Genomic DNA, 144179 nt, shown 5'->3' on the forward strand with positions numbered 1-144179 from the left:
CCGAGGGTTACTTCACACTCGTCCTTGGCGGCTGCGGTGCGGGAGGAGGGTCTGGGAGAGGGGACGGGTCCCGCCGCTGCAGAGGTTTGGCTGGAGCAGGGGGACATGGGGACCCTGGGTGGCGGGGTTCGGCGTTGCCCTCCTTCACAGCGCCAGCCGGGCCCCGGCCCCACGCTCCAAGGCTTCCCTGGTCGTTCACTCACGGTTCTGTAACCCAGGGCACCCCGACGGCCACCGGAACGAGAGACCCGGCGGCTCCCGGCGGGGCGGCGCGGCGGGAGCGCGGGGCAGCGCCGCCCCCCCTCCCCGGCCGCCCGTCAGCCCCGCCTCCCCCGCACCCATTGGCTGAAACCGAGCTGTGTTTTGCATAGCGACCAGCCCCGCGCCCGCTCTGCGCCAATCGAGGCGCGGGGGCGGCCGCCTCATTAGCATACGCACCTCGGCGCTGGGCGCAGAGCAGCCGGCGCCGCGGCTCGCAGCTACCCAGGGCCGGGCGGGCGCCGCGGGCAGCCCCCGCTGCAAGGCAGCCGCAGGGGCCGGGGCCGCGCTCCCCGGGGACCGCCACCCGCCGGACAGCGGCGTGGGCCAGCCGGCCATGGCCGCCCCCGCGCCGTACCTGCGGGGCTGAGATGAGCGGCGGCGACGGGCGTTGGATGGGGCGGGGGGGCGGCGGAGGGCTGGCTTCCCCGGCGCGCCGCTGAGGCAGCCCCAGGGCCGCGCCGCGCCGGCCGGAGGCGCCTTGTGATTTTTATTTTTTTTCTTCTTGCTGTTATTATTATTTTTTTTTAATATATTTTTTTCCGCCAGCCCGGTGGAGGGGGGGGTCGTGCGCGGAGGGCGCCGGCGGAGAGCGGCAGGCCGAGCCGGGGGAGGCTGGCCGGTCGGCGGGGGCCGGCGATGCGGTGCCTCGCTCTGCTCGGCCTCGTCGCCTGGGGCCTGGGGAGCTGGGCCGGGCCCAGCGGCGGAGCGTCCCCCCCGCCTTGCCCGGCCTCCTGCAGCTGCGACGGCGACCGCGGCGTGGACTGCTCCGGGCGGGGGCTGGCCGCCGTGCCCCCGGGACTCAGCGCCTTCACGCACGCCCTGTGAGTCGGGCCGGGGCGGGCAGGTAGCGGTGGGGGCGGGTGCTTTGTCCCTCTTTTTGAGGGGAAAAAAAAAACCACCACAAACCTGCTAATAATTGCCTGTTTATATATTTATTGTCTCTGCTGCGGGTGTCGTACGGCCGCCCCCGGCGGCAGCCCGCGGGGGGGGGGGGCGGTACGGGGGACGGAGGGCCTGCGGGCAGCGGCGGGGCCCGGCGGGCTGCAGGCAGGGCCCGGCCCGGCCCCGCCGGGGCAGGTGAGGGCGGTCTGAGGCGGCACCTGGCCCCCGGCTCCTCGGAGCCCCGGCTGGGCGAAACCTTCGCGAAAGCCCCAAGGGCTCGGTCTCGGAGGTTTAAAAAGGGCGGGAGGGTTCGGGGAGCGAGGCGGGGGCAGCCGCCGGGGGGTCCTGCGGGAGCGAGGCGGGGATGCCGGTGGGGTCTGGGTGAGCCCGGGGCGGGGGGACGCAGCGCTCCCCGCACGCGTGAGCGACGCCCTCGCACCGGAGCGCCTTTTTCGTCAGTTTTCTTAGAAAACCAGTTCCCAGGCTAAGCCCTAGGTCTTCGCCCCGAAGCGGGGGTGTTTTCAGTCCGCAGCACGCCGAAATCCAGACAACTGAGGGGGCCTTCGCTTTTACAAAATGTCTTAGTACGGCACACGCAGCTGAACTTTATAAAACCCAGCATAAACAAGACTTGGGAGCGTTGTCAGGTTTTGCTTGTGGATGGAGAAAAATATAAGTTCTTAAAACACTTCCCATCGTGTGCTGTGGTGTTGTAAACTAGGCACAAACTGTTGGGTCCTGTGTTGGGTTTGGGTAACTTTAATAATAAAATTTTAATTGAGGGGTGAACGCTCTCTTCCGTAGAGGCACGACCGGAGAGGGATTTGCAGCTTTCAATATGGTAGTTTTGCTAATCCACAAACCTGTTAAGTTTCACAATAAAACCTGTCAGTCTTGCCCCACTTCTCAGCACAGACTTCACAGGCTGGAGTGAGGTCTTGTATGGGCCAGTGGTCAGGTCTGCTATTACTAAAGCTTCGCTGCCTTAACAATATATAGTAGAGCACACTACAGCAAATTACGGTGCGTGGTTTTAGATCGGTCCTGAACTGCTGCGTTGTCAAAATACAGTTAGTAGTATGTGCCTTTGAAAATGTCACTTTTTTTTTTTTTTTTCCCTCCTCTTTGTTTGCCTACACTTACTTAATATGCAAAGGGAGTCTGATTCTTAGTTACTGGAGGTTTTGTTTACTGAGCAGGTTTCCAATTTCTCCTACCTGTTTGGACTTTTTTTTGGTTTTGTTTTGTTTTTTTTTTTTTCCTTTTAATTGTTCAAGCTGGGTGGAGAAATTACTGGGCCTTTTGCTTCTGTAGTACTTGATGAATGGCAAAAGTTACAGGTCTCAGTTGTTAACTGCACATAAATATTTTCTTCCTTTTTTTGCTGGTACAGCGTTAGTGGGAGCTGACTTCGTGGTGGTTTTTCTGTGGCAGAAACGGTGTTTTGGGAGCGTTTGGGGTAGGGAGTCAGGAGCTACTGTTGTGAAGCCTTGGGCTTGCTGGTAAACTGTCTTCTCTTTCCTTGGCAGGGAAGTTACCCAATTTCATAAAGTACTTAAAAGTCTATTTGGTAAAAGCCACGTTTAAGCGCGAGGTTTTATGGCTGCTACGTTGTCTGGCTGTCTTGTAAAATGGGCTCGGTACATCCTTGTGTGTCTGCAACATGGCATTTGTCGGCTAATGGGTACAAGTCGTCATAGCCAACACCCATTAGAGATAAGGTTGCCAAAGAGTTTCGGTTGGTAGTTCCTCCTTACCATGCAGGTAAATTTCCAGAAGCCAATTTAACACTTACAGCAAAAGCGAGAGGAGACCGGGGGGCGCTTCGGAGTGCTTTGGGATGAGTTTGTGTCACTGTTGTGTTCTTTAAACTCGAGCTGAAAGCTTTAGCTATCTTGTTCTGTGGCAGTGAAGGATAGCCTTGGTCCCCGTTTGTGTTTAGTTCCTGTTTCCTTATTTACAGAAGGAAAAAAATGGGTGACTTCTTGGCACTTCTGCGCTTGAATGGTTTCTGTTGTAGCAAGGCCACTGGAAGTTTAGGGTATGTAGAAAACAGTTTTGTAGGCAACAGAAAACTCATTCCTGACCTGCTTGGTCTGGGCAATCTATGGTTTTGCCAGAGAAGCTGAGTTGACTTGTGTGGAGGGGGGGGGCGGGGGAAGAGAGAAGAAAATCGCACCTCCTAGCTGACATGTTTGTGTCATGGCAAAGCGTCTTAGCTATGTGGAGAGAGGAAAGCTTTTCTATGCTTCATGTCAGGCAGCGTAACGATGCCAGGAAATCCCCTTAGCATTGCTATGGGGCTTTTTTTGATTATAGCCGTAGCAGCAGAGAGTCTCTAGTGTAGAGATGGCTGAAGAAGTGTTTGTTACAAGCGATGTTCTGCGACACTAAAGCAAAGTTGTGCCTACGTTTTTGCTTTGGCCAGGAGAGAGCAGCTGATAGAAAGTTGCTCACAATTACCCCTAGCTGGCAGCGAGTGAGTTTCAAAGCAGTTGAGAACCATGGAAGGGGATTGGTATTTAATTTGTACTACTTCTGTTCTCCTGCAGTCTTAATTTTTTTGCATTAATTTTAATAATTTAACATAACTTCCAAGGTTTATTTTTAAAATACAGCCATGTTTCTTGGGCTGTCACGAATGGTCAGGCAGTGGTTTCTCTTAGAGCCTCAAAAGCATATCCTTTCAGATTCCCTTCTCTTTCCTAATTTCTCTTTCTTCAGCTCTCAACTGATCTGCTGCTCGTTCCTTGCTTACTGTGGTGGTTAGAAAGCTCCTCCAAACACAGCAGATCTTTTTTTTTTTTTTTTTGTGGAACGTTCATTGACTAGACATTCCACTGCATTCGTACCTGGCTAAATGCAACACTGGGTGCAGGGGGAGAAGGACTGGGGTCACAGCGGGGGGGTTCTATGGTTACCCCCACTTACAGTGTGTTCACGTGCGGGTGGTTGCATCAGACTGGGCAGCTCATTACTTTTGAGTCATCAGCGTGCTTTGAGAGATGGAATTCGAATGAAGAAAGGCGAGTATGTTGTTGTGCCAACCACAGTCGTCTTGGTGAAGAGATTTTTGGGAGATAGACAAATGCTCGGAGGAGAGAGAGGTGGCAGCACGAGATCCAGACTCTCTGAAGGGCGGGAGGTGATGGGGTGGATGGGAAGGAACGCAGAGGGAGTCAGGAGGATATGGCCAGGGATAATTACTTGATACTTTTACTGTAGGTGGCCATTTGTTCTGTATAATTTAGGTAGGTGTTTATGTAACTTTTAATTACCAGCTGCCTGTTTTTCTGTTTATGAAAGTTGTGATTTTGCGTTGTTGCAAAATAACTGTCATCTAGCAAGTTGAGATGCCTATGCAAGAATGTGAAAGTGTTGTTTATTTGGGTTTTTTAATCAATGCAGTACACTCCTGATCCTTGCTATGATATGTCATGTGTCATGTGCTTGAAAACATCCATGTTAGAGGAAGAAAGTTATTGTGGGGCATATTTGTACTTGTGTTTCTCATGGGTGTCAGTTTGAGAGCTGAAATTCCATTTTTAGGGATTTAATACTTGTGTAAGTCTTGTGCAGGAGACAAAAAGCAGGTAATTCTGGCTAATGACTTTGGAGACATCTTACATGGGCCTGGCTGTTTTAGGGGCTTGCCTGACAGCCATGAGGAATGTAGTCCCTGCTATTACATTTTGGGCACCTGAAATACAAAAACAGTACAGATAATTTCTCTTCTAGTGCTTCTTGCTTGTATTTTCAGGGAATAGGAGAGTCCCTTACTTTAATTTTACTTTCTTGAGTTGTGAAAAGAGGGCTTGCGATCCCCAGCTGCCCTAGAGGATAGACCTTCAGGATGAAATGGTCATCCTTATTCTTTGTTTTTTATTACTTATTTAACCTAGTACTGGCTGTCTTTCTGTGTGCTGTGTTATGCACTGGCTTTATAAGATCAAGATGTGGCGGTTGAGAATGATTTTTTTTTTTTTTTTTTTTTTTTTTTTACTTGTTTCATACCACAGGTTGCTTCAGCAGTTGCAGAGAGTTGAATATCTCCTTACTATCTGTCTCACATTTGAGTTGTCCTGCTCTGTTTATGTATAAACAGTAAAATGACATGGTTCTGTTTAGATTCAGCAGAGCTTGCACTTTTTTTTTTCTTTTCATCTGGCACTGATAGTTGTTGTGGAAAGGTGATGGAACAGAGTAGGTAGATGTGAGATATCTTCCAATACGTCCGGTACGAACACGATATTTAGCATCCCGTTATGGTCAGATAAGCACAATAAGGACTCGACTGAGGTTTTGTGAATGCTGTCTAGCAGAGTTTTTATGGTGAAAAGTAAAGATGTCCAGATATCACCTTGAGTCTGGAAAATGTAGCATAATTGCAGTCCTCCTGAGATGGAAAAGCCTTATCTAATTAGAGGTTTGAAGGTTTTACAGTTACACCATTTAGGTTTTCACTTGCCTATGCCACATATTGGTGATGTGATGGCAAGTAGTAAAAGGCTTATTCTGTCTTTTTAAAAACATGCTTTCCATACTTCTTTTGGAAAGACACAGTCATGTTATTTTAATGTGAATATTCCTGTTAGTCGGCAGAAATGTTGTTACATTTGTACAGGCCTGTGAAATCCCACGGGCAGGACGGGGGTTTGAGTTTGCTGGTGCAGCATCCAGTGACTGGGCCAGAGCCCAGTGGCTCCAGTGGCAGTGACTCCAGCAGATTTCACCCAAGGATTGGAGTCTTTATGATTCATTTTAAACTGGCTGATTTGTATGCCGGTCCTGTAAAAAAGTAGACACTTTTATGTAGCGCACAGAAAAGTGAAGTTGTTGTTTCAAAGTTTGTTAAATATTTTTTACCCTTTCTACATTCTCTATTGGCAGCAAACTTGGTGTTTTCCTCTTTTCCTTTTATTCCTCCCCTCTAAAACCCCAGTGCCCTGCCATAGCACGTAATTTGTCAGGTATTTGGCGTTTATTTTGTATGCTGAGCTCATTTGTATCAGCAATATGTCATTTCTTGTTTGATGCTTACTGGCAGAAGCTGGTGAATGTGACTTCGGGGAATAAATACTAAGATAAGTCTGCAGCATGGAAAAAAGTTGGACTTTAGTGTAAGCAAGTTTATGCTAGTAAATAATTACCTTTTCAGTTCTCGAGAGGAATTTACTAGTAACTATCTGCTTGAGATGGAAAATATGGAAGCTGTAATATAAGGACTGAAAAACAAAACAAAACCCAAAGAAACCTCCTCCGCAAGAATCTTTATTTGTTTTGTATTGTACATCTAAGCCAGCAATTTTTGCAGAACACAAGCTCTTATTTACCCAGAGAAAATTACTGGCCTAGATTTCAGAAGGGCTGAGCACCCATATCTCATTTTAGAGAGCATGGGAGCTGCGGGGCTCCGGGAGCATCTCCGAACGTCAGAGACCCTCCTCTCGGCCACCCTTGCCGCTTCTCCTGAAAGCTTGTTCCTGAAGGTGGTCCTCTTGTTGGGAACAGGCAGGAGCTGATGTTGTGTTTATGTTCTGGAGCAATTGCCAGCAACTCAGGTTTGCCTGCTCCTTGTTTTGCAAACAAGCAAGGGAGTGAAATGGATGGGGCTGGTTAGCTTCAGCGTGGCCGCCTGGGACTTCATGGCCAGCAGTTATTCTATTAAGGGATGAATGTGTTTCAGGCAGCAGCTCTGTGCTGCCAAGTTGTGGTTTTGGGGTTCTTTACGGAAGAAGCAGAAAGGCAAAAATAGCTTGAGGAGGAATTAGAGAGATCTGTATGATCCCAGAAATAGGTGGCAGAGGTGGGAGAAGAAGGTACGTAAGAGAGGATAAGAGGAGAAGCAGCCATCCCTATTTGAAGAAACCTGTGAAGTGAGGCAACAGAGATTTAAATGACACAAGACCTTTGCTAGCAGAGGTGTCAACAGCATCTCATGGGCTAGAGGTCCCTGGCCATCCTCCCCACCTGGTAGACTAGCCATCGGCTGCAGCACTGACCTAGGATTTTGCTACAGGAAAATATGCTTCTGTAGGATTTTTTTTTTTTGTACCTGCCTTTCAGGTACTGCTGCAGTTTTCTGATAAGATGTTCTCAAACTTTGGTCTGAAAAGAGATTTCTGGTCATGTGATGTTGGTTCTTAATGCTCTGCCACTGCCAGCTTGCCCTGCACAACCATTTTGGAAACATGGAGGTAGCTGTTGATATTTCCTCTGCTGATAGATGGGCAACTGGTTCAGTTGATGTGGAATTGCACGCAGTGGTGGGTCTCGTGGTAGCTCGCACGGAGGAGAGGAAGATCCTGGCATTAATATACAAATACTATCCTCACTCTAAATGTGTTTGAAAGCCTTTGTTTCAGAACCGGGCACAGATTTATTCAATTTTGTGTTCCAGATAAAGCTGTCCAAATCAGAAATATCTAGCATTAGATGTGTGGATGCCTGGAAAGCATAATTAAATAGTGCAGAAACGACATGTGATCTACCTGGCAAAAAGTTGACCTTTTTGCCTTTTTTTTTTTTTTTTTTTAAAGTGCTGAGTTACTGCAGCTGTCAGTGAGTTTCACTGGAGTTGAAAGTTTCCAGTATTTTCAAATCGTATGTCATTTATTTTAAAATACATAGCTGGAATAGCAGAATGCATTTTATTTTACTGTTGAATGATTTAACAGTTAACAGGATTGTGACAAGTTCAGAACTTTCCACTTCCCAGAAACATATTACTGTCGCTGAAGGATTAGGGGAAAAGAATTCTGTATTTCAGCTTCACCCTGAATTTGAAAGCACATTCTGCATACAGCCAGTCAACTTACATTATTAATGATATAAATCTTTTACAAAACAACAGAGAGGACTGTAGTGATCTCAAAAGTAACACTTTAGGTGTCTGAAAACTATTGTTGAATTCAAGTATGTAACAGCTGACTGATGGCATTATATGTAATGTCAGTCAATATGAAAAAATGTTTTAAAAAATGCAGATAGCTATTTTTGAACAGGTGATACAGATATGTATTCCCTGGTAGACTGGAGTCTGACATCTGTGAGGGATGTCTTTGTTTTTGGGAAGTAAGAATATCGCAACATGAATTTTTGTCAACTTTGCTTTCCTGGTATTTTTTTTTATATTCTTTTATATTCACTGAGTTATAGGGAAGTCACATTTTTCTTAGGTGGACTGTTTGTCATAGTATGTGTTTTGGAGTCAGTAAAACTGTTGGCTAAGCTTTTGATGTTGATTTTTTAAAAATTATTGAAAAGCATATTACTCAATACATCTTGTTTAATTCTGTGTCATCTCAAAGGAAGAGCAGTCTTCATAGCATGGCAGAAATGAAAAGAATTCCTTATGGGCTTCCCCTGTGTGCTTTTTGCATTTCTATTTGACAAATACAATTCAGTAAGGAAACCTGAAAAGTAATAAGCACGTGGAAGATAAGAGCAATGCATTTTTCACTATTGAAAAAAGTTTCTTGTGTTTCTCAAGTGATAGCAGTTTTAAATGTCGCCAGATATTTGTTGCTATAACAGAGAGAAGTCTAAAACATGTAAGGTCTGTTGAAATTTGATGCTCAAAGTGCATCAATGTTTGGTTTTTTTTGTTGATGTTGTCCAAATCTAATATTGATAAATACACATGTAATTAGAAATCTTGTTGCAACTTTGTTACCTGTAGGTAATTCAGACGGTGATTGGTGATTTTTTTGACAATTCAACTTCAAGATTTTGGCACAGTGAAGATATAATTGAAGTAATTTTTGAGTCTGAATTTTTTTTTTAATGTTTAAAGTTAAGAAAATGTTAATGTTAATTCTTCAGGGGTAGGAAAACTATTACAAAGTCTAAGAACTCTATCACTTTTTTTTTTTTTAAATATAGTAACTAATTCCTGTAAGCTTTGCGTTAAAATGCAGGAGGAGCCTCAAACCATCAGCATGGTCTGGAGGAAGGGATAGAAGTTATGCAGAAGGTACTGTCTTTGGGACAGAAAAAAACCATCTTTTAGCATGTGCTAATTCTTTATCTTGAGAAAGAGATGAAGAAAAATCCTAAGTCAAGTGAAGTTGTTGAGAGCACTCTGAAGAGCACCTTGAGAAGTCAGGCCCTTGGAGAGTAAACAGCCGTCTTTGCAGCTCTCAGTTGAGCGTTTCCTTACTAAAAGATAAAGACTTTTTTTTTTTTTTTTTTTAAGTCGTATACCTCCTTGTTTTCCCTCCCCAACCGATCCTGGAGGAATGCTAGGGTCTTGAAAGAACTTTTTTTGCCCTAAAATTTTGGAGCAGATGTGTTTGGACTTTTAAATGGTACGCAATTAGTAATGGATCATAAGTGGATGTGCAATTTCAGAGGTATGCAGGGGAGGCCGAAACCTGTTTGATTTAGCTTAATAGTGCTGCAATGCAGTTGTGTATTTTACAACCTTGTTCTGTGAAAATGTGTTTTTGTTTGGGAGTTTTCCCATTACCTTCTTGACATCTGCGTGGTTACAGATGAATGGCCTGACCCGGTGCCCCAGCGGGGAGAGCGGCGTGGCTGTGCTTTCAATAGGCATGTCGCGGACAAAGGAAACATATGGAATATTTCATTCCTGTCTTTGCAAGCGGTGTACGGGGCTGTAAGGGCAGAGGGCTGGGGGCTTCAAACGTCGTGATAGATCATCGGTGAGCTAGCCACAAGGTTTGCTGTGAGCCATCAAAATGCTCTTGCCAAAGGTGTCGTACTTTGCGTGGTGCTGTGTTTTGCTGTGGGACCAGAACCCCAGATGTAGAGCAAAGCCATTTTGGCATTGCAATATTAATAGTGTGACCATGCAGTAGAATTCACCATTGTCACCTTTCATTCCTCTCAAGATGTGATACTAACCGATGTTTTCTCTCAACTATTTGGGCACTGTGGTGGTTGGCATTTGATGTTCAGTAGGTGTGGAAGATGTGAGCACTGATGCAAGGGTTCCCCTGGAACGTGCTTTGGAGTCTTGTCTGCCCCTATACCCATGACTTCCACTTCAGAGCACAAAATGGAACCAACTGCTCCCTGTCATCCAAACAGGACACCGCAGTGTGTTAGCTTGTGAGAGTTTGTTTTTCCTGCACTTGGGGCTTTGGGGTTGTGGTTTGCTCCTGTTGCAGCACCTCCTTGCAGGAGAGAAGATGGTGTGAGTCAGGAGAGGACATTTGGGGAAGCTTGCTGCTCTGTGCTTGTTAAAAGGAGTTGATGGTGTCTAGCTTCAATCCTCTCTTCATTGCTAAAATTTCATTTAGCCCATTTCATAAGGGGTGTCCTGGATGGGTTTTCTTTTTTAAATTCCGTTTCATATGTTTTTAAAAATAACTCTTCAGAAGTTTCCTTGCTGTTTTTCTAAATGCTGATTTGGAACAGTAGCGGATATAGTTGGTTCATCTGGAAAAGTGAAGGGACTCTGAAACCCTAGAAATGTGTTAGGTTTTTATCTAGAGGAAGCCTTACCCAGGCTGGGAAATGTGCTTGTAGCTCACTCAGCAGTTCTCTGAGCTGTTCCTGCAAATTAGGAGCCCTTGAACCTGCTGAAGGGACCCTGTGCTGTTTGGAAGATTGATGCATTTAGGACCAGACTTACAGGTTCTTGAAGGGAATTTTGCAAAGCTGCCACCAGCAGCAATCTGCAAACTCCTTGTTCATCTCTTTTAGTTGCAGTTTCACCTAAGTGGCTTCCTGCTTGAGGCACTACATGCTCACCCTGTTGTGTTTCCTCTGGGTGCGTCCTTGGGGTCTTGGTGGCCTTCATGGGATTAGAGGGGGGAAAGATGAGCTGGGGGGAGAAAAGGATATGGTCCTGAGTAAGGGGCCCTGCTCTGAGCCTGTAGCTGCTGGTGGTTTGGACCTGGACAGGCTTCTGCCTTTTGGTACTTTTTTACTGTATTTGGTTTTAGCACTTGGGTTTAGGAAAAAAAAAAAAAATGTATGTGCTAATATTGACCAAACTGTTAATATTTTACAGAAGTAGTGTGAGTCTTGCTAGGTGTAGAAAATCCATGTCTTTTCCAAGGGCAAATCTGCTGGTTCTGTGCTAAGTGTTTAGTGGAGGGATTAAATCCCTTTAATATCTAGGTCAATTAATCATTTATTCAGAATTGACTTGCTCTTGCTTGACATTTAGTTTTCAAAAATTTCAGCTAGTTTTTTTACACGTTTTTTTTTTTTTTTTTTAACCTGCTTCCTGCAAAGACAGATCTCTAGTTTCCAGACTGAAAACATACAGCATGTTTAGGGGTTTTAAGCAGGGTTTTGATTTGTTTTGAGGATAATAAGTGGCAGTTGTTTATTGCTTCAGCAGAAGCCTCTGCAATTGTGCAGCAAGGCCATTTTTTTCTCCTTAAAAAAAAAAAAAAAAATCTTTCTTTACTCTCCCAAGTAATTGTACCAGTAAAATAAATCTATAACATTTTCAAAAGAGAAGGCTATTGTTTAAACAGTAATATATCAAAAATCTTGCTTAAGAGTAGGACTGCTTGCACTGTCATTGTCTCTCCTCTCACATAGGATAATTTTTTTTGCCATAATAACTAACTGCATCGATGGAAGAAATTCTGTAACATACATTAGATTGATGCGTATTTCCAAATACCCTGGATATTTAGCTTGCCAAATATATTGCCAAATATATTCCCCATTTCCTTCAGGCAAAGTGCATCACCTGGTCTCAGTTGATCCAGTGCCTTCAGGAATGGAGGATAGTGGAATTAAAAGGGTCAGACTGATATTGTAGGCCACTTTGCAAATTGCTCTGCCCACCACTTTGTCCGTTGGCATCTTCGCTGGGAATAGACAGCTTCTGTTTTACCTCTGTCCTCCGAGTGCCGGGCAGGAGACATGGCTTGGGGCTTGCTCCTTGCTTGCGGTTTGTATGGAGCCGCTGAGGCCCTCTGTGTTCTTCTCTGTAAGGTGTTTGGGACGGCACGGAGAGCTTTGCCCAGTTTGATCCTTGACTGCTTGCTATCTTAAAGTCTGTGCCAGACTCATAATTTTTTGGCCATATAAGCTTTGTTACCATAATAAATGTGATAGAAACATATGCTTCAAACCATAAGGAATGTAACGTGCAAGTAATCACTGAGTTGAGAAATTCTGCCATACCATGACGATATGAAAATCTTCCTCCATGAACTTCAGTTGTGCCAGCAGGGAGTATGTAGCTATAAATGTCCCACAATATGGAAGGACAATGTTTAGTTCGTGTGCTTTTTTCCCTGGTGACTGTGAAATGTGTACTTGACCACTTGGGACTTAGACATCATGCCTGTACCGTCCAACAGAATATATGTACTACCATAGGTTCCCATTGCCTTTCTGGTTTGGGGCTGTGTTATAGAAGACCATGCAAATTGGCAAACATTTGTGCATGTCTCTGTTTTGCTATGTCTGATAAAACCATGTTACGCTGGCTGGAGTCTCCTCTATTTGTTGAGAGTACAGCTGGACTTTGGTCTTTTTTTTTCTACCATCTTGGAGTAGTAAATGTTAGTCATGGCAAAAATGGGTGTGGAGTCACCTACATGGAATGGGATCTGTTGAGCGGCTAAACAAGCAACAGGTACTAGTCTGAACTTTAGCTGGCTTTTTAAAATAAGAGCTTGTGCCTGTTTTTCCTGCTCTGTGTATGTATTGCAGCATTCAGGGCTGACAGCATCACTGAGGAGTTATCCCTCTCCCGGAGTACTTCTCTTCAACAGCCACTAGTTGAACATAGGAGTTTCACCGATACCTCCTGTGTGACCAGTCCCTGCTTGGTTTTTAACACCTTAGATGTATGGGGGAAAATGAGGATTCTACACGGTGTTTATGACGCGTGTACATTTTTCAAAAAAACCCACTTCTTCCAAAAGACAATACATTAGTTGCATTGTGCTGTTAGAGAGACAAAGGCCAAGGAGTATGTAGTGCCTACAGTCACTCATCCCATGTCCTAATTGCTGATGCCCTCTTGAACTGCTATGTCAAAATTGAAAAGGTTCTGATTTTGAGAGATGGGGTGAATCGCAGTGTGAATCAACAGTGAAAATGCAGAGTTATTTTTACATATGACTGTTTTCAGTATTACAAAGTCCTTTGCGTCTCTGATTTAAAGAAGGAAAAACCATTGAGTGGTAGCGCCCTGCTGCAGGATTTGAGCCCTGCCTGTGTGTTCGCGTTGCAGTGTAAGCCTTGTGCGTGCCAGTGGTGAGGAACCTTGTCCAGACACCGTTCCGTTTAGCTCTGTTGTACATTGATGGAAATCTGTTGGTATGTAGAGATATCCAGCTTTGAAAGTTAATCTAAGGGCTTTGCTAAAAGGATTAAGAGACAAGTTGCAAAGTTTTAAAGTTTGTTGAAGGAGGCAGAAGGGTTCTTGCAGCAGAACAGTGCTTAGCAATGTGAGAAATTGGACGTGAGAAACCGCTGCTTTTGAGGCTGGTAGCAGATCTCTTAACGATTCCTATCTGCAAAATTATTGGGAAAGCCTTAAGGTCTGTCTGTGGTACACATCTTGGTTCTCTTCTTTTGGAGCTCAAACACGCAAACGTGGCCTTAAATGGGATTGCTTCTTAACCTGTCATTACGGGGTAGTCTCTTTTCGGTTTAGATCTCCCTGAAGTGCATAGGACATTAGAGTATTGCTCCATACTTGCTTTATCTTTTAAAAGCAGTTAATAGCAGATAGTTTACTTGCATAGAATATCTGCAGATCATCCAAGAAGCTTCTGCAAATAACAGCCAAGAGTTTGTGCAATTAAAACCGCAAACAACCCCTATTCTGCTGCCACCTTGTCAGCAGCAGCAGTGCAGTGCTGATGTCCTGGGCTCTTTTCCTCAGATGTGCAACTCGGAAGTTCAGAAGGAGGAGCCTGTTAAAGCTTTTCTTCACCAGCTTTTCAGGGTTGTGCGAATGACTTCCACTACGTTTTCACACAACAGCCCAAGGCTTTTGAGGAAGGACTGGACTAGAAATTCATCACACTTACTCCCATACGTTGCATTTATTTAAACAAGGCAGTTTCCTAAACACTGTGGTGGTCAAAGCATGAGAGGCATCTTAAATATTGAAAATCTTGGTCACATTTTAAGCATTTTTAACTGTTAAGAATATACTATCCATGGAGAGATGAATGACCAATAAGTAAACTATGTTGAATCCAGACTTGCAGAATGTAGTTTACCTGCTTTAGGTTTCAGCACACTCATTTAATTACTGGGTTACGGAATGTTTTCTCTGCTCTGGGGGAATATGTGTGCATGTGTGTAGGGGAAATGTGTACATTTATATAAAGAACCGTGAATGAAGCTTGGCGATACTGTCTTCATGTTGCCTAAACAATCCTGCTTTAGATTACCCCCTGCCTTAATTTCCTTTCAAGAAGATTGTAGATAGGTCTTGCTATCGCTTACACTCGATTGCTTCAGTGTTCACTTCCCCTATGTGATCTAACGTGCACAAGCTTAATTATTCTTTTCTGGCCTAGGGAGATATTTCCTTCCAATAATTACCTTCACTGCCCTTTACCCTTCTACACATGAGTTTGTTTGGAGAAATGTAGTTGCTCGGTAAGCAACTCCAAACAAGGCAGTGCCTGGAGCTGTCTTGGAAACATAATTTATACCTTTTACGTAGCATGTTAAGCTTCAGTTTGCTGAAACTCAACTACTAGATGTACTGAATTAGCAAGCTCTAAACATTTCTCCCTTAACTGAAGGCGGTACGAGTTCAGCAGAAAGGCACCAGTTTACACTGCACTTTGATACTGTAGTGGGGCAATACAGGTAAAAAGGAAAGGACGTTTAAGTTAGCAAATAACATCCATTAATTCAACCATTTCTTTCTGCTGGCACCTGTTGTTTAGTCATACACTATTTAAATGTCAAAAGAGAATGACTCCTTATGAGATGAGTGTGATGCAATGCTGCCAGACTGATTGCTCCTGTGATAGCATGAAATACATATTTAATCTTGTGGAAATTTCTCAGGATTATATCCTTCTGAATGCTTCTCATGCCATCCTTCATAATACATAGCATGGAGGAAATAAAAGAAAACACAAATAGTAAAGACCAACAGGAGTAAGGTGCATAAATTCTTTGTTAAAATCTTTTTTGGTTTAAGTCAGTGGTAGTTAGAGGAAGTACGACTGATCCATTTCTTGCAACGGGTGATACAGAACTAGTTCTCAAAGCTTTGTCTTTTGCAACTTCTATTAATCTGTATACTATACAAAATACAATCTGATATGTCAAAGGGATGGGAATGCTTCCTTCTCTACCATGTTTACTGTAAATAGTCCTTACATTATTATAACTATTTTGTGGTAAATATAATGAAAAGTAGCAAAAGGTTCCATTTGTCTTGGACATCTGAATATTTAGTGCTGTTATAGAGATGGAGTAATTATTTAACTCTACTATTAATTGCACAGTAAGTAAGTATATTTGTAAAATCACCTGTATTCAGGTATGTGGAAAAAATAAACTGTTTTTAAATTACACTGCCTTCTTCATTATATCTTGAAGTTTGGTTAAACAGAGAAAAAGTGATCATGTTTTGAATGTTTTCTCACCTTTTAAAGTAATCTCTTAAAGCTCTAATCTCTGATCCATTGCCGGATTACTTGCCCCTCATTACTACATCTACTTTATACTTTTCAGATTTAGTAGCGAATATAAGATGTGTGGGTATTTATTGTGGGATTTAACACCATAATTGCAGAGTACTACTTCATTTCTGGTAGCTTAAATATTGATGTTAATAGGTGCATTGTTATTAAAAATGTAAAGAGGGTATGATTTGCCAGTTTCAACAAAAACCTTTTCACCCTCTCAACTTTCAGGGAGTTATTTATTTTTTTTAATAGTATCTTCACAATTTTGCTGGTGATAGATTGGAAAAATTGATGTGTTGATGGTAGTAAATGATGAAATTGGTAATGAGGAAAACGGGATATCAGTAGCACTAAGGTGTCTGTCTTAGGGCCGGTTTTGAGCTGTGTGGCAAGCTTTACTGGCCCCAGTTTACTGATTCAGTAAAACCCAGTCTTTCAAGGCAGAAGAAACCGGACTTCTTTGAAACAAGCGAGAACAAGAAAAACCAGATCTTTTTCTTAATGGAGCTTGGGAGGGGTATTCTTTGTCCACCTTGCATCCATTATAGTTGTCTTCACTGCAACATAGGTTTCTACATTAGAAAGGAGTTTATATTGACTGGTGACCTTTAGGTAGGAGCTAGGCTGTATTTTCTTGCCTATAGGATAGCTGTGATGAAGCAAAAATATGCCCATGTTTGTCCCGTGGAGGTAGCCAAGGAGAAAAGGGTTCACAAGCCCGTTTTTCTTCTTGGAGTTTATCTGTAAAACACATATTGCTGGAAAGATGCTTGTGTTATTTCTGTCTACAAGGAGGCTAGAAATACAGGCTGATTACTTGATTGCCTTTTTTTGAGTAGCTTGCTTTTCCATCACATGCATTAGATGTGCTTATATAAAAAAATTGATCCTATGTACATGATTAAACTTGACAAGCCTTAATCTCTGCTGCTAAGAGCGTGGGATGGATAGTTAATGTGGTAGGTCTTTGTTTTTCGTGTAAATACTTGTAATGTTCTGTTTGCATTAAGTATGCTGTTTTTTTCTTGACAGTTTAGTGATTAAAATCTACTCAGTTTTAAATAGGTGTAGTCATGTAAATACTGAGAACAGAGTTACTGAAGAGAGAACTTAACCTTTTCAAGAAAATTACTAGTAATAAGTGCTCCTCTGACCTCTTTTATTTATAATGGCAAGTGATGGATGTCAGTTTTTTTTGGCTGAGGGTTTCTGTGAAAGGTTTCATTTGCTTGTATATGTTTTCCTTAAAAATTAGAAGACATACGAATATTTTATTGGTTTGTATTCTTGGTTCAACAATGGTAAGGATTATTTTTAACCGTGTTAGGGTGGAATTTGGAAGCTCAGGCAAACCTTGCCCTTTGCGTGTGCTCTTTGGAGCTGTGTCTGGGACTTGTTTTGCTTTTTCACATTATATTGCAGTGGTATGTTTTCACATTATATTGCAGTTTTACCAGATACTCTTGTGAGATTTTTATCAGCACTATGTGAATTTGGATTGTAGCTGATGCGTTGGAGGCACTTAGGATTATATTTCGTGCTCGTTTTCAGAATTTAAATTACTTTTCTTGCTCTTTGCTGCTGGGGAGGAGTACCTCCTGAACTGCTGTGGTAAATAATCACAGAAATTGTCAATAATATAACAGAACTTGAGAGCAAACTCCTGCTTGATCGATGTTGAAGCTCTGTCAAGGTTAGGGATACAACAGGCTCTGATGAAGGCTTGTGAACAGGCTTTCCAAAAATGTGTCCTTGGAGCTAGGCCTCCGAAACCAAGTCATGCAGACGCTGTCTCTTTTTTTTTTTTTCCTTTTAGTACAGTTACATCATATTTTCTTGTAGTGGGAGGAAACAGGAACACCATGTAGGAGAGGTGATAGTCATGTAGTATTTGTTGGGGCCTCAATTCAGTGGTCTAAGGTAAGACTAGAAGAAATTTTGGTGTATAATACCTAAATAGGTGGTCTGGTTTTTGGAAAGCAAAATCACTGATTCCTGCTGCTAGATGACCATTCCTGAAAGGCCAGTTACTTCCTTGACTACGTGAATACGGATACAAGCAGCTAACTCTTCAGTATGTTTAAAAAAAAAAAAAAAAAAAAGGTCTAAGCTGATTTATGCTCAGTAGCATTTTGCCTAGGTGCATGTAGTCTTCATAGCAAGGGGTGCTTGTTAAGGAACGTCTGCTGGGTACGCAGGTAGTGTAGAGAGGAGGATTTTAACCATTGCTTTTTGTGTTTGCTCAGATTGGTGTCAGTAATAAAAACGTCTTTGTTCTGTTCTCTCCATGTTGTGTGGGGTTTCTGTCAGTCATAAAAAAAAGGCTACTCCCGTGTTCTTGCAGGGGACAGAGCGTTTGGAGATTAGTAGAGCCTCAGCCTGTGGTTCTTTGATGTGAAAAATACCCTCTGCTAATGATTTTGGTAGTTTTTGGCTGCACCTTCTATTGCTGGGCCGGTCTCCTGGGAGGAAGCTGTGGGTATGCTGCGTTTCATGGGATGGGGGTGTTCACAAGGCCATGGCGGGGGCTGGACTCTCCTGTCTGGGTGATGGCTTTGTTGGGTGGTGGATGTACCTGGTGCTCCCTCTCATCCCTGCACCGTCTCCCCACACACCCCACAAAAGCCAGCCACCACGTCAGCCTGCCGCTTGGGCTGGTTTGCAGCGGGGAAGGACTGGACAACTCGGTTACCCCAGACGGCACCTACGAGGATGATGTTGCGATGGTGTTCTCTTAAGAAACCCTTTTGTTTCCTATTTGTGGCTGGGGGAGAAGCCCTTCAAGAAGCCAAGAGCTGCTGTTGTTCGCTCAAATATTGCAAGTTTCTATAGCGTTTCTGTCAAGCAGAGACTGCCTACGCTGCTGAAGAGCAGAGGTCGTCCCCAAATGCCCTGTTTAATACGCAGACATCGGTACTGCATCAGTTCGGTCGTAAATAACGGAGTACAGATTACCTTCACATATATTAAAACGCGAGCAGATATTTAATTTGTACGCCAGGCCACTAAACCCAGCAGGGTATGTACCTTCGCCTGCACAAGCGCTGATTTTCAGACAATGCCAGTGCGTCATGTGCAGTCTCAACAAATTAGTCCCCAGCGTTACCCCGGTCCTTTCTCAGCTGCCTGCTCCAGGATGCCCAGGGATGTTTCATCACCGTGCCTTGTTCCGCTCGCCTTCGATTCGGGAGCTGCTGGCTCGCCATGGATTTGGGCGAGCTGTTGCAGTTATGCCGGATTTATGACCGCCTGCGTGTATTTATTTATTCTTGATGTAGCAAGGGAGGTACAGCAAAGAGCGGGCAGAGTAAGCTTGAGCTTCTTTTTACTGACGGTAATATTTAAAAGCTAAAATGTAACAGTATTTCAGTTGTGAATACATGGAAACTGTGTGTACTGCTTAATGTGTTTCAGAAATCCCTGTTACTTTTCTTCCTTAAATACAAGAAAACAGGCGTGTAATGCCTCATTGAAAGAAGCCTGTAGGGGTGCTTTGTGAGGGTCTTAATTAAGGGCTTTGAAAGACTAAACAAAAGGAAAAAGAAAATGCTACAGGGTTATTGTTATTCCAGCCCATTGGCTCAGCGAGCTGACCATCCATTGGTGCCTTCTGTCCATTTGGGAGCTGAATGACACTTTTGTTCGTGGTTAACAGAGGTGAAAGAAGCCAATTATTGCCTGTCTTTTCCACAGGGCAGCTGCAGACGGATTTCACTGCAGGCAAATATGGACTTTTCTGCCACAAGGATGGTTGTGATGACAGTTATTTTTGTGGAATTGTATGAAAGAAAACAGATTTTTTTTTTTTTTTTTCTCCCTTCCAGTGACTTGTGTAGATGTTTATTGAAAACTACTGTGAATATGCTGGTGTGGAATGGGAATGTGTAAAGGGCTGGATTCCCCACACTAACAGTGTACTTGGCTTTTTCTCTGGGTGTGTGAGAGTGAGGGTTTTTGGGTTTCCTTTTCTCCTCTCCTCTCTTTTTTTTTTTTTTTTTTTTTTTTTTCTCTTTGCAATTGCAGTTGATCTTAACTATAGGGTTTTTTCTAATTGGTGTGCAGTGTGCATTAACCCTCTTATGGCTGCCGGTTCAGACTGTGGTGGCTGCTTTGTCTGCTATAGTGATGGTGGGGCAACCTCTGCAGGTTAGCAGGAACCCCTACAACAGCAAAATAAATGTCTTTGTGCCGTTAGAGACCTCAGAAAGTCTCTGTGCCTGAAACTTGCCACCCCGTCTCCCACATCGTTGGTTGGTCCAATACATAATACAATCTTTTCCCACAACTTGCTTTTAAAATCAAGAATTTATTCCTTCCACCCCCACCGCCCCCCACCCCAAATTTTCTTTGTTTGAGCCTCTAGTTGTAGTTTAAATGTGTGAAAAGACTTAGCTGATGAAGAATTAGTTTCACCACTGTTTTGATTCTGGAGAAGTCCCCTCCAGTTTGGGGCAGGTTTTGAGTAAGGACCCGTGTCTCAGTCTGAGTTGATGCATCTCAGTTTGTTACATCCAAAGACTTCTCGGCAGAGAGCTGCTCAGGAGGCCTGTTGGTCCTTGTAGGAGGTTCCTTGTGGTGGCCTCTTTGTGTAACCATCTAAAGGCTTTCTGCTCCAGGTGAGAGTTTGCCTTTTGTCCTCCAACCTTCAGAGGTGGAAGCGCTATGAGGACATTCCTCCTTCATCTCGTGGCTCATGAAGAGGAGGTTTTGTGCTTTCTGTTGGCTTCTCTTCATCCAGACTGATTATTTTCCTTAACAGATTTTTTTACTGGGTGCCTTGTTACCTGCAGATGTGACTGCTCCTGCCAATTTCCACTATATTGTCAATCCCCGTTGATTGAAGCTGGTCATGCCCTGCCTTGGGCTTAACATGGTGTGGGCAGCCTTGCTGGAGGCTCTCAAACCATGTGAGGATGCGACTCTGTGGGCACTTGTCACCTATTGGCCATAGGTAGGGCCAGTACCTCTGCCAAGCTTCCAAGGATGTATGAGATGCGTACATGTGCAGTGCTGTGAAGTTGCCCACACAATGCTGGCAGCGATGGCTGTGAAGTGACAAGGGTGACCATCTCCTGGGCTCGGGGACCTGGCTCGCCCATCGGAGGGAGCGAGCAGGCTGGCTCTCAGGGAAGCAAAGTCCTGCAATCTGATATTCCAGCAAAGGGAGGTCTTTGGGTGCGAGACCCTGCTCTGCCTGGTGGGAGGCTGGGGAAAAAAGGCTTTGTCCCAGGGTTACTTGCAGAAGTAGAGCTAATCTGTTTGTCTTCTGGGAGAGAGGACCAGTTGGTGGCCAAATTTGGAAATCAATAGAGTAATGACTTGTCTCTTTTTTCTTTCTTCTTTCTTACTTTTTTTTTTTCTTTATAACTCCAGCTAGACCTTGGGGAAGAAACCCCACATGTACATGCACACCTCAGGTGCTGCTGTCACTGTAGATCCTGAACTTGTTTGCATATTGTGTTGCTTTAAGATGACAGCAAATGCAGGTTGGGGGGAAAGAATAAAAGCCACACAACTTTGACTACCAAGGAAAGAGTAGTGATTTTTCACAAGGAAAAGCATACATCAAGTTTTGCTTCTTGAAATGAAATAATTAGCTCTGTGATAAGTCAGATAAGAATGAGAGAATTCCTGATACTTTCAATACACAAGAAGAAATATAATTGGTATTGAATAGTTCCTTGACATCCCTTGTTTGGTCCTGTACTGTTGAAGTACAAGCTGAACCTGTAGCTCTTCTCTAAGAGTGCCCTGGTGGACATTTTCTGCAGCTTTCATTTCAATTAGTGTCTAAGGTTCACTGGAAGGTGAGGTGGATGCTCAACTTGTGTCTTCGTGCATGTAAGGGACTTGGCCATACATCTCAAATAAATCAAAAGGAGGAATGTAGCTGAAACCAGTATAACCCGAAAAGATGGGAAGCTCATGTGAAGCTAGTGAGGCTGTTTGGATTCTTGTATTTACCTGCGCGTCTTGTCAATAGGCAGTAACCCTGGCTTTACCTTTTGTTGGAGGTACCGTTTCCCGAGTGAAACGCATGTATGTTAGCACGCGTGAACCCTGCCACGTGGGAAACTTCAGAAGACTTCAGGCAAACTTTAATCCTTCAAATGTCATAAAGTGGAAATTACTTTTCTGTTAAAGTACTGTGCAATAATTGGTGATCAGGAGTTTCCAAAACCTAAGTTTTACATCTTATCAAAACTTCTTGTGCCTCATCAGCTACTTTAAGATGCCTTGAAAATTGCTATGTAAGAGCATGTTCGGTTCTATAAAGGCCATTCCAGGTGCTGCCATGAAATCTATTTTGACACTAGAAAGCTGTACTGTGTGCTTTCAGTTTTCCCACAGTATAGATAATTATAGTGCTGTATTGCAGAGAAGGATTTTTTTTCTTTTTTTGCCAGAAATAACTTTTAGTTACATCCAAGTTACAAGTTCTTTGTAAGTGGAAAAAAAAAATCTTAAATGCTAAAGCTCTTGTATATAGGTTTGGTCTGATTTAGATGTTTACATTTTGTCTTGTGGCTTCATCATATCAGTGACTATGTTTATATACCAATTTTGTTTTGCTTTTTTGCTTTTAGCCTTCTAAAAATGTAGGGCTTACCCAGACTTTTGAGGCTCAGGTTGCTTTCTAAACATTGGGTGGGACAGACTCGGAGACCAAAATAAACCAGAAGAAAATGAATAAAATTCAAAGCACTTAGAGTTTCTAAAGTTGGCTTTTTTATGAAATCGGATTTGTAGCTGTTCGTGTTCTTTTTGCAACTGAGCAAAACCAGAGTGAAAATGCAACTGAAGGTTTTTATATGAATATATGTGTGTAATTTTTTTTTATCAGAGTAAACAGATTTCTAAGTGCTGGGCTCTGTCTGGACAGCTCAGAAACATTGGTAGCTTTATCCTCCCCCTTCCTCTGAGATGCAAGAAAGATTATTCCCCTTTGAACCTGGGGTTTGGGAAGGGGAAGCAACCTGTCCAAAGCCACAAAATGAGTCTGTGCTAGGGCAGGGAACTGAACCTTAGCGGATCTGTGTCCGGAGTTGTAATGGGGAGCTTTTGGTGTGAAACGTTTGTTGTAGTAAATACAGTGTTGCTAGGTGGAACCAGATGTGGTGTCCTTGGAGTCCAAAGGGTGAGCGTGGCTCCCTGCGCTCCTCTTGAGGCGGTTTAAGTTTTATGGAATTGCCCTTGAAGCTGTTAAATGGAACGAAACGTGCCTTGTAGGTGTTTGTGGGTATGCAGCAAGGGCCTGAGACAGGAGGGGGGGAACCCAGATCTCATTAAACTGGTTTGATTACATAGTTTGATGATGTTCCTAGTGTTTCGGCAATGGTTGTTCACAGAAGTTTTTGATAAGGAAAAAATGCTTGAGAACTTCCTCAATAGTAATGAACAAAATCTTGGCTTGGTCATGTGTGAAGTGTCTGTGTCAGCTTTAGCAATGTGTGCTTTAAATTAAAACTCGGATGTGACTCTAACTTGGGGCTGACTTAACTTATTAAAGAAAAATCAGAGTGATTTAAAGATGACATAGTTACCTTGGTGGTTGATGGTTCAATACGATTCCGCGATCGGTGAGGACAATTGTTGCAACTGGCAATTCTGCCCTATTTTAACTTGGTTGCAAAAATAGTGTTAAACTTTATTTACTTAAAACATGACAACTACCTTTCTGTAAAACTCCTTAAGGGAATCTGGTGCTGATTTCATCGAAGGTGTAGCTACACGTTACGTTTCCTTCCGGTGCAAAGTTCCCACTGTCTCCTTTGGTACCTTTCCTCATTCCTACTACCATTTCAGTTTGCTGCCCCATAATTGTGCCAATACAGTTCTCTGCGAGGCTGAGCTATATAGAAGGCTTCTAATCCCATCTGATTTTTTTTTTTTTTTAATAAGAAGTCAGCAAATAAACAGGAATGCTTTTATTTAAATCCAGATTATTATAATGATCTGATTCCAGAATGCTGCCCGTGAACAGTCCCACCATGGAGGTGGAAAGCGATGGGAGTATAAGCCAACTTTCTTCATCAGAAAGAAAACACATTGTGCATCTACACCCTGGACAGTGTAGTAGGTTGAAGCCTTAAGCATGTAACCTGTTGCTGCATTCTCCTTTTCCCTTCATGCGTGAAGATCTGTGGATTAAAAAAAACAGCTCTCTGCTTACATTTACTGGCTTTTACAAATAATCTCAAGTCTTGCCAAAAATGATGGTTGTAATGAAGGGTTTAGAGGCATGTGTTTGGGCTAAGATGATCCCAGGTTCAGGCCCCTTACCTGGAGACTTGTTATTCCAGACAGTTTACTGGGACTGCTGTTAAATGAGACGAAGGCATTGAAGTATTCCTCGTAGTTTCCCATATCTGGAAGACGTTAGTGAAATAGAAGAATATTGCTGACAGGAGGATAGTATTTTGAACACTTGCACCCAAAGGCTCCACCACCAGGTTTACAACTTGCCTAAGCTTTGCCTGCAGCCCCAGTTGTCCTGTCTGGAGTTAGGAGACAAGCTGGATAAAGTGCCAAAGACATGCAGCAGGCATAAAATAATTACATTGCTTAGATTTGATTCCCCTTAACAACTGCTGTGCTAATTGCAGGGCTTGATGAGTCTGCCCGGCAAAGATGCTTTGCAGTGGTCCTTTGAAAAATGTTGATCCTTACAGATTTTAACTGCGCTGCTGCTTTACTGAAGTCCCCCTGTAGCCTGTGGTACCTCAAGTGGCTGTGAATCCCAGGGGATTATCACCAGATATTTATAATGACTTTTCCGACGTTGGTCATCCAAGACTCTTGGATGTCCATGTTACTTTTTATAAATGATTTTGAAAAACTTTCAAGTCAGAGGGTAGCTGTGATGTAACCACGCTGAGAGCTTCCCTACCAGGAGTATGGGCGGTAGCAGGACATGTGAGGCTCATTACAGATCAGGGACATGGAGTTTCCGAGTTCCTACTTGGTTTTGTCCGTGGACTTCTTCATGGTCTTGCACAGGTTGGTTATTTGCATTTTTCGATGGATGCCCACAGGTACAGGAGGAGTATCTCGGCATAGGCTTGCCCTCAGACTGCTTGACTAACGTGCCTGTCACACTGACGGCCTGATTTATTTTGTACTCAATTCCCCGGTGTTTCTGTATTCCAGAGAGTAAATAATTATAAAACCATGAATAATGCATAATTTTACTCCCTGCTATAAATAATCTCTAACTACGTGAGGGAAATACTCTTGCACTGAAAGGCATTTTGTTTCCTCCTCGAGCTTACAATAAGCCCTTCCTTCAGCCCATAATCCGCACCAAACGTGTGGCTCTTAAAAATTAACCGAAGAGCATGTTAACTTGTGCTATATTCCTATTCCGGGATACGATCTCTTTCATAATAATGCAGTGGAATTTTTTTTCTGGGTTAATTCCCCACCATGTGTCAACATAGGCCATTAACCGTATGTGTGATTGCTTAATGACTGGCCTGCAGTGACTCAAATACCAGTTCAGAATAGGTCTTTGCATACAAGTATTGTTCTCTCTAAGATCTTGATGATGGCTTGATTGGCACATGAATAGGGTACATTAGAGCTAGTTACTGTGTCTGAAAGAAAGCTAAGACATCGTGTTGGAAGAAGAAAAAAACCCAAAAAACAGGTTGATGTGACATGGGAAGGAGGAGGCAGGAGAAATAACTTACAAATATGGTGGGGGGAAAAGGGATGTTACTTCTGTTACAGGAACAGACCTGTCTGAAATTCTTCAGCCTTTCTGCAGCTGTCACTGAAAACATTGTAGGTCCTGCTTCAGCAGAATGCTAAAAGCTTACTGGAATCAACGGGATTTATGTGCTTTTTTAGCATTTGTACTGAGAAAGGGCTCTATGTACCCTTATTTCCTAAAACTTTTGAATATCTCAATCCCCTCTAATAGCCAGGGTTGGTGGGTAGCCTGAAGTTTGAATGCTTCCGTGAAAAAGCAGGTTAAGTGCTTCATCGCCACCTGAGCGGCCACACGAGCGTTGCAGTTAAGAGTCGCAGAAAAGCGGATTGAAACATTGCATATAAGGCACTTGCATAGCTGTTAGAGCATAATTTCTTTCTGCTGCTACCAAATGGAGTCAACCCACACATCTAGCAAACGAGAAGCTGTCAGAACAGTCGCCTGTCCTGTTTACCTGCTAAAAAGGGGAAAAATTAAGGTAATTCCTTTCTTTTGAAAAGGTGGGTAGTAGGTGCACATAGCACGTGAGAGCAGCCATGGGCAACTGGAGGGGTTCCAGGCACTGCTGGTGTCTTTGGGCAGGTTACTTCACCTCTGCTTGCCTGTTTCCCCTCCCATGCTGTTTGTCTTGTCCATTTAAGCAGCAAACTCTCTAGGTGAGAGGAGTGTCTCCAACTGTGTATTTGTACAGCACCAATCACGTTAACATGTTGAACTAGGGCCCTTAGCTTCTTGTTGCAATACAAACAGCAGATGATAAGACATTGTGCTCATTAGAGAGATAGCACGGGTACTTAGGAAATGGCAAGTGTATTTGCTGGGTGGGAATGCAACCTGTGTCTTATTTAGCCAGTCACAGCAGATGTTGACTAAGGCTTTAAGTATTTGGATATTTCCTTTCTTACAAGAATGTTTCCTAGAAGAAGTGGAAAAGGAAATGTACTCATAAATGAAGAAATGGCACGGCTGATAGGCTTTTTGTGACTGCACAATGGGTTGTGAATACAGAACAGGTTTATGTGCTTTTTAAGTGTTGGAGGTGTCTGTGATCACGTCAGAGGCAGTAGGACTGTACTTCAGATTGTTGGGGAGAGATGGAATCGCGAGGAGAAGAATCTACATTAATGCAAAAATTGGTTTCAAACTTTCTGTTTTGTTTTATCATTAACAATTTTGTCTGCGTTAAAAGGAACTTTGTCTATGTTAAACCAACTTTGCCTATGTCTACTGAAGAACAGGAGGAAGAAAATGTGTTGGGACGTGGCAGTAAGGATTGAGGATAAGGGGTAGTTACCACAGCAGAGTCCTGGCTGTTGGCGTACCCAGAGGTGTCCTTGGGCTGGGCCTTTCCCACTGGGAGATGAGCAGTGGTAGTTGTGCAGACCTTGTCAGAAATTGGGAAAATGTAAATTTTAAACACAATACCACCATAACATAATGGGGCATTGGTGTGCTATTACCATATAAACGTTAACTAATAGTATAGGCAAAGGTAGCCAAACCTTGCAGTAGTAGATGTAGGTAGTATATAAAAGGCAAGAAATTAATTACTTGGTGTATTTAACTTTTTTAAACTCAAACACCATTGCAAACTCAAACACTTTCCAAGTGTAGGCTCCTCTGTAAACATCATCTTTTCTTTGCCTGATATTTGTTTGCCTTTTGTTCATGATTTCTAGCTGTTGAGGTTGGCGTGTAACTTATATCCTTGAATTTTAGCTGCACTCATTGGATTCACAGTGCAGGCAATTACCATTCAAAGCAGTAGTTATGAAGTGGTGCTTCTGGAAGAGAATTGTTTGCTTCATGTTATTAGGAAGATACAGTAAAACAACAACAACAACAACAAAAAAAACCCACCAAACTTTTTTCTTTTTAATTGAATGAATTTAATTAGGATTTCCTTGCTGATCCTCTAGGCTTTCTATGCTTTCATTACATACTGAATACGATTAAGACGTTGGACAGTATGAATGCAAACTCATTTACTCCGTCCTTTCAGTGGTTTTATGTTCATCCAGCAGGAACTGGCTGAATGGGGAAGTAGGTCTAAACCAGGGATGTAATTCAGCTCCTGGTCTCCCCTGGGACTGACTGCTGAGGTGTGTGATTTGGTTGAAAATTACGTTGGTTTTCATCATGTGAGCGTGTTCCTACAAGGAGTTCGGCAGTGGATGTGTTTCTTCAAGACCGTAGCACTGCAATATAACTTAGATTGGTCTAACCTTGAGTTTTCCCGAGTTCTCTTCTGCCCCCTGCCCACCCTCCACTCCAGCTCCCCTGCCTCTCCCTGCTGCCACAACACCAGCCAGTTCTCCTGGTTAATGCAGGTGTGACCTGGACCGAATTGAAGGCACTGACCATCGCCATACAGCTACGTATACTTCTGTCCCTCTGTTTTGCATAATCGACAAAGAATTATTTGTCTGGTATACAAAGAAAATATCTGTTGCTTTGTCTTGTTGAACTTCACCAGTGTTGATGTAATCGGGCCATTATCCACATATCAATGGTCCCAGTGGTAATGGGTGGCTAACTGTTGCTGAGTGTTTTCCAATGGCGTGTTGACTTGTATTTGCAATAACCCGGCTTATTTAATGTAGCTCCTAAAAATATTAATGGCTTTTTCTAGTGCTACTGAAGCTGGATCAGGGTTACTACCTGGGGAATTTTACATAAGATTAAGACCTTTTACCTAATGGTTTTGTACAAGTAGGTGGGAGGGCTTTATTCAAATATAGATAGCTCTGCCTAAATCATTTTGCAAGTGTTATAATTAAATAACTCGATGGCAGAGGGCCCAGACCTTGGAAAAGACTGAATGGAGCCTACAGTATTACATGCTATTATCTATCAGCAAACAGGTTAAGCTTGCTCAGAGGGAGTATTTTATAGGATTTTAAAGGTGCCTTGTTGAAACATGATCTTCTTTCCTTCAACAAACACACCTCTCTCTCTCTCCTTCCCTCTCCCCCTTCCCTTCTAAACTTCACAAAAGATAGAGGCTAGCTGGAAAGCAAAAAAGTTAGCTATTAAGTGCAGGGGAGCACAGGGGAGTATTTTGGTTTTATTTTTTAAGCAACTGATCTCCATTGGGTTTGGCCGAGATCTAGTTTTCCTTTTCTGTAGCTAGATAGTTCATGTTTTTCCAGCTTAAGATCTTTTTTCCCCAAAGTGGAGTAGTTTACGTTGTTAGCAGGCCTTTGGATGCGGTGCAGGAAGGTGTGTGTGCCCCCAGTTCAGTGCAGATCCGAGTGCTGATAGCTGAGGTTGCAACGCGGGGTAGGAGCGTAGCACTGGCATCTCCTCTGGGTTTCAGGAGACGTGCCAGCACACCAGAGCTTGGTAGCAAGGAAGGTTTCTTTGCCTAAAATGCACACACCTTTTGGCTGGGGAGATGCAGTGAAGAACGGTAGGTATTGTCAAAAAAAAATAATAAAAGGCTGCTGCTACTAAATGTCCAGAGAGACTGGCATCGGTTTTCTTTCCAATGCCCATCAGTTGCTGTGGGTTGTTAGCTTTCATTCGCTGCCTATACCTTGGCCTAATTTATTTATCTTTTTTGCCTGTCCTTTCTGTAGCCCCCTACAGGAAGCCTGTGTTTCCCATTTTGTGGTCCCTCTTTGTTGGTGCAGCTTTCCTTCTCGTGCAAGAATTATTGTCCCCCTCCTCCGTTTCCATCGTCTCTAGTCAGCTGTCCTTTCTAGCCAGAATCCTGCTCTGGCAATCAGTAAGAAAGATATTTAGGATAAATCTAACAAGGGTCAGGCTAGTTTACGGAAGAGGCAGTACTTTAAAATGAGAAAGAAAACCGTCTGTGTCCTGCAGGATACGCTGTTGCGTACTGTGCATTTTATCTAATTCTCTTTTGCATGATAGCACTGATGAAAGCTGTGGCTTAAGCCACTGTCTGAAGATAAGCAAGAGTTTCTTTTTTTAAAATGTGAGAGAATTAGTAAGTTGCTGTTCAAGATATGAAGTATTTCTGCTCATCCTGAAGCCTGGGGAAGTTTGACTTTGGTTAGTGGTAAAATAAAAAACCCAGAAAAAAACCAAAAAAGCCAAGCCCACCCAAAGCTTTCCATCAGAAAGTGGAATTCTTGCACAGAAGGAGTATAATGAAAAAAATAAAATTAAAGTACATGGTATCGCCTGGTTCCAGTTTTTGAAATCTCCACTGCTGGTTGCTTTAAGAGTACTTTAAATCTCCTGCTTTATGCAGAGAGGTGTGGTGCTGTATATTTTTACTGTGTCCAGCAAAGGTGCTTTCCTCTCCCAAGTTAATTTACCTCATTGGATGCCTATTTTCAAAGGGAGGGAGGTTTTCATAACTTTTAGCATCCTTGCTGGTTAGTATATGTACAAGTATTTTTAAAGACGTGTTTATGTGTTAGGCAAAAGCAAGGGAATTTATTAAACTAAGCTGGTAACGCAGATTTAAAGCAGTTGTCAGAATAACCCGAAGCAGGCTGAAGACAGCAAATGACTGCTGGAGTACCGTGGCTTGATTTTTCACGTTTTGCCTGTAAAAATTAGTCTCTGCAGTATCAGAAATAACACTTTCAGTAGGTTTCTTCAAGCGACTTGTTTTAGTTGGTTATGGGGGTTGGTTTTCTTCCTTTTTTTTTTCTCCTTTTTTTTTTTTTTTTTTCCTCTTCTGTAGAACCTTCCTGGAAGAAGGACAAAACTTCTAAAAAAAACTTCTGGCCGAGTGCGAGCACCTGATTTATCGTTGAAACCTGCAGCCGCGGTAGCGCTGGAGGAGGGAGCACGGTTGTGTTTATATTCTGGCCTTACATCTCTCCTGCCTGAAATGGCGAAACTAATTGTAACTCTAAGGCGGTGATTCACGTTATCCCTGAGATGCAGCCTCTTCTTGCTAAAGAGTTTACCACCTTCGGCTGCTCATCATTTGAGTTTCGATGCCAGCTCCTTGCCTGATCATGCCCTGACCTGCCTTGGTTAAAATTGGTGAGCGAGGGAAGATTTACCCTGGCTGCTTAGTACAGATAAGCCCGGTTAATGGCTAACTGCTGAAAGGTGTAGGTCTACCCCTGGCTTCTCCTTCGTTTTCCTAACGAGTCTGTGGCGCAAAACTGCAGTATCGCTGTCCTCATCTTTTTCCCTCTTAAAGCTGTTGTGTCCATTTTGCGTTTCCCAGGGAAAGTTTCCCAAATATAAGCCTGGGCTTAGCTTAATTTCAAGACAGAGCTGTAGGTTGCTGGGCTGATAGATCCTACTGCAAAGTGATGAACAAGAAATTTAAAATAAGCCTTTCAGATACAGAGTCTGAACTTCAGTGTACCACTAAAAATTAGGGCAAGTGTGGGGTTTTTTTTTTTGTGTTTTGTTTTGTTTGTTGGAGGTTGTTTTGTGTGCGTGTGTGTGTGTGTGTGGTTGGTGGCAATCAAAAGATTTCTGGTGGTGTGCCATTTTTAGGGGACTTCTGTCTGGATATAACAACCCAAACCAGGATGGGTCCTTCACTGTAGTCCTGCTGAAATGGGGCATTAGGCAAGGGCTGACGTGATCCTTCTGTTGTGTGATAGCATAATTCCCGAGGACACTGCTAGAGGTTGGGAAAGTACTATTAGTGTTTCATTTTGTTAATTCTTAGAACTTTATATATTAGGACCTTAAATGAGTTCTGGGCTCATAGGCCTGAGGTCCTTCTATAGAGGCGGAGGAACAGGTGGAATAGGAAAGCTTTTCTGTGGAGATGTCTTTGACGTATCCAAGGCCTGTACTAATATTTTATCCTCATTACATGGACAGCCTTCTTGATTGTGCATAGATTGATTTGTTTCTTTTTTTAATTTTAGGAATAGTAAAATGAATATTTTCTAAAATAAACGCAGTAGAAACTTGGCAAGAGCTATTTTTGTTTTGGACAGTGGTTTTTGGGGAGAATATTTGCCATTATTATGTCTTAATATATGGTGCTAGTCCATTTTTATTGCAATTCTTCTATAAAGCACGTTTTATTAAAAGTATCTTCCAAATTAACCAAACTTTCAGAGAGTAGTTATTAAGTCATTTAGCTTTATTGATAAGACTGTTTGCAAATATTGTTTGTAAATACTTGCATTGAAGCTCATGAACTACTTAATATTTTATTACTAGCAAATAATACCCATGAATTCATTCTCTGACTGAGGATATTCTGTAGAGTGAAAGGAAAAGAAAAAAACTATTTGTGTGTGTATATATATATGTATAAAAATATATATAAAAACACAAGCATTTGATTTTTGGCTTCTACAATTCCGTGTGGTTTTTCCCTTCTACACTGGTTGGTTTTTTTGCTTATAGCACACTTCAGATGAGATTAGTGCATTTTCACCTTCTCATCTCCTACATTGAAAGATAATTTTTTTCTAGTAGTTTTTCAAAGTGGGATCTACCCAAGTCTGTTGATTGGTGAGGCATTGGCAATCAGTTTGTGATTTCGACAGCAAAACTGCTTTTACGTTATGATTTCAATTAAACAAAAATTGATTTAAAACTTGTATGGTGATCATTAAGAAACTTTGAAAGTTGGTGGCTTGATGTTCCCCAAAGTCTGCAAATCAGTGCTATAAAGTTTGGCTTATTTACTGAGCAGGAGTTACTATCACACGGAATGAAGGCAAATACAGAAACTTTGTAATAATTCCAGCTTTTTACAGTCCCTGAAGATTCACATGATAACACTGAAGACAATTGCAATGTGTCTTTGCACCTGGTTTTGTTATAAATGCAGTTTTGCTTGAAAATAAATTTCAGTAGAATTCACGGATGTTGATGATGCTTCTCAAATCTTCATTATTAAGGTGTTCTGTTTTGTGCTTACATCCAAAGAGTCTACTCCCCATATTAAAATGGGAGTATTAACACTTGGAGCTACAGGCAAAAAACATTCTTTGCTAATTTCAGATCCCAGGGAAAGCCGAAATTATGTAGAATTTGGATGTCAGCCATGCTGTGTGTCTACATGGTTTCCACTGACTTCATTTAGGATTGCATATGACACTTCGGAAAATCAGGCGTTTATAGCTGTGGAAACTTCAAGACCATTGCTTTCAGATGGATGTGATTTCTTACTACTTCTGTCCTAAACAGATATCACAGAGTGCAACAATTGTGATTGCAGTCAAAATCACTGACAAAGCAATGTGGAACCATTAATAAAAGTGCGTTCTGATGATATGTACTGTTGACTTTCACTACCACCATTTAATATGGTATATATGATAACAGGGTTTTATATAACCTGGACAGTCCTTTGAGAGAATTGTGATTTTTTTTTTTTTTTTTTTTTTTTTTTGCACAGTTTACTATTTCTTGGGATTCATGTAAGGTCTCCACTCTCTTCCTACCCTTCTGCACAATTAATGAGTGCTTCCCTGTTGGTACTGGAAGGGGATGTGTAGTTCTCTGGAAAGGAGGGGACTAGCCTGCATGTGTGAAACGCGTGTATTCATGACAATTTGAAAAATGCATATAGGGGGTAGGGAGAATAAAAGTTGCAGTCTCCCGCGGAGCAGACAGCTGACGATTCGTGTATCTAATACTTTTATTTGCTTTCCTGCACAAGAAGAAAAATGTCCCCCGCAGCAACTGCAGCATCTCAGGGTACCCAAGCTGCTGCTGAGACACAAAGCACCTCTTAAAACACGCCGGCTGTAGAGTTCAGAAATAAATCATCTCTGGTTCGGCTCCTTCTGGAGCTTAGTGAAGGAGTCTCTTCTGCCACAGTGGATTTTCGTGGTCTTCTCTTGCAATTGTATTTGTTTTGTATGTGCTGAACCTTATTTTGATCTCCATTGCTCTTGAGTTACGTTAGTGTACTCTTAACAGCTGCTGAGGAATAACTCTCTTGGTTTGCACTGGGGTATGAGGAATGAAATTTTGGCCTTATATTTAATAACCATTTAGTTTAAAGAAACACTTGCATCTAGACTTAATGTAAGAGTACAATGTTCAGGTTGGTGGTGGCTGGGGGTCTGTGCTGCTCCCTCAGGGGCAGCAGACCAGTCACCAGTTACTTGTTAATCTCAACAGAAATTCACTGACATCGGTTGACATTGACATTGTCAACTGATGTGGAAGGAAAAAAAGATTTTTTTTTTTTTTTTTCCCAGTAACTATGTTGTTTTTTTTTTTATATAGTACATTCTGTTGTCACTATGAATAAGGAAGACTTTTTTAATGAGCTGTCTTAGACATTATGGTCTGGCAATGGGAGGAGTAACATGGACAGTCTTTGCAAGAAGTGGTTTAATTAGCTGCTGCAACATTTTTGGTAGGTTATATGGTACTGATGTGGCATTTGGTTCGTCACAGCATGGAAGAAGGCATGAATGTCCCAGGACACCATTTACTCAGAAGTAGCACCAACCCCTCCGCACACTCCTTGCTCCCCTTAAGGGCCTAGCTCTGAACCTCCTGAGGTCAGCACTGAGTCCTGTCATGGGAGCCATGGAAGGTATCCTGAACGTGAAACTTTTTTAATTTCTCAAGGGGGCTGCTTTTGCTGCTAGAAAGTGGTTCTTTAGGGATTTGTGCCCTTCCAGTACAGCAGGAAGAGTCTAAATTGACCTTTCTCTGCCTCATCAGAAGAAGTAATAATTCCAGTTGAGGCAGATGTTTGAAAAATAGTTGTGGCTATGGATGGGCTGAGAACATCTGCCCCAGCAGTAACCAAGGGCTGGTACTTTATTCGGAGATTGAGCTTTTTAGGTGGCAAACAAAACCTGCTGGCCTGCATGCAGTCACCAGCCCTTCAGATCTTCATGCAGGAGCTTCAGTGGTTCTTGTTGCCTGTCAGTGAGATGGAAGGGGTGGTTTGGTTTTGTTTGCTTGCTTGCTTTTTACCCAAAATACAGGGGGAGGTGGCACATAGGCGCTAGAGAACAATGTGTGGAAGACAGCAAGCAGAAGGAAGCTGGGAGAGCTCTACTAATGAGTCTCACTGAATTGCTCGTTAAACTACACATTAAAAAAAAAAAAAGGCAGTAACCAAGTAAAAAGTACCAACTTGGGTTATGTCATGAATTGTTAGGCAGTTATTAGTTTAATTATCAAACTGAATTGTTTTCATGCTACTTTTACTCATATTGAGTAATAACTTGCTTTAGGACTGGATTATCTGTGATGGTTATGTAGGTGTGAGCTGAGGTGATGGCACCAAGTTTGCCACTTACTGCTCCTTCAGAAAGAAAAAAGCCGAACAGGTCTGCATACCTATCATGTAAGCACTTGCTGACGGCCTGTCTCTGCTTACGGACTGAGAATGAAATCTGCTTAAAATTATTACCTCGAGGACTTCTATAGGTTTTGTAGGGGAAAAAAAAAAAGACTGTGGTAGAGCTAGGACATGTTTCTGCTATTCTTGTCAGTTGTTCCAGAAGCCATGTTTGCCAGAAGCTCTTTATTAAGTCCCAATGCATGTATTCTTTTTTTTTTTTTTTTAAAGACATTGTGGGATGAAATTTTGCGTGGTGGGTGGTCACAATTTTTTTTTTTTTTTCTTCATTATTTCATATGCTGTGGTTTTAGAGCGGTCTTAATCATCTGTGTTAAAATTGTATGCATGTGTAAGTTGGTAAAAATTAGCACTGGGGATAACAGTACTGTAGAACCTCTTCCATACATGCATACCCTGTAGTTTCACAGTATTTTTTTTTCACTTAGAGGTGTCACAAAACTTTTAAAATCAATTTTACATTATATAGGTCTTTGCTACGACTGGATTCATAGTATTACTATGTTTTGAAAGTTTAGCATGTAAATTTCTAGAAAGAAGTATTACTGTGCGGTGCTAGTATACTTTTTTCTGTTATCATACCATCTGATTAGGCCTTCTTTTTCTCCTTTTCCTAGAATGCAATAATCCCTTACCTGTTTATTGATAAATTTGTATTTCTTCTTCTCCAGAGATATCAGCATGAATAACATCACAAGGCTACCAGAGGATGCCTTCAAGAACTTTCCCTACTTGGAAGAGCTGTAAGTATTTCACACACATTAAAGTTTTGCTACATCAGATGGCTGTGTAAAGTGGAAGGTGGGTGGGGAAATAGTGTTGAGTTGCAAACAGGGAAAGCAATTATACTTTAAAAAAAATAATCCTGTACATATTTGGAAACCGGAACAGTAAATGCTACTTACAAGGGACTTTTTATGGCAATTATTTTAATCATTGCTAGAGTGATGACACACACTAATTACAGTGTTATCCAAAGATAACACAAGAGGTGTGTAATTACCATTGTTTCCGAAGGAGCTACAATATAGCTGTTGCATAAGTTCCATAAAATATATATTGTTCCATTTACTGAGCAGCTTGCTCCCATTGCCCCTTTAGGCTGCAGGTGCAACGCTTGCAAGCCCATGCTGACCTACATCAGAAATTCAAGGTCTGTGGTACAGGGCTTCTTGGTCTTAGTTTCTCTGGCAGAAATTCTTTCTCCAGTTCCCATCTCCCTCTTGTCCCACTCTCTTAGCTTTTTTTTTCAGGTTTTCCTTAGGTGATACTTGAACTTCTGAATCCTCAAGCTGTGCTAAGGCTCATGTGCCCAGTGTTTTGCAGAACTGAAGTCTTAACTGAGATGCCTTTGCAAAGTTGAAGCACCCTTCCACAGCATAGCCCTGAATTAGATTGGGTTTCAGAGTCAATAAACAGGGAGAAGGCTTTGACTTTCAATTACTACTTTAGTAAGTACTATTATGTGACAAGTGACTTCTGTGTGCCTTAGTTTCCTTATCTATGAAGAGAGGGTAATGGTTCAACCTTTACAGAGAGTGTTGAGAACTTCCAGTAATAAGGAATAGATAAGACGAAACCACTGTGATTTCCTTTGCTTCTCTTGCATTTCCAGTGTCAAAGTAGCATTTCTCATATCAAAGAGCACTTAAAACACAAAGTAAGGCTGTCCGTATTTGTGACTTTGGCTAGACTGGAACTATGAATGCTGTGTTGAGAGATTATTTTTTTTTTGATAAATGTGGTTTAGGGAAAGAACAGCTATTTCCCCAAGGAGACAAACTTTCATGAAGTAGGGAAGCATTTTTCTGACTTTACAAATGAGGAAACTGAAGCAAAGAATGGAAGCCATTTGTAGAGGGCAACAGGAAAATTAACCCTGTAGCAAAACTGCGGATAAAGCCCAGAACCTTTTGACTCTGGTTATCCGCTATAACCAATACAACCACTGCACCTCACTGGAACAAAGATCCTGAGGAATTGAGGAGAGATGGATCACTTGCTCCTGAAGAAAGGCTAGCGTTCCTGCAAGCTTCTCTCTTTTTCTTCCTTGCACCGCCACTGTGCTGGTTGATCTAATAAGGCGTTCTACCTCTCCTTACAATTTTGGTCTCTCTTATGTCCTGATAATGTAGCAGTTACCATTACTAATACACTTAAATAACTCCATTTTCCCTGGTTCTTAAGTAGTTTTAACTCGGGTCAGTACAATTGCAAAGCACAGTTGAGCTTATTTATGTCAGATGAATTGTGTGTGATATCTTATTTCATGCCTAACAGGTTCTGGTTTATTCCATCTGACTTTAGGTATTGCTTGAATTTGCAGTACAGTCAGGAATACCTCATGAAGGAAAATAGATTTACCAGAATTTCAAATGGTGCGTGTGTGTAATTGACACAATTTAAGAAAGGCTAGATGGCATGAGTAGTAAATTTAAACAACAAAAATAAAAATTAGAAGCCTGGGAAAGCTTGGTTGGCTCAGAATATATACTAGATAACATTCCTTATGTGCTTTATAATATGCGCTGCTGTATGTCTGTATGTTTTGTTAGACTATATTTCTAGTCCATTTTTTTCCAAATTATTTACAGTTCTATTTCACACCAGAAGTTGAAAAAAACCCAAACAGTTCTGTTTTCCCAACTTCAGATGACTGTGGGAGACTTGCTTTTTTTTTTTTTTTTTTCCTCCTATAAGTAATTAAGCAATAAAACCTAACTGGTGGGTGTGCATATTGTGTAACTTCCATAAACCCTGGGGTGTGTCAAGAGGTAAAGAGAAAAGGCAGAGCCTTCAGCCATCATCTATTGTGCTTATTGCCTAAGAGCCATTTGCTACGTGTACCTTATTGTCCCACTAAATTCCAGCACTTCAGTTTGCAAAAAAATAGGCTAGCATTAAGCTCAGAATTACATGTGAACACCCAGAAGCTTTAAATCATTCCTGGCATGCTTACTTGGTATGTTTAAGCAACTTCTGGAAAAAACCCAAACAACCCATGAACCGAAAAACAATAACTTTACAGTAAAAATGATGCTTGCCAACTGTTTGGACATATTCGAATCAATCACAGTTGCTTAGTACAATAGAAAAAAAATTACATTTTTCATTTTATGGTCGAGTTACCTCCAAAAGCTGCAGAGGTAGGAGAATCTCCAGGAAGATGAAAAAGAAAAACTCTTTCCCATTCAACTGAATTCAATTTCAGCTATCATGGATGCCGGAAGACAGGAAAATGACCGTGAGAGCAGAGCCATAAGTAGACAATATTTGTGTACAGTCTTCTCAGTTGAAAATCATGAACCAAGACTTGTGAGTTGTTAGTAATATTTCGCAGCAGCAGGCTGCTTTGAATTTGAAGCCTATTTCCAGAGGCTCCAGCCATGCCCACTGGTAGTTGAAATGAGGAAGGTTTCTTCCTTTTCTTTAAAGACCTGGTTATAGTCATCCGTGCACAAGTCTAATTCAGGTTCCCTTGTTTCAGTTCATGCTCTTCCTAGAGAGAATATAATAAAATAGATTCAAACAGAAGCAGCTCCCTTCCTTAATAGAAATGACCAGCACCAGACATGACACATTTTTTGGTTTGTTCTGGCCATTCCTTTTTCTCTACGGGACAGGGTACAGAAGTTTTTCCATCTTTATTTTTGCTGGTTGTGGACAGAAAAGATCAAACTGTCGTACTTCCCACTGTACAACCACAATTTTCTCTCTCCGCTCTAAGATGATTTTCAAACTTTCTTCCTGGCTTTCATTTATAGTTGAGCAGATCCAAATTCTGACTGCCAGGCACTAGCAAAGTTGCTTTTTCAGCACAGAAACCTGGGTGTGAGTCTTCACGCCAAAGGAAAAGAGACAGAGTTAAAGCAAAGTGGTGTTGAAATCTGTGCTTGAAGTGACTTTTCCATCTAGAACTTTTCCCAAGAGTTACACGTGTAAAGCAAATAAAGCTCCCACAAACTAATGGGAATGCAGTAAGTACCCTCACCGCCCCGGACTTTAATAGCTCTTCATCCAGGAGACAGCCCCAGACACCTTTCACTTCATACCATGCTTTAGCCCTGCCATCTGTCAAATGCTCTGGGAGATTAGCTCCTGACAGAGTTAGTTAATTAATATTGCAAAATAGTATCATAGAACTTAATTGAATGTAAATGGGAGGCAATTAGATGTATTATGGTGGCAACTGAGTCTTACACATTCCACGTAGGAAGAGGATGGGATTGAAAAATGCAGTAGGAGCCATTTAAAATGGGGGTTGGCATTTCCTTAATGCAATGAATTATTTGATAGCCTGGAGAGACTTCAGAGGATCATTTTCTGAATCCTGAAATGAACACTAATTAATAAAAGTGAAAGAAGCAGCATACCAGACTTGTAAAAGCTGGCTGCTTGATTAGAAGGTGCCTTCTACGTCACCGAAGGGGGAGTGACCTGGGTGCTTCGATGTATACATCCCGTGCTGTTTTCAGATGTGCTGGGTTATCTGAGACACCCGCACAAGTCTGGCAGGTCTGGTGCAGCTGGGAGACTGATGGCGGTTGGGGCCAGGTGGAAGAGGACATCTGAAATGACACTAAATGGCTGTGTTGGGTGACTCACCTGGAAAGTATCAAATTTGCAGGTACAATCTGAGTTTTTCTTACCTTTGAGATAGTGTCCTACCTGAGTGTTACTCGCAGGTACAAGCAAAGGGATTCCAGCTTGTCCTTGGGCAGAATCCTCCCGTTGGGTTATGTGCTCCCTGTGCCCCTCTTCACAGCCTTGTCGTGCGTGTCACTGCATAGCACACCTATCATATGTCTGTAGGATTCTTGCACTATTTATAAATGTTATAAAAATTCTCCATCTCTGTGTAACGGATACCCATCTGGAAGTAATTTGCAAATGATTGAGATGGCAACGGTCAGAGTCAGCGAGGAGCAGACCACCAAGGGTTTTGCCACAGCAGTTAATGAAGTGTATTCTCCAGAAAATGTTAACGTAAATATGCTGCAGCCCTGAACTTGATATGGAAACTAAAAATCCTTGAAGAACTTGGCCACAGTTTTCTAACCACACCTTAAAGTATTTATAGAAAGCTAGAAGAGGGAAATACAGTTAGATAATGCAGTGTTTTTAGAAAGCAGAAACCATTTTCCAGTGTGAATTTTTAACTGGAACAGTCGGGCTGTGTTATGTGTTAATGCCCTTCTAAATGGTTACAATTCCTTCTAATATTTAAAGTTATCGAAGTAGTCTGAAGGATTTTAATTGCATTATTTCCATTCACTATATTTATGTATGATCTGCTGGATTAATTAAAAAGGCACACTCTCATCAAGAAAGGCAAATCAAAACGATTTTTATTTTTGGCCAGTTTTCCAGTTGTTTTTTTTTTTTTTTTTTTTTTCTTCTGGCTTTAGAAACTTGAACCACTTGAATAAAACAAGTGTCTCCTCGACTTAGCGGCCTTTTAACCTTGTTTTGATTTCCACTCTTAAGCCTTTAAAATGTTGTCATCTTATTTGCCCTGCACTGGTGGGTAAGGTTTAGGTGATAAGGTTTGGCTGTCTGGCTGTGGGTCCATGTGGGAGGCAGTAGGAGGGCAGAAGACAGCCTCCTGTTTGTATGTCACCTGTGACACAAGCACGTGGTTGTCCAAAGGGGAGCACTGGTCGCCTCCCAACCAGTCAGCCTTGGGGCAGGGTTCTCACCTTCTCCAATGAGGGTTGGGGAGGATGCTCTCGACTGTTGGGGTTTTGAAGACCCAGTAATATCGCAAAGAGAACAGTCTCCTGAAGGTACCAAGAGACAGCAGTGCTCAGTTACCTTCCCAACGTGTGCTGGTGCCAAGGCCTGTTGTGTTTCTGGTTTTTGTTCAAATATGATATGAAACAGCCTCTATTCTGTGACGCTACCCTTAGATATTTTTCTTTTTTTTTTTTTTTTAATCAGTCAAGGGCAAGCCTCATTAAATTTTTTTTTTTTTTTATTTAATAGCTGGTAGAAATTGGTTAGGGAACCAAGGCGATAAAAGGAAGGTTTAGGTCAATAAAAGTTTTCTCTTTTCTGAAAGACAATGCTAAAGTGCTTTTTGAGAGGTGAATAAATAGTGACTTAAAGACAGTACATGTGCAACTAATTTTTTAGAAAAGAAATAGTACAACTGAAAATTTGCTTGACTGTTTAATTACATCCATGCTGACTCCAGCACTAAGAGATCTTGCTTAAACATCTCAAACCCCTCTCCCCCCTCCTCAGCTGGAGTCTCTGAACGTGGCTTTTAATTGACAAAGTATATTTTAAGAACATAGGGATTAATTAAAATGCATACTAGCAGTGAAAATGAGGTGGTTTTGCCATAAGGTTGTAATCAGGAAGTATCTGCAAGGGAAATGTCTAGAGTTATTTTTCCTCTTGACTGCAGCTGAAGATGACCACCTGGCTGAAATGTCACAGCTGCTTGCTTTTGTAGTATCTATTTCAGTGTGTAATTTAGATGGTCCCCTTCCTTCTAATTTCTGCATCAGCACCAAGTTGTAGTATCCTTGGGGAGGGAGGGGGAGTGTCTGTCTTTTTTATTACTCTGGTTTTGTGAATAAGGCATGTCTTGAGGTTCTGCCAAGGCCACCAAGGCTGAGCTGTTAGTTTGGGATGCAGTGTCTTTCCTCACCTGGCTGCCGAGCATTTGGTGGAAGGAGATTTTTTTGTCCTTCAGTGCTAGGTCTTTTAGAGTAGTATTTTCAAGGCAGCATGCGAACGTTGATCAGATGGTGCAATCCCTCTCCCTTTCATAACCAGAAGTAGTCCCAGGATTTGTAGTGGGAAGCTGGAGACAAAGGGCTTGTTTCAAGTAGTTTAAAAAGTAAGGATGAATCTTCATGAGAAAAGTTGTCCTGATGCCTCATGTTAGCTGACAGGCTGTGGTTAAACATCCTCGTTAAACTACCTGGTACGATTGGAGACCTTACCACCCCATATCTGTCCATTCAGCCACAGCAGCAGAGATGGAGGAACGAGCCAAGAACTCTCTTCAGTTGCCTTGTTAAAAAGGCAGCCAGTGTAGACGTCCTGTTGGTATTTCAAAAATAGCCAGCTGACATTGGGTTGGAAGCTGATGAGTGCTCTTCATCCATCTGCCAGCTCCGAATATTTGAGCAGCTGGAGGAGGTAATTTCCTCAGTTGCTCCAGCTTGAATTCCAAGAAGTAAGGTTCTGATGAAGAAAATGCAAGGTGTAGGTTTCACGTGTGGTAGCAAGTTAGGAGCCTCAGCTTGGACTTGACCAGGTAGCATACATTAGAAACATTTGCTGCCTTGGGTGCGCTGGAGCTTCAGAAAGTGCGTTGGCGTGTTGTAACTTGCACCTTCAAATTCTAGTCAAGACAAACCTTTAGGCAAAGACTCCCAAGTAGAATTAACCACAGTCAGCTAAGATATTTTTAAACATCACCTACTTGGTCTGCACTAGATGTTAAATGATGTTTAAAAACGTGTTGGCCAACCCGTGTTTAATTAATGTTTTCTTATCTATGTGAGTCCTAAATCAGTTTGATTCTGGATGAGTTTCAGTCCTGCTGATACAAGAATAATATTTCTGTAGCTTAGAAGGTTCTCGCTGTGCTTAACAGTTGCATATTTTTCCTGTTTGTGGGGACAGATACTAGCTAGTAGGTTGAGTAAATTCCATTGTTTTTAGAAGATCAGGATGTTTCTTTCCAGTTTCTGGTTTTACATGTTAATTTTAAAAGCTGGCATAGTTGTGTATAAGGATCCCAAGACTGGTTATTCTGCTGAGAGTACCTTTAGAGGGAAACAAAACTTTTTCCTTATCTGTTGTCTTCAAGTTTCAGTGTTCAGCATTATTTTTGCATGCACACGCACACAGGAGCTTGCTGAGCTAAATGGCCTGGAGGCTGAACTTTGCGGTGTTGTGCTTTGAGACCCGTTTTACGAGCCTGAATTTATTATGCTGCCTGAGCTGCCAGGTTCTGAATGTATAAACCAGATAAGAAACTTCTGAAGGCCAAACAGTACCCTCCGAAGCTCTCAGGCTGCATCTCTCCAGGTAGAGTCCCTCAAACAGTCCTTGTTCCATGCAGTCCGCCTCTTCTTTTTGGTTTCAGGAATAGGAATATGAGACAAAAGTGAGTAGGCAGCCAGTACCAGGCTCAAGCCTTTAGAAGAGTCGCAAAAGCCTTAGATATTCAGACGGAAAAACAGAAAAAACAAATCCTATATGTTGGAGGTAAATGCATTATCCCCGTACTCTTAAGCAAGTAATTGGCTAGTCTGAGTGCATTCTGTCATCATAATGTCTCGGCATGACACTGTATGTTACCATAAAAACACATGGTGAGAAATTAAATCATTCTTTTACCTCCTTTCCTTCCCTCCTCTTGGGTGGTTGTATTTTGGTATATTTTTTGTGAGTACTGAGGTGTTCTTGCCTAATTAGCTCTGGCAGATTTTTCCTGGCATAGAAGAACCTGTACTCATATGAAGTTCTTTTCCTACCCTTCCTATATAAAAGTAAAATTCTAGATGATTCTGATAAAATACTTGCTTTTTTTTACAACTGGGGAAAAGTTAACAGTTCAGCTGAATCTGAAACAAAGAATCATATTGAAAATTACTCCCATTTGTGTAAGGAAAGGGACTCCATTAATTCTGGAGATGTCTATAAAACCTGGGTCTTGCATTTACCCAGCCCGCATCTGAAGCGGTTAGAAATCTGGTAACAGATGTTTAATTGCCAAATATATGTAGATTTAAGCCACTTCCACATTTTTCAGTGTCACTTGCTAGATGCATGGCCATTCAAAAGATCCCATGCCTGGAAAGCCAATAACACTAGGACAAGAGACAGGCTGTATGGACAGATTGAGGATTTACTATCTGAACAGTCATTTTTTCACCCTCTCATGTCTAACCATCGATATATTTTATTATCTTGGAAACCTCCTGAGTATCCAAATAGCTCTCTCTGCCAAAAGCACAAATTTGTAGTTGATTCCATTGTTGCGTTCTAGTTGACCAAAAGTTATCACAACACAGTGCTAGATGTGCAATTAGGGAGAAGAAAGCGCATCTTATAGAATGTATGCTGCTTTCTGCTTTAGAGGTGAGAGGAATCAAAGTTGCTTATTGGAACAGCTTGTCATTACTGCTGTAGGGTAGGTGTTACCAATTTTCAAGACAACATGATATTGTTGCTTCTTTTTAAGATGTGTCTGTGTTAGAAAATTTGTGCAAACTTCTGGTTTTTGCTGGAGAATACTGTTCGGGACTACAAAGACAGCTTACTTCAACAGCTCATATTGTGTAATAAGTGTTCTAGACTATATGTGTTTCTTTTGGTGTGTATGTGCTGTAGCCCATGGGCTCTACTTCAAGGAGGTCTTGCCCCGATACAGGTGCTGCTTGCAAATTGAATGATAGAGCATATGGGAATGCTTACTTGCTTCAAAATCCATCATAATTTATTTTCCTGTTAACAAGAAAAAATATAATTGTAAATATTCTTTGATAGCCCATGAAAAGCAGTATCATAGAGCCATACTTTGTCTTACAGTGGGTGCTGGTGACTCTCGCTGGCAGTTTAACAGTAGAACTTCTGGACAGGCTTTACACTTCTTTTAATCAATCAGTTTAGTTTACTTAGACATTTTAAATTTTTAGCCCGGGAATGCATTTTGAAAACAAACTGTTACCTTGAAGTTCAATGTAACTTTGAGAAAGCTGTAACTGCTAGAAAGGGAGGTCTGGGGATGGGAAGTGCTTGCTCAGCTGGACGGAGCTGGTGCAGTTTCAGTGCTGGTTGTAGTTACAGGCTTCCTTTTTCAGTCCTGATGTGTCTTGGCTTCCGTACTCACAATTTTATAAATAGCGGTTGAGGTTGTATCAAACTGAAACTACTGCAAGAAAAGGAGAAGGAGACAAATGCGTTTTCCATTAGCGGAATAAAGTATCCATTTAGTTATGTTAAATTGGCGTGGAAGAATTGGGAGCAATCTGTGGGTTATTGATTGGCTCCACAGCCGAGCAGCAGGCTGCAGCTGACAAAAGTCCCGAAGGGGCCGTTCGGCTAATCACAGATAAGCAAAGAGAGGTTTAGTCTGGTGATACGGCTCCCATTTACCAGCCCGTCCCCTTCTGCAGCTGCCCGGCTTGGGTAGGGGCTGTCTGCGCAGGCGTGTGCCCTCCCTGGGCAGGGGGTCTCTGCTTGAGCCCCTGGTATTTTCCTACAGATGGCTGTACTTCTTGTTTAAGGCTTCAGACGTTGATGAATAAATTGTAGCACGTAACTATGCATCATCTGTTAAGACAACTCAGTTCCGTTCCAAAGTGGCTGCTTTTCTGGAATAAGTGGAACTTGAAGCTCTTTTCTTAGGTTTGAGAAAATTTAATCCATGAATACCCAGCAAGTGTATCTGTAAGGTATTTTCAAAGGTTACTTCAGTTGCCGGAGAACATGAAGTAAAATTCAAGTTTGTGTGGGAAACACAAAGAACCCTGAAAAATTTGATGTTAGGGACAGGCATGTGAGGATGGCAGAATAGTTTGATGTAAGACAGCAAAAAAAGTAAAGAAATTTTGAAAGTGCAAGTGAAGAAGCAACGGAATATTTTCCGCTGGGATGAAAATAGGTAGGTAAAAGTTGGAGAGCTAAAAGGAGATGTTGAGTGGGCAGAGGGGCAGTAGTGGACGGTCTGTAAGGGATGTGGAAGGTTCAACCTTGACTAGATCTTGAATTAGGAGTCTTGGGTCTTACCAGAAAGCAGCTAATGTAGAAATAAAAATAATAAATCAGGTGATGATTGTCAGGATTGCAGTCTGTGTGACTATTTGAATTTTTCAGTGAGGAAGTCAGGTTACAGTTGAGCCATGGAAAAAGTAGCCAATGTATTGGTAGCGGAGACAGGATGGGCAGATAAGGTTAGGAGAATCCCAGAATTACCACCAAGAGGAAAGAAAACAAAACAACGAACCCACAGCAAAACCACTTTGTGTATGTGCGTTAGATCTTCAGAAGGACAGAAGGAGACCTAATTCTTTGCTCAAGTAACCTGAGGTTCACCACCATCTGGGACGCAAGACAAGCAGAGAGGTTTCCAACAAGTTTGTATTGCATCCTGTCAAAATGAGAGTGATGATTTTAATTGTTACAGACAAAAATATATCCTTGGGACATCCTCCCTGATTTTGGAGTGACACCAGTGATTAACTTGGCTTGGTTTAACATGCAGCCGGGTTGCCAGACTCATAATTGCAGAAGTTTTAATTTCCCAAAAGAGAGAAAACAGTCTTATCTGCTTTCAGGAGAGTTTCAGTGCAAGAAGCTATGCTTGCTACGTTCTCTGGGAACGAGATACCGTGGAAGATTATTCCCCAGCCAGATTGTATCCTGATTCCTGTAATAACAACAAGGTGTCCTCTACATCCGGAGATCTTTTACTGTGTCGCTTAGAATAATGAATGGAGGGTATTGCTCATCTGTATATGATGTGATAGCAGAAATATTTTGTCCTCCCTATGTCCTACTTTATTACCCTGCTATGCTGAAATTGATTTGGTCTACCTGAATTTTTCCAAATTTGCAGAAATTTTATCCCATTGAAACACTCATTTTTTATTTTTTATAAAGCAAAAATAAAGGACTACAATTTTCAGCACCAAGCAATTTCAAGGAGATTGCCAACCTAGAAGAAAGGTACTAATGTGGTCACACATGACAACTGTGATTCCACTGCAGAAGCCTCCAAGGAGTAAGGCAACTGGGCTAAATCAGGATCCCCTGCCGTCCTGGGCAGAGTTTCCGAACAAGGGCAGTTGTGATTGGGTTAGCAGGAGAACTCTCTTCTTCACCCCGCTTCAGATGATGCCCGCTGCTGTGTCTGTGTCCCTTGAGAAGTAAAAGACAGCAAATCAAGTTTTTGTGACCTTAGAGCATAGCAGAGCGCTTTGCAATGGTTTGTTAAATTAGGTCTTCATTGTCTTTACGGATAAATCTGTTTTACAGTCCTCTGCCTTCTGGAAAAAGAGCTCTAAGTAATGGCGATGCACCTTGACTCGGTAACAACAGACGGACTTTCAGAACAGGTCTCTGAGACTCTTTCCACTCCAAATGAAGGGGAAGATGGGTACTGGGCTTACGATAGCATAAATGTAGGGCTGCCTTCAGGTGCCGCTTCGTGGCAGTGTGAAGCTGTCCCACCACGGAGAAGAAGTTTCCAGGGTTGGTTCCAAGCAGATTAGTGAGTCTCGCTGCAAGGAGGTGAAGGTTGCTTCCTTTCTGTTGTGCTGGAGTTTAGGGCTTGGTGACGCTGGGATTTTCCTTAGCCCATTTACCTTGTGTGTGAGAGAGAAACGGAGATGCGTTTTAAATATTTGTTTGTTTTTAACATTATACTTGAAAATCTGAGTGCAACTATTTTTGAGACATCTGAAAGGAGATAGTATGTGGAAAATCCGACTGGATGATTTCAGTGATGTCTAAATTCATATGCTGTACGCGCGCTACATTAAATGCTACTAATTCTTTGTTTCTCTCTTTAAAATGAACCTGATTTTGTAAAGAGAAGTCTTTCCATGCTCGCAGCCACTCCATGCTGCGGCAGAGGGAAGGGTGTTGAGAGCAGCGTGCGATACGTTGGTCTGTGCCTGCTGGAGAGTTGCAGTTGAAACCTCCTAAGGAGCAGCCATGCTCCCCAAGGCTAGGAGGGGAATGATAAATGTCTATTTGGCAAACTGATTAGTAAAGCCTTTGCACACTTGGCTAGTTGTATCCTGTTTCCTGGAAGGGTGCCAGATGGAGGAGAAACGGAAATGTAATGGATTGCAGGTTGGCGCTTTTTTTTTTTTTTTTTTCCTGTTGGTTGCAAAAAGGTTGAATAAACAGGAGTTGCCTTGAGGTAGGCAGAGCCTTGCTATTTGAAGTCACGCAAACCTTGCTCTGGCTGAGCTATGTTGTGTTTCCAGGGCTCTGTAGGTTGTGTTAGTGACACTCGGTGAGGCTGGGGGAGGCGATTCAACTGGATTTGGTTTAGCTTTTTTTAAAACAAATCATAATCCCCAGCCTTACTGGAAGGGGGGGAAGGGAGAGTTACAGCAGATGCCTGAGGAGCCGCACACCAGCCTGATTCACGGGGAACCTCGGCAGAGCCGCAGCCAGAGCTGCCTGACGCACATTTACCAGGGCTGCCGCTTCTTGAGGCGTGTGGTAGGTTATCAGCATCAACTAGTAGTGTTTGAGTGCCAAAATAATTTGGTGCTATAGCCTCAGTTAAATTTTGCGTGATTTAAGGGTTTCTATTTTGATGTTTTGAACACTTTTTAAAAATAAACATGTGTTCTGCAGATCACTGGCTCTCTGGTGTAGAGAAACCCAGCATGTTTCATCAATATTTCTTTGTTTACAGTGAGCTTCTTAGGAAATTATTAAAAAGAAAGCCATGAAATATTGCAAACCTCCCTCCATGTCCCCCCAGATAAAGTTAATACAGTTGATTTGGGCAGATACTGACAACAGAATGAATTTTAGGCGAGTGTTTAGTTTCCATCTGCAGTTTTTCATTCATGTTATAAATTCAAAGTATTTGAAAAATCACGTCACGGCTCTGAAATTCTGAGGTTGTTTGCAGACAGGAGATTTCAAGAATAAGTACATAATAATGATTATAAATATTGATACATAATAATGGTTATAAATAGTGATTATTTTCATTTTTCTTCTGGTTTCAGAGCTGTTTGGTTATATACAAGCCTTGCAGACAAATTTTTTTCAGCAGTCAGGAGATGTCTTTTTTTTTAAGACAGAAGCAGCTGAGATTTAAGCATTTTTGTAATGATGTCAGAGCCATAGCTATGGCAATTGGGGTGTGCATGAGAATACAAGGACTGAATACCAAGGTCTACTTTAACAAACAATAGTAACATCGTTTTCTAAAATCAAGTAGTACCTGCCACTGCTGTCACCTTCCTGTTTATGAGAAGCCATCTTCTTCTCCCCTGGTTTATAAATAAAACCATCTACCTTTGACAAATGGATTTGATAAACATAACTAGCATCCTTTCCATCAGGCAGCATTTTATTAAGTCATGAATTTTGTTGCAAACAGATTTATGTAGGCATCAAATGCTTTGAATAATCTCTTTTATGTAGTTAGAAATAGAGACTAAGGTAAAAAAGTAATAATGTTGCTGTGTTCTGGCAAGCTGGCCCTCTAGATGATGCTCCTGTCATTTCCTTCATTTGCCTCTTTGAAGTAATATTTTCCCCTTAGTGTGGCTGGCTTGCTTTGCAGTGCCCTGTAAAAGCAGAGGTGGGTTTTGATGTTCTGTAACCTTTGTTGAAGCACTCTGGCTGGTTTTTAATTATTCACACGTACTGCATTGTACCTAGTGTTTCCACCAGATGATTTCATTGTACAACCTTCTCCAACGTTGCTTTTGCTTAGCTTGGATATGAAACCAAGGCTTGAAAGCAAATACTTTGGCTGAAACGATGGCATCTTTTGGCAGCTGTGGGTTACCAGGTGTTCTGCATTATTGTCTTTTACCCTTAATAAAATACCTCGTGTCACAACTATTAGCAGTTTAACAAAGGTTGGACCACACAGGGTCTGCTGGTCAGGATAGAGGGAAAAAGGTTGAAGGAAAAAAGGAGTGGGGGAAGGGGAATGAGCTATTTGAAAGCAGCTGTTTTGGCTGCTGTTTCTGCTTTCCTGCTTTGTGTTCTGCAGCGTCTCCTGTATTTATTACTTTTAATATCGTGGTGGTTTTCCACAATTTACTTTGTGTCAGTGTCTAAGAGTCCAGGTTTGAAACCGGCCACATCTTGAGAGAGAGTGAGTACGGCTGAGGATCTTGTTCTCTTTCTCCCTCCCTCAAAACAGTTTTCTTTCCTCAAAAGTTTGTCCAAATAGCTAACCAAAAAGATGAAGTATTACCAAGATTATGTTTTGGTACTGTCAGCAGGCATCCTGTCAGTTGTCAGCACTGTGAACCTACCGCCTGCTTGCGAATGTCCTCTTCACATTTGGGACGCTCATAGAAACTTTTCCCTGCCTCGTGCTAGCATCTAGCTATTTTTACTTAACAGCATAGTTTCTTTAGAAACTGCTGTGTAGATTAAAAACACATGGCTACCAGAGCATGTGTTTCAGCAGACTAATGTTGAAAGCTGGAGAATCATGTTAACAGTCAGTTAACTTTTCAAACCTAGTGCCATAAGAAGATTCCTTATCGTTCTGGGAGGTGTTTTTTCTAGCATGTTTGCAAAAGTATGTCCATGAGGCGGTGTCATTAAAAATGTGCAATGACTAAAATAACTGTTGCAAGCTTAGAAGATCATGAATATAGCATAATCAAATGCAAAAAATGCATAATTGCTTGCAAGATTTGATGTATTTGACTCTCCTTGTTAGATGGTTGTAGAAGTACTGTATTTTGTGACTGAAATTATTATTGCAATTTTTTTCCAGGCGACTGGCTGGCAATGACCTTTCCTTTATCCATCCAAAGGCCTTGTCTGGGTTGAAAGAACTCAAAGTTCTGTAAGTAATCGGGTTTTAGAACTTCATAGCTAGCTGTATGCTTTCTTAGTGCACAGCCAGCCTGTTTACTGGTAGGCTGGATTAATTTTTTTTTTCCCTTTCTCTGTTTCCCCCCCACCCCAAATTACAGCTCTCCTACATTATTTTATTATTTTTTTTTTTTATAAAGCCTGCTGTAAGTAGTGATGATGAGGAGCAGTGAATTTCACTAAACTCTAATTACTGTAATTGGAACACTTACTTGCTTCTGAAGTATGTCTTGTAGCAAAAGAATCCTAAGAAGGAAAAATTCTAAAAAGGACATGTAAAGCTTTTTGTTGTTATCCACCCCCTCAGTTTACTCCATCAGGTGCCCCAACATTATCAGGTACCAATAGTACTTAGAGATGTCAAACACTGTTTGAGCTTGGAATCATCCCCTACCAGTGATAGAAATAATTTCTAGAGTTCGATGCTTCTTTAGATGAAAATTACTTACTATTAGATAAAAAGTTTTAATAAAAAAAAAAATAGAATTTTATGCCCTGTTTCCCATATTATATTTTCTTTTCCGAGATAAGAATATTCATTTCAACTGTTCTCACACAGCTAAGGATAAAAAGAGCTTTCTGGTTTTGGGGTTTTTAAAAACCTGTACCCAGAAATTGTAGTATTTATGCTGATGTAAATATTTCCAAGTGCTAGTAGGGCAATATTAAATTAAACGGATATTTAAAAAACCTAGTGGAAAAGGACCCTGAGCTTGTAAAGAAAGAAGCATGAACAAACAGCATAAGCAGGGTACAGATGAGGGAACTGCCCATCTGCAATACTATTCAGTATGAGGTTTTGTAAATTGAATGCAGAGTGTCAAGGCTCTTGGAGGTATCTCTGTCAGGATACTCAATACTGGATGCCTGAAATTCTTGAAAAATTTGGGACTTGGATGTTAATTAACAGTATACTTACTTGTCAACCTGCATTTTACCCAAGTATGCACCAAGATCTAGTAACATTTTATAAAGTGTGAGATCTTAGTTACTTACATTCTCCTTATAAAAGAACTCATCACGCAATAATATGTTAATCTATAAGAGAAGTTCTTAAAAAAAAAACAGTATAGCTTAATTCAGCTTGGCTCTAGTTTCATTCTGTGTCTTTTTAATGTTTGCCCAGAGGTGCTTTGTTGTGAACACACTTTGTAAATTAGATTGTTAATGCTTTGTGTATTGATGCGGCTTTAAGAAAAATTAGAGGTTTGTGTATTTTGTAGCATGTATAGGATGATGTCACAAGACAATAATAAAATATCATTCATTGTAGCAAATTTGTACTAGTGTTAAGTTACTTAACCTCTTCAGTGAGTTCCCAGGGGATTTTCAGCATATTATGTCAGAGGCTTGTTCTCTGCCAATTAATGAGTTGCAAATAAAACTGAAATAGACCATTTTCTTGTTTCATTATTGCCTTTGGGTATCTGGTCTTGATAATTCTACATGCTTTTATGTATGCTAGAAGTCTGTGAAACTGCGACAGGACCACAGGCTTTTCTGTCGCCTCTGCTGTTGATAAAGTTTATTGTCAAATTCTCCTTTACTAACATAACGGATTTTTACAGAACCCTACAGAACAATCAGCTGAAGACTGTACCTAATGAGGCCATCAGAGGATTAAGCGGTTTACAGTCCTTGTAAGTTTTCTTCCTTTGCTTTTGTTTCTCGTATTGTTCTCCAAGTTCCACTTCCAGTCACTTGGTACACATTTGCTTCATTCTGTAGAGTTTTAAAGTATAATCATGTATGTGTCATGACATACCTGGACTTTTTGATGCTGCAATTGCAACTGGAGCAAAGTTACCCAAGTTCATAAGGGATTTTATTTGTTGTCTTTGGTGGGGTGACCCAAATCCAAACTCTTTCAAAACCCAAACCCAGGTACGAGACTGCTGTATAAACGCAGTGGTGGTGGAGTTAAACATTTATCATCCTTCTTGCATGTCCTAAGGTGTTTAAGCAATTTTAAAATGTTGTGCAAAAATGAATCATGCCCATGGCTTTTGTATCCGGAGGAGGAAAAGGGGTTTCTGGGAAGGAGTATTGCTTGAGACCTGCATAGTATTGGTTTTACTGGGAGGTGTTGAAATCACTCAGTCTATTATGAACACCTCAGCCGTTATTGCTAGTTGCTCATAAGATATTTCATATGTGCTTCTACTATCTCATGGCTTATTATGTTTTATAAAGCATCTTAATCAGCCCTTAATAGTTAGTTACAGCTCTCTAGGTGGTAGATGCTTATCGCTGTGATGAGGAGGCGGAGGGGGGAAGGGCTTCACAAAAATTTTTCCTTCTTTCTCCTTACCTACAGAGAGGAGGGGGCAGATCTATTCCCTCTGTGCCCAAGTTCAGGTTTCTGGCCTAAGATCCCATTTCTTTCAGTGTTGCATCAGATTGTGGAATAGTTTTGCAAAAATAAAATGTAAAAAAAAAATAAAAATAATCAGTTTTGCAAAATAGCTTTGCAAACTTATTGCGCAACTTTTGCAAAGGTGCTTTCTGCATTCCCTAAACTTGGATCTTGGCCACTACCTTCTCGCAGTCGCTGGAGTATTCCCGCCTTTCCCACCTGGAGCGAGCCCCGCCGGCAGCGCAGGGTGGAGTGAGATTGGCTGCGGGTTATGGGGCTGGGGAGCGGGGGCCTGCGCAGCGAGCGCGGAGACGTGGCACCTCTCAGGACAGCCCCGGACCCGCTTCTGCTGGGCTGCTCAGCAGCCGGCCAGCGTGGGAAGCACGTAGCTCCCAGCAGGAGAGAGCTGCCAGCTCTGATGCCACGGATTGGCACAGACTTTTCCAGGCTTTTGGATCCAAGGGTAGGACAGATGCAGGTTTCCATTTTCCAGATTTAATATCCGCGTTTCCCCCTCGTTTTAGTGTGTGTGCGTAGAAGAGAGCACACCTTGGTCTGAGGACCACGTCTGCTTTGTGCAAATGCTATGCAGTGTAATAAAAATCCTTCAAATTAGATCATGTGAATACCCCTTTAGTAATTATTTTTAAAAAACACAAAACAAAGCTCCTTCCTGGCTTCCAGCATTTCTATGATGCCAAAAAAAGGAACTACTTTAGTAAATACTTTTGTTGTCTACAAATCGTCCATTTCATTTTCGATGAACGTGCTTTTTTTTTTTCTCTACTTAGTTACAGTAATGTTTGTTCTCTAATTAAAGTTTAAAAAATTAAATCTCCAGTTGCTGGTTTGATGATAGCCTTATGTGCAAAAGGGAAGGGACAAAATTAAAGGAAAAATAATGAATGTATAAATTAAGCCAGTATTTCTTTCTCTTTTAAAATTCATGCATTTTTAATATGATTGGAAAGAAGATGATGTTAGAGCCATTTTAAAAAAGCAGACAGTTGTTGAAAATGATTATGTAATATTGTAATGTAACCAATATAATCACTTGCCATAAGTAATTATAATAGTAACAATTTAAAGTGTGGTGAGTTTTCCCTTTCTGGGAGCTTCATTGTTCATAGTCAAATGATAAATTGTATCAATTTTAGGAAGCTGAAAAAGGAGGAAATTGGGTTAATAAGTAGCAAGCTACTTGTTACTTCTTTTGTGGAGGAAAACCAAATTGAGACTTCAGAATAGCTGTTAGAAATACGGTGGGCAAATCCAGTCTGGAAGTCATTGTTGCCAGAAGCTCAGAAGGATCTGCTGATGTGAATCAGGCTTTGGGTTGTCCCATTCTCTGTCCCTGAGAAGGATGCCGTCTGCATTGCGAGATCACTGTAATTTGTTAAAAATCGGCAGGAATCTGAGAATAAAATTGTTTTTGAGACAAGTGTATTCATGGATGTAAAGCATTTTTCCTATGGAATTTGTTTACTTCACCAGAATACATTTATGTCATTCTAATGAATTTCAGGAAAACTTTCAGTTTATTGCATCACTCTTAAAATTACAGTGTATTTATGCATATTCCCTACTAATGTAGGAAGCACCTTTTGGCAAAGGAATGTAGGACTGGTTCTCTGAATTTTGTGTGTGAACATGGAAACATAAGTGTCAGCATGTTGCTTTATTAATTAAAAAGGGCAGGGGGGAAGTGATTTGTGTCAAAAATGAATTTAAAGCTCCTGAACTGCTGTGACCTTCTTCTAAAATAACTCTTTGCAGAATATATGTTTGAAAACCTGCTTCTACCTTTTTAATATATACTCTCCATCCAAACCCTGCAAGTTTAAACATCACTTAACTGACTCTCTTCTGGCAGTTTCCCAGTTTGCTCTGAAGTAGGCTTTAGGGGCATTTTTTCTTGGTGAAGACACAAATTACTTGCTCGTAAAACTTTATACTATATTGATAATCATTTGGTTTGCAACTCCTGTAGAACTCTGTGATTTCTCTCTTAATGTGCTGCAATTTCTAGCTGCGTAGGAAGGCGGTTGCCACACTGTATGTATTAACAAGCCCAGTAAACATACCTGGGTGGAAATAAAGAAGATGGTTACAGGAGCTTCATGATCTCTAATGTTTATATTATAGCTGGCGAGTAGCCAGCCTGGTTCAGAATACTAAACGACAGCTCTTTATTTTCTATTTACATTGGATATTTTCCCAGCTCCGGCCTCTGAAAGAGTTAGAATAGAGTCCTTATTTATGGAGGTGGAAGTTAGCGAAATGAAAGAGTTTTACTGAGTGGAAACTTGCTGTCTAGCACCCCAAAGAAGTTTATCTGGCAGGATGGATTCTTGCATTGCAAGACACTGTGATATCTGGGACTGTGGGACTGCACTACCGAGACAGAAGGCATTAGTTGCCCAGCTTGTGCCCACGGCTTTTGGTAGCAGAAGAACCTGACAAATAAGGAGCTTTACAAATATCAACAATAGTCTTGATATGTTCCAATTACTGCAAAACATCAACAGTGTATTTCTGTTATCACAAGGTAATGAAGCAGCGTACTTCGTACGAAGAATACAGAATTCTTCGTAGAGAATACTTCGTATTCTGGAAATAGTGTCAGTGAGGTTTATGGACGTTTACAGTTTATGGATGACCCGAGGGTCATACGGAAAGCCAGAGGTGGCAGAGCGATGTGCTGCTCCCACAGCGTGCACAGAGCCTAGGAAGGACCAGGGAAACCATTTCAGAAGGTCACTTCTTTAAGTGCTTTAACATATTTAACTGCAATGACTTATTTTGGTAACACTGCTTATTCTGAGCTTTGACCCAGAATGTGGGGATTTGTAAAATAGTACTGTAAACTACAGCAACTGCTAGAGTTGCTCCAATTCAGCCCAGAAACCCAGCTATGTATGAGTTTCAAGTCATAGCACAGCATATTCTAGTACAATCCTCAGTGTGTGATGAATACTGGAACTACGTTCTTTAAACAAAGACTTTCAGAGGCTTTGGAAAGGAGATCTGTGTTCCATTTATTTTAAACTCAAAAAATTTCAGTGGGCATTTGCCGTCAAATCCAGGAGTCATTTCTGAAAGCTTGTCAATAGCTGCTAACGTATCGGAGACAATTTATTATAATTGTAGTTCAGGCCTCAGCGAGGTATTGTCCCTGCACATGTGCACACATGCCCACACGCAGGGAATACTAGAGCCTTCTGCAGCAGTAGTTCAAAGCACTGCAGCTACGCTGTTATGCCAGATTCCCAAATTGTGGGTACTGGGACCTTGCCAGTGTGGTGCTCAACTGTGATAGCTCCTGCCTGTCTCTGTGTGTGGGCGTTCACCTGAGCTGCAGGGTAAGCGCCTTCATGCGTGTGGTCAGCAGTGATTTTTCTGCGGTACCCAGCAGCAGTTCTGGCTCCATAGCCTGGGCTGCTCGCAGCCGCCGCTGCAGGATCATAACCAGTTCTGCCGTCTGCTTTCCTATCTCAGAAGGCTGGAGCAGGCTCGAGGCAGGATGAGGCAGGAGGCACGAACGTGCTGAACTGGAATGGGATTGTGTTTTTTCTGGGAGAGGGAATCAGCTTGGCCCAGGCAGGAAAGACTGGGGTCCTAGTGTGGGATTGGGAGAAATGAGAGCAGGATCTCGCTTTGCAGGGTAAAAACGTACAGTAAAGGGGTGGGGACAGAGGAGGGAGGCGTATTTCAGTCAGTCAGGACACATTTTAAATGTGCTATAGCCTTCCATTTCTAGCTTTTTCTTATTTTAGGAAGGATTCCTTATACAGATCAAGCTACATCTGTATCTATTAAAAAAACCAAACCCCAAATCAAATCTAGAAACATTCTGCTGGTACCATAATGAAACCACACAGCTTTAAGAGGTAGTTCACATCAGTGACAATTTTAGTAACGTAAACCATAAGCACGTTGAACAGTGTCAGAAGGGAAGATCCCTGGATTGGGAGAGGACTGTCTTGTGTCAAAAAATACAGTTTTGTTCTAATTCTGCTTATTTTTTCTTAAAGCGTGTTTTATGGCTTCTGTTGATAATCTTGGGGTTCTGGATTATCAAGTTTTGAAGGACAGAGGTATCTGTAAGGATAATCTTGTCTGGGAGGCTGTGGGAGATGTTTGTTTACAGCAATGACTAGATGAAGTTAAGAAGCGTTGTATGGTCTTGTATATAGTGTGCACCTTTAACAGTGGCAGGTGGTTTTTCAACCAACTAACTTTTAATGGGTTGTCTTCAGATGTTTTTTTTGGTTCCCTGCTTTGCTGTTATTAAAGTGTTAAAGGGGACCAGCCCTGAAGTGAGTCTGTGTTAAGATACAGGATTAAACTATTGACAGCACAATGGGAAAGGAAGAAATTCGCACACGTTTTCTTTTTAACCTGCAAAAGCAATACAAACTGAAGTATGCTGAATACGCTTTTCTCCCTTGCATATTTTTTAGAGTAATGAATGTATAAGACCTCTCCTGAGCATGTTTGCTTGTGCTGAAAAATCTTTAAATATGCAGCAGTTTAAATATACTGCTTTGTGAACTTTGCATACTTGCTGAATGACAAAAAATCTCATTTTTCTATGCCGTGTTCACCTTTAGAAGCTGTTCTGGTTTTCTTGAAAGTGAGATATGGGTATTTCTTGTGAGCCTCGGGAATCTCTGGGACTTCTGTAGTCTTTTTTTTTTTTTTTTTTTTTAAACTGTCTGGGCTTGCTTAAGGAATTGCTGATGTTTAAATAAAAATCAGGAAGTTATTTAGAAAGTGAATGATCAGAATCTTAACTGGGATGTGGAAGTTACACAGCATGTGGGTGAAGATCAGCTGAATCCTCTGTGGGTAATTTGCAGCAATTTTTGTACAAGCTTTGACTGTTACCATCTTAAACATCTAAATGGAAGAATTAGATGTGCTGGCACGTCAGTACTGGTGGTTGAAATAGCGTGTATCATTAATTTGTGAGAGCTGCTGTAAATTTGTCCTTGAATAAAGCAAATCCTTGTACTGATGTTCGCAACACATAAGGTACAGAGAGCTGCCGCTTGATACAGTGAGCAAACGCGCTGAGTGTTTTAAAGTGCCTCCGTTAACACGGTGGGTTTATTGCCTTGCATTGTAGCAGAATTTCCTAGGTCCCAGGATTATCAGTGCTCAACTTCAAAACCTAAAAATCTGCTTCGGTGTTATTTGAGTGATTTCTTTGTGGTTTTTGAAGGAGCACTCCAAAGAGCAAAGTTCTCTAACGATTGCCATTGAGCAGAAGTGGTTTAACACAAGAGTTGGGAGTCATTTTCCTTTTGTTAACATCAATGTTAAACTCCTGCTATTACTACAAGGCTGTTAAAATTCCCAGTCGCTGAAGCCTGGAAGGCCGAGAGTGGCCACAGATGGGAGCTAGTAAGGCTGGGATAGTAACTGCAAATAAATCTGCCATGGTCTCCTCTTCCCAGGCAAATAGTGTTAACAAAATATGTGACAGTAGTACGTTCATAATGAATATTATTACTAAGATGATGTTTTTGACATGTATCTTCCATTTACAAGGCAAGGAGGGAGCGATGGCTCCTGGCATGCTGCTGGTGGTTTGTCTCAGGAGAGCAAGCGTTGACCATAACTTGCCTGGAGAGACTACAGGATGAGAGCAAAAGACAGGATTTTTTTTCTCCTCCTGCTGGGGTTTGGACACAGCTCTCCCCGTCGCATTCCTGCTCCCTCCGGACCAGCTGGGATCATGCAAAGCTGCTGGTTTCGCAGCCTGTGACATGACCCTACCTGTGTGGCTAAGGGATGCTCTGCCTTGCCTTCTCCCAGCCCCGTGGGGAGACACCCCCACTGTCCGGCACCTGGCCTCTTTTGGAGGATGGGAAAAGAGTAAACTAGAGAAGCGGCACTGGAGGGACTGGGCAGCCGGAGGAGATGGGCAAGTGTGGTCGTGGGAGTCCCCCCGTGCTACCCACGAGGGATGCGGACTGTAGGGCGCCTGCCCTAAGCAGTGCTGCTGGCCAGCCCAAATGGGGACATGAGTCTCCTTTCCTTTTAGTCTTTTTAACCCTGTAAATAGATGCTGTGCCCAGTTCCAGTGCTGCCGTGCCCTCTTCATTGGCAAGCACCTGCTTTTGTGCAAGTGTCTGGCACAGCAGTTTCTGCTGTGGTTCAGTGTGGTGCAGTGTGTCACGCTCCTGAAATGTATTAAAAAAGCTGTGCCGTGTCCCAGGTACCTGCCCTCCATACACTAGCCCACTCCTGGCAGGCTTGTCCCGAGGTTTGTAGTGAAAAAGCTTTGTGAAAATTTGAAATATATGGGAGTTGGAATGATAATTTTGTGTGTGTTTATACTACTATATAAGTATAAAAAATTCATACATATGTGTGTGGTAGACTGGAACTTTTATTCATTTGAATTGAGGTAGGAGTTCATATTAGTTTTACAGTTTCCTTAAAGCTGAGTTAATTGTTTGAAGACCTTTAAGTTGCTATGTTCTTCACTTGTTTTAAAAATACGTCAAATACTGATATAAGAGCTGCTGAATATATGGTTTTCTATCATCCTTCTGCTCTTTTCTCTTGTGGAGTTGGACTTTGTGTGAGGAGGGAACCTGACAGGTAATAAAAGTGAAGATGACAGCTCTGTAAGTGAACTCTGAATTTATAGACTAAAATGTAAAGTTCTCTCACAAGCCAGTGCCTATAGGGAAGCTGGAATTGGAGTAGCTTCTGAAAGATTAAGGAATTTAAGTACATGCTGCAAGCTCTAATTTAAAGAACATAGTCTTATTTTTAACACTTTAATGGAAAAAGAACATTTTTGTAAAAGTTCAGTCCAAGCGAAGAATAGTACTTGTACTTTGCTAGTTATTGGAGCTAGTGGATACTCCCTTATCCCGTCTCAAAGAAAAGGTGTGGTCCTTAGTTGTAGCATTTTGTGGAAGCTGTCAAATATTTTAGATTGGCTTTTCAGTTGTTTCACACAGTACTCCATTATGTGCATTTCACATTAAATAGAAGCATTTCAGCTGTGTTTTGTGCACTGAACATAATGTGAATAAGCTTTGACTGTAAGAGGAAAAAAAAATAACTGGCGCATCAGGCTTACACAGAGGCACGAAGGAACACAAAAATGTGGATAAGACAGAAATGACTGAATTAGTTAAAAATAAGTCTTGAGGTATGACAAGTAATAACAGAAATTCAGCATCATTAAATATTTTTTGTGTAATCACAGTACCCACTTTGGTTCTTTTGATGCTGTGCTTGTTCCTATAACATTTGTAAATCACACATTTTTCCTTTAAAAATGTACACGCAGCTCCATGAAACTCCAGGCAAACCATCCGGTTTCAGCTGTTTTATTGATGGATCTGTGGGCCTCTGGGAAAGCGTTGGGCGAGCACAGTGGTCTTCAGAGTTGGAAGTTGCTATGTAAATGGAGACACGCACAAATAAGCACAGCATGATGTCCTGTCTTTCTGCTTGATGTTGCTAGTTACTTTCAGCTCTATTCAGACATTGCATTTGTTAAGATGATGCAAAGAAGTGTCAGAGAGCCAGGAAAGAGCCCCCTCTCACCTCCCAAACCTCCCTGCTCAGTGATCATGGTGGGTGATATTCTTTCCCCCCTCAGTTTTACTGCTGTGGGCAGGAGAAGATGAACATGACAGACTGGGTGGCTGTGGAAAGAAATCAGGTTAAGATGCAGAGTTACTTGGGTACTCAATCCACCTGTGCTGGGGGGACAGAGGTCTTGGCAAAGCAAGCTGGGGATGAAGGGTCCATCATTTTCTCCATGACCCTCTTTGTTCTCCCTGGCCAAGAGCTTGACTCCCTCGTTGCGTGTGTCTGTCCTTCCTCTGGTCGTCTTCTGCTTTAACGGTGGGAGAGGAGTAGCGGGGCTTGGGGCTTCGTGGTGTGTTTTTTCTTTTCCAAAATCTACTAGAGTAAATGGAGTTTATCAGGGAGGACAGAGAAAGTACAAACACAGGCGTCGGCAAGTAGTCGCAAGGACTGAGGGCTGCCTCCCGAGTGTGCTGCTTCCCTTGAAAAGGGCAAAAAAAAAAGTGTGTGTGTGTGTGGGGAGAAATTAGTTGAAGAGAAGACTCGGATATGTTTATTCCACTGGAAAATAATTCTTTTGATCTTCAGGGAGGTGTGTGAATTTAGGAGAGAGAAGAAAGACAGGTAATTTCAAGTTTGGAGTTTAGGTGGTTTTTTTTGTTTTTGTGTTTGGTTTTTTTTTTTTTTTTTTCTGAAGCGGAGCCGCAGGCTTTTTTCCTTACCCACTCCCCCCACTCCTTATTTTTTTTCTTTATTATCATTAGGCATTTAATTTCTCTGAAATGTTCCAGTCTCAGTGCAGCCTAAAAGCATTCAAACAGAATAACGTACACACCTGTCAGACCATGGGGCAAATGATAAGGGGGTGCCAGTATATGAACCATAGGAATTAGCTCTTTGATGTACGACTTTAGAGCTAATGGCACCTCACTCATCTTAAGAGAGAGCCTTTAACTGCAGATAGTTTTATAAGTTCCTACTTATATTGGTGTATTTGTTACTTAATTTGATGCATTTCTTGACTTTATTACATGAAAATTCAGCTGCTGACTTTTTTCCCTAATAATTTGAAATATTTAAACCATGTACATCACAACAACAAAACTCTCTTCACAGAAGCAGATGAAGTGCATTAATTCTTGATGGAGCTTGTCTTCCTCTGAATTCAGCACATCTTTTAAGTGCTGGGGTCCAGAATCACTTTCACTACTATTTAGGCTGTCACAACTGTGCCCGGGGACAAATGTAGCGCAGTCACTTGGTCCACTCCGCCAGCCCAGAGAGGGACGGGATGGATGGCTGGAGGCAGTGACTTCTTAAACTAACCCAGCTAGACTTTCAAGAGCATGTCTGATCATGGCTACAGAACCACGGTGAATGCTTAATATAACTCAAAACTTGTGCTGATTTGTATTGTAATGAGCATGGATGCTAATGGAGGAGCGCATACGCGTTTTGCCTCCCCAGACAGCAGCCTGCATTCCACGGCTGGTACACCAGTCACTTCAAAGCAGTTACGCAAGGTGTTTTCTTCCACGTTTGCAGTGAAGTCACCACGGTTCAGGTGTGTTGACCCAGAGAAGACAGCGTTAAGGGCAGAGGACAGTCAAATGTTGCCTGTTGCTCTCAGCCTTGTGCTGCCTCAGATTGGTTACAGTCCCTTTTTTTCCATCTCCTGGGCTATCACTGCTGACCTTTCCTCTCATCCTCATCCAAAGAATAGAGCTCTATTAATGTTTTGCTTCTTCCTGGGTCATCCCTTGCTGCTGCCCATTCCTGGGGCTTCCATCTCTGTAAATCCAAGTTTAAGCTTTTAGTACGGGTGGTGTTCCGCTTTTGTCCCCAACACATCTGCTTACGTGGCGTAGTAACGACAAACCCGAACGGGTCCCCGTCTGTGCCTTTTGCCTGCCTCGGTTGCCGGTGATGCTACCCAAGTAACCACGCTGCTGGTGTAGGAAGATGAAAACCCAGATTGGTTCAGAGGGTATTGCATGAGGAAAAAGCACATGTCGTTCTGCACGAGAGTTTCTGCTGTCGCTGCCAAAGCCATCAGGCAAGGAGCTGCAGTATTGGGTTTGTCAGTTGTCACGGATCAGGATTTTTGGTGAGACTCTGACAGTAACACCTGCGTCTCCCGTCGTGAGGGCTTCACATCTGGAGCCAGCGCTGAGGACGTGCATTTTAGCCTCCTAGGTTTCCAGGTGTGGAGGTTTTTTTGGTTTTTTTTTTTTTTTCTTTTTTTGATGCTTTGAAACCTGAAGAAGCGGTGAGACCCCATAGCATAGGTGAGCTGCTAACTGTGGCAGAACTAATTGTCACACGTGGTTTGACTTTCTGTATGAAAGATCGTTAAGTCGCTTTCCGTGCGTGTTACTACCGCGAGTGTTTGCCATCGGAGTTCATTTGAGGAAAAAGTGTGATGGCAAATCCAGTAACAGGCAATCGTCAACAGCGCTGGTTGGTATTTCGCATTTTGTTGGGGAGTATGTTAGAAAGGAACAGGTGCAAGAGCGGAAGAAACTTCTCAGTTTTAGTGGATGATATAATGTTTTTTTTGTCGGGATAATTCATAACTGTCATTGTTCAACAACTGCTTATAATAATAATAACAACTTTAACAATAATCTTGTTCTATAAAGTGGTCACTTAAGGCGTACAGCGGCACCACGAAACAAAGCATATAGCAGTATACGATGCTATTGACAGTGTAGGTAGAGGGAGAATCAGTTCAAGTGCGTAAATGCCTCTGCAAACTTTGATACGTTATCAGGCTACCATTTTAAAGACTTGTTCCAGTATTAGCAGCTGCAGGTTGCATTGGGGGGAGATATCTATAGAGTTACCAATTCACTTCAAGCTGATTCTAAGCATATGAATTTGTTAAAATGTTTTATTAAAAAACGTCTGAGAAGAAGTTTTTTGTGAAGCTTTCTTTTATGGGCTCTTCATTTACTTTGAAAGGATGTTCATGCATCATTCGGTAAACCTTCAGACTTTGTGATATTATTTCAGTAGAGCATATTCAGGCTTAAAAAAAATATTCAGGAGTCCTAGGACTTTAACTGATATTTTTACTTACCTGTAGTTTGTGAGTTTACTGTGTGAATTCTTTCTGTTTCAATGTAGGCGTTTAGATGCTAACCATATTACTGCCATACCAGAAGACAGTTTTGAGGGTCTGGTGCAGTTGCGTCACCTTTGGTTGGATGACAACAGTTTGACAGAAGTTCCCATCTATCCGCTCAGCAATCTCCCCTCTCTGCAGGCGTTAACGCTGGCTCTCAACAAAATAACGCACATTCCTGACTACGCATTTACAAACCTTTCAAGTCTTGTTGTTCTGTGAGTATTTGTAACTGTATTTCTTAGGTCACTTCGATTCTCTCCTTGGTTACAGGTTTGATTAATCTGGGATGGCACTGGAAATGGTATTTTGCTATGTTTCAGCTCAGTTGTCTAGTAACAGCTTACACCACTAGCAAGAGGTGATACCATGTATACTAGACAATCTGCGGAAGGTTTAATTACGACTTTCTCCCAAACAGAAAGTCGAATGGGCCATGGGTAGTGAGATTGATATATATTTTCCTGACATCTCATTTTAGTAATGAATATTTCAAACCAGTGGTTGTCAGGGAAAGCTTTCAGAGATATTAAAAGAAGAAAATATTACCTGCCACAGACCTGTTTCTGTGCAGTCTTAAATATCTCCAAGGATTAATATGAAAAATTAGTTTGATTTATATGTTAAAGTCATATTTTTATCACACTTGTGGATAGTGAGTAAATGTTTAAAATAGGTTGTCTTGACTGCGGGCAATCTATTCTGTTCCCATATCAGGATGAAATATTTCTGTCTGGAAGTGAAAGACATTCTTGTGCATAATCCACCTCATGTACTGTTTTTTCTAAGTCATTTAACTGTCTTGATTTCATAGAAATATCTGCTAACTTGTTAAACGTGAAATAATTCACTTGCTTTCATACTTGTTTTATTTTTGCTTTTTAGACATCTTCATAATAATAAAATAAAAACTATAGGAAAACACTGTTTTGATGGATTAGACAACCTTGAAACCTTGTAAGTACGCTTCTTAAAGTATCTCATTGTTCAGTGTTTGTCTCATTCCCAGCTTAATCAAGGTTACCTTACTGGTATGGTGAAGATACTGCAAATAAGGCATGTGTGCACCGCACAACACGTACCACCATCCAGCTCAGGTTTCAGAACTGAAGGCTGCTATCAGTGCAATGCTCCACCAAAACTAATTAACTATGTTGAGAAGCAGGTAAATATTAGCTTGGGTGAAATGTCACGCTGGAAGATGTGGCTCTAATGTTCCTAGCCCTGATCTAACTGGTGTATCTTTGCACAGCGCTCCACTGAGTGAGGTGGGTATATCAGAAGTGTTTGAGTGGCCCTGTGGGTGATAAAGGACAAATATTTGTTTCTCAGATTTACTGTAGGATTAAACATACCGAAGATTACACTGCCAAAACTGTTGTGTGACGGTAGGAGGTTTCTCAGAGGGCCCCAGAGAGCTGTTTCTCCGTTGCTCCTCTGTTACTGAATGGGCACTGCCAAGGAGGCTGTCGCTCATGCCTCCCCGCAGCTCCTCAACCCACACTCTGCAAGCTGGTGGAAACCAGCCCAGCTCCCGGTTCCCAGCCTCTCGTACAAGAGATTCACCTGAGATCCTTTCAAATACTGGCAAATATTAAGGTTATGGACCAGTTTATCAGAACCAGTGAGCCTTATTGTGCCTTCACACAGAAACGGGGGATGGGAGCGGGAAGCATCACCTTCCCCTCACCCCGTGTTTGTCGTCCCCACCGACAACTCGTGCTTGCCCCAGAACTGGGTGTCTTTAGTGGCTGGATCCTGGCTCTGCAGTTCTGCTCAACCTCCAGAGTGCCTCCTTGGCCAGGAGTGGCTTTCAGCCGCTTGCGTTACATTTGCCGTTTCCCTTCAGTGCACTCAGTGAACGTCTAATAAGCAGCATCTCCTTCAGCGGTGCATCTTGTTATGCTTAGGAGAATGCTAAATAAATAAAACCAATGAAGGAGGGCAAGGGCAACCCAGTGACAGCCGCTGTTAAAATGAAGAGTTCAGATGAGTCCCGGACTTACTCCAACTACCTTGTCCTTCTCTTGGAACCCCAATTAAGTAATAATTAGATGCTATGTAAATATGCACAGCTGGTGTAAGGCTCTCAAAATGTTTTTGCTGCCTGTAAGGAGCCCCTTGTGTGGAAAAAAGACTGTAGGAGGTCCTGACATTACTGCTCGAACGGTGACAGCAGGTTAACTGAGATCTCAACAGATCCCTATCACCGGCATGTGCTGGTTCAGTGTGATGAGATTTCCTTCTGCTTCTGTTCAGTATTTGTAATTGGTTTTGCTACAAGTTCTGCTCTTACCTAACAGACTATTTACTGTTTTTTTTATAAAACCCAAAAGATAAAGTTTTCTTGGTAAGTTACTAAAGAGTAGCTATTTATATTCACTTTTTTTTTAAATTTTGAAATCTTAGTTCATTTCCATGTAAATTCTGTTGAAGAAAAATCTGTGAAGTGTTGAAAAATACCAAGCTTCACTGTAAAGAAATGTTATTTGACTTAATATGCATAATCCTCTGGATAATATTAAATATCTTACCTAAGTTATTAGCTGGTTATAAAGCATGTAAAACATCAGAAGCCTAAATGTCTAAGTTAAAGTTATTCTGTGGTTTAGCTAAAGATATTCTGAGAACTTTTTACTTTCAGTGAATTGTCTTAAACAAAAACTGTTTTGACAATTCATGATCACTATTGAGAACTTTATAATTTTCCTGCTTTGCTTCTTCTAGGGATTTAAATTATAATAACATGGTAGAGTTCCCTGAAGCCATAAAAGCACTCCCAAATCTAAAGGAGTTGTGAGTATTACTTATTCTCCCTTTTTACCAGTTTTCTTTCTTCTTTCCATAAATAAAAAAAGAAATTCCTGCATTTAAGAATGCTTGTCTCATTATGCAGCAACCTAAATCAGATTAAATTATGCTAAGTGAAGCTATAATTAAAGGAAAATATAATCATCAGCTAGAGAGGGAACCTATTGAAAATTATTTTGGAGTTATATAAGCAAGCAATTTATTCAGGAGAACCATTAGCATAGATCTTAATCATGAGCTGGTTTTGGCCTCCAGAAGCAGAATTAAGTATTCGGTGATCACACGTGTTTTCCCTGTCCCCTCCCTAAGAGAGGAGGAAGAAGAGAGAAAGCACAGAATCATGTTTTGAACAGAATAGTTTCTTTCTAATGAAATATTTTTGGTTTAGCTGATATGCAGTAGACAGAAATCATACCTTCAAAGTTATTCCTACAGTTAGACATACTCCTATTTAACTACAGTCCTATTTTTGGCGGGATTGGGAATTGAGTAGGTGTGAAGAAAATGACTGTTGATTGAATCCACTTGCAGTATATTTTTAAATGTTGGTTTTCTTCTTTGCTAATATCTTTAGGGGATTTCACAGTAACTACATTTCCGTAATTCCTGACGGTGCATTTGCAGGAAACCCCCTTCTAAGAACGATGTAAGTAATTTTCATGCATCTATTTTTAGTCTTTGCAGACAGTGACTGTAAGAACAACGATTGAAACATGTTTTTCATTTCCCAGACATTTGTATGATAATCCTTTGTCTTTTGTGGGGAACTCAGCGTTTCAGAATCTGTCAGATCTTCATTCCCTGTAAGTATCCTCTCAACTATATAGTGCAATAAATGGATATGAAACATTGTGGCTAAGAACTCAAAATAACTAAATTTTCTGACTGCCTTATTTCTTTGCAGTAATCTTCAATAAACATTGTTATTGTTGGGAATATCCAATTTCTTAAGAAGCTCTAGTAAATATGCTCTGCAATCTTTTTTCTTTCTTTTTTTTTAATCTTCATTACCTTGCATAAGACACATAACCTCAGGCCAAATGCTCAGATTCTTACTTAAACAAACTGCAATATGTCCTGGGTGGTTTTTGAACAGGGATGTACATTGTGAGAATGTTTTGCAAGTTAGTGCATGCACGCTCTCAAAAGATAGCCGTTCTGGGGGTGATGAATGAGCAAAATGGAGTGAGACTTGAAACTCTGAACTGCAAACTACCTATGAGTTTATGCCCTTCTCATACGTGTATTGATACGACTCTTTCCAGCTTGATGAATTCCAGTTGTTTGCTAGTGGAGGAGTAATTTGTTAAGCAGATTACTACTATAAGAAGCAGTGAAAAGACTATCTTTTACACAATTTAAACAAAAGCAATAAGAGTGTTATAATGTCTCCTTAGTCAAAATATCTACCTGATAGCTGGATGGATTGTCACAGTTCATTTGCATAATAGTTTGCAGCTAATTTTTGTGGGGATTTTTTTAGGGTCATTCGGGGTGCCAGCATGGTGCAGTGGTTTCCTAATTTGACAGGAACCGTTAATCTGGAGAGCTTGTAAGTATCTTTTACAGAAATAATTTCCAATAATTTCTTGGATTTGCCTCTTGTGAATTGATTAGTCTCTGGAGAGCAACTGGATATCTGTTCTCTTCCTGTTAATAAATGTATTTATATAGCTTTTCTTACTGTGATACCTTAATTAATTTTTTTAATAGGGTAAGCTGACAACAGCCTATAAAAAGGCCATTGATACTAACCCTCCTCTCACAGAACTGAAAAACAGAAAAGTTGGCCTCTTCCAAAAAACCAAACCAAAAAAAATTTTGGTGGGTGAATCTAGCACCCCAATAGCTGAGACGCCATCCTTATTCTCCTCATACATATGCTTATTATGCCATCTACCATCAACACTGCAAACATTTATATATGGTGGGTTTTTTTCACAGAACTCTAACAGGGACCAAGATAAACAGTATTCCTGTTAATTTATGCCAAGAGCAAAAGGTGCTACGAACTTTGTAAGTATACACATTGTGTTCCTGTTTTCATCTGCATCAAAATGTTTTAAAAGAAACTTGAATCTCATTTAAAGCAGAAGTATTGCTTAGAATTGCTCATCCTAGTAGTTCTATCAAAGTTGGAAATCTGACTCCAGTTTCTTGATTCTTCAAATCAAGACTCATGGCAGAGTTGATGAAATGCTTTATATTCCTGAAAGAGGGTCTCCCTTATAGGGTCGCTACATATTTCTTTCATATGTTATAAAATCTATGTAAGGTGGTGCTGCAGAACAGTCTTTGTGTCTGCAAATTCACTCTGCCACCATTGATTCTTAACACAACAGTCATCATCTACATTCTGATGTTAAGGAAGAGTTTAGTTATAGTTCATTGACTTTTTGTGTCCGGGAACACAGGAGAGAGATTCAGAAACCAAGAGAAACGGAGGTGAGGATTAGGAAGAGGATAGTAATACAAAGGTATGACAGAAAAAGCAGTAAGGATGTGCCAAAATAAATGAAAAAAAAACCCCCACCCCTAACTGGTAAATGAAACCATTGGGAGGGGAGAGGCAAAGCCATGTTTGCAAAGGATACACACAGGAAAATTTGGAACAGAAGCAGAAAGTGCTGAAAAACATGTTCTGTTTTAGAGAAGAAAAACTGAGGAAAAAGAATGATGAGATAATATTTATTTTCAAATGGCAGTTTCTTCTGAACAGAAATTAGAAGTTTCTAATGTCCTTTTTGCTGTACACTTTCACAGAAAATCTGGCGGTTTTCTAGCTCTTAGGGAGGTACCAGCACACTGAATCAAAGTTTGCACCAAATTCCTGCATTGCATGCCATCTATCCAGTTTATTCTAAAAAAAAAAACAGATTATCAATAAACCTTTTTAGATTACAACTCTCAGAATTTGGGGAATTTGTATGGTATGGTTTTGGGGTACCTATATCTATCCAGATGCAAGAGCCGAAAGCAGTGAAATAGAGTATACATAGAAATAGAATAGAATCAAAAATAGTGGTTGGGAGGGATCTGATGAGCTGTTGAGGCCCCTACAAAAGCATGACCTGTTTCTCCATTACTTTTCAGTTACAGAGCAATAGTTTCAGTTGTTAATTTTGTCCAATAGAAAGTTTTGGGATGAAATTTTTTTAATGCTTGCTTGCATCACTGGTTGAATATTTCAGCAAAGTAATAAAAAAATTGTTCGCTGAATTCAGAGACAAAAAGTGGGGGAGAGAAATGTAGCTTTCAGAAAGTTTACACAAATAGAGTGAATGTAAGGCAATGAATCAACGCTTTACAAAGTTACATAGACAGCCTTATTTCTGCTATTTGCTGCCTGCTGCAAGCTTGACATAACAGTTGTGTCTTTCTACATCTTTGGGTGTACGTATGTATAATCAAAGTGCACGCTGGGGTTAGTTAGGATGGCTGTGGCGAGATCGTGCTTGTGATTCCCTTCATGATTTTCTCTAAACTGCCCTTAGTAACATTCTGTGGAAAAACTAGCAGAAAGATTTTTTTTTTTTTTTTTTTTTTTTTGCTAATCTATTTAATGGTTACAATTGATGAGTTAAACTAAAAAACTTCCTTCCGTTTTCTATTTTGAAGGGACTTGTCTTATAACAATATAAAGGACCTCCCAAGTTTTAAGGGATGCCACTCCTTGGAAGAAATGTAAGTAGAAATACATGTTGTTTACCTTTATTACGTCCTTAGTATGTTGAGTTCAAGCCTCTAGAAACTTCTTTGCTTCATGTTTGATCATCATGTTCTAAGATTAAGGAGTCAGAGAGAGATAATATGACCATTGTGGTGTTACTCTGGTACAGGTTGCCCGGAGAAGTTGTGGATGCCCCATCCCTGGAGGTGTTCAAGGCCAGGCTGGATGGGGCTTTGAGCAACCTGCTCTAGTGGGAGGTGTCCCTGCCCAGGGCAGGGGGTTGGAACTAGATGATTTTTAAGGTCCCTTCCAACCGGTACCATTCTATGATCTCATGTGAGGAGTGTGTTGGACAGAGAATTCGACCGCTTGTGTTTTCCTCAATTAGCTAAGGTCTAATTGTTCCTATGGCACAAAAAAGAATGAAGGACACCTTAATCCTGCATTTAATAGTACTATTGCTATATGCGTAAATGGAATGAGTATTTATCTGCTTTTCTTACTGCCTCTTATCTCTTCCACTCTTCTTTAGTTCCGTCCAACCATCATCCTATGCTTGTGTAAAATGTATTTTTCTCTAGTCCCTGTAAGATACATTCAAACCTCATCTTTGCTTTTCTTTACTTCATTACTTTAAAGCTTCTTAAGCGTAATTTCCAGACCCTCCATGTTTTTTTCCACTTGTGTATGTCCCTACTTCTCCTTCTACCTCTACTGCACTCAAGCTTCGTTCCCTGTAACCTGAGTTACAGGGAACTAGTTGACTTCTCACAGGCTTTTGCTGTTATACTCTTCACATCTTTGGGCTCGCTGTACGCATGGTTGATTGTAAAGGGAGCTACTGAACTGGAAGTATAATTTGCCCGTTAGCTCTTGAAGCGTTTCTCAACATTTTCCTTTAATAAATCCATATTTTGAAAAATAAAAGTGCACCCAGGGTTAGAATATGCCTGATGATTCCCTGCAGAATGAAGTAGGTTTGTTTTAAATTTCAGTGTGATTCTTCAAAGTTCACGAAGTGTTACTTTTAGCTTGGAAATAATTCAGTCCACATTTAACAGTCTCTTCCTAAATTAAATGAGTTGTGAATTGGGATTGGGCAGAGGTGCCAAGAAAGAGCTTCATGGTTGTATTAACATGGCTAATACAAAATACTTAAATAATTTGCCTACAAGGGGAAGTGAGAAAAATCTTGCCGTTGGTAAGGCTAAACCTATGTATTAGCAGGCACTGAGCTATGCCTTGGTTTGAAGTCAGCCCAGTTAGCCAATAAAGTTCTCTTTCTACTTTTTCACTTTGCAGTTCCTTACAGCATAATCAAATCCATGAAATCACAGAGGATACCTTCCAAGGACTGTCCTCCCTTCGTATCCTGTAAGTGCACGTAGCTTCATACTGAGTAGAACAAGATGTTTTTGATTCCCATGTGAACCTATGTCAGGGTTTGGTGTTACAAATCCGATTGATGGCAAAAGGCCAGGTATGCTGGATCTTAAGGTGAAGCAAACCAAGTACAAGAGATACTAGCAGCAGCCACTTTCAGTCCCATTAGTTCTAGTCTCCATTTTGTTTTCCTAGCCTATAAAGACACTTCTGTATATTTATACTGAGAGAGAGAGAAATAAAAAAGGAGATTTGTTTTCCATAGTCCACTATTTTGCATGATGTTATTACTATATTATTCCATTATATAGTATTTATTGAAGAGATCCTGTGTGTTTTCCTCAGGAAGAGCAGACCAGTAAATAAAGTTATCCCCTCCCCTTACATCTCTAGCTATATGAAGATTATATAGGAACATTGAAATGATCGGGGAAAAAATCCATAAATTGTAAAAAGAATGTCATGATATAAGTCACAGTGGTCCAGCAGGAGCTGGATCTGGATTTTGAAATCCAACAAAGCAGATTACCTTCTGCTTGTTGTCTCCCCTGATCTGTGCCCTGCCACAAGTGGGGTTGTCACTGAGGCGACCATCCTGGTACCTTCAGCCTAGGAATGGGTGATGCCAGAGCTGGCCTCTGCCTTGGGAGCGCCGGCTGAGCTGCTAGTGCCAGGAAGAAAGGGAAAGGGGGCAGGAATGGGAGGTGCATTCTACTCTGGGGATGAGATGTGAAGTAGGATACAGCTGCCTTACCAAGGGATTTGGCTGCTACTGCACCTGGCTGACTGGGGAGAAAGGAGAAATGGGAGGGTTCAGATTTTCTGACAAAGGCATAATGTATTTGTCACCTTAGCTTTTTTTTTTTCACAGTACAGTGGCTGTTACAAAGCTTTGATGAAACTGCTAAAATAATCTTATTTGGCATTCATTGCAGCGACCTCAGTAGAAATCGGATTCATCAGATCCACAAGGAAGCTTTCACCACTGTTGGAGCTATTGTTAATCTGTAAGTTGGCTGTTCTGTGCAGTAACCTACTCTTTCTACCATTAAATTGCCGAGAGAGTAAATGTTTCTAGCTTAAAACTGGTGTGTGCCCATCGTATATTTCATCTCTCTGGATCACAAAACCTCTTGCTAACTGAAGGGATGCAGGGCACACTTCTTGAAAGTGCCTGCTGCCCTGACAGGCTCTTGCTAGACCACTGCCTTGGTGTGAGACTTAAAAAGCCTTTCTACTCCAATGAGGTGCATGCTATAAGATCTTCAAACTTCCGTTGTTGTCACACTGTCTTAATATTCGCATTTCAGAGACCTAAGTTTCAATGAACTCGCTTCGGTTCCCACTGAAGGATTGAGTGGACTGAACCAGCTTAAACTTGCAGGCAATTCTGAGTTGAAAGAAGCTTTGGCAGCGAAGAACTTTGCAAAGCTCCGGTATGTTGATAAATAACACTACACTGACAGTAACAAGCAACGTGACAATAAATAAAGCCAGTTTAGATAATCTGATGACAAACGGTCTGCTGAGTCCTCTAAGCCCTTAACCTTGGCACATAGAAAAGGCCATCTGACTGTTCTGGTATAGAAGCTGTTTGCAGACAATTTTCTTGGAAACTTTTACGTTCTTCCTCTGCCACTTTTCAGGCAGATATCATCTGACTTTGGAGTAGTGGTTTGGGTGGATTCCATTTGTTATTGAACTGAGCACATCTGTCTTTCAGAGTGTGGAGAACGGGAGCAGACACGCAGGTGTCTGATTCCGTGATCGCCATGCTTTATACATATGCTGTTTATTCTTGGAGGCAAACCATGAGAGTAACAGTAATCATTCAAATGGAAACCTGGTACCAATTTCAGTGGGAGGTGGATCAGACAGTGATTAACTGCTTTGCATTTTCAAAGATCTTTCTGCACATTGGCATTTCAATCTTCAAGAAGCAGTTAGAAATTGTTTCCCATACCATCTGATGGAAACAATGGAGATGAAGATACTGTTATTTTGTCTAAGGCCAGCAAAAGGAATCCAAATCAGGCCTCAGCAGTCCTGGGGAAACAGCAGATCAGTTTTTAGGGTTTGATCTGTGTTTGAGAACTAATGCATTGTGAGATCCTTTAGGTTGACATTCCTCCTAAATATTTCCAAGAGCAGAATTCAGGAACAATACTGCAGACAGCTGATACTGTAGCCTTGAGTCACAAAAATTAGCTTCTGGGCTGCTCTTATCTCATTGTTTATGTGGACTTATGTTTAGTTTGGAGAAGAGGAGGCTGAGGGGGGACCTCATTGCCCTCTACGACTACCTGAAGGGAGGGTGTAGAGAGGTGGGTGTTGGCCTCTTCTCCCGAGGGAATAATGCCAGGACCAGAGGAAATGGTCTGAAGTTGCGGCAGGGAAGGTTTAGATTAGATATTAGGAAGAAATACTTTACTGAGAGAGTGGTCAGGCCCTGGAACAGCCTGCCCAGGGACGTGGTGGAGTCGCCATCCCTGGAGGTATTTAAGAAACGTGTAGACGTGGCACTTCAGGGCATGCTCTATCTAGTGCCCCCGAGATTGTTGGTTTGGGTCTGTTTGTTTGGTGTGGTGTTTGTTGTTTGGTTTTTTTTTTTGTGTGGTTGGACTCGATCTCAAAGGTCCCTTCCAACCATGACGATGCTGTGATTCTGTGATATTTTTAAAACTCTATGCAGCTGTCCTCCTCTCCCAGGATTAATAGTATGCATCATTTCTGTCAAACATACAAATAGTGGGGGGAAAAAAAATATCTTATTTCAGGGCCAGAAAATAAAGAGTGAGAAGGAAAGATAAATTTTTAACACTGTGATCATCTGGGAATTTAGTTTTTTAGAAAACAGTTGCTCTTTAATTAATTTGCTTAATTAGTTTTCAGTTTAGTTTGTACAGCAATACTACAACCATTCTCTAAGCAATCCTGCTTCAGCAGGGGAGTTTGACTAGATGATCTATATGGTCCCTTCCAACTCTAAAAAAAAATTCAGTGAAATTCAGTGAAACCACTGATCAGAATTTGTTTTGTATATGGAGTAGAATGAGTAGTAAAGAGAGCTAAACATCATGGAATTTTCTTTGTACTTGTTGCAGCAGACCAGACTTGGACGCATCACCTGTCCTTTATCTTGGTCCAAAAGTTCATCACAAATAGTTACAACTGATCCAGTTGGGAATAGTTTTTTATTAGTGACCGTAACAAAAAGCAGCTTCAGTTTTTAGCACTGAAGTGTGCCACTTAAATATTTTTAATAGATGGTAAGCTTAACTCAGGTTACAACTCTTTGTTGTTCTGCCTGTGTTTCAGGTCACTCTCTGTGCCATATGCTTACCAGTGCTGTGCGTTTTGGGGTTGTGATTCTTATTTAAACTCTAATGCTGAAGATTCCAGTCACCGAGATCAAGGTGCCTTGATGGATCGCGAGAAGGGTAAGTGTTTCATTGTACTAAACGGGCAGTATTGTTTTGGGCCAGGCTAGACCAACTAACAGTGTATGTTGTCTTTGAATAAGGGAAGTTGGAAAACTTAAATCTTTACAGAGATACAAAAGCTGTTTCTAAAAGTGCTTAATGGCTACTTACAGATAGGCAGTGCCGTGTTCTTTCTAAACATGCAAGATTTGCCTGTTTAAGGGGAAAAAAAAAGAAATTTTTCTTTTTTTAAATTCTAAAGTGCCAGTATTCTGTTATTCTCTGTCATTTCTGTCATTCTCTGCCAGAACAAAAGTTTTATGGTTCTCAGTATTTCGACCTTCCTGTTCAGAAAGGGCTTATCCTTCCACTGTCTACTTCAAGGCCCATAGGACTTTCCCTGGTGATGAAAGCTGTTGCTGCTTTGTTATAAAGCACTGTGAGTAGCTGGGACAGGCAGTAGTAACTCAAACCGCTGCAGCAATTTCTGCACTGAGCGTTTGACCTTACACGGCAAACCAGAACAGCTCCACTTGTTAAAGGCTTGAACGTTGATGAAGTCTTAGGCCTTTGATCTTTCAAAGGACTACTTCCATCCTAGGCAGCTTCACTGCATTTCCTTTTTTTTTTTTTTTTTTTATTATTACTTCCTACAACTAACCTGTTTTTCATTTTTACTTGGATACAGCTGATGCAGATGCTCTAAGAAATGAGGAAAATGAGGAACTGGGACAGACTATTATTCACTGTACGCCAGCAACAGGTAAATCTTATAATGTGCTTTAGCCACATTGTGAACTTCAGGCACGGTGTTATGCAAATAGCTGTCTGTGGAATGACATGTTTCATTCCTCTTAGTCATTCTGTACGCAGAGATTAAATTCTATAATGCTTGGGTGAAACTTCATTTGATGTCAATGTTGTTTTGGATGAGCAATCACAAAGATTTGCCTCAGCTTTAGACACGCAGCACTATATTAGAGAAGGAAGCGTAAGCAGAACATACAAGACTGTAATACTTTTATTTGGAGCCTGCTGTGTTTAATGCACTGTCCCCTAATTCTGCCTTACTCTTGCCAAGGAGATGTCTGTGGAGCAGACTGTATGAATGCTCATCTGTTTCGGTGAGAAGTCAGCCTGTGCTTTAAAAGCTTAACTCCAACTGCTGTCATTGGTGGTTTTGACTACCCCTGACGTGTTTGCAGAAGAGAGGAGGAGGAGCGCTCACGTGGTCTGTTCCCCAGCCCTGCTATGGCTGCATTAATTGACAGCAGAGGGCTGTTACAAGTAGCTGGAGCAGGCAGTAGCATCTTAAACTGCTGCAGAAATTTGTGCAACAAGTAGTCTTATTGGCGTACCAGAACTACTTCAGTTTAGGCTTGAACAGTCCAGGAGCGTTGAAAGTCTTTCAGCTTGTAAAAGAGTATTTTCATTCTAGGTAGCTTCATTGCTGCCCTTCTGCTTATCTCCCTCGTACTGTGAATTTCCACACACACTCAGAATTTTCCACACACTCAGCTCCTAAAGCGCTTGCTGTGGTGCCTCCTACTTCCTTGCCTTTGCCACGGCTCTTCCAGAGGATTCCTTCTGTAACTCTTGTACCTTCCTGTTATGCAAACAGGAAGGCTTAGATGGGGGACCAGAATGCTTCCAGTAAAGTTACTTCTGGATGAAGTCTTCTTTCATTCTCTTCTCCTAAACTGGTATTTTACATCCATTACAAAAATGTGTTTGCTCTTCATCTTTTGGGCTAGCTCCAGCTTTATTATGTAGAATATCACAAGGGTTTCTTGATCACAGCCAAAAAAAAATGTGCTCAGAAAGTCAAATATTTTATTAATGTAACTGTACGTGATCTGAGAATTAATTTGACCAGTGCTGCTTATTTGTTTTTGATCTCCTGGTCACAGAATGAGAATTCACGTGGTGCATTACATGGGTTAAATCTTTAAAGCCTTTAGCTCTCTCTTTTTGCCCATGCCAGAGATGCTGTAGCTCCAAAAGGAATGAAGAGCTTGTTTTACAAGTTCCCAATTTGCCTTGTTTTTCACCAGTCCCTCCCATACTAACAGCTTGTTTTCTATGCCATGCTGTCGTCTGGTCATAAGTAGGACACTCCACCCACTGTGTAAGTTCTGAATCATTGCTCATCTCGTAGATCCACTTTCCGCTTTGCCTAATGGCAGGAATGGATCGCTAACAGTGGAAAGCTGCAAAATCCATCCTTCTGAGCGTGGATTTCCCCGGTGGGCTGGGAATGTTAGCGAGAGAAGAGGGTAACTTTTAATCTAAGAATAGTTAGACCTTGGGAGAAAAACAAGGGTAGTGTGATGGGGTTTGTTGTTCGTCTAGAGATACCTCACTCTACAGCTACTAGAAAACAGAATCGAAATTGATTTTGGAAGTACGGCATTGACATTTTTACCTTTCCTAAGTAGGAAGTTGTTCCTGTTTTTGAGTAGATTCAGCTTAGCAGGTATTGATGCATCATATTTTTGTACTGTAAAAATAATTATTCCAGCAAGGATGTCTTACTCAGGAATACCTGCAAAAAAAAAAAAAGGAAGGGCTGGGGGACACGAATTTTACTGGTCTGATAATCCAGTTAGCACCATTATTTCTTGCCCAGAAGTGAAGCTTGGTTGTTTAAACGAACAGATTGTTTTTTTGACCTGTCAGTTTGGTAATTTTTGGAAGTGCTTTTAAGCCTTGGGAGACTTTTGCACTGACATCACATCGTTCTGTGCAGTTGCTGTTCCAGGGCTGTTAGGGATGGGTCCTACTTACCTTTCACCGGCCCAAAGGGAGGGCATGAGCCGCCCAGACCCGGGACTCGGGGGCTGAATCCGGCTCAGGTGCTCCAGCCCAAGGTGGCAGCTCAGTTTTGGCATTTTTCTGCTCTGCCTTCAGCTCCCTGAGTGCCCGACTGCAGGGAGAGCTCCCCAGCTATTGTGCTTCGGACAATTAGCGGTGCCTAATGGGGATGTAGGAGAGGTTAAACTCTTCTAATTGTTACTTAAAATCAGTAGGATTTCCCCATGGGATAAATAGCAATTAGAAGGATTAGAAGGGTAAGCAGAAGTAGTGACCTTTCTTCCTTGTCTTGCCTCATATTATTTTGCTTGTTGGACATCTTTTATTATTTAAGCTTTTTTAAGTGACAAAAGAAGAAGATTAATTTTCCCTATCTGAGTTTCCAAGCTTACAGTGTCTTTCAGTGAGGAGGGTGGGGGAGAAGACTGCTGGTGAATTCCTGTCCCTGTTAAAGCTGTGAAGTTGAATTTGTCGGCTGTTTTACAGATGTTTCCTTGTGACCAAAAGTTACTCCGGAAGGCACGTTTGTGAATAATTTTTTGAGAGAACTTGTCACTTCTAAAAAATCCTTTCCCCTTATAAGTTAGTTGTGAACATTTTGCTTTTATTTTTTTTACCAACTTTTTAAATTAAGTATGAAATCTAAAGAAAATAGAAAGTATTTAGGTGGCACTAATAAAAGCTATTTTGAGTAGCTAGAAGGTAATTAAGTTTGTTTAGCTAGCTTGTTTATACAAAGTATTCTCAAGTGACCATTCATCACAGTAATTATTATTTCAGGCATAATTAATTAGTAAATAGCTTCACCAGAATAGTTTACTTTCAACTGACCTATTTAGCAGTTCAGCTGTGTACTCGATTCATGAACTAATGAGGAGTGCTCTTTTAATTCCTTTTGAAAGTCTTGCTTATTAAGGCCTGATTTTTTTCCTAAATTGGTTGTCCTTCTGTTTTGTTTTGTTTTTTTTTCTTCTAGGTGCTTTTAAGCCTTGTGAATATTTATTGGGAAGCTGGATGATTCGACTTACTGTCTGGTTTATTTTTTTGGTTGCTTTGTCCTTCAACCTGCTTGTCATGTTAACGGTATTTGCATCCTGTACTCCATTGCCATCTTCCAAACTGTTTATAGGCCTGATTTCTGTCTCTAACTTATTTATGGGAGTCTATACCGGTATTTTAACTTTCTTGGATGCTGTCTCTTGGGGAAGATTTGCTGAATTTGGCATATGGTGGGAGACTGGCAGTGGTTGCAGAGTTGCGGGGTTTCTTGCAGTCTTTTCGTCAGAAAGTGCCATTTTTTTCCTGATGTTGGCAGCTGTTGAACGGAGCTTCTCTGCGAAGGAGATTATTAAAAAGGGGAAAAGCAATCGCCAAAAACAATTTCAAATTGCGGCAGTTTTTGCTTTCCTGTGCGCTGTGGTAGCGGGATGCTTACCACTTTTTTATAAAGCGGAGTACTCGGCATCACCCCTTTGCTTGCCCTTCCCCACTGGAGAAACACCTTCGTTAGGCTTCACAGTAACTTTAGTGCTCCTGAATTCATTAGCGTTTTTGCTAATGGCTATTATCTACACTAAACTGTATTGCAACTTGGAAAAAGAGGACCTCTCCGAAAACTCGCAGTCCAGCATGATTAAGCATGTCGCTTGGCTCATCTTCACAAACTGCATCTTTTTCTGCCCAGTTGCGTTTTTCTCATTTGCACCGTTGATCACCGCCATTTCTATCAGCCCCGAAATCATGAAGTCTGTTACTTTGATATTTTTCCCGTTGCCCGCTTGCCTGAATCCAGTCCTGTACGTGTTCTTCAACCCGAAGTTCAAGGAAGACTGGAAGTTGCTCAGGCGCCACCTGACCAGGAAGAACGGGGCGGTGGCAATTGCCGTCAACGCTCAAGGGGGCTGCGTGGCGCAGGATTTTTACTACGACTGCGGCGTGTACACCCACCTGCAGGGCAACGTCGCCGTGTGCGAATGTTGCGAGTCGCTCCTTTTATCCAAGCCCGTGCCCTGTAAACATTTAATAAAGTCACACAGCTGCCCGGCGCTGGCGGTGGTGCCTTGCCAAAGGCCGGACGGCTACTGGTCGGACTGCGGCACCCAGTCAGCCCACTCCGACTACGCGGACGAGGACGACTCCTTCGTCTCGGACAGCTCAGACCAAGTGCAGGCCTGCGGCCGTGCGTGTTTCTACCAAAGCCGAGGATTCCCTTTGGTTCGTTACGCCTACAACATACCGAGAATTAAAGACTGAAAGGGCTTGTTGCCCTCAGCTGTTCTAATAAGGAGGTACAAAGCTTCGTCGACTGTTGCCTGTTTTGACCTTTTGAGCAGGAAGCACTTTTGTAATCATCGTTTTAGTGTCATTTGTAAAGAAGGAAAGTGGGCAGTAACTTCTTGAGCCATACATTTAAAAACAATTAAACAAATAAATCAATTGCCCTGACTGTAAATAATTGGTAAACCAAATTTGTTACCCAGTATTTCTACTCTTTCCACGCAATAGTGGTTTCTTTTATACAGGTTTTTACATGCTAACGGTGTGTTTCCACATTGTACTCCAGTTGTACTTTGCTTCTGCTGTTGGCAAGGGTAAGTTCTGTTGATTTTTTTTTTTTTTTTCTGCCAAAGCACAATATAAAGGACAGCTGTTTAATATTAAAGAAATTATTTTTAAATGTGACTTTTCTATGATTAAGCAAAAAAACTCTCTTGCTAGCTTTGTATAGTGTATTCAGCATTGAATCTCAGGATGAATTTTACTGCAGGGCCAAAAAAGGGATTAATTCTCCCATACCTGACTGTGACAGCAATATAGGAATACCATGTTTGTTTTGTATTTCAAGCCAACGTTCAATTTAAACAAAAAAAAAAAAAAAAGTTTTGTTACAGTAAAGTGCTTGTAATCCGCAATATCTGTAGACTATGAAATAAGCATATTCGCAGCTGTCAGGAATAATAGGGTTGAACATATTTTTCCGGTGGTGATGCATTACTTCAGGTGAACCACAGCAACGTTCTTCAGTATTACGGGGTTGGGTCACGCTGTTGGCAGGAATATCGATGCATCGGGGGGGGGGGTGGGGGTGTTAGCAGCGCTGTCTATGTATACAGCTGGTGTCTTTCCAGAAAGACTGGCTAATACCCTGCAGCCTGTCCAATGTTACAGCACTCCAATAGTATCTACAAATAGACTGAGATTTTTTAAGCAGATGGAGGGAAAACGGAAAGCAGTTTTGCAATAAAAGCAAAGCGTTTTTCGCCAATTATTTAACTGAGAGTGAAATACACTGTGCAAAGTCACTGATTTTCATGTAAATCAGTGCATTATTTTTAAACCATTCAAGTCCTGAGATCCAAATGATCTAAGTACAATCAGTGGTCCATTCATCTATATTTAGTTTGAAATCTGATCGATATAAATGAATGCATGATTAAGTAATTATGTATGTTTCTCGAACAATAGGCTAAATCAAGAGCAAATCCACTGCCATCCCTGTTACTCTGGAGACATTCTCGTTAAGATTTAAAGCTAGATTGCTGTTTTGAGAATTAAACTGTATATACTGTTCATACAATGAATTTTTATCTTTGTATTGTAAATTATTTGATAGAACACATGATGGGAAATGTGGCTTCAGTTCATTTTGTTAATTAAAGCTACCTCCTAAACAATAGTGGCTGCCAGTAGCAGAATGTTTAAAATGTGGTTTATATACTTTTTGCATTGTAAATAGACATGGTTGTATATTGTCACTGTAATAAAAACAGAATCCTTGTATATCAAAATCATGTAGTTTGTACAAAGTATGGGAGGATTATTTACTGTATGCTGTTAATTTTGTAAGCCAAAATATTCACATGTAAAAACAAAAGAGAAAAAATCCACCCCAGAGTTGTTAATTCTTATGTTTACGCTCATGAATATTACATCTGCAATTAGCATGGAATGTTACACTGAAAGCAAATAAAGGGTACATGAATATTGATTGTTATTTATCTCTGTTTTTCAAAAGTTAAGGCTGAAAATGGTGCACATGTAAAATTATTGAGCATAAATCATGTGTCATCTGCTCTCCACTCCATGTGGTGAGAGTTTCGGGAAAGAATTGCCAGCGAAGTTGCCAATTTACAAGTGGATTTATGATCTTGGACTAATGCTGACTCTTGGAATGCAAAAGGTTAAAACCTTCAGAGAAGTGTTTGCCCTCTTATAAAGCAATCTCTTTAATAAAGACATTATTACATGTTGTATTTGAGTTGAAATGTTTTTAGTATGGCTTGGAAAAATCATATAGATGATGATTTCGGTTTCAATACTGTTCCCGTGCTGAGAGTTGTGGGTGGTTTTTTTTTTAGCCATAGTTTTTGGTGAGAGTCCCAGTCTATTCCACAGTCCCTCTGTTGGCCAACCAGTCCCAGGTAACAAGAACAGTTCTAGCAGGAACACTTCTCAAAAAGGACAAGAAATGTCAGCTGCCATTTTGTAATCGGTAGGGAAGGAAATTCAACTATCCATTTCAAACAATGTTCCTGAGTATGCATTTATTTCTTCTTCTGTTTTACAAATGAGTCTTCACTGAAATGCTGTTAAAACGGTCAGATGCGATCCATTTGGAGTTTAGAGTATTTAATTCATACATCAATATGCTTTTGAAGTTACAGTTACGCTAACGGTTAATTTTTTAATGCCGTCAGCCCAGTGTCTTCCAGCACACACAGGTTTTTATCTGCTGGTGGAGGTGAAAATACAGGCACCGGCTACTAAAATCGACCTGGCAAGCAGCAGAGCTGCAAAACTTGCCCGTCTCAGCGTCACCACATCCTCATCACTCACCTATGGACGATCGCATAAGGGGAACTCGGGAGGAATCCAGCCACCAGGTACTTGATGCCTCCTTTGTAGTGTCTTTGCTGGACAATCTGATCTCGGTGGCAAGGGCGTAATGTTCACAGCCGCAACGGGAAAGCCATCCACTGCGAACTCACTCCCTCTCCTCCCCGCTCTAAAAGCGGTGTCAAATCTGTGGGGACAGCTTGCCTTAAGCCATGCTGTGTTAGTAACGCGGGCGGCTTTTCGGTTGCCTCTGTCCAAGTGGCTTTCAGAGCTCTCCCTCAGGCAGCCACCTCCTCAGCTAGGCAGAGCTTCCCAATTTCAGTTTTGATACTCAAACAACTGAAACTTCACAAGTTACGCTCTTCTGGAACGTCCACAGGAAATAAATACTCTGATTTCCTAGAGTCTAAAGCTCATTGAAACGGTTCTTACGGTGACAATGTCACATACTTTGCTTCTAAACCCCTCTAAGTAATTTGTACTGAGCTCCAACACTGGATTTAGCAGACAAAAAGAATTTGCTGTTGACTTTAAAAAGAAAGGAAAAACTAGGGCAAGGAGAAAACGCTTTTGTGTGTTTATTTTCCTTCTGCCTGCTCTGCTGTTGTGAGGAAGCAGCTTTCTGCAGGGGGACAGAATCGCAAATAAAATTGCCGAAGTTGTTGCTAAGGTCTTCTCTGCCTTTGCCCCCATTGAGAGTGATTTCTTAGGGACAGCTATTGGCCTGCCCTGTGGCAGTATGCCGGTGAGAGCACTTCATTTGAAATGGAGCCTTTTTATTCTCTTTCAAAAATAATGCATCTACTTAGCAACTTTTTGGTCTAGATCCCTTTAGCCTTTTTTCATTTCTTTCCAATAGAATTTCCTGGTTTTAATCATAAAATTACTCAGACATTTCAAAGTTGTACAAAGATACTGTTGTCCAATAATTCTCTTGACCTTGATTACTATTTTTAAGCCTTCAGTTTTAATTTACAGGGTAATATTTTTAATTAAAAGCACAATGCGGAGTTTGTTTCATATGTACTCTCAATTTAATAATTTTTAATTACATAGATGCTTTTGATCTTTTACTGCTAGCATAATAAGTTTATTTTTAGCAAGGGATTTTTTTAATATTACCTTTCACATATCGTATGGTAGGATCTGACCGATTTACTCTTAGCAGTAGAGTTCAGTTGATGATAATTCAGTAAATAAGGAAATGAATTAAATCTGAAATGGGATAATACATCACAAATTAGTGTTTTCTTTACAGTCGTGTACTGTAAGAACTTGGGTGAACGGACACATTTCATGTGTTACATTCATGGCACTACGCTACTATAAAATATCATCACTTAGTTTTTTCTTGAGAAATACTAGTTAATGGTCACTGTGGTGGGAAAATACTTAGATTTGAGGGTAACAAAATATGAAGCGTCTCACTGGGTTCAGGTAACAAAAGTATAACCTATGAGGATCTTTTGAAAGTTTCAGCCCCCAAATGAACAACTAAATCTGTTAATAACTGAAGCTTTAAAAGAGGTGAAGGCTTTGTGCAGAAGCGTAGGCTCCTTGAACAAGCCAAGGCGGCTCAAAAGCAGGAGGGCTGTGATCGCCAACTAATGCAAAACCAACCGAGTTGAGGAGATCCCTGCTATTGATTCATAAAGATGGGATTTGAATATAAATGTGTTTCATGGTGTTCTGGCACATTCCCCTAGCCAAGAGAGAAATTCTTGCCTTCTCAAGGCTGCGCTCCTTGAAAGCAGCTGGCTCCACATCTGCAGACTCCGGGCTGGGACTGGCAGTGGGTGCAGTGCATGGTGAAGATGAGAAGACACCGGACTGTGAAGGAGAACTGAAGCAATCCAGGAGCTCTCAGATTTCACAGCCTCTAGTCAAGCAGAGCTACACACGCAGGCACCAAAATAGCCAGCGGACAAGCGTAGGCAGCGCTCCTTCAGCTCTGACACCCAGCGTGGAGCCAAGTCGCTTTCTTCCGCGCTGCTGTGCCTGCCGCACCATTTTCCCCCACGCTGGAAAATCTGAAGACTTGGGAAGACTTCTTAAATTTGACTACATTTGCTTCACTTTTTCTTTTCTTTTCTTTTTTTCCCCCCAGGTTGCAAGTAAAGTTAAGGCGCGCATTCTTCATAAATCTATGCTTAGACAACAAGCTTAAGGTATGTTGTCTAAGCCTTAATTTGTGCCTAAATTTAGTAAGGGTTTTGGTTTTTTTTTCAGTAGGATTATTTTTATGCATTTTCTATGTTCCAGAGTGCAAGTGTGGAATTAGACGTTACATCTGAAAGCAATCTTCTCTGATTCTTTTCATTAAATCTGGCTAGTGTTAGTCAAGTTGGACTGAGAGGTTTCCTTCTGATGGCTCTTATGTTTTCGGAGACCAAGTTGATCAGATTACAGTTGAATTTCTAAAATTCAACCAGTCCATAAAGAAGAGTTGGCAAGTTCAAATATTTCAGAGAGTTGTCAAATCAGGGTAGTTAGTGACTCAGGGCAGTTGATTTATGCCTAAAAATTAATTCACTTCTGTGTTTTTTACCTGTAAAATTGCTTTCTTGACATAATTTTAAATGTAAAATGGTCTTTCGAATACTGTGGATGGCAACTGGGGATTACTTTTGAGCAATTTGTGAGGAGCACTTGGCTGTTCAGAGACGCTTTATTGGCACGACTGAACAGACAAAGCGTAGGTCTGTGAATATATTGCTCTAAGTTCACAGAATTAAGGTTTTTGCCAGGAAGCGTGTCCTCATAATGTGCCGTTTGTCTGCTTGTCAGCCCTTCCATGGCCGTAGCTGCGTACCTGAACCTGCAGGACTGTTGTTTCGATCGTTAGCATTTTACAGAATGATGTTGTCTGGGCTCTCGCCTGTATTAACGAGGGCGCAGTGACTGTGGAGCTGGTTTGACGAGTTGGGCAGAATGGTGAGAAGAGGGATGATAATGGTATTATTTTATACTTTCACTTTTCTTCAAAGTTGGATGCTTCTGCTCTTCCACTAACGATGCTTTAATTCCCGGAAAGGTGAACTGGTTTTTGCCACCCTCTGTATAGGCAGTCCTGATGCATGAGCTCTGGTTCCTTGTCACAGTGCTAAGGTTTGTTAATGTGAGCTATTTGCCCAGTCTAGTTTTCCGGAAGCGAGGCTGAGACCAGGAGTAGGATACAAGCAATCATAGAATCATAGAACGGTTAGAGTTGGAAGGGGTCTTAAAGATCATCAAGTTCCAACGCCCCTGCCATGGGCAGGGACACCTCCACTAGAGCAGGTTGCTCAAAGCCCCATCCAGCCTGGCCTTAAACACTTCCAGGGATGGGGCAGCCACAACTTCCCTGGGCAACCTGTTCCAGTGCCTCACCACCCTCACAGTAAAGAATTTCCTCCTAATATCTAATCTAAATCTCCCCTCTTCCAATTTAAAACCATTACCCCTTGTCCTGTCACTACATTTCCTGACAAAGAGTCCCTCTCCGGCTCTCCTGTAGGCTCTCACTTTCCCTTTGTAGAGGTAAACATTATTCCTGTTCTCAAATGCCCATGGAATTATTTTATTCTGAATAATAACCTAGGGAGGGAAGAGAAAGACTCAAACATTTTCATGGTTTCTGGCCACCCTGGACACAGATGTTCATGTAGAACCATAGATGGTTTAACAGAAATTTTCTTCTTGCTGTAATTTTCCTTGGCATGAAAATTAGGTTCTAGTGATAATTCTGCTGTTTCCAATACCTGAATCGTCAGCTTAAATTATTTTAACAGGTGTAATTTGTTGTCTGTTAAAGACTGTAGCTAGTAATACTTGAACCTTTATTTGATGATGATAAGCTCAACAATTTACCGCAAGTGGCTAGAGTTATTTTAACATCAGGAATATCCATTTGCTGCATAGCGATGAAGTAAATATTATAGGAGTGCTTAGATCAGAGAGGCGTTCAGGCCTTTTTTGTATTTTTCAGCTTGCTGGAAGACGGTTCCAGGTGATCAGCTGGTTATCGGCACGTATTATCAGCTATAGGATAACATTTGTGTGGGGTTTTTTTTCTTACAGGAACCATAATGATATTTCTCCAAGCTGCCAAAACTGCAGTTCCCATGAGAAGGTAAACCCAAATTAAGAAGCTCCACCACTGCAAGGGGGAAATCCCTCACACCTCACCTCTGCCTCTCCCTGCCGTGCTCTCCTGGCACTCCGTGCTCAGCCCTTGTCAGATGTTTCCATCACCTTTAACTTGCTCAAGCCGCAAGCCGCTTGGCCAAAGAGTTGGATGGTCTTCTGCTAATGCAGCTCGGCGAAAGGTCCGGTGAGCAAGAGGGAAGGAGAAGGGCATGCTCCTGGGAGACAGGAGAGACACAGCCCTTTTGGAAGGGAAATGATGGGCTCGGGCGCCCGAGAATCTGCAGCCCAAGAGCCAAACAGGCCATCCTAAAATTCCCGAGTGTGGCCTCCTGGGCTTTCCTTAGGGCTGTTAGTGATGGTGAGGAAATGTCTCCCACCTCATGGCGCTCAGTTGAGGTGGTGTCTAGGCACACCTGTAATGGTTGTGTAGGTTTGATGGCCTTTTTATATTACTGAGCCAGTGAAATCCAATTTTTATGGCAAGTCAAATGTCTCAAGTGGCTTTCAGGTGTTAAACAATGCATTTTTAAAACTGTTGCTTATTTTTCACCTTGCCTGTCCAACTGAAAATATATTTCTTGTTAAACTTGGCCACCTGGAGATTTGTGGTAAGAACAATTGCATCAATGTAGCAACCAAATTTACAATTGCTTTCAAACTTTTATATCTCCTGTTAATATCGGTAACGCTTCTGCTCAGTCAGCCACGGCAAAATGACTCGATGAAGTTATAAAAAGCTACCGGCTGCTAGTCAGCGGTTACCTCCTTGGTAGGTGGGATTCGAAGGCAATGAAAACCTTTGTTGACACTTAACGATTTTCTGGCTGATCCTGGTTAAGGATTTGGCTAAAAAGGCCAAACAAAGGTGCAGAGGGACTGTGCGTTCCTGGGGTCAGGAACCACAGGGGAATGTTGACGGAGAACCTAGTGGCAAACAGAAAAGGACAGGAGCGCATAAAAAAAAAAAAAAAAAATGTTTTATTTAGAACAAATAGTTGAAAACTCAATGGAGAATTAACTAATAGGAGGGAAGGGAAAGGACACCATTAGCCTAGCAGGGGTGTATGAAAAAACAAAAGTCCGTAGAGCTTTAGATCAGAAACAAGATTCTAATTTTGTGGACTGCAATGGGACGTTGCAGTTTAACGTAAGGATAGATTACAAGCTCTGACTTGGCTGTTAGAAAACGCCTAAGCTACCTTTCTCTGAAATACTGGAATCATCATCACCTGCGGATGAGATTGCTGGGTCCTGTTTATCGAACTGGTAAATGTGCAAAAATGTTATTCAGTAGAGAGAACAGCCCTAAAGAGTTCATATAAGCTAGGACACCAGAGTGTTGGTGACGGCGGTGAAGGTGACCAGGGGCAGGCGGCTGCAGGGCCTGCTGCCGTCCTTCAGCCGGTGTCTCTCTCTCTCTCCCCCTCACGGGAACACTACACCGATCACCACAAAGCCGGGCTCCCACTCGGTACGTTCCCGGTGTCCGCCTTCTGAAGGCGGCCACGGCTGGGGGAGCAGCCCGGCTCCTCCCTGAGGCGGGGCGGTGCCCGCTGAGGCGCGGGTGGCGCAGGCGCCGTGTCCCGGTTGCCATGGCGGCGGCAGCGGCGGGGGGAAGCCGCGGGGGCCGCCGGGAGCGCGGGCCGGGCCGCGCCGCCAGCGCTGTGGTGAGGGGCGGGCGGCGGCCGTTAACCGCCGCTAACCGCCGCCCTCTCCCTCAGGTGCCATGAGCAGCGGCGCCCGCACGCGCGACAGGAGGAGGAGGAGGAGGGTCGCCCGCTTCATCCCGCTTTCCTCCGCCAGCTCGGAGGGCGAGGAGCCCCTCAGCCCCTCCGGCTGCTCCCCGCTTTCCCCGAGCGAGGAGGAGGACGAGGAGCGGGCGGTGCGCTCCCAGAGCCGGCGAGGCCATAGGTAACCCCTGGGTCTGGGCCCGGGTTAGAGCAGGGAGCTCGGGACCGCCCCTTGCGTGAGGAGTCGGGCGCCCGTACTCGCCTCCCTCCGTTTGAGGCCTCTGTTTGGGACGGAAGATTCACGTAAATATAGATCGGTTTGCATACATAAGCGCTTTAGGCACCTCGTTCCCTTTTTATCATCTCTTGGGAAGTTGCCGGTTACGGCAGTCTTTTCTATGGGCAGTTGAGTATTTTCATGGGTTTGTAAAATATCTATGAGCTGTTGACCTGAGCCTCGGGCTATTTGCAAGTTGAAAATGTACAGCCGTTCCTGTCACCTTTTTAGATGTTCTTGGAGACTAAAGGGCGGTTTTGCCTAGCATATATAGCTATACCCAGAGTCAGTTTCGTGTGTATGCATTGCACGGTTCTTGTTCCCGTGGCTTAATTTCATTCACTTTTAATTATATGCAAACCTAATAGGTCTTCTTTCCCTCAGGATCTCCTCTGCTTGACAGGAGAATAAATAATCTTTCTTCTTCCCTTTAAAACAGAAGGGGGAAGAGCAGGGAGTGCCTGTCTCCTGGAATACGCCCTTCGCAATGGAAGCTTTGCAGATCTGCGCGGTAGCTGATGGTGGATGTAACTAGCAAGACTGAGTGGAGCTAAAAGTGCCAGGGGGATAAGGGAAGGACAGCTGAGCTTCACAGGGGTGCAGGGTTTCCACTGTGGGGCTCAAACTGGCATGGAGAGCAGAGAAGGAACATGGGCCACACTGAACTTTTCTTACAAGCATTTCTTGGAAAAGGCACTAAAAGTTCAGAGAAAGTGTTCAAATTCTAGTCAGAAACAGAAGCTTCAGAGTGAAAAGGATATTAATCTGTTTATGGTCCTTCCTGTTTCAGGTTTTCTGTTACCTCTCCTTTTATACCTTCCCAATAAGCAAATTTTTTCACCTACCTTGAAGTTCTGTAGCACTCAGTTCAAACTACTACATATCTCTTCAGCTGGAGATGCTATGTGAAACAGCTCCCAATTTTTGGGCCACTTGCTGCAATATTCCCTGGCAGTGGTAAGATGCAATTGAAGACAACCTCTCTTAGGGCCCAAGTTGGAACAATCTCATTAAACTCTACAGGCATAATATATGCTTCACTCATGCAGACGCTGCATCTGAATAATACTGCTGCTGTGTTGTAATAAGTGTCTACCAAATGTTCGTATAGCAGCTTCCGTGTATAACTGCCAAGATCTCAAAGGTGTAATAATAAAAAACACTTCTTACATAGCCACTATCCCTGCCACTTATGCACACACTCTCTCAGAGAGTCTTTTTGTTGTTGTTGTCCTCTTAAAACTACACAAAAATTAGCCGCAGGCAGACATTTAATGTGGGAAATACAATATTTACAAAAGAGAAAAACTTTTGTAGAAAAGAGAAAACAGGGCCTTGTGAAACGGTGTTTGGCATTTTCAAACTTCCATTATGGATCAGTGTTATGTTTGATGGCATGACTTAAGTGAATATATGATAAATGATAATCACAGTGTTTTCTATTAATCAGACTTCAGTTCTAATGGCAAGTGTATCTAATTCGATTTAAGATACTTACTTAAAAACAAATGTGCTCTTGAGAATGTAGTCCTTTAAGAAGTCTGTTAAATTTTAATTATTCTGAGGAAGGTCAGCTGTGAACCTGCTAGCATTTCAGAAAATGGTCCCATGAAATTTAAGGTGTGTGTGGCTCAAAATACATAACCAGGGTGCCAGGGAGAGTGTGACCGGTGGCTGGGATGCACACTCAGGAGGACTGGGTTCCTGTCCGTGCTCCGGTGCTGTCTGAGAGCTTTAGACACAGTACTGCAGAAGAGGAGAAATGTTTCTCCTAACAGTTCTTCATATTCAGCTTGTGTTTTCCTCTGTTTAAACTTTTTCTGTTATTTTTAACTTGTATACAATAAGTTTTTAATTTCTTACTATGAATTTTTTTTTTGAGAAACTACAGCTTGAACTTTATAATTACTGACACAAGAAAACACATAGTAAATGTTATTTTTCTTAATTCATTCCTTCTACGAGTACTTATTCTCAGGTTGCTCTAACATGGCAGCATTATTCTAGTACAAAGTGCCATAATGCAAATCATGCATAGCAAAAGAATGTACTGAGGAAGTATCCCAGCCCAAAATGTCAAGTCTGGACAAAGTTGTGTTGGTTTCCTCAATTTGAATGCATAATACTTTTATCCTTATCTTTAATAAACTTTCAGAGAGTTAGTTTCTAATAAAGTGTGTTGTTATGCATTCTTAAGTTGCATCCCTTATTATATGTACCTGTTTAAAAACTGTCTCTCTTAAATGTTTGCTCTGTGTTAATGCTGTAGCACAAAAGCCCTAGGGTGCAGCAGGATGTGTTGGACAATGCTGGCCTTGGGAGTGCTTGGCCTGTGCTGCTTCTGTCCATGTGCGCTCCGTGTGTCAGGGTGTTCTCTCAGTTCCGTTGTGCTGCGTCTCTGTGGCAGCGTAGTATAGAGAGGGCTGGAGGCTGATTCTGTGTGGGGAAAACAACCCTTTTCCAGGTTAGTTTCAGCGTGAATCAGTTCCCCTGGACATGTCGTGGCTTGACCCGCAAACAGTCATGTTAGTGCACACACATGTGGGTAACAACAAACTCCTTAGCGCTGATACTGTCTTCAAACACTTTGTATCACAGAAATACATTCTAAAGATTACTTGGACGTAAAATGTTTTGTAACAGAGCATTGCTGTTCCCTGCAAATATGTAATACTTTTACATTTATAAAAAATAGAAATCTTATGCTTAAAAGATTTATATCAGGAGTATTAACATAATATGCTTGTTTGGATGCCTCTTCTGTAGCTTGGATTCAGCAAACGGAATTACTGTAGTGAAGTATGTATTTCCAGAGCCCATACATCCCTATAAACTACTAAGGTCTGGTTTCACTGTTTTATTTTTGAGAAAAAAAATCTGTATAGGGTAGAAGAAATTTTCTACAGAAATCTATTGGCATGTTTTCAATTTTTGTTGACTTAGAGCCTAATATACTGTCTTACTTATGAGGTAGTACATGTATAGAATATTATAAGAGAGATTTCTGGCCTGGGGCTAGGATTGCTGCATTATTTATGAGTAAAGAAGTTATGAGTTATGCAAGGTATCCTATTAAAAGTCTAATACAACCTTTTATAATATCATCAAGTATTGTATGCAAGCCGTATTTCTTAAGTATTTTTCCTGTGAAAGCTTTTTAGGGTGGAAAACCTTACCTGTTAGAGTGAATGGATTCTTAATGCTGAGGCTGCTTGATATCAGGAGAATCTAGTTCTATGGGACTTGAAAGAAGAAAAAAAAAAATTTGATTATCCTTTGCTCATGCTAAAGGCCACTTGATATATGGAGCCTCTCTGTGACCAAGGACAGGATGTTAATGTTAAATCTTTGATTTCCCTTGGTTTCCATATGTGAGAAAGAAGATGACACTTTGATATTTCTGGTGTTAGTTTTTGTTTAGTTCATGAAAAGTAATGCTTGAATCTGTTCCACAGGGATTGGGGGAGGGAACACAGACAATCTATAATTTAATAAGTAGAACGTAAGAGGGGTGTTCGGAGTTGCACTATAATTGCCATTTATCCATTCCAGAGATTACTGGATGATAATGTCATTGTTGTCACAGTATACTGTAAATGGCATTTTTCAAGGCAGAAGCACTTCTTAATTTTTCAGTAAAATATATTACAGGTAATATCTTTTGCATTTCTTGTTTTTAATTCAGGAAGGTTGAAGACTCTGAAATAACAGGAGGAGAAAAAGAGTCACCTTTGAAAGATAATCTTTCACCATGGGAAGAATGGTTCATTGGCAAAGAGAAGGAACTACGTGCTCGCTTACAAGCTAGAGCTGCAGAGGTGAATACATCCCATTAGCTTGAAGTTAAGCCTAATAGAAGATAGCAAGCACCAAAATACAGTATTTTTTTTATTATTTTTGGTTGCAGAAACACAAGCAGTTCTGTCCATTATTTTTTAGCGTTTCGGGCCTCCATAGTGTTTGTGTTTGACAGTGCTGATGTGATACGTGCTACATGCATTCTCTTTTGCTAAATGTTACGTTTAATTGAAGTGGTGCTGTATAATATTTTGCTTATCCAACTGTCAGGTAAGAGTTCAAGTTTAAAGGATTAAAACATATTTATATAATTGGTACCTTGATTTTCATCATGGGTACGTATGCCTGCATGTAGGTAGTAAAACGCGACAGGGCATGTGCTGGGTGTAAGTATGCCAAGCTACTTGGTTAGATATGAGGCACAGTGTTGTTACCCACTTAGTGTATAATTATACAGCTGTTTGCTGTCCTTTCCCAGGATAGGTTTCCCTGTCCCAGGATTTTTTTTCCCCTCCTTCTGTCTTTTGCCACCTTGCAAAAAAACAGTTCTTGAATGCTGGGGCAAAATTAATTGAGAGCGCTGTATCTTTCCTTGATTAATATGTTTGTAGTTGCATTTGATGAAAAGATACTGGTGTTTAAAATCAAATTTAAAGTATTGAGTAGTGGCTGAAACAATCATATCAAAGTTAGATCATTTCTCATTTTAATTACTGATTTACTGTTTGACCTTGAGCAATGTCCTAATCTTTCTGAGATACACTTTATCTGTAAAGTGAATATAACATACAGCTGTTTTATGTAGGTTACCTCATGCTGTTTATAAAACACCTACCACTGGAAGGTTCTGGAACAGTCTTTTAGAGGTCAGCCTAACACCTAAATAGTTTGTTAAACTTGAGGAATATGTTCTGATCCATTAATATTCACCACGCATTTAATGACTTCCTCTTTAGATTACAGTTTGGTAATCGTCTCTCCCTGTTTTGATTTTTAAGTACAAAAAATGAGCCAAAGTAATTTCTGGTGTCATGTAGAAACTGTGGTTTGTGTCTGGACTTCTCATGTGGTTTTGATGAGGAACCAAAGCAATTTATTGTGCATCACACAATAGCATTTATACAGTACTAAATGTAATCTAAAAGATGTCTTTCTTAAATATATAGTAGGAGCAGTTGTAGGACAAGCATTACTTAAAGCCCTGTGGAAATCAGTGGAATAGGTAAATGTTTTATTTTTAATTTATAAGGCTTTGAAAACATTAGATGTTAAACTGCAGTGTAGGCAACTCAAGTAGCTCGTATCAGGGGAAAAAACACAATCAACCTTTTTGTAAGATGCCAGAAGAGAACAATGTGATTGTGATATAAAAATGTATTACTACATTTGCATATAAAAAGTATTCTAAACTGATATCCTAAGAAACAGCTGTGAAGTCCCAGATCTTTTGTTGACAGCAACACTGAGTCTGCCATGAATGTGGAAAATGTGGATCAATATTTGGAGTGAATAGTGGAATGGAGTCTCCTATCGTACTTACAGTGCCATCACCTTTTAAAGAAACCAGGATCCTTGCAATACAGATGTCTCGGAACTCAAAGGAGGTGTTTGTTGCTGTAACTTTGCGTCAATACAGCAACAACTATATTTTCAAACTATGTCTGTATTGTGAGTGTTTTCTTTGAGCTCTCTGTAGGCTCTTATTTTTTTGTGATGTCTTACTAAATTCAAATCCAATGTCATAAGAAGAGGGGGTTCTTTCTGAAACTGCCTGCAGTGTAGGGACCATAAAATCAGTGTCACATAAATAATTCCATCTATGTTTGAAGGTATGAATTTTCATCGAAAAATAGCACTTTGTGCTAACTACTGTTAGAGAAGCTAAGCATCTCAAATTGTCATCTTAGTCATGTTTTTTATTTATTGATTTATTTCCTTGGAGAGATATAGGTGATTGGATATATACTGTATGCCCTATAGAGATAAAATACTGCAGAATTTCTTCTCTCATCTTCAAAATAAAGCTCCTGTTTCAAAGTTTGCTAAAATCTGTGACAATTTTGGCTTTAATAAGCTTTTGGTTAAGCCCTAAGGTTCCTATAGTTCTGCTACTAAACATCACAAGCGGGTAATGCCTTCCTGAATGCAAAGCAGTACACCATGTAAATTTTAAGTATTGTAGAAAAGTACTGCTGCAAATTACGACTCTGCTGACTGAAAGGGCATTTAAATAAGCTGAGGAGTGATTTGTTATGTTGAATTGTTTCCAAAGCCTAATTAAAATATGTATTTCCAATGCATATGCTAAAAATTATACATTTCCATTGATTATATTTCATAATATTTCTGTGTTGACCGTCATCCATCTTTTTGAAAATCTTAATGAAGGAAAAATTTCAAAATCTGATGCTTACATTGTTTTAACTGCAGGTCTGTTTCCAGTATTGAGTGTACTGGTGTACACTGGATGGTCACCACAGATTTGAGGTGTATACTTTTTCTTTAATTAGGAAATGAATATACAGCTGGAGAAGATGAAGCAGAAGCAAGAATGTGAAAGAAGGAAAAGGATAGCTGAAGAGAAGCACAAGGAATGGGTCCAAAAAAAAAGAGAAGAGGTAAATATTGCTTTGGCTGCAAATATTTAGCACATACCATACTTAAGTAAACCTATGTAAGATTTACTTAGACTGTTTGGACAACCATTTTTTTAGTTTGCTGAATGAATGGCTGTTTTCATTGAAAATTATAAAACCACACCAACACAGTTAAACATTTTTCCAGGACTGATTTTTTTTTTTTTCCATAAGGTATAAAGAGATTTGCTTTCTGAGCAGTCAGACAACTGACAATTGGCCTACATCTTGTGCAGTAGCCTTCTGCTAATTATAGCTGGGGTTCTGGTCTTCAGTATACCCTACTCTTTTTGACTTCCTAGGTTCAATGCCCAAGCTTTTTGGGTAAAGCGTACATCTTAACTGTCTGCAATGTCTTGTACGTGAAGTAGAGCCAGAAGAAGGATTTAGTTAAGTACCATTGTGGACAGGCAAATAGTATGGTAGAATTTAGAGGGATAATTGAGGTGTGAGGCCAGATTCAGGAAATTCTCAGAAGACCACAGTTAGCAATTGGGGATTCCTTCATCCAAAAAGTAATTTCTGAGTGAGATCAAAAAATTTTTTGAGTTCTTGAGAGGGATGCCTAAGTCGACGGTCAGAAGCAGACAGAATCCTGATCTTGATGGGTACGGCTCTGTGTCACACGAAGCAAGCGTGTGTGCTGGCTGGCAAAAATGGGAATGTTTGGGATGCTTGGGCTTGGTCAGGCCCTGGTAGTTTGTGGGGATATGCGTTCATTGTCTTACAGTGTGTAGTTGCTTACTGTTCTGTACCTCTGGTTCTGATGAAAATCAGATGAAAACTGATTAAAAAGTCTCAATGGCACTGGCTATGCTAGATCCGCAGACCTCATATATTTGTCTTTACCATTTCAGAACTCTTCTTCAGATCCAGTCTAAAACCACTAGAATAACCTGTGTTTGGATCTAACCTAATTACTCTTAGTCTCAATGCTGACTGGATGATTGGCACAAACCCATCTCAAAACCAGTCCTGCTCTAAACATTTGTTATGATGTAGAAAGGGTCCTCCCTTATTAAAGTACACAGCAAAAAGTAGAAGATTTATTGTTCAGCACAAACGATGCCGTTTTCCTCTTCTAAAATGCAAGTTAAATGATAGGTGTCTGTAACTATTCATTGGCTTGAAAGAGTTTGGGCTGCCTGTTAAAATTGTTCACAGTTCAAAACAGTTCTCGTTCTTTCAAAAAGTTCTCTTTTCAAAAAGTTCTCATTCTTTCTCCTCCCCCTTTCTTCTCTCCCCCTGCCCCTGCCTCAGCTTCTGTAAACTTCTACCTATTTGGGTCTTCCAAAGATCTTTGTGAATTTACTGATTAACCACTTTTTCTCCTATTCCTATTGACAATTGAAGTCTTTTTTTATGGTAATCACATCAGCCCAGAGGATGGGGAAAAAAACATACTTGTGTCTGGACTTTATCATGTTATAGTTTGGAAGGATAAGGTCATCCTTAGGCCATGTCCCAAGCTTTTACCAAAAGCAGTCTGATTTTCCTTTAAAACAGATGATTCATTGGCTAGTCTTTTCTGTAAACCACACTCAAATCAAGGACAAACTGAATTTATAAGCTTAGCTGTCTTCAGGATATTAACATTTGTGCTGCATAGACATTGCCACTTCAAATTTCTATGAGATTATCTGTGGATCTGGACACAGACTGAAGTATAAATATGTCAATTCAGTGACTAAGTAAGTAGGTGTTTAAAATTGCATGAAGATTTCAGATGAAGTTTAGGGTTAGATTTTTGAGCACTGACAATCGCTATGAGTTTCTTAGGGAGTGTGTAGACATCTCACATTTGGGAAAGCTCACTTCATTTCCTTCAAGAAGCATCAAAAGATGCTTCTTGAGGCAAAACTCACAGGCAAAACTCTTCACTGAAAATATGCATTAAGCACTCACCTTTTTCACATCCAGTTACTGATTCTGAGCCCCTGTGTGTAGACTGCAGAAAATGCTTTACTTGACAGAAGGCATTACTTTTGGGAATGTTACTCTATGATTTCCACAAGTCTGTATCCTTTCCCATTGCTCAATACCTCACTGACAAAAGAAGTGAGGATTGGTTGAGCATACATGAAACTTTTTCCTTCATCTTGAGCATCCAGCACCAGGAGACACTGCTGGAAAAATCTTCATACTGTGAATGTGAGGTATGTTTATGTCAGAAGTAGAATGTATATGCAGAAAAGGATTCTGCTGCTGTTCTGTATGCCAAGCTACACGTTGTGTAGCAGCGTCAGTTGTGATGCTCTGACTGTTAAATGAAGTCCTTAATGGTCAGGTTAGGAAGCAAAGCTTGAGCACTATTTTTGTTCACTGACAGTTTCATTTTTTGTTGTTTAATATATATTTAAAACTATATGCTGTGAAGTTTTTTTTATGCTTCCAATCGTTTTGCGTAAACTATTTTTGAAAATAAAGGAATCATAACCATTTAATATTCTGTGTAAATAGCTTTTGTGATTTAAAAGGTTGTAAATGAACTAGAAGTAATGTATTGAAATATAGCTATCAAAGAACATTCTAAGCTGTAAAATATGTTTATGCAAATTGGCAAAATTTTGCAGTTCCGTAGGAATTAAAAGCTTAATAAAATCAGCTGTCAGTTGCTATCCTGGTTCTACTACTGCCTTTACAGTTTTCAGTAAGATATGAGATCTCTGCTGGACAAAATTCATGTTACTTTCTTTCTCTCATAAGGTTGAGTCATTCGTGGGCAAACAGTAACTTGTCTATTTTACTTGTTTTGGTTTACGTATAATAGAGCTCTATTTTTAACAAGTCACAGAAATATCAATCAAAATATTTTAACTCTAAAATAACTCCAAACATGCTTTTGATTCCAGAAGAAAATTAATTGAACCCAACATGATTTTTTCTTTTGTCCACATAAATATTTATATTGTATATTGTTGTGGGTTAGCCCCAGTAGTCAGCTAAACCCCGTGCAGCCACTTACTCACTCCCCCACAGCGGGATGAGGAAGAGAATTGGAAGGATAAAAGTGAGAAAACTTGTGAGCTGAGAGAAAGGCAGTTTAATAGGTAAAGCAAAAGCTGTGCGCACAAGCAAAACAAAATAAGGAATTCATTCACTACTTCCTGTGAGCAGGCAGGTGTTTAGCCTTTTCCAGGAAAGGCAGGCCTTGGGAAGACAAACTCCATAACTCCTAATGTCCAGCTGTTATTGCTGAGCGCTGCATCATATGGCATGGGATATCCCTTTGGTCAGCTGGGATCAACTGTCCCAGCTGTGTCCCCTCTCAGCTTCTTGTGCCACCCTGACCCACTCGCTGTCAGGGCAGAGTGAGAAGCAGAAGAAGCCTTGAAGCTGTGTAAGCGCCGCTCAGCAATAACTAAACCACCGTTGTGTTATCAACACTGTTTTGGTCACAAACACAAAACATAGACCACAGGAGCTGCTATGAAAAAAATTAATTCCATCCCAGCCAAAAAGCAGTACATATATGTAATGCATATATTTGCAACAATAACTGAAACCTCAAAAGCAGAATGCTTGCATCTGAATGCAGTTATTTTAACTGTAATTCTGAAACTCATGTTGTTAACATCCTTGTCTTTCACTTGCGTATAATACTTTATGCTATATTAATGTGATATCTAGTAAAGTTGTAAGAGCACATTTTGCATTGGAAAAACTATTTATTCTAATACCAATGTTAATTTGACTATAGCGTTTCAAATACTTTCTGCATTGTTGAATAGAGAATAAGGCATCACTATTTTTTCTTAAAAGTAAATATGAGCAAAACAGGTGTTAATCAGAGAACTTTGTTCAACTTTTTTTTTTATTGTTTATTTTTTCTTTCAGCAAGTCCCCATTACTTACTGAAAAATATAATTTTAATGTAAAACAGGTACAGGATGGGAAAATTCTATTTTGATGCTTTTTAATTGAAAATGTTGTTCTTATTTACTTCACTATTGGCTGATAGCCTTTATAAGAAGGAAAAAGCAGTAAGAAATATAAAAGCCTAGAACCAATACACTATAAAATAATGAATGATAATTGGAACAGACTTCCCTTTCTTGCTGTGCTGTGGGATTCCTCCCAGAAGAAAGACTTAGATTCCAGCTCTTACTCCAAAGGCTTAATGTATAACGCGTACTTTATCTCACCGTTGCTAATATAGAACTCAGATTGTTTGGCAGCTTGAGCACAACTTTCAAGTTAAAAAGTCATGCTCACTCACGCTCTCTTTCTTTCATCCAATGAATTGTTAATTATTTTGTGAGGAGTGGTACCGCTTCAACGGAAGGGGTGGAGAATCCTGTCATCCCAGCCTGCAGCCTGGTAGATGAAGTCTTCTCCCCACAGTGGGACACGTTAGTTTGAATCCCCTCAGGCAGAGAGGTAATGAAATCCAGATCTTCCCAGTCCTAGGTTAATGTTCTAACAGCTGAACTATTGTTCTGAGTCAAAGCTGTGGTTGCTGCTATGTTCTATACAGATCCTGATATGCTATGGTTTTTGCTGACAGTTTAAACTTGAAAGAGATGCTGAAATGTTCACCTTTTTCAAGACCAAGCACTTTCAAGAAATATATTTGTGAGGGAAGCTTAAACACATAGCACAAATACCTTCCAACCTTGAGAACCATCGTCATTTAAAAATGTAAATTTTCTGTTTAGGTGCCCAAGTCTGTCTTTACATAACTACAACACAGTGTTGCTCTATCTTTACACAAAACTTCTGTGAGGTCGTGCATGGACAGTGCCACGGATATAATTTTTGGTTGTACCTGAATCTTAATTGTGTCCAGGCTTACCTTTAGATTTCTGTAAGTAGAATGAACTAATTTCTCATGGTTAGGGTTAGAATGAGTTTTAGATAGACATGTAGAGGAGGAATTCAGGGTGGCGGATGATTAAAATATGAGTGCTCGTGCATTTCAGCACCATCTGTGGAGTCTGCATTCTTCTGAAGACCCCAAGAGTGTTCAGGGACCAAGTACACTAAGACTTTCTGCTTTGTCACATATATTGAGTACCCACATGAAAGGAACACAGTTTGGGAGAAAGATCCATGTATGCAGTCATCTTACAATTCTCCAATTACTAGACTACATTGAGGTCTGCATTGACTTTGTGTGAAGTTGAGCAGTAAATAATTGTAAATCTGCCTGTCAGTAAACAACTGCATTTCAGTGTTGTTTCACTCACCTCCTTTCTATCCTCTCATTCTTTTCACATGCCAATTCTGGAGAGATTAAAGAAGTATTTCTGTGGGCTAGGCTCAGTGATCGAGCTGTGTAATAGGGCTACATTGAAAAGATAATAGCAGTTGGCTGAACAGCCCAGATTTCTGAGGCTGTTAAATGTGATTGACATTCAGGATTATTATGAGGATAAATGAGGAAACTTGGATGTATGTTCTGATGTTGGCAGTGTAGACTTTTCCTATATTTCACCATCAGTCCGCATAAAATGATGTTAGAATATGGTAGCTAAGATGTCAGAGCAGACAGCTGTGAAATAGAACCATCAGTCATCTATGAAAAGAAAAATGTTGTCACATTTGGCAGACAAGAAGATTGCTGTGAGAAGTGTCTTAAAAATATAAACTACAACATTAATTTCTGGAATTACTTCTCTTTGGTGACATTCTACATAGAAAATGCAGAACAGAAAGCAGCTCTGCATTTTACCCTTTCCAGCCTCTCATTTAATAATTGATATGAAAAATCAGAAATATATGTTTTATTGATTTTCTTCCAGTTGGATACAGTGTCCCTGTTTCAATGACAATTGGGCCGTTTTCTGCCTGGAAAGATTATTTAATATTTCTGCTTTCTGTCAGGAAGAAAGTGGGATGCTTCTTCAAATTTGAAATTCCTTTGACGATTCTCCACGTAGATATAGGTCTGATTTTTCTTGAAAAGTTAGTAGTTCTGCTGATGAGACATTGGTTGGGCACTGACTCGGTGAGATACATGCTGCCTACTGAGTCACCATCACTGCTCTGTGGGACTTTGGATTTGTTTTGGGTGGGGGATTTCCAAATACTGACCTAGCCCAGGCTTCATTGGTTCCGAGGCTTGATAGGATCACAGCCCAGAGCAGTGATCCCGCAGGGCAGATTTGTATCCTTTCTCCTTAATAATGTGCTTGGGTGGGGTGGCAGGAGAACAAGCCTTTCTTGCAATGAGTAATTGGATGTTTTACAATCAATACGTTAATTTATGTAATACCTGTAATCATATTTTAAAATGTATTTAAATTTACTAGTGGTTTAGTGAATAGATCATGTCTGTTTTGAACACAAGATCAAAGAGAATTTTTAAAACACAATCTAACAACACCAAGCGTAAACAAATTATATAATTTCCCTCCCCCCGTATATATATGGAAGGACAGTGAAAGGAGGATTGAAGAACATGTACATTAATATGCACGTTCCTAGCATTTTTGATAGACTTGTATAAGAGAGAGTAATGAGGATGGGGGGAAGCTGGGAAGGCCAGGGTGACAGGAGCTTGACATGAAACAGGTTATTAAAGCAGCTGGGAATGCGGTGTACACCAACTTTATAAACGAAAAGCTGTTCTGAGCGTGAGAGAAAGAGGAAGCGTTTCCGATTTGTCTGCAGAATAATTTCTGGGCAGCTGCAACGTCTGGAATTCTGCAGGGACTCTCCCTGTCTTAAGGATGTCTCACTGGAAGCAAAACTTAGAAATAGTTGTGGCTTTCATGGTAGTGTGCATAGGACCTAATTTAACTTTGGGTCAGCCTAGATATTAGCTAAACTCGTCTGAAGTATTATGATTAAAGATACATAATTTAAGAAGCTTCCCTGCCATTTAATTACAGTCTTAAGAAAGATTTTTAGTCTATTTTCTGCTTCTAATTGTTGTCCATTATTGAACAATTCCCCTAGGTATGGAAGGGGCTCCTTTTTTCTGTTTTCTATATTTATTTTCATGATTTTTATGTGATAAGACCATTAGCTAAATACTGTAGCTTTGAAAGATCCTTAGTTTTGTAACTTACTTTCATGTACAATAGAGATAAGCCGGCAAACAACAAAGGATTTGAAATCTTTGTAAGCCTGCTTCGCCAATGGTTTTAAGTCACTGTTTTAGCATATATCTCTCATCTACATTAATGCTTTTTATGTGTTCCAGACTGCCATTGTCTCGAAACAGGAGTTGTCAAGAGATGCATGTGGGGAATATTTGGTAATGAAGGGGCAGAGGAACAGGTCTGAATAAAAGAGTTTAAGATTCATTTTAGACAAACAAGGAGGAAAAGCTTAGACAGTTGGTTATTTGTTTTTCAGGCCGGTGATACAAAGGATCTGCATAATTTGCCAAAAATAGATTATTTCTCCTTTTTAACATATTTAAGCATGGAAGAGTTTGTTTCATGTTAAGAAAGATCTTGTTTCCATTCCTCACTAGTACAAAAATGTTTCAGAATCTTTACTTTTTTTTTTCCAGAATGAAATTCTTTATTTTTGTAGTAAATAATAATTTTATCACATGTACAGACCTTGTGAAATCATATTAATAAGACTTCCGTTATTTTGTAGTTCTTCAGAGTTTTACATTCCAGAACATTCATTGAAATGGAGTGTATTCATATCTGACCATTTTCCTTACACTGCAGAGCAGATTCAGCTGATGTTCACTAGAAGATATTAGAAGTGAAATAAAATAAAAACCAAACCAAGGAGAAAATATAGATAATAGGTAATTGTTTTGTGAAAATTGAGTACACAAATAATTCTTTGTCGTCAAATTAAGAGTATTTGACAAGAGTATAACACTTGTCAAGAGTACCACAAAACAGTGGTACTCAAAGTATCATCATGGTTTAGGTGAAGAAACATCCACCTCAAGAGATTATGGTAAATATAGTTACTAAGGCATAGCTTGTAAAAGGGGGGCAGGAAAACCCTACAGCTAATGCATAATTTAGCTGTTGTTGAAATTGTAGTAATGCTTCTAGTGTTGGCAAACACAGAATGGGGCACACTAGCTCAAGCAATTTTATAAAATGACCTCTTCTGATAAGAAATCTGGAGTTTAGCATTGTAACATGCTCAGAAAAAAATGAATTCCAAGAGTAAGCTAAGATTATGCTTAGAATGTTTTCTTTATTGCGATAATTTCATGTATTCTGGATAAGGATTCAAACATGAAAGCATTTATTATGCAGTACTATGTCTTACCAAAAACATGGCAAATGTTTTAACCTGAAAGCAATGCATTTTCTCTTTATTGGCCCTGGTTTTGCACCTTGTCATCTTAGCCAATAAATGGCAGAAATGAATTAGTGTTTTGAAAGGCAATATAAGCTGAAGTTTTTATTCTGTGTGATGCTACTATATTGGATTACTGCTAAATTTTGGTATGGGGGACAAGGATTGAACAAGCAGATACCCTGTTTAGACCAGACTCAGAGAGTTGTGCTGGTCCCCAGCTCCAGTATTATGTTGTCGTCTTCTTTATGCAAAACTGGATTTTCCAAAAGTGCAATAAATTTGGAAATAAGATGGGAAATGGACTCATGGGGGGAGTAGGGCAGAGCTCTAGCTCTCTGCCTTTTTGTTCTTATAAGAGGTAAAATGGGAAGTGTGTTCTCGCTCTTCTTGTAAATGCGTTTTTCCTCTTTTGTAAAGCAGACCCAATTTATTATACTTTGCAGTTATAGTTCTAGGCCTTCAACATCCATGTGGCCAACTATAGTAATTCTGAGTCAGTGTAAGTTACTGCTGTACTACACATCTCCTTTGTTCAGGAGGAGTATGCAGTGGAGCATACAAGAAAAAGATTTCTTAAAAGAAAACCAACATTTTTATTCAGCAGTTCTTTGCTATGAAGTGAAAACTGTTTGATCTCAAGTCTTCTGCCTCTCCATCAAGTCATGTGCATGGCTTGTCTGGTAAAGATTTTTGCCTCTGTGTGTGTATGCAGGTTCTTCACAGCTAAGCAAGCTGAGCAGAAGTAGTACTTAATAAGCAGAATCCCAGCCATTTCATAAAGTTACAGGGAAGTGAAGTGAGAGCTATTGTTAGTCTTCAAATGAAAACGCAGATCAAGAAAGTGTCATCAATATGTACATGTTGGCTTAGAGAATGGTCCCCAAAACATTGTTGTGTACCATTAGATACACCAAAAAGACATGGAAGTGAATGACACCTCTGTGTAGTGTATCTTCCAACTTATACAGGTTAGCAATTTCACTTCAAACTCAGTTACCACTTTTTGTCTACCCTGGAATGTGTTTTCTCGTTTTCCCTTTCATCGTTTGAAGAGGAGAAATGTGTAGATTGTTTCATAGAAGTCCATATGCGAGTAAGCTAAAGAATATAAAAAATGTAGAGAACACCACAAAACATGAACTGGATTCTCACGTGAACTACTTATTTTTGTATCAATTTATGCTTAAGTGTGCTGAGTAATCTACATATATCTCACTGACTCTTAGAAGGGGACAGCTTGCCTGTCTTCCATGTGGAATTGTAGTTTGCTCTGGATTCACTGAGCAGTAAAACTAACACACCATTGTCAAGAATTGCAACATAGATTTCTTCCCCAGAAATACTGAGAAGTATCTGAAGTGTTTTAAAAAAATGACTGAATAAATAAAACAGAGTAGTAAACACAATAGCATAAGGAGTGCTGAAAGTAAATGTTTTATCATGTTTTCTGAAATGTTTATACATTTAAAACTATTTTAATAGTGGTGAATAGGTTCTGTCTTCAAAGAGCTTGCAATATGATTTTTTTTTTCAGGGTTATGATAATTTGATTTGTAATTATTTAATAAAAAAAGAATTGCTCATTGAGATATGCTGAAAAGTTTCTATTCTGTTTTTATAATCTGTTTCATGTAGGAAAGAAGAGAAAGGGAACAAAAGCTGAGCAAAGAAATGGCAGAAAAAGCCACAAGAGAACTAGAAAAAATGCAGTTACAAGAAAAGGCCGAAGTAAAGTATAAAGAATGGTTAAAGAAGAAGAGAGCTGAAGAGGCAGAAAAGAAGAAGAAAGAGAAGGTATTAATCAGCTAATCGTTTACGTGGATGAGGTTACCTAATCTGTTACTTATATTAAATACATTGGTTGATTAAATTGATTAGAATTTATCAAATGGCAGGGTTGTAAATGAAAAAAAACTTTCAAAAGTTGTAATGTAAGTACATTGAAGACATTGAGATTTGGTCAGCAAAGCAAGATGCGTATTAGTGCATTTTTGTTTATAGCCTTTGCAAGCTTGCTGCAATTGCGATACGATAAAGAGAAATACAAACCATATAGTGTTACCTTTATTTCTCAGGCCGTTGCAGGGTGACCCAGACAGAAAACAGGTGGCATTATGCACATTTTTCTCCTGACATCACCGTTATATTATTATTATTGCATGTATTTCTAATTAAAAACATTTTTCTTCATACTGTCTATACCAACTTGATGCTAGAGTTCTAATTTTAATGTTATTTCATCTTAATTAGTCACCTATTTTTATAGTGAGCTTCAGAAGACCTCTTACTTATTTTAAGCTTCCTGAAGTATGGGCTTTGAGGTTCTCTAGTTCTTTAAAACAAATGCTCTAACAAGGCTACACTTGCCAGGAATCATCCAGAATTCCTCGGAAATATCACATATTGGCAGTGATTATATGCTTGAAAACTATGAAATGTGTGACCAGATGTGTTATCTGTGAAGCTGATTGGTTGTATTTTAATGTAGTTAACATTACAGTATAATTTTTCAGTAGAATATGTAGTATTACAGGAGTGCTACACTACTCTTGTAGCTAAGAGTGGGGGAGGATTGTGTTGAGAATAATTTATCTCTATTCCCCCTGTAATTACAGCAGTTGTTCTTAAAGTGCAGAACATATTTTTAAGTATTTCACAAGTACATATAATAATTTCTTTGGATTAACTTTAAAATACTGTAAGCTGTATCAGATCAATTTTTTAGAGGCCTTAATGACCTTAATTTTGCAGTCTTTCAAAATTTCCCATATAATTAAAACATGCTTAAATAGTCTGTACTGGTGGTGTTTATTTCCAGCTTAACAAATGGATTCTGTGTCTCTGCTGAATCTCTAAAACGCACAGCACAAGGACCTTGAAACCCAAGAAAATCAAAGTCATCAGACAGATTTAATCCACGTGCATTCTTTCAGTCATGTCTTCATTACGTAGGCTCTTATAAGCCACGTTCACAGTATCAATTAAACTTAGTTTAAATCCAAACGCTATGCCTAAACATAGTGTTTTTACTCTTACTTCTGATTAATGGTTCTCCAAGGCTCTGCTCCAGGCTTGGAGGCAACCCGGCCGTGGCTGATGTAGGGCTGTATGGATACGGGTAAATGAGAAGAGTGGATGGCTGTCCCAGATGCAGTAGCTTCTTTAGGCTAACTGCAGCACAGTAGGCCCTGGTCATCTGCCCGTTATGTTCAGAATATCTTCTACACATAGTCTTCCAAAAGGTTTCTTAGAGCTTTTTCTCAGAGAAACACAGCTTTTTCTCAGAGGATTAATGCAAAGGTTGTGGGTTTTTTGGTTTTTTTTTCAGACTTAAAGAAAAAAAAATGCAACTTTTCTACTGTAATGTATTTGTATTTGAAAACATATTCAAAATACATTCAGCAGTCTGGGAATCTTACCATTTTGTGTATGTTGTACAGGGCTTTGTCTATAAGTATCTTAGATTTTTTTTAATTTTTTTTTTTAGGAAAAAGAAAAAGAAAGGGAAGCTGAACTACAGGAAAAGAAAGCAAGATCAGAGAAGATATTTAAGGAATGGCTAAAGAATGCTAGAAATAAACCACGCCCTGTTTTAAATGGTTATGGCTTCCCACGTGGGAAGTCTACAGGTTTGTACTTCTTCTACATATATGTGGTGACTTAGGTTCGTGGTTCTTTCCCTCTAATCTTTTAATGTAAAATGAAGCCTGTTTAAGATTTTCATCCAGTAGCTAAATTTGGCGCATGGGAGTGAATATCTCATATGGTATAAATCATATAAATCACTTCTACTCTGAGACTCTGTGCGTTTTTTGCAGACCTTTATTATTTGGGAGGACGATGATGTTATTTGGGAGGAAAATGATATTATTTGAGAGAATAACGTGGCATACCAAATTATAATTGATTTTGATATCATTTTCCTTATCGGGCATAGGAATTACTAGAGCAAATTACTGGTTCCTGTGAAGCAAATCAGTTATGTTAGCATCCTTGTAATGTTAGTATTTTGTTACAGAAGGTGTGTGCCACCTTATTGCACCTGAATCCCCTTTAGAAAAGAGGTGTGTTTTTGAGATATGAAGATTAATAAGAGGCTGCCAGAAGTCAGGAGACATGGGAATCAACATGTGTTCTGAGCTAAGATTTCCTTTTCATTTAGCTTTACACCTGTGTCGCACATTCTTGGCTTCTGTAATCCCATTCCCTTTTTGTTTCAAAGGGAAGTGTTAAGGAGAATGCTGTTGGTAGTGTGGTGTTTTGTGAGTCTCGCTTTATTTTTGTATTTTTTTGTCATCCCACATGGTACAAAAGCAGAAGAGCAGTAAGAAAAAGTATTGCATTTTCCGTTTGAGTGCTTAATTAAATCTTCTTTAAAATACATATGTATATTCATACAGTTTTGCTTTTATTTTTTCATAGAATTATAATCATTGTTATTATTTGAATGTGCAACAGAAAATATTTTAGGACCTAAATTCCAAGCTCTGAACGTTTAAGGAAATGTATATAGCAGGCGAACAACCTTTGCTCTTTTGCTTACGTCTGTTTATAGATGGTGATACACTTTGCCTTCATGTTTTGTTTTGGACCTTCATTACTTCCCCACAGCTGCAATCACTTAAAAAGTGATTTTTGAAAAATATTTCTCTATTCAGTTGTGTTCATATTACAGACTTTTTTTTACCTGACCATGTGATGTTTGCGCTGAAATTTCACTACAGACAAATGACTGATAGGGCAACACGTTCTTTCTGTTGCGTTATGGGCCCTAGGTTATTAATTGCAGATTATTAATATGTGGATAATTAGTGTATTTTTCTCCTCAATAAAATGAAAAATTATCCTCAATAAAATGAAGAGTTAAGCAAAGACAGAAAAATATGTGGGCTTTGCATATGTGGTGACAGGAGGATTTATTTATAAATGCTTTGAAATAATGCAAAGTAGCCAATTCATTGACATTTACAGCTTTTAAGTACACAAAGGACTGAGCGTTCTGCATTACACAGCATTTGACCTGATTATTATTTTAAATAGAGATGAAGAATATGCCCATTATTGGTAAAAAAAAAAAACACAAGAAGGAAGATTTATTACTTTGAATAATTTTTTTTTTTTGAGTAAGTTATGTGATGTGCCTATGAAAACGCTGCTGTGTCTTTGTTAGTTCGGATGATTATTATGGCTGTAAAGCTTGTAGTGTAAACATTCCATTTTAGTTATGTGTATTTTCTAAATGTTTTAGGGTGTGCTGATGGAAATTTGTATGCGGCTCCAGCATATTGTAACCCCATTCCTTGGAAACCTATACACGTGCCTCCTCCAAAGGAAGACAGTGTTCTTACCATGAAGAAGAGTAAGAGACCTGTATCTTGTCAGTCACATGCATCTTTGCCTATGGTAATTTATAAGCCCGAGAACAACCCTTGTATCAGATCCTTGTGCAGAAAGCAGTTATAGTACAGAAAGCAAAACTATTCTTATGATCTTGAGTGAACTGGGCCATAAATATGAAGTTATATGTAGTTACATGTACAAAACAAGCTGCCTTGTTTTTAATTTTTGTGAACAGGTTTTGTTTTTACAGCCAACTGACCAATCAGCTTTTTTTTATATGATTTTTTTATATGTTGCATTTTGGTTTAAAAAAAGAAAAAAAGTCATATTTAGCCAATTGTAATGGGACTGTTCCTTGATACCAATAAAACACACAGGATTGTTTCTTTCTTTCCTTCTGTCTTGTTGTTGAAGAAATTACTTTGTGTATATGATTATTCTTTTGGGCAACAGTATTACTGGGTTATTTTAAAGATGCTAATTATAACAGACTTTAAAACAATTATTGGCTTAGTGTGGAAGAAATTCAAGACCTGCATGCAGTTGCAGGGCTATGATGTCATTGGGATCGCCGAGATTTAGAGGGATATCTTACATCACTGGAGTGCTGCAATGGATGGATACAGGCTCTTCAGGAAGCACAGGCTGGGACCGTGAGGAGGGGAGAGAGCAGGAGGAATGCATGAAGTTTTGCATGAGGACTGATGATTAGCCAACTGAGACCTAATGAGTTAAGATTAAAAAGGGAGACCAAGGTGGGCAATGTTGTGGTGGGCATCTGCTGCAGACCACCTGAGCAAGAAGTGTATGACATTCTTCAGGCAGCTGGAAGAAGCCTTATGGCTTCTGGTCTCATAGGGAGACTTGAACCACCCTGAAGTGGTGGTGGGCAACACAGCAGAATGCAAGCAGTGAAGGGAGTTTCTGGAGAGCAATGGTAGCTTCCTGACAGCTGGTAGAGAAGCTGACAAGGGGGAAGGCTCTTTGCTGGACCTGATATGCACAAACAAAGGAGGACTGGTCAGGAACATGAAGGTTGGGGGCAGCTTTGCCTGCAGTGACCATGGGATGGTGAAGTTCAGGATCCTGAGAGGAGGGAACAAATAGCAGGGTCACAATTGTGAACTTCAGGAGAGCAGATTTTTTCCTATTCAGGAATTTGCTTGGAAAAATCCCATGGAATATGGTCATGGAGAGAAGAGGGTTCCAGGACAGCTGGTGATTTTCAAGGATTACTTCCTCCAAGCTCAAGGATGGTCCATCCCAATGAGCAGAAAGTCTAGCAGGAGTGGCAGAAAGCCTGCGCGGATGAACAAGGAACCCCTGACTAAAATTATATATAAAAACAAAGCGTACAAGAGGGGGCAGCAGGAACAAGTGACTGGTGGAATACAGAAACACCGTCTTAAGTGTGCAGGGATGGGATGAGGAAAGTGAAAGCCTATCTGGAGTTGAAACTAGCATGGGACGTGAAGGGCAACAAGAAAGGCTTCTGTAGGTGTATCATCAGCAAAAGGGAAGTTAGTACAAATGTGGGCCCATTGCCACATGTGGCAGGAGCTTGATGACAACGGACACAGAAAAGGCCAAGGTACTCGATGCTTTCTTCACTATTTTTTTTTTTTTTTCTGGCTATCTGCAGATTGACCTTGGCAATCACAGGGCCCAGAGTCCAGTGGGAAAATCTGGAGCAAGGAAAACAACCGTAGTAGAGGAGGATCTCACCCCAGTCACCTAGAAAGCTGATGGACACTACAAAGCTGGCCAGCAGCCTCCTGGGCTGCATGAGAAAGAGCTTTGGCCAGCATGTTGAGGGAAGCTGTCCTTCCACAGTACTCAGCACTGGTTGAGACCACATCTGGAGTGCTATGCCCAGTCCTGGGCATCTCGGTAAAAGAGTGACACAGACATACTGGAGCAAGCTTAGTGAAGGGCCACAAAGATGATTAAGGGATTGAGCATCTGACAGGTAAAGAGAAGCTGAGAGGGTTGGGACAGTTCAGTGTGGAGGAGAGAAAGCTCAGGAGAGATCTTACCAATGTCTGTGAATACCTGATAGGTAGAGAGAGGAAGACAGAACAGACCCTTCTCAGTAGTGCCCAGTGTCAGGAGAAGAGGCAATGGGCACAAACTAAAATACAAGGAATTCCATTTAAACATGTGTCAGAAATTTTTGAAGTGAGAGTGGTCAAGTGCTGGAACATGTTGCCCCAAGATGTGGAGTCTTCATCCTTGGAGATACACAAAACCTGGCTGGCCGCAGCCCTGAGCAACTTTCTCTAGTTGGCCTTGTTTTGAACAAGGGAGTTGGGCTAGACAATTTCCAGAGGTTCCTTCCAACTTCAACAATTCTCTGATTAATGGTGAAAAGGAGAAAGCAGAAAGAGATAAGACCTTTTTTCATGTTAAAATAGTTGGATCACTTTAAGAAATATATTCTTATCCTTTAAAAATTACAGAATATTAAGAAGTTTATTACGTACTATAAAATTTCATTGGTAAAAAGCTCACTAAGGCACATTCTGGCATGTAAGTATTCTAATATATTTATTCTGCTTCTAATCTTAATAATAAATTTAAATTTCTTCAGAGCAAATAAGTGTATAATTCAAATGCCAAACATTTATGAATGTGTAGTATACAAAATGGGTTATCATTATATTAGTTAATGAATGTCTGTTAAGAGTACCTGACTTTCTGCAGTCTAGCATTTGTCATAGGCCATACAGTAAAAGCTGTTAATTTTTAATGCTGGATTAATTTAACAGTTTATTTTCCTATTTATTCTAATATGTAAATAAATCAAAGACACCTAAGGCAGCTCTCATGAAAGACAATAAAATCTCCTAGCAAGGGCACTGCCATGGCTTACTAGAACGTTTTCTTAATGCTATTTATAGGTTATTTCCATATTCTAAAGCATCTAAAGCATGTAAAGCTTTTGGTTCTGTGGTTTTTTGTTTTGTTTTTTGTTTTTTTTTTTTTAAAGGCAGAAAATAATGGTTCGTGCACTGTTCTTTTCTGTGTGTTTATTTGATATTAATTTTACTGCACACACTTAAGAGAAGTCTGGACTCCATAAAATATGCAGAACTTCAAACTGTTTCTATTAAGTAGGAGAGCATGGGCTTCACAGAAGAAAGCTGCACGTTATCTTCAGGATGTAGAACTCTGTGCACGCCCGTTTCTATAAGGACCTCCGCGACAGATTGGTATGAAACTAGTGGATTAATGGATTAGATGTTAATCTCTCCAGTTGACCTTGCCATGTGGAGATGTCTTATGAGAGTCAGAAGTTTGACAATTGTGTAAGCCACTAGAAGCTCGTTAGTGTTTAGATGAAGGGAGAGCATTTTACTGTAATATAAATGATTAATTTTGGATTAGCTTGGGACTCTGATGTAGTTGAAGAGCCACATACTGTCATGTTAGTATTTTCTCTAATTGTTATTCTGAAATAGCATGTCACCACCAGTAAGGTGTGTTGACGTAATTACCTGAGTGTTCATTTACAACTTTGTATTTGTTTTAGCATTTATTTACTTGTTGTGACATAAAATGGCCTATCGTATAAAGATTGGCATTGATAGCATTTATATTAATAGAGTATGAAAGAATCTATGGCTTGATTCTGCTGTATACAGATCACTGACAAATGTTGAACAGTGACAAATAGCAATTTAACAGGGGTTCCAATGCTAACTGAAATAGAGCCGTCCCTCAGGATTGCATGTCTGTACCCAATGGTGAAGGGCTAAAGAAATTTAAATGTGTATTTGGTACAGAAATGGGAATGTAGTAGTAAATGCTGAAATCTAGTAGTTTGCTTTTGGATGCCTCAGCCGGAATAATCAAACTGAGTACTTACTGGAATTCTAGTTTAGCGATTTTTGAAAATACTAATAAATATCTAAAGCCATTATTATTCTTTTCCTCCCAACCAAAGATAGTGTTATTTTTCCTCCACCAGATTTTCTGTGGAAAGGTTTATCCTGTCTTCAGAATCGGAGCAACATTTCATTTGGACACAGCCAGCTTTAAGTGGACTTACAAGCCCTAAGATAGCAGCTTTAAGATGAGGCCCTTGCTGTAGCTTATCTATAGTGTTGTAAATGCAGTTCTGTCCTAAGTAAGTTACAAATAAGGTTAAAGCAAGATAGCTCAGGAGCGTACATATTGGCTCCGATTCAATCAACACAATGGTTTTGCTGAGCAAAGAAGAGAAATGCTGTTTGGATTTTTTCCAACAGGATATCAATCACATAATGAAATGGTCTGGCCTTGTAGCATAATTCAAGATTCTCTGCTATGGAAAGCTATAATTTCATGCTGTGCAGCAAATAATTAATTTACACTATTATTTCTTAGCTTTTAGAAAGATAAAATCTTAACAGTTTGTTGTAGCTTAAACAGCACTCTGTAGTCTCTTATTAAGCTCTCTCCTGGATTTCTCTGCTCGAGAAATTTCACAGTAGATCAAGTTGCAGAATCTCGAATTACTCACTAGAAACAATCCAAGATCTTGCATCTTGATGTCTATGCTGCTAAAATAACATGAGACTCAACCTCAGCTTATTTTCATCCCTGTATTTTCTTGCAGAGCTTCTAGTTCTAAGAATTCACAGACCACTTCAAAAACCTGACTGCTGCATCCTTCTTTCCTCCTCTCCATCTGTCAGTCATAGAGTGCCATGTTCAACCTCCCCGTGAAGGATTACATCTCGTATGAGCTTTTACTGGTTTTGAAAATTACTGTGTAGGTGCTCTGTAAAGTAGCATGACAGTAATTGACAGTGGATCTTCACACAGATGTTTCAGGATTGAAAGTCTACAAGCAGTAAAGTACATCAAAATAAGTCACAGAAGAGCATATGATGAGTAAGAGGTCACTATTACTGTAGACAGCCTTGCATTCTTAGGAAGTTGTCCCGTTAATGTGACACAATGCAACTTCACTGGTGGAAGTTTTGTTACTGGTTCTGGTGTGGAGCCAAGACTTCACCTGAACCCGGTAGTGCATCAGATTGTAATAATGTCCTTGCCACTGTAACGTTTAATTGTAAAATTACTTTCTTAATTTATCACTTGGAAAACTAGATTGAAGAGCAGCCATTAGTCCTGATATAATTTTCACTGGGAGATTTCTGTGAGTAAATACGGAAGATTTCACACTTTATTGCTGTGGTCAAAAGGTGAGCGTTCCAGACTGCTGTCCCCTGGGCAACGTCATGAGCTGTGTTTAAACTCAGTGAGAGAAGGGAAATCCGAGAACCCTGATCTAGTAAAGTGTATAAACACTTGATTAGTTTGAAATGTGTTAGGGAGATCATTGGTAAAGCAGGGCTAAAGCCGGTCGCGCTCTCCTGGATTTGAGGACCAAAAGCCTATTCAGTTAGCACAGCCTCTGTTTCATACATAATGTTATGTCCGTGTTTTCACACGTGACTCATTTTATAATGACCTGTTAGACAATTCTCTAAAACTGAAGTTAAGTGAGAGTAAATTTTTGCAACATGTGAAGGCTTTTTCTTAATATATGGACTTAAATGTTTGCTTGGTCTAATTTAGTGACTCAAGCAGGGATTGCAAAGACTTAATTCACAGATTTAATTCACAAATTTGAATTTACAGCAGGGTGGGTGATTTGAAAAGTGAGATACATGAAGCTCTTAATAACGAAATCTATGGAACTATGCTGTGGCCAGATGCAAGGGTGAATTCAATTATGTTAATGATAATTATATTGTTACAAAGGACTCAGACTTTGGTTTCTTTTATTCAAATTACAACTGAAACGATTTCAGTATTGTTATCACTAAACAATGACAAATGGTTAACCAGTTAGATAAATATCATAACAGATGCTTTTGTGTATAGGTTCTGTGGAAGACAAGTCTCTGACTTTTACAGGTAATTTGTTCAAACAATGCAAGGTTGTGCGTTTTGGGATTAAGGCAACAAATTAACCAGTAATCCAGCAGTGCCAAAATGTTAATAGATGCTAGAATGTTTTCTCAGTAACTTCAGTCTGACTGAAACCAAAAAACCCTCACAAGTTTTAATATACAATGACACCATATATGGTTGTACTGGGATGAAATGCATAATGTATAAGTACTTTTTGTTATGATGTTGATCAGGGTAAGAAGAAAGCTCTTCAATTTCCCTCTGACATTGACAAGTGTGCATCCATCTTTAAATAACAGTTACTGAAAGCTATGTAGAATATTTATCAGTACGCAGGAGGAAAGCGAGATGACTGTGGTATGCCTGAGTTCAAAGAGTCTTTCAAAGCCCTTCAAAGATAAGTCCACACTTCAGCCTTCACTAACAAAATTGTGATCAAGTTCTAGAGGATGGGTCTGGGGATTTCCTGTGGTGTTCTTGCTAGGTGAGTGCACTAGTTTAAAGGACTAACACCAATGGCTTTATTTCCGCAGTGATTTCTCTCTCTGTTAGGATGTCTGTTCCAGCCGAGCGTAGCTCACAGCTTGTTGAGTTAGGCAATGACAAAAGTATAAAAAGGACGTGAAATTTGCAAAAACAATTTCCTTAGCAGATATAATGGCCAAGGATTCAGGAAACAAAAATGAAAGGCAGGTGGCAACTGAGGCTACAGCTGTGAATGGGCAGAATATGGTACCAATGTTGCATTATTTATTTCACGTGATGTAGAAATGTAGAGAGTGTTGAACAGGAATGAGCGAGTTATTGAGCTCATTCAGCACTTTTTTCTACGCCACCCTATGCACAGTTTGTCAGAGGTGTATCAAAATTCTCCCAAGCCGAGTGTGAATGACAAACGCTTGAAGTACCCTCATCAGTAGAATCTAGAGAGTGTGATATTTATTAAGCTAAGTGCCAAAGCTGCTGCACTGATATAAGGTGGAACATTAAAGCTTTTGACTAGCACTTGTTTATAATGTTCCAGGCTATTGCAGCTGACATAAAGTGTATGAAACTTCCTTGTTTCCTTGTGTGTACTTCAACCTCAAATAGCTTTCCAGAATTTAGTACTGTTTCATAGCCAAATTCTTGTACTCCTCAAGAAGGAAAATGGGAGCGTAAGTCTGTTTAACTGTTCCAAGATTCTTGGTGTAGGGGAAGTGGGTAATATGACCCAAATGAATTTAAAAAGGAAAGTATTCTTATACTGGTTAATCTGCTAGTAATACAAAAAGTTACAGGAACTATAATTTGAAGAAACTCTAGAAACTCTAGGATCCAGGTGCTGCTGATGGGTTTTTATGGTTTTTTTTATTTCTTTTTTTTTTTAGGACAAAGTTGTTATTGAAATATTTGTAAAGTCCATGCTTAAATGCTGACCATAGAACTATCTTCGCTTCCCTACTGGTTAAGCTGAACAGCTTTGAAAATTGGTAAGATTTTATGTAATCTACTGAATGTCGTGGATGTGCTGCTCATGTTTCATGAGATTCCAACACAAACAAATCTTTGAAAAAAACTCCCTACATTTTTGTTATTTCAGGTGGTCTGGGTGTGTTGCTCATACATAAAATTGTTAGGGTTCTTCTAAGACTGCTTCAGAGGTATAATATTTCAGGATTAAAACGCTGAAACAGGAGTAAGGCAACTAAGCTTCAACATTATGCCTTTTAAAACTATTGAAAAGTGGCATTGCACCTTCCAACTTACCTTAAGCCTTTGATACTTTTAAAGCACAATTTTCTTGTAAAGCAGTTCAAATGTTTGGTACAGTTACTTAAAATATTAATCTACTTCATGCCTAGTTCGGTGTTTTGAATGGTGATTTATCGTTAATTTGCTGTCCTTGCCAATAAACTTATAGAATGTGCTTTTTATAGAAAAACTTACAAGTAATAATGATTCCAGAGCCATGGCCTAGAAAATAAGATACATGCATTTCAGTTTCTGATCCATGAACTTTTACTTGTATATGCAAAATAAATACTTCCAGCACAAGGAATTGAACATCTAAAGGTAGTATATTCTTATTTGGCCACTAGGTCACTCACCTGAATACCCATGGGAGAAATTAATGGAAATCACTGGTAAGCATTGACTATTGGGAAATAAAGTGTTTTGATATTTTTTCAGAAGTTTTGTAAAAAATCTCTTTTAATCATCTTTTATTTATAGTAACAAATAAAAAATAGGTTTATGTCAAAAGTTTAATATTGAGTGAACAATCTTTTAGGCTTTTGATCTTGATAAGGACAGTTTTAGCTTGGCCTTGGATGCAGTTTGAATGATACTTTGGAGAAAGGATTGAGGTGGGAAAATGTAGTTCCTCTACTGATGCTAAAACCCTAGTTATTTTTACAACTGAGTCCCTTAGGATCTAAGTTACAGTTAAGGTTTTGTTGCACACAGCTGGTTGGCAGGATACGTATGCATAGCTGGTGACTCGTATTTGTGCACTGCAACTTGTGTTTCCTGGTGTGGTCAACAGAGAGGCTAGCTAGGAAGAGAAGTAGGATTAATGAGCATTTTGACTTTATTTGTAATAGAAATATTACAATATTGTGCTACTATTTCCTTTTAATTTTGCACATATTCAATCGTAAGTTAAGTCCTATACAAACAGGGTTTGCAATCTAGACTTTCTAGACCAAATCACTGGTAAACAAAAGACACACCTCACAAGTTAATGATATGATCTACAAAGTGTATCCAGGGGTTTGTTAGTTTTCTTCTTCCTTCTAATGCTATGAAGCATTTTCATTCTGTTTTATCTTGGGACTTTTTCAAGAGTAGAAACGTGTGAAATTATACTTTTATTTGCATAAAGATTTCAAATGCACTTCTCTTGGAGTCTTATATATAATATGTGTATTTTTATATATATGAAAAACATTTGGCTAAGTTTTAGTGTTGCTTCAGTTTCTTAACACAAAAGGGAAGTAAAATGAATAATCATAAGCTTTTGAATCCTGATCTCAGAAATAATTCTTGTCTAGCTGTGTATAGTTTGTAGAGTTAAACAGTATACTCTTTAATTAACATTGAGACAATATATAGTGGGTAAAGAATGCTGTCTTGTGATGAAATCAAAGAACTTGATTTAAAACTCCCGAGTTATATATCTAACTCTGCCTCTGACTCCTTGTTAGATCTAGGACAAGCTAAGTAACTTCTCTCTGCCAAAATCAGAGCATGTCTGAAAGCTACTAGCTTTCATAAATTAGCACTTTTGATTGCCAGGTAAAAACACAGGTACGAAACAGGCTGTAGGAGACTTGGTTACACTGAATAACTGGATGATAAGGGAGACTTTCAGTTGTCTGGCTTCTTTGTAATGGCTAGCATGTAGAGTATTACTTTTACTGCACTGATGTTCCACTGCTATAAGAGGCACCGACTCAAAGAGATGCAATTAAATATTATCTAGAAACCAGATCACTACATGTTTTCCATGACTTTGTTTTAATTTTGTTCCTATCTTTGTTGCCATGTTGTTGTTCTCGATCATGAGTTAAAAGGCATGCTCTGCTAGGCAGCTGAATGCACTTTGGCAATATGAACTTTTTGAAAAGCTAAAAGATATAATAAAAGCTTGCTGGTAGAGCATAAACCAAGCTCAAAGAATGTCTGGAATTAACGTTGTAAGCCAGAAGTGCTTGCCCTTTCAAAAAAAAAAAAAAAAAAGAGAAAAAAGGCCAAAAAACCCCTTTGCAATAAAGGTAATTATACCCAATTGTAATGTCCAATACTGCACAAATAAGTACAATGTGTAGAGCAACTATTACTTAGTAAAAGTTTTCCTCTCTCTTACCAGTTATAAAACATGGTAACTTTTCTACACTTTAAGTTCACCCTGAATCCCTTTGGTAGCTTTTTAGGGGAAGAAAAAACAAAAACCACAAGGCAAAAAAGAAACAACCGCTCAACCAATCCCATATGAAACTTTGACTCATTGCAGCCTGAGGCATAGTTTAGAATCCAGCTTTTTGGAAAGACGAGTTCTTCCTGTTGCTGGAGAAGGGAGGGGAGGGATGAAAGTTTGTGTCATGGATTTCAAATGCAACTTGATTTGCAACATCAAGAATTGGTCGCAGTGCTGCGTACTTTCAAGAGTGGTTTTAAGTGCTGTTTTTTTTCCTTAGGTGATCAACTGTTGCTTGCCTCAAACTGGGTGGATTTTGAGAAGCTGCTCATCAGTTTAAATCAGATATACCTTTCCTAAAATTTATCTCAAATAGTTGGAGACAATGGAAAAGCAAAGGTCACTTGGGTTCAGTTTCACCTCACCTAACTTTAGACACCTACATTGTAAACTACTCCCACTATGTTCTTTTACATCAATGAGTAGATATTGGCATGCTCAGAGTACAGCGATGGTCTTTGAGAAAGGGAAATGACACTCTAGAAGTGTGTGTTTCTTTCCATTGTATATAACTGATTGGATATTAGGAAAAAGTTCTTTACTATGAGGGTGGTGGAACACTGGAACAGGTTGCCCAGGGAGGTGGTTGAGGCCCCTTTCCTTGAGATATTCAAGGTGAAGCTCGATGAGGCCCTGGGCAACCTCATCTAGTTGGGATGTCCCTGCTGTCTGCAGGGAGGTCGGACTAGATGACCTTTGGAGGTCCCTTCCGGCCTGGACCATTCTATGAATCTATGAATCTACCGTGCAGGTCGCTGCCGCTTGGTCAGGTTTGTCCTATCTGTGCCAATTCTGTTCACAGCTTTTGTAGCATTAGCTGTGTCTTGAGATAAACAGTGACAACATTGTCACTGTCACAACTTTATTCTGAGTCTTGTACTTGGTATTTTTTCATTAAAATACTGGATTGAATGATAATCTCACTTTCATTTAAAAAAAAACTCACCTCAAAATACTGCAGAAACAGAGAAACCTTAGTGTTGTGATTTGTAGGCTAATGCCCCAATAATTTACTGAGAATGAACTCATGCTTTTTACACTTTCTGGTGAGCAACAGTACTGGTCAATCCAAACTAAATTTCTATTTGTTTGGGTTCCAGTTCCTCCCAGATGTATTGCACCTGTTTATCAGATGTGAGCTGTTCCTGTGTCTCATAGGTAACTTCATTTGCACTGTCAGATGGAGAAAACCAAGAAGCAGGTCTTAGAAGTATAAAGACATAATTTGCCTATACAGTTGTGTAGGTTTTTGGTAGGACAGAAGAGTTGCTCCCAGCCTGTTTTTCCTCAGTCCTTACAAAGTTTCCAGAATCACTTTGGGCAGGACCCAAATGGATCACAAATAAATGCACCTGGTGCCTAGCAGCATCCTATGTTGCAAGAAAAGCAACATAAGAAAGAAAAAAAAAATAATACTCCTATTTTCTCTGTAAAATTGGACATGCTGCAAATTGTCTGGCAGAAAATTTTTGTGAAGAAACTTATATGAGACTTCTGAAGCTTGTGTGGCTGTTACAGTGATGAGGTAGTTAGGTCCTGTTATGCATAAATTCTCAGCATACAGTTTAGTAATGATATTGCAGTATTGAAAATTGTAATATGTGAAAAACATAACATTTTAAAGTAAAGTAGTTAACCTACTTTAAAAAAATAAATCCTTTTACAGCAACAGTAAAATATCCAGTATATACCCTTCATTTTGTGTTCACTGTCACTAGGACTGTTACTCACCAGTCCTTCTGGATTGCCTAACCATTTCTTAGTGCTTTCCAGCAGCTCAGCGAACACCTTTAAAAATCCAGACATGCGGCAACTAGTGAAATGTTTGGAAATTTCTGAGAAACCCTGGATGGATTAGGAACCTCTGGATGGATTGTGATAGAAGAGATTTGTCAAAAGCAATTGCTATGTAACTATAACTAATGATGGAATCCTAATCAATGTGAAGGAGAAACTTTCATAGATAACTGAAATCAGTCTGAACTCAAGATTTCTGGGATTCCCTTTTCTTTCCATCCAAAATTTTCTCACAACATCACAAAAAGCAAAGTTCACATACCAAAAAAATCTGAAAATACCAGGTCAAACGTAAGCAATTAAACCCAAGCAATTAAAACCTAAGCAGTTTAGTAGGTCAAGGATGTCTGACCCAGCAAAAAGGCCAGCCAATGGGTAATACAAGATTTGTCTCCATCTCCACAGACCGCTGCATAAAATGTAAGAGTAAAGACTGAGGGGTATGTTTTCAAGAGGTTCTGACAAACAAATTCCCACTAAGCCTTTCCTGCCCTACTAACATAGTCTCAAAGTTAACAGGGATTGTGATGGTGTGGCTGGAAAATACTTCTTTTTTTTTCCCCTCAAGTGCATGAGGGGAAAAATAAAAAAAAAATCCTGTCCTATTGCTCCTTTTCGAAAGAAGTTTTTTTTTCTTCATGGAAGACACAGGGGAAATGGATATACATGTGGTGTATGTCCAATATGTGCTATTTATTGAGTATAAAGGTGCATATGAATTTGCTTATATTAAAAAAAAAAAAGATAAAGAAAATGATGTAAATAAGAGAATATGACCTGATTTTCAATTTCAAGAAACCTGAACATGTCTCATAATTACCAACCCTTGCAATTTATGGTGAATCTGTTACAATACAGAGATTATTTTTTTTTAACCCTCAATTTTTGGTTATGATTATTTGATAATTTCAGCTTCAGTTTGAAAGACTATGTTTCTGTTTCTCAAATGTGATTCATGTGTCAGCATTACCTCTTTCCTACGTGCTTCCACACGTGGTTTCCTGGCAGAATGTCAGAGGTTTTGCTCTCTGGACTTACTTGCTCTCATTTTATGAGCCCCAAGAAGTAGTTCTGATCTGTTTGAAGCTGATGATGGTAGATTGCTTGAACTGTCTTTGCCAGGCCCATAGGGAAAATAATTAGCATGATCTTTTTATTGATTCAGGAATTAAGTCATTCCAGGTTTTTGTCATACTTCATTGTGTCAATCCGTTTGTGGAAAACTCATGTTTCCTTTAAAAATAAAGGAGGGTTTGGGCCTTCTATGCCATGTGCTTCATCACAATTTCTGAATTTTAACTTAAGTAAATCTGGTCTATAGTGATAAATATGCCAGGTATCTGTTTAATGGGTAGAACTTAATGCCAAACCTGCACTATTGAGAAAACCAGTAAACATTACTTCTCTGAGCTCTTATAGTAACAGGTCTTTACAAAAGCAAGAACCTGATAAAAGACCAGAGCATTGCAATGCTAAAAGCCCCCAAGATAAGAAAAATTACTGAATAAAACTGTAAACAACATTCAGAGGCACAGGTTAAAGGATTTGCCTCAGCCATTTTAGGGGAAATGGCAGTTGCAGAAGCACCAGCTGAGGTATGCCTTTCCTAGTGGAACTTGAGCTTTTCCTTTCATTGTGGAGAGTGGAATGCAGTCTATGAATGTGTCAGAGATCCCACACAAGATGGAGCATCTTTCCATTCATTTCTTCTTCTGGGAACTTCAAGAATTTTAAGTGTACAGGAAAGAAATCATATAGTAATGATACTCCTCTAGCAGTGCTCCCATAGACTTCTTATGTCTAATAACTAAACCCAACACTGTTTAGTTTACATAATGAAAAGTAACTTGCAATATATTTTTCACTCACTAGATGTCTTGGTGCTCTGCAATGTTCTGGACGTGGTATGATTCTTGGTAAACTGAGTCTTGGAAAAAAAATGTGAGACATAACTGGATTCTTGAATTTTTTTGAACAATACTTGTTATCACAAGTTCCATCCATTTGAGAGTCTTTTCTGGATTATAGCACCTAGAATGTATGTTCCCGATTGCCTGCTATGTGATGAGGATATGATTACACAATTATACCATATAGCACTAATTTTGCTTTTTAAGAAGGAATGGGTGTTTTTTGAATCTGAAAATAATTCTGTCAAACCAAACAATCCTCATATCAATAAAAGGTTTGCAGCATTTTCCCAGTTCTTAACCCACTGGAAAATTAATATTACTGCTCCCATTAGTTGTTTATGATGTGTAATTGTTCACCTTGATTTAAATAATAAAAAGCTTGCAAAGCAAATAATTCAAAGAAAACATCAGTTAATCAACACATTAGGTAAATGGCAAACAGTTTGATTCTAAAGACGTTTTCAATCTATTCTGTTTAGATGGAAGTGATGATAGAAATGAGTGGGATTTTTCTTTCATCTAGTTGAACTCTAGGTCCTAATGGATCTCTAGGTTCTCTTGTCATTGTTGGAAGTTCATTCTCCCCAACTGCTTTGGAAAGCAAATGTGTCATCTTTAGGACCTAGCACATTGCATGCCTTCCAGGCCTTCTCTCATGGAGTTGACTTCTTAACCCCCTAATCATATTTTCTTTATCTCTTATTTCTCCTCCTCCAAGTAAGTCTTGATAGCACAGGCAGGTTACAGGAAGGTAAGGGGATATGAGGACTTACCTTTTCTCCTTGCATCACCAGATCAGTATAAGGGAGGGGTGCAACAATTAATGTACAGTCAGTCAGGAGATACAAACTAGTTTGACATGGTCTTAACTACTTATGACTAGTACAGTTATGGTTTCCTTTTGATTTATTCAGGAATTAGTGTGCTTCTTGGAGACGTTACATATTAAGTTTTGTGTTGGTTTGTGTGCTTTCAAGAAAACTTTTCTGGACTTCTTCAGACTCAGGAGGCAACTCTTCAACATTGCACGAGTTTCCTGTCATCGCTTGCATAAATCTCAATCTGTGTGTTTTAATCTAAAAAAAGCAGACAAAGATTTGATATTTAATTAGATTGTCAGGTGCTTGATTTTCACAATATATTTCATAAAATGTTGTGGAGAGAGTAAACTTCTATGGGAAGAGAGAATTTGACCTTACTGTTCTTTATAATGCTAAATATTTATTACTGGCTAAAGTATTTACAAAAGAGCTAATCTACACATTTTATAGAGGTTCCAAAAATTTAAAAGCAGCTGAGGAGAGCAGTTCAATATCTGGCAAAAGATCTGGCTGTATTTTCCAAAGTGTATCTCTCATGCATGATATACATGTGAAAAACAAGAATTTACATTCTATGTATTAAATCTATGAGATGAAGATAAAATGTCAAATTCCATATCTAAAATTTTACAGTTATCATTCCATTACAAATATTCAGGCTCCAGCTTTGTGAAAACTTGAAAATGTTAGCATAGGCATTAAGTGTCCGTCCTGTTTTTAAAGATGTAAATCTTCATCTTGTATTGGCATCGCTCGGAAGGATGCTCAGTTCAGTGTCTCTAGGAACGAAAACCATGCTGTGAAGTTAAGTATCTGCCTCTGGCACACACATTTGCCCTGTGGGTTAGCTGACACTGCAGCATCCTCTGCCAGTGTGGCTGTATGTTGTAGCTTCCTGGAAGAACTCAATGGTTGTGAAACTAACTTGCCTAGCTGATAGAACAAGCAAGAGGAAGCTACAAACATGCAGCCCTTTATTGCGCTCCCCAAATTTTTGCGACTCTGTCAGCCCTCAGTATATCTTGTAGCTTGCTATGTGCATTTCTCACTCTTTTCTCCAGCTGTTGACGTGATCCAGGTACAAAAATCCATAAAAGAACATGATATTACTAAAAAGATTAATTGTCTGATGAAAAAAAGGATTTTTGTCTTTGACATCTATGCTGTCAGCACATCTTTATATTTGATATCTGTAGGAAGAATTCACGTGCATGATTTCTGAGATCCAAGTACTTCAGCAAAAGAGAGATTCATGTAAGAGACTGCAGGATTCAGCTCTCTGGAGAACTCGATGCTCTGCAACGGCCTCTTTCATTGCACTTCTGTGTTACAGGTTCCCACTTGGGTCTGTTCTTAACAAGCTAATTAAGACACTACAGGGAAAAAAAAATGCCTCATTCCAGGTGATTTGGGTCGGAAGAGCCAGACAATTCTACCAATCCACATAAGACCAAGCGTGCTAGTAGGGCAAGAGAAAGCTAGCTGTGAGAGGACTGAGATACTGTTGTACACGTGAGCCAATATTACTCCAGGATAACTTCTGTAATCACAAAACTGTCTTCAAACGTAGTTAGCAAGGCCAAACGTTGACATAATATTATGCATTTCTGCTCTAAGGAGTGCTATATCTATTAGGAAAAAGCCTAACTGTGCCCAAGGTTAATAAGCGTTTCTTGACCAGGCTAAACCGGAGTTGTCTTTCCTTCCCCGAACCATCTTGTTTAGTGACATCCCATCCTGGACATGTGTAAAGGTAGCATGTTTTGTTAATGGGGTACAGTGTATGACTCCAAACTGCATTATTGTTAATTTTTAGTTCATAGGATACTGGTATAATCAAAATTATTATGAAGAATGAAGCTATTATTTGTTGCCCTCTAAAATTTTTGAAAGTATTAGATGAATAGAGGAAAAAAAATTCGAAATCATGCTCTTTCTGTGAGTAAAGACAGACAGATTTTTAAGACAGGAAATTAAGACTATTTTTAGAAAGAGGGCACAGTAAACAGAGGAACTGGAATATTTTGCTGAAATCAGAAATTACAGGTTTTAAAATCTTGTGTAGACAACAATTCAATGTTCTGGAGTAAGACCTCTTTGCTCGAGCTACTCTGAAGTAAACTATGAATTAAACCCGAATGTTAAGAATTATGGTTAAGCAGAGCTTTTGTGTGTTGTTATGTTTTGTACTTCTTCAGGACTCAAAAGGGAGCAAATGATGCAGCACAAGGGAGCTACCTCATTTCTGAAGATGAGGATGTTAGTATCAATTCAGTTTCCTCTTCCTGTTTGTACAAGTGTTTGAGAATAGCTCAGTGGTTTGGTGGGATGGGAGAGGAGGCAGATGAAGAGATGTTTCTGGAAAAATTGGGATCACCCTTCATATCATAGGGCTGGACAGAAGTCAGAGCTGAAGGATTTTTGTCCTTGTCATATTAAATAATTAGACTTTCCATTATAATTACTGACTTTAGAAGGAAGATATTTTCCCTGCAGAGTCACATTTCTGCAAAATAAAATTTTGCAACATTATACTGAAAGTATTATGAACGCTGCCAGCAGAAGATGCAGTACAAGATGGTGGAACAGTGTATTGGTACTAACTGTCACCATCTGGAGTCAGCCTGGTGTAAGCTTCTTGTGTGAGCCACTGTTAGCTCTGCATATTCATCTTCTCTCTTGAGGCTGTAACCAACAGAGAAGAAAGAAATCAATGTTCTGGATGGATGATATCAAAACTCAAAACCAAAACACAGCAGAATCCCTGTTAGCAGTTAGAAGCATCCAGTTTACCGACGTCTGTAGATTTTAAATAAGGTCCTATAAAGAAGGTATGTCTTTATTGTTATCTTGTTTTCTGAGGCCTGTAGGAAGTGGTCGTTTATATTTTTAACCCCTTCTCTACAGTTCAGTTTGAACAGTCTCTGCTTGTGCTCAGTGATTCTGGTCAGATGAAAGTTTGGATTCTGCCCAGCAATATTTCTGGCAGGAGTTCACCTGAAGGAAGTAGTACAGCTAAGTGTGATCCTGTGCCAAAATCAACTGTTGTAACAGTTCATCCTCTGGCCACTCTGCTGTATCTGTGTACAAGTGCTTCCATTTTTATTCTTGAATTCATCATGCATTGAGAGGCATTTTACTGTTCTTCTTTCCTCTGTGGCCTGGCTGCCACATCTCATCTTTGTTGTCAAAACTGTTTATTTCAGATAACTACCTGTCAAGCAGAGCACAGAAAATTGCACACAGTTTTGGTCTCTTTTACCTATTGACTTGCCCACCTCTGCCAGGATCTTTGGAAGCTTTTGCTGCAAGAGACCTGTAAGCACGGGTATGGAGGTGTGTATGTGCTTAATACCTAGAAGGAGGGAAAGACAAAACTATCTTACATAGTTCTTTTAATGCTTTTATGAAACTTTTAAATGAAGTAGATATATGCTTAAAAAGAGAATCTTGCCTGTGTTGCTTCCAGCAGCAGAAGGACTTTCAGCAAGGATGGGATCAGGATTTCATTGTGCGTGTGTAGCGTAAAAGCTGTCGGTAGCATGAGTAGTGTTAGTCAGCAACAAAGTTTACTCTTCTGACTATGTGCTAATCTGGAAGGCCAAGGGCGTACTAAGTGTTTTGTGCAAGGAAGAAAGCATGGCTGTGGACTGAGGAGTCTCTGAAGTGATCCCGTTCATTTACAAAGAACGTAGGACAACCATTTTCCCTGAAACTATTCCAGGATTGGAATAATAGGAAAAGGTTTCCTCACTTTCAGCTGTCACCCTCATTCAGCTAGCACCAGACCCAGCAGCTTTCTCAAAGCTTTTCCCTTTTATTCACACTGCCAAGACTTCAGCAACTCTCTAGATGTCGTCTTCTTTGATGCATCTTTTTCCCCCATGCTTTTTCCTTTCCTGGTGTCACAGATGCACATCCTGTTGAAAGTATTTCCCAGGAAACACCTCTATTAATTCCTGGGCAAACCCGAATAAGCTTTCTTTGGCACGTAGGTGACATACTTGCAGTTTGATTTTCTCTCTGGCCATCCCAAACATTTTAGCTGGATAGAGGGTAGCGTTTACACTCTTAGCTTGTATAGAAACTTAACTTAGCTCATAACAATAACCGCTACAGAACATCCTGACTGACTGTACATGTAACTGGGATAGCCGTGGCCATTATCCCCACACTGCCATAGTTTTTTTTTTTACTGTGTATTGATGGCTGTGTATATCATGGCTTCTTTGTTTATCTTCACAAAGATTACCATTTCTTGTCAGTAAGTATCCTGGTGGCATTGTGGTCTGCCTATGGATATATACAAAAGGCTCTGGTCATCTTTGTCAGCAGCAACATAATCTTCATTTTAGGTTTCTGAGATTGTACATGCTCAGTTTCTACAGGGATGATCTGAGTGAAATTGATAGACATTATCACTTGAGTTAAGGGCTGGGTGCAGATCTGAACAGATTGATGACATCCCTATTAGAAACTTCTTGCTGAAGTTGTGTTGCCGATATACTTTAACTAAAAGTTTTTGAATTGCTAGTTTCAGGTCAAACGGACTAACTCCATACTTCAAAAATGTTCAGAACAGAAAATCTATGAGAGCACCTTCCTTTTTGAGGTGGGAACACATTAGGAGAAAGAGGGAATGTCTGCAGCCATTGAAACTGCCTGCTGAGCTGATTTTGACCATATAAGCTAATAAAGTTCAACTGTGACCTTGTTTAAGCTTATTCCAAAAATGAAGTCATTTCTGGCGTATAAAGCAAGTCCTTGAAGCTTTAAAATCATGGCTCTGTAAACTGGGTTCTTCTGCATTACAAATAAACTATTAGTATGCACCATTTAAGACGTGAATATGGGCTGTTTTGCTTCAACCCATATGCACAGTTCAGAAGGTCAGGCATTACCGCAGTATCTCTCCTGTTATTTTAGGGCTCTCATGTGTTATGGTTGGCCCTGATCACATGGCATTTGGTTTCAGTTATTTTTCCATGGGTTTGGCTTTTAAGAATAGACACATTTCAAGAAAAATCCAACAAGTTGTAAAGTTCACAAAGGCTGAGGACTGTGATAGCTTTTAGACTGGAGCAGCTGAAAGGAGATAAGCATCTTGTTCTAAGGACTGTGACTGTTTAATCTAAATATAGTGTATCTAAGTTACGGGTAATGGAGAGAGGAAAACTTGGTGTGGGTTATGGGGTAGGGGAGAGGCAAAAAGAAAATAGAGGCAGTTAGTGTCGTAGTAGCTCTTAACAGCCTTCTTACTTAGACCAACTGTTGCTAAATTACTTGAAATTTAGAGGCAAACAGAGCCAAAAGTGGGGAAACAGTGCTCTTTATTGAAGTAAAGTCCAGTCATTAGTTTGATAAATAATGCAAGGAGTGGAAGAGGGATTCCCTTCTGGTGAAAATGCTGACCCTTTGTTCCCCAGCTGTGGCTCATCATTTAAACTGGTGTTTTTCTTGTTTCTGTGGTTTTTACTGTAAGTTTTTCCTAACCTCTGTGTAAAGACCTGTACAGCAAATGTAGGCACCCTTTCTTTAAAGACCACCTGGGGGGTAGAGTGAAAATTCCAAGGACTGAATTTCAAAATGTATGTGGCTGTTTAAATGATCAAATACTAGTAGTATTAAAAGGAGTGTGTGTCTCCTCTGTTGTCGCAGTCCTAAAAATTTGCCTCGGGGCTTATAGACTGGCCGTCTAAATGATGTGGTGAGATTTTCAAAACCAGGAACTGCTTAATACTTCAGAAAATTTGTTTGCCTTAGACCCATTCCTAGAAATGCTTTTAAAAATAGAATGAAATGCATTAATGCCAGCATGAAAGAAGTGCATTTTGTGTAGCCGTGCATTGGTAGAGAATCTAGCTGCTGATGTAGAAATATTAGAAATCAAGGGAGACCTGAATGAATGAGTACTTCGGTCTTTCAGTCATAAAGAACAGTGTTATATACACATAAATTTAGAGAACACGCAATTGTATGAACAACTGTGGATGTGGAGTCTTGAAAGACTGGTGAATGTGGCAGGGTTTATTTAAGCTTTTCAGACTCTGCAAACAAACCACTCAACAGAAGTTTGGTGCTGCAGTCCTAACGCTTGTGGTTGGTTTGTATCTCCCAGGAACGTGCCCAAAGGTTGATGAAAGACTGAAACACTTCATGAGAAGTTACAGAATAAGGCGATAGGAAGAATCTCTCTCTCTGCTATCTCTTACACCTCCCAGAGTGCTTGTTGCTCATGCTGCAGGAAAGGTGTGGGTTTAACTTGGATTGTTTTGGTGTAACTAGTTTTGTTTAGATACACAGGACAATACCAAGAGCTGAGATTTGGATTTGTTGCAAAATTCGCCTCTTTTGTCACTGTTACTGTAATACAAATTAAAACTTGATTCAAGAATGCATTATTTTGATAATGTAGATTATAATACTTGCATGAGTTTGGATGTGTGAAGACTGAGGTTTACAATACTAATAACATAAGTTTTTGAAGATGTCTGATGTCTTCTATATTTTTTCTACACACTTATCTTAAAATTGCTAGAGTAGACATCCAGTTAAACATATTGTAACTTCTGCTCCGGAGAAGAGCGCAACAGAGATAAAGTAATGCATCTACTGCAATATCTCTGGCTTCTCTCATTGCAGCATCAGGCTGAAAGGAGACATTAAAAAGTTGACGTTCTGGTGGAACAGAGAGACATATTCTTCCTTTCTTTTTACATTAAAAACAACTTTGATGTGTTCCTTACCAATTCTCAGAGTTCTAACTGTTGCTTACTGGACTTGTGTCACCATCAGAGGGAATTATTGAGTGAAAATCAGAAGCATGTGTTGAATAGTTTAGTGGAGTAACAGGAGCTCGTCTGCCATGGCGCTGGAGGAGTACTGCCATAAACCCAAATGCACCACTATTTATTGAACAGTAGCTGCACTATGTGAATAACGCTGATTAGCTCTACAGTGAAGTGAGATTTAGAACTGAGAATGTAAGTATTCCCTTGCTCTCTCAGGAAAGGAAAGTAAGAACCACGACTCCAAAAAGAAACAAGAATGTCTTTTTCTAATTATTTTTTTATTATTATTTCTGCATAGTGTTGCCTAGTTCAACAAGGACTCAGTTGACTGATTTAACTGAGGCCCCATTAAAATGGATTTTACTCTGGGTCACCTAGAGTTTAAGAAGTTCAGGAAGAGAGCAGAAGAAATATTTTTGAGTGTGCTTTCAGCATGCCTCTGCAGGGGCTCTGCAGCAAGCGAGCTATTGTGTGCGAAGGGCCAGATCTCTTGGACAGACCCAGTTAACCTGGGAGGGGAGAGGGGAACCTTGTTAGTGGCACGAAACCTATTCTTTATTATCAGTCAAAACTAAAAAGTATATGCAAGTCTCCAGAGACAACAGGGATGTAAAAGTAGCATCGTGTTCATTAAAAAAGTATCTGTTCTCTGCTTCTTTCCTGCTTAACAGTGTGAGAGTATTAAGACCCTTTCTTGTGTTTTCTCCAGTATATTTTGCTAACCCACACAGCTTCCAAATGATTATTTTTTTTTATTCTCCTCATGGTGGTTCTTCACCTTAAGAAAACTCCACCAAAAATCACACAAAAAGACAAAATACCATTCTATCTTTTCCCAGCCTTCTTCAATTTCTGGGAGAATATGTACCTATTTAACTAGTTTCCTTAAACAGAAGGGAACTTTTATTTGTTTAGTGTATATTTGCAGTGGATGAGGAGTCTGTGCCTGAGGGTCTCCAGAACAAAATAGGAGGAATAAAAGCAACTTGAATTCATAGAAGTCATTGAGTTCTAGACTTTGTTCTTGACCAGGATCCACTTGTACTGAGAATTTGTCCATCTTATAGTATAGTTGAGGTGCAAGGGCCTCAGAAGGGTGGTGATCTTATCCAGACTGAAATAAGCACAAGCACACAGCACCAGCTCTCACAGTGTGGTTTAGCTGGTCTTGGAAAATCTGGAATTAGAATAACTAATAGATATTCTCAGCTCTGGTCTCCTTCAAAATGGTCGTTGTAGATATTGCTATAGAGACAGGATGTTTGAAATACTTGAATATTGGGGATTTTAAAGGTCAGTTTTGCCGTAGGCATTGAATCTCTATCTAAAGAATGAGGTTTTAAAGTATTTAAGATTGTAGCTATTTAAAGCTTTCATGTGAGATGCTCTGTAGACACAATCATCTTTTGATTTGTGTTCAGAAAAAGAGAAGAGAATTTTCACTTTTCTCTATACAGGAGAGAAAACATTAGGGCCATAATTGGCCAGATTACGAAGTAGGTCTAAAATTCTGGTGTCTTGAGATTCTTGGGTTAACAAGGGACCAGCAGGCACCAGTGCATTTCAGAGCTGTCTTCAGATGTCTCTGAAATATGCTGGGAAAGTACAAATTCAGTGTTAAAATCTGAAATGATTTGTTTAATTTTTAGAAATTGCGTTGTATGACAATTGTATTGCAGCGTAACTTTAAGGGTTTGTCTAACATGGGAATCAGTGCTCAGAGCGAGTGCCTTCTGCAGCTCAGGCTTTTTTAGGTCTGGTATGGCAAGGGACGTAGAAGTGCTACCACAGAGCACGGTCCCTGCTGGGCCAGGCCTTGAACAGAGTCCCCTGTGCTAGAAACAGTCATGGGAATGGCACTGTTGTTTTATTCTTTTGTCTTGTATGAACCATTGACTGTTGCTGGTCAGAAATTTTCTGACAAAATGAGTCAATTCAGTGAACTGGAATTGTTGCCAAGAAAGATTCAGCTAGCTGAGTCTCCTGCTTAGAGGTTTTTTGGGTTAAAAAAAAAAAGGCCCTTTGACATTCTCATTCTGACATCTTTTTTTTTTCTATTCCAGTGTTGAAATGCTGCTTTCTCTGAGATAAAGGAGGTCAAAATCTGAAGGAAACGTTTCAAAAGCATGGAAAGCAAAGCCAATCTGTTCTTCTGCATATGCTTAGTCTGTGGACATTTTTCCCTCCAAATTTTCAACTCCTTTTGTGGTAAGGAAAAATGTTTGAGTTCTTAAATGCTGACAGGTTAGGAAAACTGTTTCCCTTGCTGCTCCCCCTGTAACTGTGCAGCCCTTGTTGGAGGGTTTGATAGCGCTGGGAGCCCAGCCAAGACCCAGGCGGTTCGGTGGGGCTCCGGCTGCTCTGAGATGCCTTTGTTTGGCTGTCATCAATGTCCCATTGTTTGCCAGGATAATTGCCCAGTTAATCCTAACTGGTAGGGTAATTATATAAAGCTCATGTCCAGTGTAAACAGGAAACAATATACTTTCCTTATCTTTGCTAGGCATGAAGTTCCATGGACTCCTATCAGCCTTGCAGGATTGGCCCTTAATTGTTTACTGCCAGGCAATATGGGGTGACAAATTAACATCAGGGACATGGGATCAAAGCCTAATCTCCCTTATTATTCAGGTGAAATCCCTGGTTTTAGAGCTTAATTTTACTGGACCTAAGGATTACTCCTGGTTACATTATGTCCTATAGCTGTCCAGCTGGTTTTTCTAACTTTGAAACAAATAGTTCCAAAAGTTCATGCTTTAACAAGCCTTTTCTCAGTTCTAATAGTAATTCTGCTACTGTGAAAAGGTAAAGAGGACAACTACTGAATAGTAATACAGCTCCCTCTATAAAACTCTGACTATTACTATAGCAAATTCCTGAACACTTGGTTTAATAATGATTTTAAACCAATCACTTAACTGACTACAATTATGAGAAGCAATTTTAAAAGAAAAGTGTCTCATAGTAACTGAAAAATCATGTTTAGTTTTTCTCCTATTTTAACCCTTGAGATTTAGGAACAGGTTTTGCTTTGCATTCTCACGTTGAATATTGGTGCCTTACAGCACCAACAGTGGGGCTGTTTGCACTGGTGAGCATATCAGCATGTGGCTCATAATTATAACTGTTCCAACAGTTCCTGTGTGCAAACTGGTAAAATATTGGTGGAAAATGGGACTGGGAAGACAAAAGAGCCTCACTTTTGATTTCAAAGTCTGGAGTAGCACAGAACTGCATGAGTACCTATTGTATGGTCAGATATTGGCCTAAATCTTGTGAGGTAAGGGGATGCAGTGATGGCTGCCTGTGTACCTTTCCTGCTGCCAGTTGCTTTGCTCCATAAAATCTTTCACATTTCCTAGGCTTGCTAACTTCCAGGTAACCATGCTGGAAGTCGTAGTGGTAAATCAGGCTCTGAATAATAACATTTCACTCCTCGGTTCTCTAGTCTTGAGCAGCAGACCCCTGCACACTCTGATTTAGGGTCTTGTAGTGTGCACAGGGTGCTTTCTTTTCTCCAGTTCTCCCACTACAGGTTTTGTGATGGGTGGAGCTAGGCCAATAGGGTGGAGTTAGGTGGAAGCAGCAGGAACATTCCATACAGTAGCCTGAGGGGATTATTTTAATTTGCCTGCATTTCCCACTTATGGCAGTGGCAAAAGCATGTCAAAAACAGCTAAAGAAAAAGGTATTTTAAAGGGGTATGTAAAACTTGCTAAACGACCTGGTATGTTAGGAAAGGCTTTTGGGAGTAATATAGAAATGTACCCTTCTGTCCTCAAACACCCTTTCCTTTCCGTTCTAGATAACATCTTGCAGGTCCACTTGCAGGGAGAAGTGCACTATTTTAACATTTATTAATTTCAATTTTTGTTAACTGTGTTATCCCCTGCTCCATCTGAATTTCTAGCTGGAGGTGCTATATGGTGCTCCATACAGTGCAGCTCATTTGCTCCTAAACCTTTCTGCCACCTTTTAACCATCAACATTTTGATTTCTTGAGTCACCTTACAAAATTCCAAGAGGGTGTCCAGGAAAATCAGTGAATCCACATTCCTCTTATCCATCTTTTTGAGGATTTTGCTTTACACGACAAACAGCTTTTGAAATTAGTAGTACTGGGCAGGCCAAAAAATCAGATCAACACCTTTTGTCACTTGGCTCATTCCCAATCACTGTTGAGAAAACAAGAGTGTGGACTGCTGCCTGTTTTGGAAACTTTCTGGAATAAGATGGATTTTGGAAGAAATGAAAGGGGTTTTTAACCAGCAGAGAAATACCAACTGTCAGGCAGGTTTCTGGTGGTCTCCGGCCTCATTCTCTTTATCTGGCTTCTCCGTGACCAGGTCACTCTGAACAATGACCTTCCCCAAGCTGCAGGAGCTGCACCTCCAGGGATGTCCAGGAGACGAGGGCTTAGAAGCCCATGGCCTGGTCCGGGCCAAGGGTCCCAGCTGACGCAGTAAGGGAACTGGGAGTTCAGAAACCTCTAACAGCCACTGAGCTGCTCTGAAATGCCATTTTGTTAAAGCATCTGGGTTCCTAGGACAGCAGGCAAGAAAGCTGCATGTACAATAACAATTCTGTTTCAGAAAATAAATACTATTTCACCATATGTTTGTACTTCATCAGATTTCTGGAATTATTTTTAAAAAGTGGTGTAAATGGAAAATCTTGAATTTCAGAGACATGCAGCAATAACTAAGTGGGGAAAAATAGTGCAAGAGGCACTGTAACTTAGAACTTGCTATGCTAGTTTATGGTTAATAGTAGGATTTGTCCTATTAGTGAGTCAACATACTTTTTCTTATTCAAATATGTGAATAAATGAAATTAAATGTTCTGTTACCATAACTTCTGAGAAGGATGCACAGCAAATTAAGGCTATCGGTTTCACAATATTTGCTGCTATCAGTTTCCTTGCTTTTCCCTTTCTGCTCTTTGTCTTTCCTGTTACTGTGCTTGTTCTGTGAACTGGCAACCTGCTCTGTACAGGCTCAACATCAGCCAAAAGACATGAGCTCTGATAATGCTGTATCTGCAAACCTTCCCCCAAAGGAACGTGACTGTCATGGCATTCTGGGAAAGAACAAGTAATTTCTGAAGACCCTGTTTAGGGCTCCTTGATGAAAACAAAGATACTAGTAGTGAACAGGGAACCAGTAGAGATGTTGAACAATACCCTGAGGTATGTCCAGCTTTTCTGCCAGTAGGGGTAGGTCTGAATTTGCATCCCCTGGCACCGTGTTCACACCTCTAGAGTGCGATGATACAGCAGGAAAACAAGCTTTGCTGTTTTGCCTCATGGGTGGCTTTCAAATTTGGCTTGGAAAGGTGCCTCCTAGAATATGTGTGGTGGAGCCTTATAAATAGAGCTAGGTTGTGTCTGAGTACAGTCGCCGGTGGAACAACTGCTCACTCCTGATCTGCAGGTGTAGTTGGCATTTTCGACTGCTGATTGCTGATGGAGTAGCTTTCTTGATGCGACTGTTTAAGGCTTGTTTTCCATGCTGATGTTCTTGGGTTTAAACCCTCAGCCAGAAGTCAGACAACAAATGTTTGAGAGGAAGGAAGGACCTGTTGCGCTAGTGCTGTAATTGCATGCAGAAGGTTCAAATTCTGGCTTTGCTACAGATTTCCTACGTGACCCTGCACAAACATCCCAGTGCATCAGTTGCCATAGCAAAATAGAGATATTGTTTCCTTCCTTCCACTGTCTGTCTCACATGCAAGCTTTTGAGGACAAACATTTTTATGTTCGATTTTACAGAACGGTACTTGATACAGTATGGTCCTGGCTTTTGGCCGGGGCCAATAGCTGCCTCTACGTTACCAATAATAAATAAAAACAAAGCAGCCTTGTTCTGCAACAATGACAGCCCTGGACTGCTGTCCAGGCAAGCCTGATCAGAAGCATATGCACTGTCTGAAAAGTATTTTATCTCTTATTACCAATTCCCTGGTTCATCCAGCCTTCCAGTTATTCTTGTGTAAAGGAACAGCCAGTGCCAAAAACCAACAAGTGAAGCTGTATCTTCCTCCTTTCCCTTCTTGAAAGGGACGTGGAGAAGTAGCAGCTGCTCCTCAAGTTCTGGCATCATGTTGATGCCTAAGTCTCCCTAGTGAGAGTGGTCACCACGGGGTGGAGATGGAGGAAGTGGACTGACAGCCAGACCAGCAACTCTTCCTTCAGTGTGTGCTAACAAACATGACAGGAGGTCCATCCTGACCCGCATCTCCGGTGGAGGATGCACAGAATCCACCACGTGCTGGGGGTCATCTGTGAGGCCGGGGCTGGGAATGGGATCATCTCTTGTGGTGCTGCCCTGAATGCTGCTTTGGGCGTCAGCCGTGCCTGCATTTCCCATGAGGTAGGTGTCAGAGTCTGTAATGTTTTAAACTGCTACAGAAAAACAGCCTTAAAAATATGATCACATATTTATCCAGAAAAGAGCTTTACAAACAGGGTGTTATGGGCAAGATTTTCCAGCCACCAGCCTCTGAGGGTGGAAAATGGCAACTGACCCATTAGTCCACACAAGTAGCTCTGACCTAGAAGAGGATAAAAACACCTCGTGCTCCAAGGAAACTAAGGAGGAAGAACTTAGCTTAAGAAACACGTTAGCAATGCCTATACTGGGCAAGGGTGCTCTTGTTAAACTGGTTGCTTCTATGGAAGATTACAGGGGTCTCAGGGATTTCTGTGGTGCGTAACGTGAAGCTTTGAGAGATTTATAGCAGTTGGGGAGTGGAAAGGGAGTAGTTATGTTGGTGTGGTGATGGCTGAGCGAATACGCTTCGTTGTAAACAAGCTCTAGGACAGCTACCACTAGTATCGGAGTGGTGTCTCCTAATGGCATGGTGGGATGCTAACAGAACAGTAATTCACAGGGAGGAGTGCCCTCTACAAAATTACAATGTCTCCCTTTTAAGCTCCTGGTATGGTTCTAGAGGTTTTCATCAGCCAAACATTGGCACAACATTGTTTATCCTAACTGAGGAGACCACAGCTTGAAGTGATTGTAGGCCATTAGAATTATAGCAAGGGGGAATATTTTAGGCACATTTGGGGACTTTAAGAAATATATTGACTAAAGAGGCAACACTTTGATCAAGTTCCAAGAAGAGAATATAAAACACCCTTTTTCATTAGAATGAATTTCAATTCTGCAGTAAGGTGAGAGAGGGAGAGTAGCTTGCTAAAGTAATTCCTTTCAGATACTTCTGCTTCCTGTCCAACCTGCCCATTTCCTTGTGTTCTTCAATGGGTAAAAGATCGCTTGCCCCTGCTGCCTGCTTGTCAACTCATCACATCAGTAACATTCCCGCTCAACGTTCATCCATTTTCCTTCATTTTCAGTCCTTGTCCTCCTCTTTCTTTCTGGTTGCTCTGTTTCTTGTCCCTTCCTGCCTCACTGTCTATATCCACTATCGCATTGTTTATTTTTGGTTCTCCCTCCCCAAATGCAGAGGAATTCTCTTCGCTTTGGTCATTTTGAATCTACCTATGAATGAGTATATTCTCATAAAGGAGTAGTATTCTGAAGTGTTTGGTGTGCTGTTACTGTTCCTGTTAATTAGGGTTTCTGTAAAGCTTGTTGAAAGTCAGTTCAGTGCCTGAACATTTGTGACTTATGTACAAAAGGTTCTCAATTGGTGAAGGACTCTCAAAATTGTATTGTTGAAGGTCTTTGTAGGATCTGTGTGGACTCCATGCCAAATGTATACTTGCAGCCCTCAGATCCTTTTGCTCTCAGACCTGTGGTTGTCAAAAGTGCCAAAGAGCAAGTGCTCAAGGCCAGATTTCTGAAGGTCTATTTAGCTGTCTATCTGTCTCTGACGTGGAAGTTCACCCTTGGTGCTTGTTGCAGTGTGGTCGAGTTTGATTACCTAGTTTTTCCAAGCTCTGTTGAGGACCTCTGCTTGTGTGTTTGCTGCAGAATCCAAGCTTCACTATGCATTAATGTGCAGGCCAGAAACTGTAGGAAAAGCAGGTAAGAGTGTAGTCCCACGAGAGCAAAGCAGGAAGGTGGTATATGCAACTTGGTTCTTAGCTGATCTTGACAATCAGCCAACCGTACAGGTTGTCTGGGGCTATTCCTTCATCTTTCACAAGGAGAAACTAAGTTTGTGTATGAATGTTGGATAAATACTTGCAGGAGAGTATGTGCATTTGTCTGTCTTGAAAAGTACTAACCAGCTTCCTGAGGAAGAGCTCTTACTCCCAGAAAAGCACAAAGGACAACTTTCCTTATTCCCAAAGACAGATGTTTAACAATAAGTTAATATTCACAAGATGGGAATCACTCTGAAGTGAGAAAAACTGAATTTGTTGCCCATCCATGGGAGGGTACTTTTCATCTCTGTTTGTGTTTTGCTATAAGATGAAATATATGACTTTTTTTATAAGGAAAGTTATCAGTTAACACTGGATCAGTGGTAATTTTATTAGCCTCAGAACCATCCACTGTTATTTGGAAGAATCTGCTTCATTTTCTATCTGCACATCTGCGTAGCAGCTGCAGGCACATACTTCCCAGGGGCGCAGTCTAATTTGTAGAATTACAGGGGTTGTGCCTGGCTATAGAAAAGGTCTATTAGTGTTGCTTATGTTGAAAATTTAGGCTTGATGCCTTCCACATGTTTTTTTGTTTTGTTTTGTTTGTCTTTTTCTGGGTCCATTATTAACCCATTGGAGAAATGTCTTTTAAAGCAAGGTAACTATTGTGTTGTCTAATTCCTGATTAACCGTTTTCAGGAGGCCACAGTTTTGTACCGTGTCCCCTCTGAGTTTCTAACAACAGTGTCAGATGAACTGTGAACTCAGTTGGATTTTTTTTCTCTCTCCCTCTTTCTCTCTCTTTTAATTGCACACAGAAATCAATTTCTCCGTTCCTGGAAAGCAGCCACTCTCACAGAAATAGCAGCTGACAGAAGAAGTGTGCACGGAGCACACAGTGAAGAATATATCAACCAAATTAAACCCTGAAGATACTTTAGGATGGCGGAGTGACATTTGAATTGGCCAAAACAGCACACGCGAGGCTTGACTACGATATTTACCAGTCTCCTGCGGCAGCCTGCACCTCCTGCCACGGCAAGGCGCAAGGCTGTGTTCTTCCACCACAGTAAATCACTAGTGGCAGGGTCAGTCCTGCAGGCAGCTCCGTGCAGATGGACTCCTCGCCTCTCTATTTTAGTCCAGCTGAAATCTACCATATGTTTATGTTCTGCAAGTGAAAAGCATCAGGGGGGAAAAAAAAAGAACAAACATTTTTCCATTTCTGAACCTTTGGACAATATATCTGTTGTCTGGGGTCTGACTGACCAGGGCTTCTTGCCAGACTGGAACCTCATAGAGAAAAGTGCCACCTACTGAATAACCACACCACATCCTGCCCTCTTCCTTTGCTCTCTAAACACTGTGATAGCTCTGCTCATCCAATCCAACAGAAGCCGACAGCTTCATGACAGACCCGCTCTGCGCTTGGAGGAGCCCTCAAGCTGAATTTTCAAGAGGGAAAAACATTGCCCTTTTGCGTGAGCTGGGAGGTGTTGCTCTCTCATTTTGTGGGAAGTGAAACAAAGTGTTTTTAAAACTATTTTGCTGAAGCTCTGGATTTGCTACTGGCAAAGAAATTGTAGCTGAGAAGAAAGCACTCACTTTTTGTCAGGTTAACTCTAAAAACATCACTTTGTAAACCTAAGCCAATTTTTGTTTTGTTTTGTTTTAGATCTGCTTCTTATTAAACTGTGTTGATCTCGGTTGTTATGATACCTCCACAGTGCCTTATTTCACTCCCGCTGCAGGGCCTGGGTTCACTGGAAGAGCCACGTCTTTCATGCCAGATTATGGCTACGCAACACACAGTTTGAATCACAGAAATCCTACCACAGTGGAAAGCATAATCCATAGAGAAGTTTGGCACAAAGCACAGAAATGGGATGCAGGCGGACTTCATGAGATGCTGAGAAAGCTCAATGGAAAATAGTCCAAAGAAAAGATTTTAACATTTCCCAGTATTTTGCGTGGTAAATGTCATTGCGGGGGAAAATCTCAGTATTTTAATTATTCCTCCTTTATTTGAAAAGTTAAAAGAATATATCTTCTTTACTCATGAGATGAGATTTATAGCTTCTGAAGGCTGTCTTTGTGGATAGGTTTTTGAATGGAACATTGTAAGGAGAGGAACATTTAAAGAGAAAGTATGTTGTCCATAAGTGTTATGTAGTTGAAGGGAAAGGTGTTAAGACATTATCTATATTACCAGCAGCTATCCTTCACTGAACTTAGTATTATATCCAGACCTCTGTGACCTTTCCCCATATAGAATAACTTTCTGTAAGGAAGATAGAGAATTTTTGTATTTTGTAGTTAAAAGGGGCTTCGTAATCTTTATATCTATCTAACCTCACTCTTTCTCCATATCTTTGTATCCTCTGTATTACTTTCTCTTCCATTCTTGAACCACACAGACATATATAAAAGAATTAATATTTTTCTTTTTATTTCATTGAACCTGTGGTGATCATTTGAAGAGATAACTGCTGAATCATAGCAATTTGTTTCTGGAATGGTCATTTAAACTTTTAACAAAGGAAGGAGCAAATTAGTTTATTTGGTTTTATCGCAAAGTTCATTATTTCCAGTCAGCTTTCTATTTGGTGTGCTGTAGCTAGTGAATCGTTCAAGAGGTTATTAAGAAGATGATTTACCTACTTTTTTATGGGAACAGAGCTTATAATTTGATAATCTAAGCAACTTGATAATGAATTTCAAGTACAAAGGCAATTTGAAGAAAATACTTTTCATTAACTGTATGTGGACTAACGATACCTGACATTTATCTGAAATTTGTTGCAGAAGATCCAAGTGCACTTTAGCCACCATTACCATACTGATCCGGCTGAAATAATTGATTAAACTCCCATAATCTTCAGTGGAGCCAAGAATTCATCCTCGCTTGAGGTCTTTAAGCCCTCTTGCTCTTTCTCTCTTTAACTTATGCCGTCTCCTTTCTCTCTCTCAGCCTAAATTCCCCAATCTATGTTTATGGGCTTACTACATCCATCATTAAAATGCAGCTATTCCTGTTCAGCAGCTTGCAGCAGTGTAACACAAACAAATGAAGAGAAACATAGGAATGGGGTATCAAATATCGTAGGTGGCCTTAAAATTTTGTTTTTAACATTTAAAATATTGTTAAACCATATTTTGACATTTAAAATTACACCACCTTGTCTTTGCATATGTTCTTTCTTCAAACTCATAGTTTTATTTCTGACAAACTGAGCTAATTCTGTAAGAATTGCTCAAGTGCTTGAAAGCACATGTTGGCAGGTGCAGCTAGAAGCTGCCCACATCATAAGCAGACACACACAATGGATTCAAGACTTTCACCTACAGTTAAGGGTAGTTTTGTCATGATTTAGATAACAAAAATATCAGGCTGGGTGAAATAAATGAAAGATGACTAATCACGTTTTCCTGTTCATTGTTTACCTTTCATTCATCATCTGTTCTTGAACTATGAGCTCATTATTTTATATTCCTTCAGCTGAATTTGTGCAAAAGAAATCTATTCTCACATGCTGTGTAACCATCTGTTTTCTCTGGCAAGTTAGATAGTTTTGCCTTTCAGGAGGCTGCCATGATATTATGCAAACATGTCTGTTCATTTGCTACACCATCTTGGTTACTGCTTCAGCCATGTTCTCCGTTCCAGCTTTCACATCTGTATTTCTAACTGTGTAATGTCCAGACTTAAACCAACTCTATAGCTATTTGGAGAACTTCAAAACGAAAGGAAAAGATTAATGGTCATTTAATAACCTGTGAGCAAAACTCTCTGCTTTGGTTGTCTTCATTGTTTAACATTATTTGATGTATGTGCAAGAGAAAAAATGAAGTAATGGGAACAAACTCTCCGAAGTCAGGAGATGTTTGGAAGTCAGATGCATTTTTGGTTTAGTGTGAGCCTGAAAAAGTAGCAGATCTGTGGGAAACGTGAAAATATGTGCATTAAAGCAAAGGGAGTCTCCATTGGTCAGCTTTACTAAAATACATCGGTAGATTGTGCAGTACTGCTTTTGTGGTCTGAAAAACAAATAAACTTTGGGTCACATTCTTAGTACATGCCTGTAAGCATAGATCCTTGAAGTCAATGAGGGTATGCCAGTATATTTTAGCTAAAATCTGTCCCTGCATACACATAAAAGTGGTTGTGATAGGCCATTTTTTATGACTGCATAGGTCAAATTCAGGTTTCTGAAATGCTGTGCTGTCACTAGTAAGTACATATTGCCATTCAGCAGAATGAATAAAGGAATACAGGTTGCATATATTATTACGCTAAGGATTTTTTTTCCTACTATTATGATGATAGTAATATTGCTTGACTTTTGCTTTTCCTTCCCCCCACCCCCCCTTTTTTTTTTTTTTTTTTTTTTTTTTTTCTGCTGACAGCAGACTACATGAATGGATGGATTCTGCTAAGCTCACACTCCTGCAAAACCCAGCTGCTGGAATGGACAGTCCGGAACCCCACCCTGGCAGAGTGTGAGTGCTGCTTCTAGAGGGATGGCCGCCTGTAGAGTTGTTGGTTAGGAAAAGTAACATCGTTCTTAGGCATACAACAGAAATAGGAGAAAAGGTTGCTGTTTGGCTTTGTGACAAGCCAGTGCTAAGTACTGTGGTGCTTCAAGACATTTATATGGAAGTATCTTTTTCTAGCTGATTTTGAAAACAGAATGTTCGAAGGAGCTTAAGGCTTGTTGGGGCAAATTTTGATATTGGCCACGCTAAGCTGAAGATAATAGAGCTATAATAGGACACACCTCACATTTTGTTTTTGCAGTATCATATTTGCTAGTGTAAAATACGAACTTAAAAATAAATTTTACAGTAGCCTTATTTCCATTACGAAGTATTGAAACATGAATTTTCCAGGTTTTATATTTTGGTTTTGAGTACATTACTGTGGGACAGTCCATAAAATTTCTCAAAGTGAAAAAGTCCTCAGAGAATTGTAACAAGCCCCGCTGGATAGCTACACCAGTGTGCCAGGGAAGGGGTAAGGAGCATTTGCATTCAAGGTAACATTTATGATATCAGGAAACATTAGTTGAAAATTCAGTCAAATTATTTAAGCTGCATGGGCTCACGAACTAAAAGTAGTTGAAGAAATGAGAATTTGAGAACTAAATAGAAGAATATTCTGGGGAAAATACTGATATGTATTTGGTTTGTTTTAATATTGGATTGAGAGATTCCCTTTTTTTTGGTCACTGCTGAGTCCCGATCTGGAATGCTCTTGTGACATCAGCGGGCTTCAGAAAAACGGTAGTAATTTGAAAGAAATACAGGCAGAAGCAATACATTTTACTTAGAGGCAGGGAAGAATCCTCCTTTTGTAAATGCAATAGAAAGTCTGGATGAATAGTTTGGCTAAAACACAGTAAAGACTTTCCAGGTATCTCTGTACATGAATATATATCAGGGAGACTGACTGTTTATTTTTGTCTTGTTCGTAATTATTTCCCTTTACACTGTCTCAGGCAAAGGACAATTTTTGCAAACTATCAAGAAACGGATGTTAAAAGTCTCCTTCCTACAATGGTCTTTCTCTTCAGGGAATTAGCTGTGGCTAGTCTTGTGCTCCTTGCAGTTATACAGAGACAGTTGTTAGGCAAGTGTTGCCCTCCACTGGGAGAGGGATAGATGACTTTAGCAAATTCCCTCCAGGTCTCTGCTCTGTGTGTCCTAAAGCAGTTCCTCCCTTACAAGGAATTTTGGGAAGCAGAGGGCTCTTGACATCCCTCAGAGGGCATCTCCGAGTTGTCCCTGGGAGGTTTTGTCCTCATTGGGTATAAAAGTGGCCAGGGGTCTGTTCCTAAAAACAAAGCAGGCTCTCAGCTGCTGTGTGCAACGTGCTGGCAAATTGCTATGCCACCAGTACAAATTTGCTGGAATCAGTGTGCAAATGTCCATGGCAAATCTCCAGACTTACTGAAACTTTCCTTCTCATGTAATTCACAGCAATTCTTGAAAGCTTCCCAACTTTTTCTTATGTTGCTATTTTTATTTTGAATGGGAAAAGGGGAAAGAGCATATGAACAGTACCAGATGTAGACACCTTTTATGTAAAATTATACTCTGCTCTTCTAATAGCACACAGAGATTAATTAATGATATGCATTGGCATCGATGTATGGTCTGCATTCACAAGCATGTTGTGAAACTGATTCCAAACCGAACATTGGTATTTCATCTGGGGGAAAATGCCTTGGTTAGCTGCCTATGTACAGACGGCGTTTTTAGAGTAATGACGGTAATGCGTTGTCTGCTGTGTTAGCTTCCAAAAACCAACATCGGTTCCAATTTTTCCTAAGCCTATTTTGGGAAACAGCAATTCTTGGCTCTTCAAGAATTCGTGCTAGCAAGGAACTTAATTGGCTCATTAGAAAGACTAATTTGGCAAATCAAATCATAATGTTTTATCCAAGCTTTACAGTTTAATTTAATTTTGAGTAATTTTCAAGACAATTGGGAAGCCAGCTGCAATCAAGGATGTTGTGAA

At 40.3% G+C, this 144179-nt stretch overlaps 2 protein-coding genes across 2 annotated transcripts; both read left to right on the forward strand.

The window, feature by feature from the left end:
- The first annotated feature begins 897 nt into the window (after nt 1-897).
- LGR4 (leucine rich repeat containing G protein-coupled receptor 4) lies at nt 898-80286 on the forward strand. Its single transcript, XM_074148538.1, has 18 exons — nt 898-1082; nt 35389-35460; nt 50187-50258; nt 51856-51927; nt 63336-63551; nt 64219-64290; nt 66061-66129; nt 66719-66790; nt 66876-66947; nt 67628-67696; nt 68089-68160; nt 69763-69828; nt 71117-71188; nt 72133-72204; nt 72508-72633; nt 74516-74637; nt 75308-75382; nt 78410-80286. The coding sequence occupies exons 1-18, from the start codon at nt 898-900 to the stop codon at nt 79684-79686; spliced, it is 2853 nt and encodes a 950-aa protein (XP_074004639.1). The 3' UTR covers nt 79687-80286.
- Nucleotides 80287-88030: 7744 nt separating this feature from the next.
- Nucleotides 88031-108533, forward strand: CCDC34 (coiled-coil domain containing 34). The gene is made up of 6 exons (XM_074149700.1): nt 88031-88308; nt 92090-92222; nt 94713-94820; nt 104706-104864; nt 106558-106699; nt 108319-108533. The coding sequence occupies exons 1-6, from the start codon at nt 88124-88126 to the stop codon at nt 108531-108533; spliced, it is 942 nt and encodes a 313-aa protein (XP_074005801.1). The 5' UTR covers nt 88031-88123.
- The last annotated feature ends 35646 nt before the right edge of the window (nt 108534-144179 follow it).

Source organism: Numenius arquata, chromosome 6 (genome assembly GCF_964106895.1).
Source record: "Numenius arquata chromosome 6, bNumArq3.hap1.1, whole genome shotgun sequence".
NCBI lineage: Eukaryota > Metazoa > Chordata > Aves > Charadriiformes > Scolopacidae > Numenius > Numenius arquata.

What these genes read in the sequence shown, in the direction of transcription:
- LGR4 (XM_074148538.1), top strand. Translation starts at nt 898, where the DNA reads ATGCGGTGCCTCGCTCTGCTCGGCCTCGTCGCCTGGGGCCTGGGGAGC. An exon ending in AGCGCCTTCACGCACGCCCT is followed by an intron (nt 1,083 to 35,388) that starts GTGAGTCGGGCC and finishes CTTCTTCTCCAG; the next exon opens with AGATATCAGCATGAATAACA. An exon ending in CAAAAGGTGCTACGAACTTT is followed by an intron (nt 68,161 to 69,762) that starts GTAAGTATACAC and finishes TCTATTTTGAAG; the next exon opens with GGACTTGTCTTATAACAATA.
- CCDC34 (XM_074149700.1), top strand. Translation starts at nt 88,124, where the DNA reads ATGAGCAGCGGCGCCCGCACGCGCGACAGGAGGAGGAGGAGGAGGGTC. An exon ending in CAGAGCCGGCGAGGCCATAG is followed by an intron (nt 88,309 to 92,089) that starts GTAACCCCTGGG and finishes TTTTTAATTCAG; the next exon opens with GAAGGTTGAAGACTCTGAAA. An exon ending in CCCACGTGGGAAGTCTACAG is followed by an intron (nt 106,700 to 108,318) that starts GTTTGTACTTCT and finishes TAAATGTTTTAG; the next exon opens with GGTGTGCTGATGGAAATTTG.